This window comes from Ambystoma mexicanum, chromosome 5q, assembly GCF_040938575.1.
Source record: "Ambystoma mexicanum isolate Mex_15411 chromosome 5q, UKY_AmexF1_1, whole genome shotgun sequence".
NCBI classification, from domain to species: domain Eukaryota; kingdom Metazoa; phylum Chordata; class Amphibia; order Caudata; family Ambystomatidae; genus Ambystoma; species Ambystoma mexicanum.
The window spans coordinates 545,861,224-546,005,402 of record NC_090933.1 but is presented as its reverse complement, the minus strand read 5'-3'; positions in this window follow the sequence as shown (position 1 = coordinate 546,005,402).

Sequence of the window (144,179 nt, the reverse complement as noted above, 5' to 3'; positions counted from 1 at the left end):
CTGTTGCACAATCACCTGGTCGAGGGACTGTTGCCTCTGCTGTGCCATGGCCATTTGCGGTGGTGTCACAGAGGGGCTGCTCACCTCATGTTGCCTTGCCACAGGGCTTGTGGGGGATGGCCAGTCGTCGTCTTGTGGGTGCCCCTGCGTGGTATCCTCATGGTGTACGGGATGAAACAGACAGGGGGATTGAGACAGGTCATGGATGGATCTAACTTCGACATCCCCGTTTTCTGTGTCGGAGCATGCTGCCATTAATGCAGTGTCACCTATGGTGCTGCTGCCACCAGAAGCAGTGCCTACTGTGGCATCCATTGGGGGGACCTGTGGTGGTGCTGTTGTGGGCATGCTGGCTGCTGGGGTGCCTGTTGGAGTTCCCTCCTGTGTGCTGCCACTCGATTTGTGCTGCTGCCGTGTCTTGCTGCGTGCAGCTGAGGTGGAGGGTCTTTGGCCGTTGGTCTTGGCCCTCTTTGCAGGTGTGCTGGTAGGGGTGTCCTGGAGCTCGTCGTTTGAATCGGACCCTGTGGTGGAGTAAAGGAGGGCGAGCGTTATTAATGGGTCTGTGGAAATTGGAATGGCAATGTATCACATGCATTGGGGTGGTACCTGAAGGTGATTTGGGTTGGGGCCTTGGAGGTGGTTTCATTTGTGTGTGGAGTGAGGGTGCAGTTGTTTTGCAGCCTGCAGTTAGGGTGTGCCTGCTGCACGTGTAGAGGGTGCTTTTAGGATTTTTAATTATTTATGTATTTAATGTGACTTTTAAAGTGTGCTATCAGGCCTATGCATGTGGCCGTTCTCCTGGACATGTGTTACTGTTGCACTATGTGGACACGTGGTACTTCACATGATTGGACATTGTGGTTATGGCATTGTTTTATTTGGGGCACCTACCTGATTCTTCGGTTGTCTGCACTCCTTTCTCCATCCCTGCGACTCCCTCTATACTCTCCATTCCAATGGTGGAGGCACAGATTTCTTCGCAGGGGGTCAACTTGATGGGTGATTCCGATCCCCCACCGGTAGCTGTGGCAATGTTGCGGTTGGCAGAAAGTATGCTACGGACGCGGATCCGCAGGTCGTCCCATCGCTTTCTGCATTGCTGTGGGTTGCGGGGTGCGGTCCCCACCGCACTTGCCCGCTGTGCCACCAGGGCCCATATGGCCTTCTTGTTCGCAAGTGCCGCCCTGGTCATTTGCGTGGAGAAGACGGCGGCAGCATTCTCCTGGAGGGTCTCTGTGAGCACGGTGAGTTCCTCACGGGAGAAGTGGACCTGCCGCTTGCGGTCGCACGCTTTCTTCGCTACTTTTCCCATTGTTCTTGGTTTCACTAGGGTGGCTGACGGGTTGGGATGTGTCTCAGGGTAGTGTTTTTAATGGTTGTGTGGAAATAGTGTTTTTATAGGTGTACGGCTTGATGTTTCCCGTTCCGGGACCATGTTTTTACTTCCGTTTCCGTATATTTCCGGTCACCGTACTTTCCGGTTGCCGCTCATTGCGGTCACCGCTAAGATGGGTGGCGGAATTGCACCTAGGGCGCCGTACGGCGGCGGTGTGGGCCGTTTTGGGGTCATTTCCGCCATCGCGGACTTTGCACTTCCGCCATGGCGTGGTGCTCGTGCCCGATGGGTCGGAATGAGCCGCACTTTGCTCCGTCGTGCAATGGCGGGGACGCTATTTACGCTATGGCGGTCCGGTCGGTCGATTTCCGCAAGGGTCGTAATGAGGGCCTATGGCACTATCACGGCAAACACTTCAATTACAATTACTCTACGCAGAGAAAAATGATCAATCCCCCTAACAATATTTCGACAAGTCTAAGTTCTACCGGTATCACTTATTTTCAGACAGAGGTGTATACCTCAACCTAGATGGCACTCTAATATTAGTTAAGACGGGAGAGAAAAATAGGCAGGTTACGAAATCAACACAGTTCAATACTTCATGGATAAAATGCAAGGCACAAAGGCAAGAACCACAATAGATCATAAAGTTCAGAGGCCAGGCCCACTCGGAGAGAGGCAAGGTGATATGTTCCAAAAAGTCTCTAGTGGAAATGCGTCCGAGTCTTTGTAGCAAATTGTTATTGGCAAATTGAACCAGTTAAGAACAATACGTGAGAAAAAGCTTGGAGGCGACCCAACGGAAAGGCGAGGATTAAGACACCTCACTCGAACCGATTGAAAGGGAAGCCAGACGGACACGGTACCTTGTTGTGGAGAGACAGCTCCGGCGGGGGCAGTTGTTCCTGGTGGTGGATGCACGACGGGTCTTTGCCAAGAGTAGAGATAATCTCGTCGTTGAAGAAAAGTGAAGTCCGGTGCACCACCAGGGAAGAGACCAGCCGCGGAGTGCTCCGTCACAAGGCACCACCTTTTGGTCGCGGTACAGGGGAAGTGGCTATCCGGTTGCCAGGGCGCTCTGCACGGGCAATTCGACCACCGCGTCCTGAGGCGAAGAAAAAGCAAAGGGGACTGGTTGTTCCCACCAGTCAGGGGAAGAGTTTCTCCGGCAGGGAGATCTCCTCTGTCGTCGGGAAGTGGTGAGTTGGTTCCGCAGGGCTCCACCGGAGGTGTCGTCGCGCAGGTCGGCTCAGCGTTACCCTCGTCAGATTCTTAGGTCCTGTGGCGACTTCTGAAGATCCAGTCCCAAAAGCCCTGCTTTTATGCAGAAAACCCCCATTCATTCAGCCTAGCTGTCAATCAACACTCACTACGTGGTGAGCGGGGAGGCTCACCACTTGGGCCAATCACTCCAGAGTGCGACTGGAGTTGGCAAGGCAACTCGGTCCAGGGTGCCTAAACCCCTCCCACACCCCTGTGGTAACCCAGGCAGAATGGCACCACTTTGGAGGGTCTCTGTACAGAGGCCCGCCAAAAGTGGAACACAGGGCTCAACCTTTGGTTTAGGAGTCACAGAGACGAACACAGACGCCATTTTAAAAACCGAGTTCTGGCAGAAAATACCATCCGATAAACTTATTTAAGATAAGTAGACCGGTGGTACGTTAGAGATTAACGAGGAAAAGTATCAATCTCCAACAATGGGACGAATCCCATAGGGTTATGTCCGGGGTCGAACATAACAAGTAGTTTCCACTGCCACCAGCCAAAACTCGACGAGGGGGGACGGGACAGTGCCCCCTCGAGTAACAGACCCAGGAGTAATCAAATTACCCCTACTAGCACGTCCACAATAAGATGGTTGGTACTAGTTCTGTTAGTAAATTTAGGTCTAGTAAAGCCAATGGTGACTTTACATGCCCGGGGAGACAGTAGTCAGTCCCCGGGTATGGAGTCTATGATGGAGGTCCTCTAGGACGCCCCAGTGTTACGGCACGTAGGGTGCGGTGTAACACACATAGAACAACATATGAGACCCTATGGAGTAAAAGACACCATAGCCCATAGAACACATTGACATTCAAAGGAATTACACACATCCATGTACAAGAGTGGGAGGAAAAGAGTCTCACTCTTGGCAGGATGGAAAAAACAAACTCCAGAAATCCAGCAAAGATGCTGGGGGACTCACTAGGTTAGGAAATTCAGCCTAAACAGAGAATTCTCCCTAACAAGCAGCGATACATATGTACACAACCTATAGTAAGAACACACAGTGAATATTTAAAAACTGTAATGGTCAGATAAGACCTAACCCACCCCTGGTACTAAAATGTAAGTCCACTATCTGGTGATAAACACAATACATAGATCAGAACCCTATGTGCTGACACTGAAACACTGTCACAGTAGCTCTAAACCTCAAAGATTTAGCATGAGGAATAATACAAATGTGCACCATGCATTAAACCTAGGACCCAGAGGGTAAACAAGTGGCAAACACTTAAGAATATAACACCAGAGGGCACCAAAAGTTGGAATGCATTTTGGCTGATTGCACCAACACATTACCCTTCTAAGGGAAATAGGTACATGAGCTAAAAATCCACTCTTTAGCTTTCACCTCCTGGGACCCCAGGAGCACCTCGGAGAAATAGCCAGAGACAGGTAAGTGACTCCAAAGTCACCTTAGGAGAATTCCAGGTATGTTTTAAATGAGACAAAGTCTGCAGGCACATCAATGGTTAAGGGAAAATATAAGGTAAGTACTAGTTCTATCCCACAGGGCAGAGTAGACAGTATATCATTTTTGGCTAATTATTTAAAAATTAGAATTAATGATTGAATAATTCTATTGTATATCACATGCTACGTTGCATGTATGTAATTGTATTTGTATTGTGATTGTAATATTTTTTGGTATACGTCTGTTTATGGGTATGTTTTTTTGTCAACATTTCCTACAAGGTGAATTTCATTGAATAACCTGTAGTTTTAATAGTCAGCATTTAAAAGTGTTTTCACTATGTTCCTACTTTTTTTTCAACAACTAATGTTTTAATTTATTTTTATGTACTTGATTCTTAACCATAAATGTTCTATTTTGAAATCAATAAAATAAGGAGCAAATTCAATTCTTTCTCTCCTTCATATTGAGATTATATCATCCCCTGTACTAATACACTTGGTCATGTAACGTTAACTGAGTAGACAGTAACCCACCCCAGAGAATGCCAGTTTAGAATCTCTCAAACAACTTCAGTGCCAAGTTCAAGACCCATAAGTTCCATAAATGCAGCATTTGGGCCAGCAGAAACCTATGGCAAAATGCAGTTGATGGGGATCTACAGAAACCTTCAAGCCTGGATTATGGGGAACCCTGGTGTAAGTATCTTGAATAACATACAAACACAGAGCCCAGAGGTGAGTTTTTCTAGTTGAGGTTCACAAAAAGATGTTTTGCGGAGGAAGAAACAACCCAGTTAGTACAGCTCTTCTTGGTGCGTTTTCCAGGATCTGGTCACTTGATCCCCAGACGAACAATGAACCCAATGAGCCGAAAAGAAGATCAGTCTTCCAAGCAGGAGGACCAACGAGCCATAAGTGGAAGCATTGGCAGAGATGTCTCCTAGAAAATTGTGGTATCCAGCAAAGCAGGTTCTGACAGTTCAGATGATTAATGAGAACAGTCAGCCAGCAGTACACTATTCCACGGGTTAGAATATGGTGAAGGTGACCCAGGGTGGCCCAATGAAAAGGAGAGGTGGGGTATTTGTGTTCCAATAACTTTCTGAATGATGCCAGCTTCCTACATCAAGGTGGATGACCAAAGCTGTAACATGGAGCAAGACAGCAGTAAAACAGACTCAGGAATGGTCTCATGGTCTCAAAAGAGGAAACCTAGCCCACAACAAGGATCAGATGGAGGAAGAGTACAGCCCAGGAAGGATGCCCAACAACCATATTTCAAAATCGGAGATAAGGTACTGAGAGACAAGTTCAGCAGTATGGCCACAGTTAGGCTCAAAATTCAGCAGCATCTGTTGTTTGGCACAGGAAAGTCTTTGAGCAGCTGAGAAAAACTAAATCCTGCCAAGAAAAATCCAGCACAACAGCCATACAATCACACATCATGGCTCTTAACAGTGCCTTTAGTTGCCAGCCAATCAGGATGGTCCCAAATGCCTCCACACTTTCAGGTCCACCCCCAGAGGGTATGTAATGGATGTAATGGTTGTTTTAGGATCATAGACGGACTGATCTAAACCATTCCAAACCACAATCCATGGTGCAGGGCTGCAAACAGTATGAGCCCATGTGCGCAAAAGCAATTTCTGGCCTGCCTCATGTTTCCCTAAACAAAGAATTACCCCAGAAGTAAAATTCCTGAGAGCAGGACTAGAGAAAATACTTTAGTACACAATGGTTACCAGAACGGTTCATAGAGCTTCTAATTTTGTATATTGGCTTGCACTCCTGATGCGGCCAAAACTATATTACTGCTGCCACCAGCTTACTCCTTAAAATGAATGTAGGGTGATACAATCACCGTAGGGCCAAAATAGGGGGCTTAAAAAGCACTGCTGTCCTAGAAAACATATGGGCTACCATTGGTTCCTATACAATAAAAGGACTTAATTGGCAAGAAGGCTTCGGTACAAGTCACTCTGTCCCCAAAAAGAGGTCTGAGATCCTAAAAATCCCAAGAAAACAAAAGGTTTAGCTGTCCCAAAAATGAACAGTAGAACTCCCCAAAACAGAACTCTGCCTTAACACACATCAATGAGTGATGGAAGAGATGGTAAAAGGAAGTGAAGAGGAGAAGGGGAGGAACATCAAATAAGTAAAGGTGGAGGTGGTACAAAGAAGTATGAACAAGGCTTGGATAATTGCTAAGGAGTAGGAGGGAGACTTCAGTAACGAGGGGAAGAACTGTTACGAGGAAGAGAAGGTGGTGTACCCTACGATTCAAAATGTACGGATCATCCGAGGGTTGTGGCAAGGTTCTTGTGTTAGTATCGTTTTCTCTTGGAACAACTTTCCCCCATATTCTATGGACCTCCAAACGTTTTGCTTTTGTATTTGCACTTTGTCCTGACTTTTTGCAGTAAAGTGAAGCCTACAGCTTCACCTCACTGGCATTTTGCTCATATGTTATGGGGAAACTGACCAGTCCTTAGGACTGTCAGTACTTTGAAACAATTTTTCCCCTTTCTTTTTACCTGTTATCTATTTTCGGTAACTTTTCAACACGTACAATGCATCTTCTAATGCAGTGAAATGGGGTCCCTTTTGTATAACCCAGACCACACTGAAAGGGATGTGTTGGTTACTTTTAAATGTGCCTGATGACAAGCTGGTGGCAGCAGTTACTTTTTCACTCTTTTTACTGTATTTTATTTTATCATGTTTACAGTGTTTGGCTACTAACTGTGGCTAGAGTCCTAACATGGCTGTGCCATAAGGATTTTGCTTGTTCTTTTGACTTTTTTGTTTGATGGCCTCCTTCCTGCCTTGCAGGTCAGGAATTTCCTTTTTTGGTCATGCACTTCCCTGGAAAGCCTTGATTTGCACGTGCTAGTGCAGGGCATGTTTGTTGCAAGCCAGGAAGTTCGATGTGACTGCTTACCTATGGCAACCTTCAAATGACCTGGCAAGGCTGGAGAAAAATCAGAGTACGGGGTTAGTTACAGTGGTTCTTATCCCCTCTACTCTCTCTCCCCTTATAAAAGTTAGATAACTTTTGAATTGTTTTACAACTGTTTGGCTTTGGGAATTCCTATTGCTGAAAGCCCTCCAAAAGCAGGGAACAGTTTTACTCACCAGAATATATCTTCTTTTGACTTTTGGAACCCTCCTCACACCCACAGGACCCTCATCTTAACTTATTCCCCCCTCCTTAAAACTTTGCAAACTTTTGGGCACAAGTCCCCATACAATTTACACGCAACCACATTATATACCACAATACATATATGATTCACAATATAAGGTTGTTCCAGAAAATATGTAATAATCATTTACTTATCTTCCCTTTCAATTTGCTGACAAAAACATTGTTAAAGGGACTTTATGGTTAAGTTGCACTAGTTAAAACCTATGCAATTGAATGGAGAAACGTTGTTACAGGGAAGTTATGGTTAGAGGTAAAACTGAAAACCCCCAGAAATGTGCCAGTTATGATAAGCCAAGCAACCACTGTGCACTGCAAGGACTAACACCTGTGACATCAAAGATGACATCACAAATAGCATTGATGACATCACTGATGACATCACGTGCCTGGCTCCTTCTTTTTTGTTCACTGTCATATCTAGAACAGGTGGTTTTCTTCACTGACAGTCAGAAACAGAAAATTCAAAAGGTTCTGTTTGCAGACGTTCCCTTCTCATATGTTCTTACAGTACTTTCTTTAGGGTTCAGTCGCATCTTGTGATGCATATACATAGGGGAAGAAGCAGGTCTAAAACATAGCTATAATTTCTGTACATCAAGATAACCATGTAGGTTATGAACAGTTTCTGATGATACTGCTTCTCTTTGGGTTACTTTATATTCCCTCTCTATGCCACAGATTTGTATGCATGGTGGTCTCTTTATGTTTTGTTTGTAGCAGTACACATGTGTAGTAAGTGATCCATTATTAACTAGTTATTACATTTTACACATTATGCAAAAGTCTGATACGGAAGCATTCATCATTTTACTATGCAACATTATAAATATTGTACCTCTATTGGGCATGCTGTAGGCAATGCCTATGTTTCTGTATGAGTAGGTTGCTGTACTAGAAAGAACACTGAAATGGAAAATTCTTTATATGAGTACATTCTTTAGTGAAGTATGCAGTTCATAATATGTCACACAATCACCCCTCACACTTTTCTGCCAACATGATCCTGACTACCCCTTGTAGGTACTTTTCCTGAAAAAGAACTGCCCATGTGATGTCATCAGTGACGTCATCAATGATATTTGTGATGTCATCTTTGATGTCATGGTTGTTAGTCCTTGCAGTGCACAGTCGTAGCACAAGTTATGGTTGCTCAGCTTACCATAATTGGTGAATTTCTGGGGGTTTCTGTTTTTACTTGTAACCATATCTTCCCTGCAACAATGTTTGTCAATTGAATTGCATAGGTTTTTGCTAGTGCAACTTAACCATAACGCCCACTTAACAACGTTTTCTGTCAGTGAATTGCATAGGTTTTTAGTAGGGCACTGTAACCAGAACGTTCCTTTAGCATAGTTTTTTCAGTAAAGGTGATAGGTTTTTAGTAGCGCAACTTAACCATAACGTCCCTTTAACAATGTTTTTGTTAGTGAATTTCATAGGTTTTTAGTAGGGCACTGTAACTGGAATGTTGCTTTAGCATAGTGTTTTCTGTAAAGATGATAGCTGTTTGGTACTGCTATGGAACAATAATGTCCCATTAACAATGATTTGTCACTGATTCCTTGGCTGCCCTCATGATGAACGTGTAGAAAAGCCAAATTACCTGGTGTATGTATCCGTTTGTGCTACCCCTTTTCCTAATAGTATTGGTGTATCTTAGCAACTACAGATGTACATGGTAAGTGTTGGTGAGTGCTTGAGTGCTTTCTCTTTTTGTGTTAACATTGCATGGTGATTCTGTGCTGTACAGTACTGGCTGAGATGACTGCAGGTGAGCAATATGGACATTTCATAGGGAGACTGCACCTGGCCGGCGTATGTGCAATCACACTGCAAGTATGCGTGGGACTCCATTAGTGGGCACATGACCCCCTCTTCTGATGCACTTTTAAATAGTTGTGGGCGCGCACGTGTATCCATTGTACAGCTATACCCATTCGTAGGGCATCTGCTGTGTGCTGGTAACACTGCCCCTGTCGCCAGTCCTATGGATTCATACGGTAGGCTACTGCATTTCAAGTACTGCTGCCGACTAAGTGGGTGGCTCTGAAAACCTACCACACCTGGCTGTATGTGGCCCACTGGTAAACAAGCAACAGCAACCTGCAGTGTAACGTGGGCATGTTAAATGTCACATTAATTTGATTGATGTGCTGCTTGCCTTTCCATGATCCGTGAAACAGACACACCGTCTCTGCACTGAGCACTGTACAAAAAGTGTCAAGAGGTTGCCTGCAGGTCATACAGTTGAAGAAAACATATAACTGCAGGTGGGACAGTTTGTAGTTATTCTGCAAAATGGCAAAGCTGGTGTGGCTTGGTCACGCATATACTATTGCATGTAAAGGCAAGTAAGCAAACAGCAGAATGTTCAGAGCGCAAACAATGTCAGTGGTGGTTAGAAAAGTACTATAGCTGCATGGGTCACACTGAATAACGGTCTTCCTGCTCCACGTAATGAAGCTGTGTTTTGCGTTGTTGTAAACATTCTTGTACTCCAGATATATGCATCTCCGTGAATGCTATTCCTAAGGCTAATGGCATAGCATGAAGTGTTTGTACTGCATGTGACGGCAACTGAAATGGAAGCATACGGGACCAGTGGGCAGTCTACTGCCCTTCCAACAATCTAGTAGGATAATTTCATGTACAGCATTTTCCACATCTCCTGCGGCCAAAAACAGGGCACTACTGTAGGGCAGCAGAGCTCTAAAACATCCCTGCAGACCATATGCCGCGCTACAGACCCTTACCCGGCAAAGTGCATTGTATTGTGCATGTACTGCAATGCACTACTCTACAGAGGGATGGTACGTGGAAGTGAGTGAGAATGGTCTGTCCGGGAGCATGACAATGACTGGCGCCTATGTAGGTGAGGGTCACCCAATAATACTATCTCTGTGCAAGTCCCCTATTGTATCTCTGAAGGTGCTGCCCCTTCCGTACCGGGCCTTTCCTGCCTTTCATTCTGTGGCGTGTGATAGAAGCCCAAAATAAATGGAAATGAACTGCGAAAGGAAAAAAGGGAAATAAAGAAAGCACCTTCCAGAGATGAACAATGGAATTGCCTGTGAACTGATGCAGGGCGGGAGGTGTGGCACTGCGCAAAACACTGCAGTTGAATCCATTGGAAAGGGGTTGGCTGCAGAAAGATGTTTCTTTACATGTTGCAGAACTTTTTGAAGAGTTTCAGTGCGCAACACACTACAAAAATTCTTCCACAACTTTCAAGAAGGGCACCAGGGCAATTTGGATGAGGTGTGTAGAAATCAGGACGGGAGGCATAGTAAAATGAACGTTATTGCTGGGGAAAACTGTTTGTTCTGTGACACCTCATATTCCTTTGTTTGAAGTACGCCATTGGCAGATGTCATAGAAAGGCACAAATACACTTCTTCGCAATGTACTGCGCTTTCTCCATTTGCGGACCAAATGAAAAATGACGCAGTCACATCTGTGACTGCACAATGCAATATAAAGTTATGCAGGAGATCGAAAACAGACAAATTGCCTCCGGCAAGTACAGGCTATGGTTAAATGCTCATGTCATGTGCACTGCACTCCCAATCTGCAATTGAGCCTGCCAGCTTTAACCCATGGCTCATATTTGCACGCATGGCCGCATAATGTTGTGTTGGGTGTGCTGAACGGTATGTAGGAGCCTGTGTATGTTAGCCATAGTTTACATGTGTGCTGCTGACCACGGCCTTTCATGCTGCAATATCTTACAGCACTCTCAAAAGAAAAGGGATTATAAAGGCCAAACCATAAGAAATGCACATGATGGAATGTGGCTCCCTATTGTTCAACAGGGGCAATTTAAACTTAACATTTTAAAATTTATTTTGCATTTTTAAAGCACTCACACAGCCCGCGAGAATCGAGGCGTTGTTACAGGAATTGTTTTTTTTTTTGCGTATTTATAACGCGCTTAAATACCCAGAGGTTGCTAAGCCCGGACCCGGGGATCGAACCTGTTTTGCTTCATGTCGTCCTGCTTCCAAAGAGAGCACGTTGCCGATGAGCTCTCCTCCCGGGACAACTATCATCCAATGATGTACACTGTATGCTTATGTACGCATACCAGCTCACTTCTGCTGCTGTATCAAGTCTACAATGTTCTCCACAACCATTGTGTAAAAGTCACCAACTTCAAATGCATGCAGACACCATGGTACACTCTATGTTTAAATGCTCATGCCATGTGCACTGCACTCCCCATCTTCAATAAGAGCCTGCCAGCTTTCACCCTGGGCACATATTTGCATGCATGGCTGTATAATGGTCCGTGGGTGTGCTGAACGGTATGTAGGAGGCCGTGCAAATTAGCCATAGTTTACATGTGTGCTGCTGAGCATGTCCTTTCATGCTGCAATATCTTAAAGCACTCCCTAAAGCAAGGGGCTTATAAGGGGAAAACCATATGAAATGTAGATGGTGGCATGTGGTGCCTTATTGTGCAGCAGGGGCAATGATGTACACCATATGCTAATTTACACATAGCAGCTCTCTTCCGCTGGTCTACCAAGTGTACAATGTCCTCCACAACCATTGTGTAAAAGTCACCAACTTTAAATGCATACAGAGTGACAACTGCATGGCTGCATTATGTTGTAGTGGCTGTGATGAAGGCCTAGGCTGTTGGGTGCAGGTGTGGTGAATGGTATGTAGCAGACTGTGTGCATTCACCATGTTTTAGATGTGTGCTGCTGAGCACGTCCTTTCATGCTGCCATATCTTACAGCACTTCTTAAAGCAAGGGTCTTCTAAGGGGCTAACCATAGAAAACACAAATGGTGACATGTGGCTCCCTATTGTGCAACAGGGGCAATGACGTGCACCGAATGCTAATCCGCGCATACGGCTGACAAGTGCATGACTGCATTACATTGTGATGGCTGTGATGAAAGCCTAGCCTGTTGGGTGCATTGCATATGGCCTACGGCCTTCAGCCATGCACCCAACAGTCTAGGCCTTGCCCATACCCACCACGACATAACAAAGCCATGCAGGCGAACATGTAGGCATGTGCCACAATTTAGAAGGGAAACATAGGCACAAGTCCTTCTACCCAAACTCCGCACCCTAAAGCAGGAATGCAAGCACACATGTTCCACTTACCGTAATGCACAAACATAGCAGAGGGTTTGGCACCACTACCCACTTACATTCAGAAACATTGTAATAATGGCAACCAAACAACACAATCGTCACAACATTGGTCCAGCTCTCCACACTGTACTATGTGCATACAAGCAGTACTGCATAGTGCCCTGCAACACTTACTAATCTGTGCAATGCACACTACGCAAGCACATATAAGAACCAGTTGCACTGTAACCTCTTCCATATTTACACTATTCCAGTAGTGCACCCATTGGACACAGTACACGACTGGTCACTGCAGCACCTCCACCCATATACCGACAACTGTACAATGTTCTAGCAATCACCACACCCATGCTACCAACAATGTGTGCAATGCAGCCAAACCAAACATGCAAAGTGACAATGTGGCACCAACTTTCAACCAGTGGACATACCTTTTCAACCAGTGGACATACTTTTCTGTGCAAGGGCTGCAGCCATGCATTAAAGGGGCTATGGACCTATCACCCACATCACACCATAGTACACCCTATATATAAATGTGCATGTCTTGTGGAATGGACTCCCCTTCTGCAAATGTGCCTGCCACCACTCATCACAGAAAGACGTTGCCGCTGCAGCTGGCATGCCATAACGAAGGCTGCCTGCAATGACCAAACAAGATTGTTGCCTGTTGAGGTAACGGCAAATTGGCATACTATGCATGGATACCGCTGGCACACCACTGTCTTCTTCTAATGAGATGCATCACTTGCAGCACTTCTCACTCCCCCACCCTTTCCATCCCTTCTTCCCATCACCAGATGCTGTAAACTATGTTTTCCAAGCCCTTTGACTGCCGCACTGCCCTCGGAAACAGCATGCCGGCGTTATCGAAAACTATTCACGCACAACACATCACCGTACACTGCAGTGCAATCACATTTTTGACTGCGTGGTGAACAGGGAAAGGGAGCTGGAGCAGAGGCAGATATGACTACTTTTAGTGGCCACACAGTTACATACAAGAGGCCCAGCCATGAACACACTGCATTAGGGGCTTGGCACATACACCACAACACTTTCATCTGATACACCATGGCAGCGTTTCCCAAAAATGTTGATGCACAGCATGCTTCCCTCCAGCCAACCACCGGCCGTGTCCAATGTTCGACGACATCACGGTGTACTGCAGGCCAATGAGACTTTGGTACGCGGGCGAACCGTGCAATTGGTCTGCGAAGCGGACCCAGATATCACACTTTTTTTTTACATACATTTCAGTTCTTTGCAACAAAAGTACTGGTTGGATTTCCACCAAACACAGAAAGCACGCTTTCTGACCCAAGCCCCCACTCCTGCCACAAATTTGGCTAAAATCCATCTAGCCATTCAGCCTGTAGCCCTGCACATATCCTTTTTTTTCAAAGTTTGGTGAGGATTCCTCCAGGGGGACCGAAGTTATAAGTCTCCGAAAAAGTGCTCTTCCTATGAGTTTAGCAACTTAACCATAACTACATGGCTGCTACTGCAGGCTGTGTAATATTTATATATATTTATAACCCAGCTAACCCTTTCTCCCCCCACGTGATCAAGTGCTCAGTGTAGGGTGAAACGCGTTGTGTTGCAGGTCGTGCACCATGGCGTCCTGCCACTGTCTGTGTTTATGTTGCTGCTTGGTATGTTGTATACTCTTTTTGTGCAACTTTTAAACATTAAAAAACATCTGTATTTACTATACTGTGTTTTTTTTTATTTTGTCCTTGATTTTGGAGTTTGCTATTTGCATTTTGCCCGTGGGAGTGCAGTTCGCCTTGTCCTCTTCTCCTTTAGATATATATATATATATATATATATATATATATATATTCAATGAAAAAACTTTGTTAAAGGGAAGTTATGGTTAAGTTGCACTACTAAAAACCTATGAAATTCAGTGAAAAAACTTTGTCAAAGGGACATTATGGTTCCAAGTAAAACCGAAAAACCCTTGAAATTCGCCAGTTATGGTAAGCTAAGCAACCATAACTCGCGCCATCACCGTGCACTGCTAAGACTAACACCCAGGACATCAAAGATGACATCACAAATGTCATTGATGACATCACTGATGACATCACATGTGTATGTACTTTTCATGAAATATGTGTACAAGGGATTCTTATTATAATGTTGCAAAAAAAGTGTCAAGGATCATTGCAATAAATATCATACCCTAATTAGTGCATTGAACAATGCATTGATATAAATAGGATTCTATTATGGGGTTCTATCTAGCATACTAAGCTACTCATACAGAAATATAACATTGTGTGCAGCGTACAAGATAAACGTATAATATTCGTAATGTTAATATGTTGAATAATAAAATGATAATTGTTTTCTTAATAGATTTTTGTGTACTGTGAAATATGTAATAAGTAGCTAATAAAACACATGTATTACATAATTGCATTACTATAGACAAACACAAAGACACAAGAACACATACCAATATGGGTATATACAGGGAAAGTGAAGTTAGCAAAAAAGCACAAGTAGTAGCAGAAACAATTCATAATTTAACTGATTATTTTCATGCAAATAAATGATTGCTCTGTTTCAAAGCTGCTATTTACCCTAGGTATATGTATCACTTGATGTGATTGGACCCTAAGGAAAGTAGTGTGAGTACAATGTATACAAATATGACCATATACAGGGAAGGTACAGCCATAAAAAAAAAACAACAGAACTATCAGAAAGTGCTCATAAGTCTATTGATTATCTTTATGCACAAAAAGGATTGCTGTCTTTCAAGCTTGTGTCTTCCCGTATGTATATGTTTCATATGATGTGACTGGACTCTAACGGAATTACTGTAAGAACCTACTTGAAGGATACATCTACAAATAAAATAACATTTTTAGTTTCTGACTGTTACTGAAGAAAACCATGTGGCCTAGATATGTCAGTAAAAGAAAAAAAGAGTGAGCCAGACATGTGATGTCATTTGTGATGTCATCTTTGATGTCCTGGGTGTTAGTCTTAACAGTGCACGGTGGTGGCGCGAGTTATGGTTGCTTAGCTTACCATAACTGGCGAATTTCAAGGGTTTTTCGGTTTTACTTGGAACCATAACGTCCCTTTGACAAAGTTTTTTTCACTGAATTTCATAGGTTTTTAGTAGCGCAACTTAACCATAACGTCCCTTTAACAAAGTTTTTTCATTGAATTTCGTAGGTTTTTAGTAGTGCAACTTAACAATAATGACTTTCACTTTATATACATATCATATGGAACTGACTGAATCTCTTCTACTGTACTTGATGTCCGTGAACTCATTTAATGTTCGCGGACATGTTCGAAGAACAGTACCACTACCTAAAAAAACTCTGGGGGGGTATGTTTGATTGTTATATCATAAGATAGGAACATTTAACAAATTAAAAACAAGCACACAAACACATTATATGTACTAATACATAAGAAATGTAACCCATATGTACAACACACTAACCATTCATTTAAATGCACTATGTTCTAAAATGGAATATACCACAAGAAAACAAATTGGCTTCCAACATAATTACCTCACAAAACAACAGAACTGAGAACAAGAGCAGACCCACTGAGTACATAGGACATATTTTACCTGAAATAGTAAGTGTACTTAATTTTATTCATATATTTATAAACTTTCTGTATTAGATAAAAAAAAAAATATTATCTTTTTTTTTTCTCTCACAGAAATGTCTAGTACTCTGGAATGGCTAGAGGAACATTTCCCACATGAACAAATGTCACAGGATAGTGAAACTAATGGTAAACACTTTATAATATAAACTATTTAATTATTATTATTTTGTATACGTTTAACATATATATATATATATATTTTTTGTACAGAGCATACCAAAATAGAAAATTCTTCACAAAAACCTGTTATGGATAACACAGTATAGAAGAAAAAATGGATTTATTGTTGACTAATTTTAATAATTTGAAAACTTTTGTGGAAGATCATTTTAAACCAAAAACCTCATACCGTTGCCCAACATGTACTTGTCCCTCCTCACCATATCCCAGTCAATTATCCCCAAACCCTCTCCATAACCCAAAACGTTTTGATGAGACTTCCATCCATTCTTCACCTAATAACAATCATGATGAAACCCCTAATTCTCCTGTTTTTGTTTCTGTTTCTGCCTCACCTTCTCTGTCATAAATTATTAATATATGTTAAATAAAGTTTAATTTTTATATTGTGTTGTAAATAGTTTCGTCTAAAAAAAAAAACAATGTAGGTGTCCGCGGACAGTGCAGGTGTTCTGAAATGTTTGTAAATAAAAGAAAATGGAGGTGTCCTGAAGAACACTATACCTGTTCGTACTGTTCGCTAGCAAGATGAAACTATTCTAAGAACACACACGGTGTCCTGAAATGTTCGTATAAAAAAAATAATTAATGTGTCCCAAAGAACACTATATCTGTCCGTAGTGTTCGTTAGCAAGTTCAAACTGTTCTAAGAACACACGAGGTGTCCTGAATTGTTCGTAATTAAACGAAAATGGAGGTGTCTTAAAGAACACTATACCTGTCCGTACTGTTCGCTAGCAAGTTGAAAATGTTCTAAGAACACAATTGGTGTCCTGAAATGTTCGTACATAAACGAAATTGAACGTGTCCTGAAGAACACTATATCTGTCCTTACTGTTCGCTAGCAAATTTAAACTGTTCTAAGAACACACGCAGTGTCCTGAAATGTTCATTTCACGTGTGACGCAATTTTAATTAGTTCAGGATCCGAACAGTGTCTGTAGAACATCAACGCGCATGCGCTACCAATCTCCGTGCATTTGGTGTCCTGCGGACATGCACTTCCTTCGCGGACATGTTCGTGAACGGATCATATGACCGTGCCCACGCTGATCACGTGTTCTGAATGGGGACACTGTTCGGGTCCCCGAACAAATTAAAAGTACATTTTCAATTAATCCATAATATTTTTCAATAAAATCTCACCATGGCACAAGTCCCACATAGTAATCCTGAGTTTCTACATACCTTTTGAAACTTTTCAAACTTTTTTTTGTGTTCGATCTGTCCGCGGACAGCGCGCATGTCCGCGTACCACGCACAAGCACCCCTATAAAAGACCACACCCTAGAGCTTATTCTCATTGTGTTTCTGGCTATCCGTCAGAGCACAGCTATTTCTCCAGCAACTTGCTGATTACACCATCGAGATGGCATCCCTGGCTGCAGAACTGCCACCTGGTGCTGCACCTGCTTCACCTCCACCCCCACCCCCTCCACCACCACCACCTCCCCAAGGGCCTGAAGAGGGGAACAGGAGTGAGGATGCAGAGGAGGAAGAAGAGGATGATGAGAATGAGGTAGAGGAAAACCCTACTACCCGCACTAGGCGTGAGTCTTGGGTGTGGTGGTTATTTACCATTCATGGGAATGTTCCTAAGGCTCGTGCGAACCGTGTTACCTGCAATGAGTGCAAAATGATACTCAGTCGCGGGAAGCACGGTAAGTACAGCTTTGGGGCCACTACTATGAAGCGACACCTGAGGTCATTTCACTCTGGGGCTATTCGCAGGGTTGCACCTTGCGAAGAACGTAGCAGGTTGATTTCCTCTACTTCATCCTCTGTTTTTGATCCTGTCACCACAAGGACCACCTCTGTGGGACAGCGTCTTGCTCAAGCTGCCTCACAGGCCATACAGAATGCTGATGACCCTTACCTTTCGAGGGTCACAGTTGTATATATGTACTGTGACACAGTACTCTGCAGGCAGGAGGTCCTTCGTAGTGCTTTTGAGACTATCGTCTCAGAGCACGAGAAGATCTGCTCACTACCCAAATAAAACCCACTCTACATCTTCCTCTCTCAGCTCGCCCTTTCTTATGCCCGTGGTTGGTGTCCCCCCTTTACCTTCCTTTCCCCTCCTCTCCTAGTGTGTTGTGTATAAAAAACCAAAAAAAATACAAAATATCAAAAATCAAAAAGAAAATAAGGCTCTTTTCAGAGCCGCCTTTCACAGTTAAAAAATAGAAGTGAAAATAAATGAAGCAGGGCCCTTTGTATTTTTTAGAAGTCCGCAAACAGTTTGCGAACATTTAAAAAATTGGGTTGCTACCCCATCACAAACATTGCAATTTTCTCTGGGAAGAAGTGGTGGCTCTGAAAAGAGCCTTTGGGTGGTGTTTGTAAGTCAAAAATTATAAATGCTTAACACCTACTTCAAAATGGTTGTTGTAATTCCAAAAAAGGTTGCCATGCATTTTGTACATTTCTCAGAAAGATCTGATTGCCAGCATAAGTAAAATGGACTCCATCTCTGCGAAAAATGTATGTACTACGAAACATAATATTTTCATTGTGAAAAGAGGACATGCCAAAATCTCTTAGAAAGGCACAAACAGCCTTATTAACATTGCGCCTTGCTTTTTCCATTTGTGGACCAAATGAAGAAGAACGAAGCCACATTTGTCTCTGCGCAATCCGTGAACATATCACTTGAGAATTAGGAAACATGTCCATAACCTTCCCAAGTCCTGAGAAACTCTCTCCTGGCACAACACACCCACTAAACTTTCCTGACCAATCCCTTTCAGTGCTTATTCTCATTTGCATGACTTCTGAACCCAAAAAATCCCTGGATGTAACTCCCGATGTCCGCAAACTACCGCCATGTCCGCGGACATATCGTGACAATGACAGCCCTTCTACCATTTTCACTTCACTCTCTCTGCCATTCCCTCATTGGATGTAGCTAAAAAATCACATGACCATGCACCAATCACATTCAAGACCTCTACGTCTAACTGCGTCATCATAGATCAGCACTGCAAATGTACTGTGAATCTCTCTGAGTACAAGTGTCATATCATTGGCAAGCACCATCTACCAGAAATACTGTACAAGTCTCCAAGATTTCTACTTGCAGCTCCATGCATATCCATATGCATGAACACAAACTTCAGGTATGCATATTTTCTGTACAGTAGATGAACACATTTTCAAACAGACTTTTAGCTTGTGTAATCTGTAAAATGAATTTACTGTATTTTTTCAATTTCCTAAAATCAACTATCATTTATAAACCTTTATACTATTTACTTTCTTTATACACACACACGCAAATCATGTTAAACTAACATTTTTTAAATTAAATATATAGACTACATTTATTCAAACAAAATTGCATGCAAGCACAATCTATGTTTAAATCTTTAAAAAAATACTTATACAATTTCATATTTTTTTGTTTTTATTTATTTATTTTCTTACTTACTTTAATTTAGACATGACATTGAGGCGCTATTACCTAGAACAGCTTACTTACAGATATAGTGGTATTCACTGGTATATTATAAATTTCACAAGACATAGTAAAGATATTTGTTTTGCTACAGTTAGTCATTCAATACAATTTGTTCATTAAGAACATATCATATGTACTGAACTGATGCAATGTGTCTTATGTAAATAAATTAGTATAATGGTTTTAAAGAAGGCACTGGGGATTTCAATTAAGAAAATCAATATCTAAATTAAAAACACTGCTATATACAAACAAAGTTACTAATTTGAAGCTTTTACAATTGCATTGAAGACCAGTCTCCTGAAAAGAAGCAGCCGAATTCAAAGAACAAAGAAGAATTACGAAGTTACCTGTTAATTAAAGAAAAAAAGTAAGTAGAATATCACCATAATATTTGTATTATTAATCAAACATATTATAACGTTAATACAAGCTATTTCGGTGCCTAAAAATAGAGATTGTGTACCATTTTGTCCAAAAATCTCCATGTCTTAAACAGCGATTTCCAGCCAGAATGGCCCACAAATTCCTATTTTTGGACACACAAATTACCCAACTGAACCGCTACAATTTTCATATTATAGAACAAACAACTGTTTTAAATGTATACATTAGATTTACTATTTGTACTTTTCCAGACCACTAGCTTACTTTTTTTTGTCATCTGAACCCCAGTTTAGTAACACATAAATTCAAGAATACCTATCCCTAATAGTTGTAGTTCCCAATGCACAATCACACACCATTTCATACATCTTTATCATCTTACTCAAACACTCATGCACACAGCACACATACATTCCAGAACACCCCAAGCCAAATCTTCTTTATTTTTTTCAACAGACCCTAAAGAATGCCTACCAAAAGTCAAGTCCGTAGAAAGCAACGCAAAAGTAGAGCAAATGAAAATAAAAGTGTCCAACATAAGCATGCATCTCTAGCAGAATTTGTAAAAAAAAGTTGAAACAAAACAGCTAATACAGTCATTTAGTGAAACACAAGAAGTTTCAAGTACAAAAACTTTGCCTCCTCTATCAAAATGTAAAACAAACCAAAAAACAATTAACAGAAAATCAGCTATCACTACAGATAAAACTACTTCTTCAAATTTTAATATAGTGCAAAGTAAGCATACCAAGAAAAGTATTTTAGCCAAAATGTACCGTCACAAAGTCCTTCAAAATCTTATAAAAACAGGAGGGAAATCAGGTTCAATGCTTAAAACCTATCGTAGGAAATTAATCTTAGAAGCGTTGATGGACAGTGCAATTCTTCTCAAAAGAAAGTTATTTATTTTACTGTTAAACAAAATGAAACCACTAACAAAACTAATAACTAAATTACAAAAAAGACTTCTCAATAAGCAAAATGTCAACAGAAAGAACTTCTTAAGTATGTGCGGAGGTGAATGGAATCACACTACGAGCACAGAACCATATTATAAAGAAGAAGCGTACAAACAAAAGCAAACAAATACAATTGCCATACATAGCAGTTGTCGAGGTTATGAAAAATTGAATAATACCATAATGGAACAAGAAGTACTCCTTATAAAAATATGCCCTGAAAACTTAGAATTACCCCTCCATTCAACTGAATCAGAACGTCTAGTGTACAAATGGCCATTCATGTCAATGTGTAACATTCCCAAACAATGTTTCAAATCTTTACGCCAATTACTCAATAAATATGTAAAAAGCAAAGACAAAGTCAAAATTAAATTACTGCAAAATATGGATACCTGTCCAGTGCACAAGTACACAGGACTACAAGGACATTCATTGGCCTGCATTACAGGACCTACTTGTAAAACCACTTTCCATGATATCAAAAGGGTATCAACACATCATTCAACTATAAGAAATCTAGTCTATAAACTGTACTATGCTAAAAGTCCTGCTTTAGCACTAGCAAAGTTAAATAACATCCTTCTACATGGTACAGCAAAATACCTACTTGAAGAAATTCACTATATCCAGAAAAAATATTTTGGAAGTGAAAGCCATTTACAGAATGAAATAGCTTTAAACCAATTAAGCAAAAATTCTAGACATGGCAACCTTTTGCTAAACACATACAAAAAAGAAATACTAAAATTTAAAAGTACATCAGCTGAAGTACCAAATCATGTATGTGTATGTTGCCGTAGAACTTTTGATAAAAGTAACACAAAAACTGTAGACCTATCATACAAAATGGAAGACAATGAAGATTCTAAATGGTTTGAATTAGCTCTCTACCTTGTAGCAGAAAACAAATACAAAATAACTGAGCCCTTAATACTTTGCAGTTACTGCACTACAAAACTTGACAACAACCAAACTCCTTCACGTGCTATCACAAATAATTTGGAATTATACCCAGTACCAAAACACCTACAACAACTTAATTTATATGAGAGCATCATAATTCAAACAGTACACCCATTTCAAGCAATAATAAGCCTTCAACCAAAAACAGCAACATTACCTCCCTCTGAATTGGTAAAAGGCATTCGTGGAAAAGTAGTTTATTTACCATTAGATCTAAAAGAAAATGTGCATACTCTAGGAGTGCAACGTCCAATGCAGCAATCTTTAATTATCTTAGTAAAAGGAGTACCTACAAAAGACAAAAAAATATGGCAACAGCTGGTAGATTTATATAAAGTTAGACAAGCCTTCCAATATCTTAAAGAGAATAATGAATATTACAAAGAAATTAATATTGAAGAAAACTTGAAAGATACAACTGAAATAATTCAAGAAACACAAGAAGCTGGTCAATTTGAGCTACTAGATCCTGCTACAATATCAGATTGTTAGACCATTATACAATTTATCCTTTGCACTGTAATGACACCGTAGAAGATGTACTGGTAACTTACCAAATGCGTCAAACAAAAGGATCGCCAATCAGCATATGGGAAAAAAGTATAGAAGCACGTGCTTTTCCTCTACTCTTTGCTACTGGCAAAGGAGGAAGGTATGATGATAGACCTATTCAAATATCAACTTCAGAATACCGCTCATTACGGATGTATTCTGAAGATCCCAGATTTAGACAAAATGTGGAATACATATTCCACCTACTCTTTGAAATTGAACTAGCAACTTTATGTTACAGAGTTGCACACATATTAAAATCAGGATCACACTTTCAAAATATGACAGCTACACAGTTATTAGAAAAAGTGCAACAAAAGGATGAGGTTTTACAATCAAACATTACAAATCTATTAGCAAATATGCGTGGTACTAAAGAGTACTGGTTTCAACGTCATGGAGATGTACGTTGTATGATCCGAAACCTTGGCCCACCCACTTGGTTTGTTACATTAAGTTGTGCAGAATATGCATGGGCAGATTTACATGATTTCCTACGCATATCAAATAAAAACAAAACAAACATAAATATACTAACACCTGGAGAACTTTGTTCTTTGGATCCTCTTAATGTTTCAAGATATTTTCACCATCGCTTCATTGCTATGGTACATTTTATTTGTAATAAAACTGTTCCTCCCCTTGGAGAAGTGCAACACTTCTTTTGGAGAAAAAGATACCAAGCCAGAGGAGCACCACATATCCACATGCTTTTATGGATTAAAGATGCTCCTGAATTTGGTCAAGACAATGATGCCACTGTTTTACAGTTTATTGAAAAATATGTCACTTGTGAAATTCCATCAGAAGCCACAAATAGTGATCTTCATGCACAAATTTTACAATTTCAAAGATACAAATGTGGAAAATATTGTCGTCGCAAATACAAAAACAAAGGGAAATACTACACCAAATGCCGATTTGGTTTCCCTAGACCAGTTACAAATACAGGTCAAGTGAACAGTCTCATGTCTTCAGTTAGACATAGTGTTAAAGGTAAGCCACCTAAAAATACATATTACATAAAAAGAAAAGAAGAAGAAAAATATATCAATGATTGTAATGCAATCATTGCCCACTTATGGAATTCAAACATAGATGTGCAGTACATTGCAGACAATTCTACTGCAGTTGCACGATATGTCACAGCATACTTAACTAAAGCAGAAAAGACATAGCTCCAAGACCTCTGGAATGACCTGTCATCAGATAAAACAGTATCTCAGAAATTATACAGCTTGGGCATAAAAATGCTCACCCATAGAGAATGTGGATCATGTAAAGCAGCTGATCGTTTAACTGGTACTTCATTGTATGGTAAATCTGAAAATATAGTATGGCTAAATCTTGGTCCAGCTAAATCTAGAAAAAGAGTTCTAAAATCATATGAAGATATAGAAACAATAGCCAAACATAATACCAACAGCCAAGACATTTTAAAAAACAATTTATTGGATACATACTACCCAAACAGAAGTAATACTTTGGAAAACATGTGTCTATACCACATAGCCCAAAACTACACATACAAAAATAATTTGAAACCTGATGAAAAAAAAGGTAAATATAGAGTGACAAACTGTGAAGGCAGCTTAGTTAAACTCACTAAACCAAATTTAATTAATCATATCAAATTGTCATTAAAGACTCCTCACCATAAAGAAGTATATTACATGTCCCTGCTACAACTCTTCAAACCATGGAGAAAAGAAGAACAATTACTAGATAACTATGTCTCATATGAGGATGCTTTCAAAGCAAATGAAAACACTATAACTGATGTAAACTTTACACAGTACAAAACAATATTGCACAATGAACAGCAACACGAAGAAGAACTCCAAGCCCAACTAGATAAGGACACTCCTGACAGTAGTCAGCCTTCTGTAACAGGAAGCCAAGAACCACTGGCAGAACCACTAATAATAATTGAGGCAGAATTAGCTATGATAGAAGTAGAAAACACCATGTGTCAGTATGAAGATAAGGAAGACTTAACTATACTACAATCAAAACTAAACAATGAGCAAAGTAGCATTTTTCAAGAAGTAACAAAACAAATTGCACATGGTGTAAAACATGAAAATAAAGAATGTTCCTGCCATAATTATAAACCTATACTACTGTACGTCAGTGGTGAAGCTGGTTCTGGCAAAACATTCCTAATCAAAGTCATTAGTAAGTTCCTTCAACAATTGACAAACAACAAACTGTTGTCACTGCCCCCACAGGTTTAGCTGCCTTCAACATAGGTGGTGTTACATTACACCGATTACTACTATTACCAGTAGAACACCAGAAGAAATTAGACTATTACAAACGTTCTGCAGAAGCTGCAATGGAATTATGCAGAGTATTGAAACAAATGAAAATGATACTAATAGATGAAGTGAGCATGGTCTCCAACCTGATGTTAGCATTGATTCACCTCAGATTACAAGAAGTACTCAAAACAGACTATGAAGAGCTCTTTGCAGGAAAACACATTATTGTTTCTGGAGATCTGCTTCAATTAACACCAGTAAAAGGTGAGCCTATTTTTAAAACATTAGGACACAAACTCTGCCATAAAACTGTTGGCAGCATTGGAAATGTCAACCTTTGGCAACATTTCCAATACAGAGAATTAACAGAAAACATGCAGCAATCTGCAGATCTCACTTATGCCAACATTTTAAAAAGTATCAGAGTTAGTATACTTTCTAAAGAAGCAGAAGCAATATTGAAAACCCGGCACATTAATGCACTTTATGGCGATAATGCATGTGCTACAGATGTTATGGAACAATTAGCCCACAAAAATGTCAATTGTATGGCCTTAATGCCAACTCTTGCAAGCTGTTTCAAATTCAATGAAATCATGCTAAGTAAAGAAATGCAACCAATCATGGAAATTAGCGCCACAGACAAAATAGATGTACATGGTATGACACTACCCATGTGTGACCAAGCCACAACAAGACTAAATAGTTTAGAAAAATCAATCTCAAACACAGCAGGCTTAGAAAAGATATTAAAATTATCCTTAAATTGCAGAGTAATGCTTAAACGTCACCTTGACTTGGACCAAGGACTAGTTAATGGAGCACTGGGTACAGTTGTTGGCTTTCAAACATACCCACGCGACAACAAAATTCAGTTTCTCAATATACTCTTTGACAAACTTTCAGAAGTAAAAAGGATAGGACGCTCAAAAGCTAGATTCCTTCTCTTCAAAGATATGTATGTACGCAGAGAACAATTTTCTCTAACTCTTGCATACGCAGTCACGATTCATAAATCACAAGGTCTTACCCTAGACAAAGCAATGATAGATATTGGTAACACAGTCGTTAAAGAAGGCATGAGCTATGTAGCACTATCACGCTTACGTACACTTGACAGTCTATTTCTAATCAACTTTGATGCAAGTAAAATAAACGCTGATATTCCGTGCATTTTAGAATACAATAGATTTCGCTCACTATACACCCCCCAGCTAAACCCATATTCTGTTCCACAAAAAGTAAAACGTTATAAAAGAAAAATAAATCAAACAGAAATGCAACAGGATGTCACTGCAAATCCTCCAAAGAGAGTATCAGAAACTAATACTTCATCAAGTACCAAAAGCAAAAAAGAATCAATTAGGGAAAGTAAACCAGGTACTTCTTTAAAGAAGGATGACAAACTCCAAAAAAAGCAGTTAGATACAGAACTACCTGGACCATTTAAATTCTCAAATATAGTTGGTGTAAATTGCTATGCAAATGTAGCAATGAATATTCTATTTCAATTACCACCAATTGTTGACAACATTTACTTGCACAGTACAGACCCATTGTGTTGGCAAATGTTAGTACTTCACAGAAATGCAGCAAACAATCCTGACAACACATATAGTGTTTATGGAATAAGACAACAATTGGACTACTGTGCTGGAATGGTGAAATTCACTATAAATTCACAGGAAGATCCACAAGAATTTCTAATGTACTTACTACAAGTACTGGAAAACAAAAACATACCTACAAATGAAATCTATCAGATTTCATACATGTGGAAACATACATGCACTCTCTGCAACAATGTGACACAAGAAGAAATCCCCAATAAACGCTTCATATATTTATCAATACCAAATTGTGAAGCCATTCCATTTCAGCGACTTGTGCAAAATGCGAACCATGGTAGATTATGCTCTACCTGCAATTCAGATAATCGCTCCACGTTAGTAATACAAACACATAGTAAATACATAATACTAATGCTTCTACGTTATAATGCAGATGGTAGCAAAAACAACTGCAAGCTGACTGGATTCACACATGGTCAAATATCACTTGGTAAGAAAACCTTCACAACAATAGGTATAATCTACCACGCAGGAGCCACAACCAATTCAGGGCACTACACTGCATATATAAAAAAGAAATGTGGATGGCTTGAATGTAATGATAGTACCATTACTCTAAAGCAGAGATTACCAGGAAATCTTACAGACGCTTATTTGATGTTCTTAAAACCAAAATTTGATAACTAAACTGTATTTAAACCCTAAGTAAACGTGTGTTAAAAAACTATAAACTGTTAGAATACTCCAAAAGCTATCTAACTGCTCAAAGATTCTACAACAACTAATCAGATAAATTAATACCACTAAATTAGACCAAAAAATACACAGTTAGAATACGCCAATTGGTATCTAACTGTCCCAAAATTTAACAATATCCAAATAGATAAATCAATACCACTAAAATATATCAAAAAAATAGACAGTTAGAATACGCCAATTGGTATCTAACAGCTCCAAAATTTTATAATATCAAAACAAATAAATAATATGTTACGGCTCCAAATAAATACAACAAGCCAAAGTATAAAGCATTAGCCAGAAACAACAAGTGAACACTGAAAACAAACAAATAAACTGTAGCATAACAGAAAAAGTTTTTTGTTTAATCCAACATGTTTTTTTTTCTCCCACAGACCCAATGATTTTAGCAACAAATACAGAAACTGAGCAAATTGCACAGTACTCTGATTTGTAATCTACTAAATATGAGGGTCCAAAAAAAAAATATATATATTGATTATACAATGTAATAAGTCATTACAAAATACTAATACTAACATGCTATTTTCTTTTATCACAGAAATTAACAAGAAATACATGTACTCCGGTTACTAGACCAAACAGTAAGTATACAATAATAAGGAGAACCATAGCAGCATATCACATCCACAGTATCTAATACCTTTGTTCCTTATACATTTGTTTTTCACCCAAAGTTATAAGCAAATATGAATGTGATATGCTGCGGTGGTTGTTGTCAGGGCATAAAGTCTTGGCCAAGACTCTATGCCCTGGCAACAACCACCGCAGCATATCAGATCCATAGAGTCAAACATTTCAACTATGGTCTATGGAAACTTTTAATGTCCGCGGACATTATGAGTGTTCTTAGAGCACTTTCAACTTGCCAGCGAACAATACAGACAGCGTTTTCAGGACACCCCCTACGAACATTTCAGAACAACGCGATAGTTCTTAGAACACTTTCAACTTGACAACGAACAATACGGACAGTGTCCTCAGGACACCCCCATTTTGTTTATTTGTGAACATTTCAGGACACTGCAAGTGTTCTTAGAACACATTCAACTTGCCAGCAAACAATACAGACTACGCCTTCAGGACACCCCCTACGAACATTCCAGGACACCGCGAGTGTTCTTAGAAACGTCTTCAGAACACCCCCATTTTGTTTATTTGTGAACATTTCAGGACACCGCGAGTGTTCTTAGAACACATTCAACTTGACAGAGAACAATATGGACAGCGTCCTCAGGAAACCCCCTACGAACATTCGCCGGACACCACGAGTGTTCTTATAAGCGTCTTCAGAACACCACCATCTTGTTTATTTGCAAACATTTCAGGACACTGCGAGTGTTCTTAGAACACATTCAACTTGACAATGAACAATACAGAAAGTGTCCTCAGAACACCCCCATTTTGTTTATTTGCGAACATTTCAGGACACCATGAGTGTTCTAAGAACACATTCAACTTGACAGAGAACAATACGGACAGCGTCCTCAGGACACCCCCATTTTGTATATTTGCGAACATTTCAGGACACTGCGAGTGTTCTTAGAACACATTCAACTTGCCAGCGAACAATACGGACTACGCCTTCAGGACACCCCCTATGAACATTCCAGGACACCGCAAGTGTTCTTAGAAATGTCTTCAGAACTCCCCCATTTTGTTTATTTGCGAACATTTCAGGACACCGCGAGTGTTCTTAGAACACATTCAACTTGACAGAGAACAATACGGACAGCGTCTTCAGGACACCCCCTACCAACATTCCCTGGACACCGCAAGTGTTCTTAGAAGCGTCTTCAGAACACCACCATCTTGTTTATTTGCGAACATTCCAGGACACCGCGAGTGTTCTTAGAAACGTCTTCAGAACACCCCCATTTTGTTAATTTGTGAACATTTCAAGACACCGTGAGTGTTCTTAGAACACATTCAACTTTACAGAGAACAATATGGACAGCGTCCTCAGGACACCCCCTACGAACATTCCCGGGACACCGCGAGTGTTCTTAGAAGCGTCTTCAGAACAAAACCATCTTGTTTATTTGCAAACATTTCAGGACACTGCAAGTGTTCTTAGAACACATTCAACTTGACAATGAACAATACGGAAAGTGTCCTCAGAACACCCCCATTTTGTTTATTTGCGAACATTTCAGGACACCATGAGTGTTCTAAGAACACATTCAACTTGACAGAGAACAATACGGACAGCGTCCTCAGGACACCCCCATTTTGTTTATTTGCGAACATTTCAGGACACTGCGAGTGTTCTTAGAACACATTCAACTTGCCAGCGAACAATACGGACTACGCCTTCAGGACACCCCCTATGAACATTCCAGGACACCGCGAGTGTTCTTAGAAATGTCTTCAGAACACCCCCATTTTGTTTATTTGCGAGCATTTCAGGACACCGCGAGTGTTCTTAGAACACATTCAACTTGACAGAGAACAATACGGACAGCGTCTTTGGGACACCCCCTACCAACATTCCCCGGACACCGCGAGTGTTCTTAGAAGCGTCTTCAGAACACCACCATCTTGTTTATTTGTGAACATTTCAGGACACTGCGAGTGTTCTTAGAACACATTCAACTTGACAGAGAACAATACGGACAGCGTCCTCAGGATACCCCCATTTTGTTTATTTGCGAACATTTCATGACACAGCGAGTGTTCTTAGAACACATTCAACTTGACAGAGAACAATACGGACAGTGTCCTCAGGACACCCCCTACGAACATTCCCCGGACACCGCGAGTGTTCTTAGAAGCGTCTTCAGAACACCACCATCTTGTTTATTTGCGAACATTTCAGGACACCGCGAGTGTTCTTAGAACAAGTTCAACTTGACAATGAACAATACGGAAAGGGTCCTCAGAACACCCCCATTTCGTTTATTTGTGAACATTTCAGGACACCATGAGTGTTCTTAGAACACATTCAACTTGACAGAGAACAATACGGACAGCATCCTCACGACACCCCCATTTTGTTTATTTGCGCACAGTTCAGGACACTGCGAGTGTTCTTAGAACACATTCAACTTGCCAGCGAACAATATGGACGACGCCTTCAGGACACCCCCTATGAACATTCCAGGACACCGCAAGTGTTCTGAGAAATGTCTTCAGAACACCCCCATTTTGTTTATTTGCAAACATTTCAGGACACTGCGAGTGTTCTTGACAGAGAACAATACGGACAGCGTCTTCAGGACACCCCCTACGAACATTCCCCAGACACCGCGAGTGTTCTTAGAAGCGTCTTCAGAACACCACCATCTTGTTTATTTGCGAACATTTCAGGACACCGAGAGTGTTCTTAGAACACATTCAACTTGACAGAGAACAATACGGACAGCGTCCTCAGGACACCCCCATTTTGTTTATTTGCGAACATTTCATGACACCGCGAGTGTTCTTAGAACACATTCAACTTGACAGAGAACAATACGGACAGCGTCCTCAGGACACCCCCTACGAACATTCCCTGGACACCGCGAGTGTTCTTAGAAGGGTCTTCAGAACACCACCATCTTGTTTATTTGCGAACATTTCAGGACACCGCGAATGTGCTTAGAACACATTCAACTTGACAATGAACAATACGGAAAGTGTCCTCAGAACACCCCCATTTCGTTTATTTGCGAACATTTCAGGACACCATGAGTGTTCTAAGAACATATTCAACTTGACAGAGAACAATACGGACAGCGTCCCCAGGACACCCCCATTTTGTTTATTTGCGAACATTTCAGGACACTGCGAGTGTTCTTAGAACACATTCAACTTGCCAGCGAACAATACGGACTACTTCAGGACACCCCCTATGAACATTCCAGGACACCGCGAGTGTTCTTAGAAATGTCTTCAGAACACCCCCATTTTGTTTATTTGCGGACATTTCAGGACACCGCGAGTGTTCTTAGAACACATTCAACTTGACAGAGAACAATACGGATAGCGTCTTCAGGACACCCCCTACGAACATTCCCCAGACACCGCGAGTGTTCTTAGAAGCGTCTTCAGAACACTACCATCTTGTTTATTTGCGAACATTTCAGGACACGGCGAGTATTCTTAGAACACATTCAACTTGACAGAGAACAATACGGACAGTGTCCTCAGGACACCCCCATTTTGTTTATTTGCAAACATTTCAAGACACTGCGAGTGTTCTTAGAACACATTCAACTTGCCAGCGAACAATACGGACTACGCCTTCAGGACACCCCCTACGAACATTCCAGGACACCGTGAGTGTTCTTAGAAACGTCTTCAGAACACCCCCATTTCGTTTATTTGCGAACATTTCAGGACACTGCGAGTGTTCTTAGAACACATTCAACTTGACAGAGAACAATACGGACAGCGTCCTCAGGACACCCCCTACGAACATTCCCCGGACACCACGAGTCTTCTTAGAAGCGTCTTCAGAACACCACCATCTTGTTTATTTGCGAACATTTCAGGACACCGCGAGTGTTCTTAGAACACATTTAACTTGACAATGAACAATACGGAAAGTGTCCTCAGAACACCCCCATTTCGTTTATTTGCGAACATTTCAGGACACCATGAGTGTTCTAAGAACACATTCAACTTGACAGAGAACAATACGGACAGCGTCCTCAGGACACCCCCATTTTGTTTATTTGCGAACAGTTCAGGACACTGCGAGTGTTCTTAGAACACATTCAACTTGCCAGCGAACAATACGGACTACGCCTTCAGGACACCCCCTATGAACATTCCAGGAAACCGCAAGTGTTCTTAGAAATGTCTTCAGAACACCCCCATTTTGTTTATTTGCGAACATTTCAGGACACCGCGAGTGTTCTTAGAACACATTCAACTTGACAGAGAACAATACGGACAGCGTCTTCAGGACACCCCCTACGGACATTCCCCGGACACCGCGAGTGTTCTTAGAAGCATCTTCAAAACACCACCATCTTGTTTATTTGCGAACATTTCAGATCACTGCGAGTGTTCTTAGAACACATTCAACTTGACAGAGAACAATACAGACAGCGTCCTCAGGACACCCCCATTTTGTTTATTTGCGAACATTTCATGACACCGCGAGTGTTCTTAGAACACATTCAACTTGTCAGCCACAACCTCCATTCATATTTGCGAACATTTCAGGACACAGCGAGTGTTCGACAACGTCTTCAGAACACCCCCATTTTGTGTATTTGCGAACATTTCAGGACACTGCGAGTGTTCTCAGAACATATTCAACTTGACAATGAACAATACGGACAGCGTCCTCAGGACACCCCCATTTTGTTTATTTGCAAACATTTCAGGACACTGTGAGTGTTCTTAGAACAGTTTCAGTTTGCTTGCGAACAAAACGGACACATATTGAGTCCTCAGAACACCCCCCATTCAGTTTATTTAGAACATTTCAGAACACCCGTAATGTCCGCAGACAAATCAAACACAAAAAGAACGTCCAACACATACAAAACACAACTTTCATCCTATCTCATACACTCCCACCCTCCCCAAACACTCCTACACACCAACACACTCTACTAAATACAAATTTTTTTGAACAAAGTTTCACCGCGCTGTCCGCAGACGACCGCGAATCCAAGATGGCGGGTGCTACCAAAAATCTGACGTGCTTCACGCTCCACGCCATCCAATCAGCGAACACGTTGCATGTCTGCGAACATCATGCAAGCCAATTGGCCAATCAGGACACTGTCCGCGGTGCAAACAGGGAAGTGTGCCTGCGGACCGAACACAGATGTCACTAATTTTTTTGACCTACTTTTTGGTCATTTTAAAAAAAACTATTGGACGGATTTTCTAAAAAATTTGCAAAAGCACGCTTTCGGGACCAAGCCGCTGCTCCTGGTCCAAATTTGGTGAAAATCCATCCAACGGTTTGGGCTGCAAACGCAAGCAAACTTTTTTTCCCATTCAGTCTATGGGAAAAAAAAGTTTTGGGACCCCACCCCTATAAATTTGGCCCCCCTGGACGAATCCTCACCAAAATTCAGAGTGACCCAAATACTTTTTTTGCAAAGTTTGGTGAGGATTCGTCCAGGGAGAGCGAGGTTATAAGCCGCCCAAAAAGTGCTCTTCCTATGGAAACAGCAACTTAACCATAACTACATGGCCACTATCGTGGCTATGTGATATATATTATATATATATATATATTATTACTACCTGTCATTATTCAATGTTCATAGTGTGTGTTTTGGGCCAGTAATAGAGTATTTTTGTACTTGCCTGCAGAAGTGTAATCCTTGATTGCTCACTTTTTTGGATGCATTGTGGACCCCTTATCACACTCACATCTCCTGAGACTCAGCCTTGACCACTCTCCATGCTACTTATAATTGGTTTGGCTAAGTTCCCAGAGTTACCCTGTCCACTATAACTAGGTTGGCCTCCTAAACATCTGACTACCAGGCTAGAGTTTAGAAATCCAGTCTAACACATTCCCATCTCATAGAGGTGTGACATAGAAGGGAACTGCTATTCCTAAAGACACCTTCATCCGGCCTGACTCATGTACTCCAACATGCAGAGTCCAACATGGCCACTTAATGCGGAAGACGGTGCAGGCGTTCACAGAGCAGGAAGCAGTATTTAACTCATGAATGGTAAGCACCAGCACTGCTCAACTGACTTCTGCAAGTGAGTGGTGCATTGTATTTCCTCTCTTGAGCTCACCTAGTTTTGACCTTTGGCGCTTGGTTTTCTTGGTTTGACTACTGATTGTGATTTTGTGACTTTGTAGACAGGGTTGGTTTCTGGATTTTTGGAACTGGATTATGGACTGATGGTGTATTCTTCTTTGGGCTATGTTGCATTTGAGATCTAGAACTGTTGAACTGTACTTTACTTCCCCATGGATAGACTTGCTGAATTAAGAGACTATTTTCAAACATTGGACTCATGTCTTTTCCTGTCCCCTTCCTACCATTAGTTTCATCCTAATTCTGCCTAGGATATATTTCCATTCATCCTGTAATCATTTGTTGTCTCAACAATTTCCTCAATCTCCGTTTCTGCCTACTCCCAGGTAAGCGAGATGCAAGAGGGATTATCTCCCTGCCACTCTATGCCTTGGTTGTAGGTTACCTCCACCCCAGCAGTTTCTACAGACCTCCAAAACAAGCTCCCATCCACAGCTTAGACCTGGAAGGTGGCTCTCCCTCCTGAATGTCACAGGAAGAGTACAGGAATCCCTTAAATCCAAGGGCTAAGAGCATAGATGCAAATTCTAGTAAGAAGAGAAAGGGAGGGTGTGTGAATCACGTAAACCTGAGATTAAGATCACTGGGAGACACCCAAGATTGAAGAGAGAAGAAGAGTTTGGAATCCCCTTAAACATGATATTAAGATCACAGAGGGAGACAGATATGAATAGAAAAGAATGGCACAGGAACTCTTGATACCAAAAGCTCTCACTGTACTGGTATTTGTGTTAATCTGCTGGAAGAGATTTATCCCTGATTGACAACTAAGAGAACCCTTTGATTTAACATTCTTTACTTCACTAGGGGACAACAATTTATTTTGTTAAGTTTTCTTGAAGAACTAGCCACTTCCTGGAACATAACCATCCTGACAAACGCACCTTAGTTCAGATTGTTCAAGTTTGTTTTTTTGGCCTATATTTGTATACGCTCCCTTTGATAATTATATCCTTTTGTTTTGCCTTTTATATGTAAATAAATGTCAACCACATGACAGAAGCAAATCAGGAGTCACAGTATAGATTTTTATAACTGTGCAAATCTTACCAATTATTCTGAAGCGCTGCTGAGTGTGCATTTACAGATTTTGGGTTGGCCTTGTCCGCTCAGGGCCAAACCTGTCTATGTCTCAAATGAAAATAAAAGGGGCACTAGAAAAAGTACACACAATCTTTTAATAACCCATATTCCCTTCGATTTGGGATTCACCCTGCTATCCAAGCTCCTTCAGCCTAGAAAAAAAACACTAAGAAATAGGAAGTTGGTTGGGCCTTTCTAACTCCTGCATTAGCACCACATTTTACAAGGTATAATTTTCCACCGGAAATATTACAATACTCAAACTTGACCTTGACATCTTAACAAAGTTCATTAGACAATTTGAGTGGTCAGTGAGTCCATTTTTCTTAAGTAAGAATGTTCCACAATGATGATAACTCTCAGAAAATGAATATATTGTATATATTGAATATATTACATGCATTGAAAGCAAAAAGCCCTAGTGATCATAAATTCCTTCTCTGTGCCCAAACAGGTCAGGAGTGCTCAGTCTGTGACATCCTTCATTGCAGGGAGCTGTAAACACTGTAATCAGAGTGCTGCCATGCATATCACACAAAAAATCCCATTCCTAACTCAAATGAGTGCATCCCAACACTTTCTGCTCCACTGTCGTACACACAAGCCACAGAGCCTCCTTGTCTGAATTGCAATTCTTACTGTGCCCTGCATAGACTTTGTAGACTATGCATCCCATTTGCCTGCCACCCATCCTATTCATTCCTGCTCTGAAATGACTATTTGTGCTTGTAGTTATTGAAAGTTCTGCCTTTCAAAGCTACTATCCAGTCCTCTCTTTCCTCTTCCTCCCATTGAGCCACAACATTCTCCCCAGTCTGAGTCTTAATATCCTTTTCCTCCCCATTTCCCTCCCCATGAACACAACTCAACCACTATTTACAGCAGGGCTGTCACCACCACTTGTGCCTTCTTCTTAGTTGCCTCCTGCCCAACACTTTTGCCATACACTTGACCACCACACTTTCCCCAGGAGTTGCCTCACAGCCACCTCTGACACAAGCTCTTGCTAAAGAGACGCTGTATAAAAATAAATATTTTAATCAAGTGTAAGACTTGGCATATCTTTTTTTTATTTGACTTGGCATATTTTGGAAATGCATATGTGAAGTACATGGGGTAAGAACAGCGTCAGTTGAACCCCAATGCATTACCAAGAAGGACATAATAAAAGGACAACACAATTTATGCTAGTCACAATATATACACTAAATCATGCATCATTATATAATTATTTTGCATATGTCATTTACATCATTCAAAGAATGCTTAATTTGTTTACTGAAAATAAGAAAAGCTGATTATTATTCTGACTTTATATTTAACAGGGACAAGTGTGCTAAATAGTTTAGTATTTAGGCTAGTGAGTTTCAGTGTTCATTTATGTCAAAGGAAAACCAAACCCTCTGTGCTTATTTAAGGAACGCATGTTAATTTACCTTTCTGAGAAATGACATACACATAGTAGAATTATTTAAGAAACCATTTTCTCAAAAGTAATTATGATCTATAAAGTGCAGCCCTAAGTTGATGGATGATGACTTTCTGTGAAAGCAATGGTCTTTAATAATCAGATTGCTCTAGTTTTTACATCAACCCCAGCCTTATAACTCATTAGACAAAGAAATACTGGTTTAATGCGAGCTACAATCCACTTAATGATTGGAAGAAAGGAAGAAATAAAACATTAAGGGGGTAATTCATAGAATTCAGTGCACAAGTGGCGCATGCGGCTGGCGCACAGTGTGCGCGTGCGACTTCCTGCGCTAGCCGCGTGCGCTAAAATCCATTTCCACGCACAGCGTATTCATGGATTTTAACATCCAAAACCAGCCGTGGCGCAGAGTGGCGCATCGACGCTGCAGCAGTGCCAGTTACAGCCCCAACCCCTCCCTGTGCGCCATGTACAGCGCATAAATCCCGTACATGGCGCACAGGCTCACAACCTCGAAAACGCCTGTAAAACTCCCCGCACACCCCTCCGAATACACGTACCCCTCTGCGCGGGTAGTCTCACACGTGATTGTCCCTGTGCGAGCGGGGTATGTGTATTACTGGGGTTCCTGGTAAGTTTCACACGCGATTGGCCCTGTGCGAGCGGGGTACGTGTATTGCTGGGGTTCGCGGGAAGTTTCACACGCGATTGGCCCTGTGCGAGCGGGGTACGTGTATTACTGTAGTTCGCGGGAAGTTTCACATGCATTTGGCCCTGTGCGAGCAGGGTACGTGTATTACTGGGGTTCGTGGGAAGTGTCACACGTGATTGGCCCTGTGCGAGCGGGGTACGTGTATTACTGGGGTTCACGGGAAGTTTCACATGCGATTGGCCCTGTGCGAGTGGGGTATGTGTATTACTGGGGTTCGTGGGAAGTGTCACACGCGATTGGCCCTGTGCGAGCAGGGTATGTGTATTACTGGGGTTCTCGGGAAGTTTCACACGCGATTGTCCCTGTGCGAGTGGGATACGTGTATTACTGGGTTTTGCGGGAAGTTTCACACGCGATTGGCCCTGTGCGAGCGGGTTGCATGTTTTACTGGGGTGCGCATGAAGTTTCACACGCGATTTTGCTGTCAGTGCGGGGTACGTGAATTTCAGGGGTGCGTATGAAGTTTCACACGCGATTTTGTTGTCAGAGCGGGGTACGTGTATTTTGGGGTGCGCGTGAAGTTTCACATGCGATTTTGCTGTCAGAGCGGGGTACGTGTATTTCGGGGTTGCGCGTGAAGTTTCACACGCGATTTTGCTGTCAGAGCGGAGTACGTGTATCCAGTGTGGTGCACGGGGAGTCTTACACATGAATTGGCAGTGTGGGTCCTCCCAGGTGTCCCCTCTACCCCCTCCACAGCCCCTGCAGGCAGCCCACACCACAGTGGACTACCCTGCACCCCTGGTCATGTCCCACAGGCAGCCCATCCACCATGGGCATGTCCCCCAGCCAAGCAACATGTCACCTTGCAATATGATCACCAACTCATGTCCCCCTGCACCCTCACCCCCCAGCAGTGAGGGGCACCTGCCAGCAGGCCCCCACTCATGTCCCCCTGCACCCTCACCCCCCAGCAGTGAGGGGCACCTGCCAGCAGGCCCCCACTCATGTCCCACTCATCTCCACCTGCACCCCCACCCCCCAGCAGTGATGGGCACCTGTCAGCAGGCCCCCACTTATGTCCCCCAGTACCCCCACCCCCCAGCAGTGAGGGGCACCTGTCAGCAGACCCCCACTCATGTCCCACTCATGTCCCCCTGCACTCCCACCCCCCAGCAGTGATGGGCACCTGCCAGCAGGCCCCCACTCATGTCCCCCAGCACCCCCACCCCCCAGAAGTGAGGGGCACCTGCCAGCAGGCCCCCACTCATGTCCCACTCATGTCCCACTCATGTCCCCCTGCACCCCCACCCCCCAGCAGTGATGGGTACCTGCCAGCAGGCCCCACTCATGTCCCACAGCACCACCACCACGCAGTGGTGAGGGGCACCTGCCAGCAGGCCCCCACTCATGTCGCACTCATGTCCCCCTGCATCCCCACCCCCCAGCAGTGTTGGGCACCTGCCAGCAGGCCCCCACTCATGCCCCACTCATGTCCTTCAGCACCCCCACCCCCCAGCAGTGAGGGGCACCTGCCAGCAGGCCCCCACTCATGTCCCCCAGCACCCCCACCCCCCAGAAGTGATGGGCACCTGCCAGCAGGCCCCCACTCATGTCCCACCCATGTCCCCTTGTACCTCCACCCCCCAGCAGTGATGGGCACCTGCCAGCAGGTCCCCACTCATGTCCTTCAGCACCCCCACCCCCCAGCAGTGAGGGGCACCTGCCAGCAGGCCCCCACTCATGTCCCCCAGCACCCCCACCCCCCAGAAGTGATGGGCACCTGCCAGCAGGCCCCCACTCATGTCCCACCCATGTCCCCTTGTACCTCCACCCCCCAGCAGTGTGGGGCACCTGCCAGCAGGCCCTGAAACATGTCCCCCGGCACCCCCACCCCCAGCAGTGAGGGGCACCTGCCAGCAGGCCCCCACTAATGTCCCACTCATGTCCCCCTGCACCCCCATCCCCCAGCAGTGAGGGGCTCCTGCCAGCAGGCCCCCACTCATGTCCCCCAGCATCCCCAGCAGTGAGGGGCACCTGCCAGCAGGCCCCCACTCAGGTCCCACTCATGTCCCCCTGCACCCCCACCCCCCAGCAGTGATTGTCACCTGCCAGCAGGCCCCCCACTCATGTCCCCCAGCACCCCCACCCCCAGCAGCGAGGGGCACCTGTCAGCAGCCCCCCACTCATGTCCCACTCATGTCCCCCCACCCACTCACCCACCCAGCAGTGACATGCCCATCTCATGACACAAACCAAAAGTCAACTATGTACATCAACACATGTCCGTCACACACACACACACAGGTTGCCATTGATTGAGTAAACCGTAAACCCAAATGTTAACATGCATGAACCCAATGAGTGAATCCCACACATTGAAGTAAAAGATCAAAATGTTTTAACATGAAAACCAATTGAAAGTACTTAAAGCATAAAATAATGGCAAACATTAAATGAAATGCATGTCCAAATAAAAAATAAAATAATCCTCAAAAAAACCCAAGTAATCCAAAAGAAAAATGGCCAAAACTCTCTGTCCACCAAACCAAATCCAAATGAAACGCAAAAAAGTAAATCCATTGATCCATGGTGAAATGAAATTAAAATGTCCAAATAAATCCAACGTCCAACTATGTACAATCCAATTTTCAAGGGTCCATGAGGCCAACAAAACAAATGAAACCTATCTAATAATCTACCTAACAAAAAAACTATTTACAAAAGTGTGGGGCATAGTCTGAAAGCCCCAAAATAATAAAAAAAGGAAACCTAACACTATAAACTATTTACAATGCCGACGGGCAAGTCCTGCAGCTCACTCAGTGATGTTTCCGGCCAGGGCATCATCAAACTCCATGTCTGTTTGCTGGAGGCGGGCCTCTGTCCTGGCCCCGAGGTCTCGCAGGGAGGCACTCATGGCCTGTTCTAACTCCCTGCGAGTCGCTTCGAGGCACTCTGCCCACCTCAACGGCCGACGCATGGAGAACTCCGCCCTGACCATGGTGAACCGCGCCTCTTCCGCCCACCGCCGCTCTGCTCCTATACACTGGCCCATCCGCAGCCACACGGAAGACACATCTATTCCAGGGTCCTCCTGCCCTCTGGCCGATGCCTGCCCCCCTGATATCAATAGCCGCGAGCCATCATTGCTCCCACCTAGAGCCTGCTCCTGCTGCTGCTGCTGCTGCTGCTGTCCATGTGCCCTGTCCGATGATGCCTGCACATCCTCCATCAGCTGGTCTCCAGTTGTGGTGTCCACCCCTGCTGGACTGCCGACTCCCGACTGTGGCAGGGATGGGATCTCCACCAAGCTGGCTGTGTTGGTCAGGCCAGGTCCACAGGGGACCTGGTGGAATCTGGGCCGGAAGACGGCAGGGAGAACGACTGGCGCATAGTCTCCACAGAGGAGGAGAGGTCTGCCAGAGTGCACCATACATGTACATGACAGCAGCACCCATCCCTCACACCCCCACCATGTGCAAGAACAGACACTGGCATGCTTTCATGTGTGCATTTGCCATACAGCTCCCCATGTTCCATTGGAACTCATGCACCAACCATGTGGTTCGCACATTACTGGTATCACATGCATGACCATGATGTCCCTGCACACACACATCCATACATGGCCCATGTCACACATACAGACAAGTATCAGACTACCAGCACATTGCAACATGCCCTGTCTTACACACGAATGCTTGGCCACTTACCGCTCAACTCCAGACGGGTCTTCCTCCGAAAGATCTGGGCGTGGAGCGCTGGGCATGCGTGTTCCAGGACCCTCATCTGGATGTCACTCATGCTGACCCGGCCCCCTCCCAGCGCTTCTTGACGTGCTTGAAGTCACGGGTTGCCAACCCCTCCGCGTTGATGGCAACCACTACGTCGTCCTAGATCCTCTCCTGTCCTTCCTTGTTGGCGCGTGATGTTCTGAAGAGGGCATCATAATGCCCCATGACATGCTCCACCAGGACACCAACTTCCTTCACACTGAAGCTGGTGGCCCTCTGCCTCTCTGGCTGGGGGACGCCAGTGGTCTCAGATGCTGTTTGCCCTGACATGGCGATCCCCGAGGCAGGCGTGGGTGGGCAACTGGGTCCTGGGGTTGGGCTGTGGAGCGATGGTATCCCATTCGGGAGTCTTCTGTTCCAGCAGTGGTGGACACAGCAACTGGAACCCTGGCTGACGTGCAGGCACCAAATAGCAGGGCACATGGTCAGCAGGCAGGCAGGCAGCAGCAAATGGCAGGTGGGAGCGTGCTCAGGGCTCTGGGGGACAGTAATTTGGCCTTCTGGGCAGGAGCGTGGTCTTCCGTGTGTTTTTGCGTGGCCAGCTTGATACGGAGTGATTTGGCACGTGAAAATCTTGCACGTCTGCGTGTAATTCGACGAAAGGCCCTTAGCGCGTAAGCGCGTCTGTGAAGTTACGCACACGGTGTTTCCCCCGTGACGTGGGCATAGTGGTTCAGCGCACATGAAAAAACTGCACGTCCGCGTGTGAATGGGTGTAATCCGAGGAAAGGGCCTACGTGTAAGTGACGTGATGCATGTGGGCGTTTCCCTCCGCATGGTTAAAGGTGAGCGGGGCCAGCAGTTCGCTTTACGTGCCTTTCATGGAGACCGTGTGTTGCTGCTTTGTGTTGTTTTGCACGCCATCACAACTTCACAACGGATCAGGACTTATCTTTTCTTTTGGCAGGGGTATTGGCTACGCGTGTTTTTCATTATCACGCTAGTCAGACGGTGAGTCACGCACGCTATTTTTCCCACTGCGGATGCCCCTGTGTATCGCACCCGTTTTCTAGGTCATAGTAGCCTGGGTGTCCCACGTGTATGCATTTTTCGTGTTACTGGGTGCCACCACGTACTGCAGGAGGTTGATTCCACGCACATAGGCTGCAGGGTTGCGTGCACTGTTTTACTGCTGTTTTGGGGTGCCTGAGCATTGCGTGAACCGTCACTACATCACCGGGGTAACATACAGCCTTGCAGGTGCAGGGGGGCTGTTAGCATCCCACCCCCTTGACCCCAACTGCCCAGGACAATTGTGGTGTTCACCTCCCATTGGCACTCCTCCATCTGTGCTGGCACTACTCCATCTGTGCCATGGTTGGGAGGCCACCAAAGGTGAGGGGCGCCTCAGTTGGGCGTCCTCCTCATGGCGGGCATGGTCAGGGATGTGGCCAGGGTGCCAGGGAGTAGGAGGACTCCAGGGTGTCCAGGGTGGCCGCAGAGGGGGAAGAGGCAGGGGTGCGCCACTTGAGCACGATGTTGTGCCATTTGTCGGTGCAGTCTTGCCACCACCCCCTGTGGTTCTGGGAGATCCAGCTTCTGCATCTCACACTGGCGCCCGTGTGACCCGGCAGTCTGTTTCATCGACTGCCACAGGCTCAAGGGCATTGGTAGCTGCAGGTGCAGCTGTGGACACCACCACCCAGGCTCAGGGTCTGCCAGCGCAGGCTGCGTTGGCACTTGAAGAGCCCTTGGAAGATTTCCAACAGGCCAGGAGGGAAACCGTAGGTGCACGCAGGGCTGCCCTGACCAAGACACGTGTCCCTGGGGCAGTAATGTCATCTGCTGCCCCGACCAGCCGGGTGTTGGCAAGTGCAGGGGAAGATGCAGCCAACAACACCCCAGATGTGAGTCTGCCAACCAGGACAGTCGCAGTCAATGACCCTGCCACAGTGGATGTTGCTGCGCAGGGCCCATTAGAGGGCACCCAGCTGCCACTGACGCAAGTCAGGCCTTTGGTCGTCCCTCCACCTGCCACTCCCTTGGCTCAATCCACTGGTGCTACTGGCCATAGTGATCAGGGCGGCATTTGCCAGCCACGGTCTGCGCCACAATCCAAGAGGAGGAAGGTTGCACCTGTAGCACAGGCTGGGACCCCACACATAGCCACAACCTCCAGCACGTCGAGGAAGAAGCCTTTCTGCAATGAGGAACTGGACTTCCTCGTGCACTACATGCTGGGCCACAGCCGTGACATGCTAGTGGGTCCTAATTGTCAGACTACGGCTGCCCACCGTGATACCCACTGGAAGCACGTTGCGGCACATGTGAGTGCATTTGGCCATGAGGTGCGCACGGCGCAAGAGTGCAAAAAGCATTGGAATTACCTCAAACGCAGCGCTAAGGCTAAGCGTGCCTCAAATTACAACCTGACTCTGGTGACTGGTAGTGGGCCTGCAACTGAGGAGAAAGACCTCACTCCGCATGAGTCACTCGTTGCGGAGTTCATACCATCTGAATCGGTCGAAGGAGTGGGAGAGATGCCGGACTTTGATGCCCAGTCCAGTGAGTGTTGCTGCGTGTCTGTTGTGGACATGTGTGTGTCACTTGTGTGATGTGTTGTGTATGACTGCCATTACATGTCACGTGTACATGGTTCTGATGTGCAAGTAATGCAATGCTTCCCTGATGCATGTCTGCTCTGCTGGATGGTGGACATGTGGAGCCGACGGGGAGGGACTGTCCGCATCACCACTATTGCACCCTACTTACATGCTGGTCACCAGGATGCCCCTCAAGTCCATGTTCCAGCTCACTGGCCCTTCAGCATGTAGCGTAAGGTGACCTTCCTCTGAGCCCAGGGACTATGTCATAGCATGACTGAAGTGCATGTGTCCTGTGCCTGCATGCAGGTACTCCATGTAGGCATGCTCCCTTGCCCCTCCACCACCCCTCTGCACCCCAATACCACCATAACACTGGTATGCTTCAATTTTGCCGTTGAGTACTTCCCTGTTCATGTGTCCTGTGTACATGCTGACTTCCAGCAGCCAATCTGCCAGACATATGCTGTGTGGTACATCCTTTGTACTTGACGAAGGGTGTCTCACTTGGACTGTGCAGAGGTCAGATGCCCAGCAGGGACATGAGTGCCCATTCATTCTACTCATGCCCCTATGTGTCCTTGACTGGATGATCATTGTGGTAGGAGTCCAGGGGGACCTACATTGCATGGCATTTCATCAGCCTTCCCATTTCCACTGTGGATCAATCCTGCGTCACACACATGTTTAGGGTGTGACCGTCTGTGTGGGTCACAGGCCTCAGCCTGTTTAATGGCCAATGATTCTGTCCAACTGGTGTAGTGTCTTCTTCACACGTGGGTGTAATCCAAAGGTTTCATCATGTGTCCTGCTTACTGTCCCATCATCATTTGCTGTGTTGTCACTTGACTCACATGATGCAGTTGATGCTAGTCAACACTGTCTGTCAATACACAGGTGTATGTTCAGCCTTTTGATACCATGCTAGGCATCCCTGTATTTGCACTTGGGGGGAGGGGTGGTTTACTTGTAGACATGCTACCCATTGAATGCACATTGCAGGTGATGCCTGAAGACCTTGCACTGCCTTCACATTTTCTGACGCACATCATTAAGTTCTTGTACATGTAGATAGTGAGTAACGTGCATATTTGCTGCACTGCATCAACCCACTTCAGTGCAAACTGACACCTTTCGACATGCCTAATCAAAGAAGCAATTTCAAGTTGACCCAGCATGCATGGCAGGTTCTATTTTGTGTGTGACGTGTCTGCTTGATGTGTTTGGTGTCTGTGTGTGTGTGTTGTGTGCTTCTAACATGTGTAGTGACCTCTCTCTACTTTTCAGATGATGACGCAATGGAGCCAGAGTATGGTGTTGTCATGCCAGGCACAGGGTTGTCATCACTACAGCAACCTGGCACAAGTGGGGGTCGTCGGGTGGTAGGCCACGAAAACCCACATGTGCTACAGTCCATCTTGTCTCTGGCTGGCAATGAGTTCAGCCCTGATGACCACTCTGACGTCCATGTCGAGTTGGATGAGCAAAATGTCCATATGTCAGGGGTGAGTGATTCTGATGTGGACACTCCTCTGTCCGTGACACCTGCACTGAGGGGTCAGACAGTCTTGGACCCTCCGTGTGTGGTGGATCGGGACGCAGGGTCACCCTCCACACCAGTCACTGATGTGCCTGGGCCATCACTTCGACGGGGGCATGTAGTCGTGCAGCCGCGGGTGGTGCCGACACAACGAGGACACCCAGTCTTTGGGTCCCGCAGGGGTCAAGCCCAGTAACGCAGTTGCCGCGCGCAACCACAGTATACTGAGTGGGAGCAAGACATGACTGCCAATTCTGAACGGCAGGGGGCAGCAATGGAGAACATCGCTGAGAGCATGGAACGTGTAGCCCAATCCGTGCTCCCCCCTGCTAGGCAGGTGCTTCTCCAGCAGCAGGCGGCACGGTCCACGGCCCGCTCGCTCAGGCTGGGCATGGCGGCCTCAGACAGGGCACGCCAGGCTGAAATATCGTCTCTGCATAAAGCAATTGCTGCTCACACAGAGGCATAGGTGGCGGCCCCGTGTCAAGAGTATGCTTCTCTCAGATCCAGTCTGGGTGTCCTTCTGATGTCCCAGCGTGTGCGGGCAGAGGAGAGGTTTGTGCAGCTTGAGCGTACCATCTCGGCTGAGCTACATGCTTGCCGGGAGGTGCAGCAGCTGTCCAGCCAGGCCTTGCAGGATAAACTCCGTATTACACGTGCTACCTTGCAGGAGGAAGCACGTGCATCACGGGAGGTTCTGCATGCAGACCTACGTGTCATCGCCGCACAGAACCAGGCTCACCCGTCCATCAGACTTGCTGCCGACGAGGGCAAGCTGCGGCTAGGCGTGGTCAGGCTCCTGTGCCACGTCCTCCTTTCCAGGAAGAGCCAGACTCGGACGACAATCTATCTCCCACATAGGTCGGGCTGTGCAGGCGTTGAGGCCATGGAGGTCTTTATTTTCCTCAAAATCATCGCATGTGGGTGTTGAGCAGTACCCTGTACCTCCCCCCTCCTGGGTGCCTCCCCCTTCCCTGGGTCGTATGTGGCCATTTTTGATTTTTCTTTTAGTTTAGTTAGTTTAGTTTCATTTTGATAGTTAGTTTAAATAGGTAATGTAGGTTTTTCATAGTTAGTGTAATTAGTTAATATAGTTTGAAATAGTTTATCATTCTGCTTTCATGTGACAGTGTGGTGCTTTGTGGCTTTTGAGAGCATCCATGGTCTGTTCCAGCTGGGCCCTTCAAGCTTGTCTTGTGTATGTGTTTGCAGCTTGGGGTCCTTGACTCACATATGCCACTCCTGCTTCCCTTATCCATGGGCTCGCAAGGATGGTTTGGTGTAACAGCCTATTACACAAGGGCTCTGGACTGTCATATCTGTGGCATGTCTGCTGCTGTGAAACTTGAGTTAACACCCCTAGTGGGGATGATAGGGGTGTTATTGACCACTTTTCTTCATTTGCTAGATGGGGGGGGTTTCATGATTGATGTGCACATTCATTGATATTCATTGTGTAGTATGTTTATTATCTATACTGTACATGTGTTTGTTGCAATTCATGGCGTAGATGGTGTGTTCAACAGTTTGCCTGTGAAAGACGGACTGATGGTGTGATTTGTGTTGTACGTCTCTGACATGGTCCAGTCATGTAATGCCTGAAGAGACACACACAGATGATTTTAAAGCATTATTCATGTGTTTCATGCCCTTTCTGCAGGGGGATGAGCATCCAGACCATCTTTGCCAGCAGACATGGGCCATTGGACGTCTGGAAGCTGGACACGTTTGGTGGTGCCGACATGCACATGTGTGCGCAAGCAGAGGCACAGGGATTGCGCTCATACATCCGAAAACAGCTGACGTATTCCAAGGGACTGCAGGCAAGGTGAGCAGGGCAGGGGGGCCACAACACAGCAGACCTTACACCTGGCCAGTTACACATGCATGCTTAGTAGCAGCACTGACGGTGAGCTTGGACAAATATTGGTGTTGAAGCGCACAGTACAGCTGAGATGCGTTGGTGATGGCTAGTTGATGGGAAAGTTGTCTAGGGCACCTGCAGTGGCACATACCCTCCGTTCCACCATGGTCCATTGAGGCACTTGTATTAGCCATGTAGCATTCGGAGACATGGAAAGAAGCAGCTCACAGGGACAGACAGCAAGGGACAGACTCATGTGCAGTGCATTTCATTACCATGTAGAATTTGACACATGCACTACCTACTTTTGCACTACCTACTTTTTTTGGGTCATGGTGGAACACGACTTGTTCTGAAGTCATTCTCTGCTATATGCGTCTGGCTGCTTATCCAGGGAACATTGCATGTTGTGTGATTCGTGACACATTGGTCTTCCATTTGCAACGTACCCAGTTGCGCATGACTTACTGCATTGACTGTGTATGAACCATCCAGGGGTAATGTTATGTATGAGTACGAAGCATCCACACCAAATTGTTTGTTTGTAGAGTATTTTGTTACTTTGGGGCATATATGGTGGTGTGTTTGTGTGTTATAGGCAGGCACAGATTAGTAACTGTGGCTCTCTTTGCAGCATTAAACTGCTCCTGTTACCGGACCTGAGAGTGCGCAGGCAGGAGGCCAGCACTCACCCCAGAGATTAGTTCCTGTTTGTCTTCCATTTGAGTAATTTGTTACTATGTGCATGATGATCAGGTGGTTTGGTGTACCTTTGTATGTGTTAATGTGAGTGGTACAGTTTTGTGCATTTCCTACTTTCCCATGTGAATCCTACTCCCCTCTCCTGCCCCTCATTTCAGTTATCCAGTATAGCAATGCCTGTCCTGACTGCATATCCCTGACCCTCCTTCCTCACCAGGGTCTCAGAGGCATGTGTGAGTTTGACCTTGCAGGCACCCAGCCACGGTGGGGGTGGTTGGTTCGTGCCACTCCTGCACCTGTACACAGGAGCAGTGACAGTACACATCAGTTTGTGGTGCATTATTCTGTGTTATGTACCACACATGGTACACATCCTGTTGTGAAATTGTTTTACTGTGCTACCTTGGTTGTTATGCCATTGTGGTAGTACTTTGGCTTTGTGACATACTGCTACTTCAAGTCATCTACTGGAGGGTCAGGCTTTTTGCTTGGCTTCTGTGTTGGCCTGCTTTAAGTTCTCTTTGATGTGGTGTTTTTGTAAGTCAAGGTGGCCTCTGAGGGTGCTGGACACTTTTTGCACACAAGGTGGGAGATGGTGACAAAGGGGAAGGGGGATCCTGTGGCCAGGTGAACTTCAAGGATGAAAGCTAGATAACCCAGGTGCAGTTGTTCAGTGGGTCATGGTGATTTGTGAGGGAGGGGGGTGTTTTGTTGTTGACAGTTGCCTTGCCCTACAGTGTGATGCACACCCTGACATTGTAATTGCAGTATACTATGTACATGATGTATTCTGCTGATCAATGCCTGTTCATGTGTTGTGTTTACCTTTCAGGTGTGAGGGAATAGTTGTGGCTTGACATGCTGGGGTGTACACATGGTGAATGTTCACATGTGATGTGTAGAGGAAACTGATGGTCACTTGATTGCACATGCATATATTGAGAGCATGTCCCTACTGACCCACACACTCGCTCTATGATCCACTACATGTACAACCACCCTTGCATGTCCACATGTACACTCTGTTTGCCTTCTGGTGCCCACTGTGTCCCTGCAGCACATGATCTATGACCAATTGTGGATCCTGTACATGCGTAATTTGCTTTTTGATGTATTTTGTCGCTTGGATGTGATGCTCAGGGTGTGCGTCACACACAATGGCTGTTCACTATGCTGTGCACTGAGCAGTGTGTTGCATGAGGTGGGCACGGCACACAGAAGCTGCAGTGTTGATTTTGCAATGCACAATGTGCATGTAGACAGGCATTCATTGTTCTGTTACAACTACAACTGTTGGAATGCATTTGGGTATGACTTCTTTTGGGTGGGAGCTTGCTGGACAGTCATTTCATCTGATTCCATGTCAGGCATCATTGTGTGATGCCACTTTACATTTTTCACATGTCAATGTGTACCTTATTGGTACTGTGTTGGTGTATGGCTATTGCTTGCCATGTCATGTTGTGATTTGGTAGGGTTTGCGTGACATAGCAGTGATAGTCATGGCCTGTTTTGCAGGTCTGTGTGATTCACACCTTGCATGTGTGTCTTTTGGTCACACAGGATTGCTTATGTTTAAGTAGCTAGGGATGCACACAATGTGGCGCTTGCATGGCAACATTCTCAGGGTGGTAAGGTTGTGACAGTTGACTGTCTCTTTGTCATCATCGATTGTCACCTGGTATGTGCCAGGCCTGTGTGCACTCCGCAGGGGTAGGAGTTTAGGTGAAAAATGTGGCCACAAGCTGGGTCCGGGCTGCCTCGCCACGTGCCCTGTCCCCTCCCATTGGCCGTGCCTGTGGTTGGGGATGTGGGGGCACCACCATGTCCACTGGTACGCCCTGCCATGTTGCAACATTGTGCAGGACACATGCTGCCACAATGATCCTGCACACTACTGGGGGTGCATAGAGTAGCTGCCCGCCAGAGCGGTCAAGGGAGCGGAAGCGTGACTTGAGCACTCTGAATGTGCGCTCCACTATGGCCCTGATTGCAATATGGGCAGCGTTGTATTTTACCTGGGGTGGTGTGGTGGGGTTCCCTATTGGCGTAGGGCGAACATTCTGTATATGAAACAGTCATGGGTGGAGCCAGGGTAGTTTGCATAGACAGAGGTGATGATTCCCTTTGCATCGCATACCACCTGCACGTTGATGGAATGCCAGTGCTTGCGGTTTCGATAGATGTGCTCAGTGGCCCTAGGTGGACGTAGGGCCACATGGGTGCAATTTATGGCACCGAGCACTTTGGGGAAGTGTGCCACCCTGTAAAATTCCTGGACAACGGCCAGCCTTTCTGCGGGTGTTCTGGGCATGTATATGTGCCTGCGGACTGAGGGGTGCGCTGTCATGATTGCCAAGACCTGGTGTAGGCAGCGTGACTGCGTGGCCTGTGAGACCCCCCCACTATGGCAGTAGTCCGCTGAAATGACCCAGTGACCAAAAAATGCAGGACATTGAGCACCTTCTCCAAGGGGCTCAATGCTTGGGAGCCGAGAGTGGGGGATGTAAGGTCATCTTCCCACACCCTGACCAGGTCTAGGATGATACAAGGTGGAAACCTATACATGCCGTAGACCTGGTTGTCAGGCATCCCAAAAAGGCTTGTCCGGGGTGAAAAAATGCATGCCCCGGCTATTCTCCTCCTCCTGCGGTGTCCCACGATCAGTGCTGCGACAAATGGGGCATTCATCGTAGCGGTATATACGTGTTGGTTGTTTGTGCGGGGACGCTTCCGCCTGCCTTCCTGTGGCAGACGCGTTGACGCCTATGCGCGTCTTTTGCCGTGCGCAGGTTTCCCGTATTCGGATCCATGAATACGGGTTGTTTGTGTGCGTGTGGGCATTCCGTGTAGTTCTCTGCAGTACTTTCCGAGTTACGCCTTCTTTTTCACACGTTATTCCCCATTCCGCGTGTTACGCCCACTGTTTGACCCACTTTTGTTGTGTGCGCCGCGCTATGGGCGCTTTCGCTGTGCGCGTAGCGCATGCCGTTTGATGACGTGTGCGCCCGCGTGTGCCACGCACGGATTTGGCGCACAACCAGTGGTATACATGCGTAGCGCCTTCAATGAATCGCAGGCGTGCGCGTGCGCTTGCTTTCTCACGCTTGCGCCACCTTGCGCCTGCTTGTGCTGGATTTTCGGCACACGTTTGTTCCATGAATCGGCCCCTAAACATGGAAAGTGCTGTTTCAAGTTGTATTGCCATACGAGTTCTATTAATTAGAGGAATAACTTAGACACTACATGTGTTAAGGTATTTAAACGTATATATGCGTCTTTGTCATAACTTGTTGAATCATAAGATTGTAAATAGTTGTTTAATAGGGTTCGGACCATGCCGCAGTAACCTGGCATGGGTGTTTGGAGGTGCCTTCAGAACTGCAACAAGATAGGCACTACTGACCGATTAATATTGCCTGCTGGAATACACAAGGCTTCAGTCACCTTTTTCAGACAAATGGGACATTGGCAATTTTCATGGGCTATGATATTTTTATGCTCCACGAAACATGGTTGGATAGTGCCCTCCAGGTCAACGGGTATCATATTTACCAAATCATGGCGAAAAAAGGGCCTGAATGTTAGACCCTTTGTGGGTCTTATAATTGGTATTAATCATTGTTTTCACTCCCGCCAGCTGGTATGTTCTTCGAATGCGGATAACGTCCTGGCCATAGAGGTCTGGCAGGATGGCCAGGAGATTAATTGGAAACTATTGTTGATTAACGTTTATATATCCCCACTACTAAAGCATTGGACAAGGTCCAACTTGTTCTCGAGGAGCTCTTTTTGACCGGGGTAGGGAAAATCCCTGAATATATGATTATAGTGGGTGAGGATTTCAATGCAAAGTGCACAGATGAAACTACAGTTGCTTCTTATAGAAATGTTTTTTAAAAAGTGTGCTACGTGGCAGGCTTTTGGTAATCATAAAGGGAAGGTATGGGTGGACTTTCTCCACCAATGGGAATTGCGTATGTTGAATGGCAGAACTGTTGGTGATGTCCCGTTTAGGTGCACCTGGAGGGTAAACAATTGTACTGCCACTTTAGATTATTATTTTGGTAATAATCCATGTTTGCTCACGACCCAAGAACTTAAGGTGCATCCCATAGACAGCAGTGATCATGATATTTTAGCATTGTACATTGACTTACAACACACCAGACCTACTAGAATCTGCAGTACCAACGTCTGCACTAACCACGTGGGCAATTGTATCCGCTGATCCTAAGAATTTACAGAGAACAGCTGCTTATTTAGCTGGACTTAGTGAGTCAGATTTTTTAACAAAGGAATCCATGAGTGGTGATGAAATTGAGCATTGGATTGGTAGTATAACAATCAATGCTGCTGCTGTTAGTAAACAAAAAAAATGGATTACATATATGATAAGCCACGGCATATGTATGATAATGTTATTAGAGACGGTAAAAGAACTATGCAAAGGGAAGCACGACAGGCACGTAATTCTGGGCTGTCGGTTTGTGAGTTGGTGATTCTCATTTCTGCAATTAAGAAACAATACCGAGGCTGGCTTTGAAGGTGGAAGCGCTCCACCCTCAATGCGAACTGGCAGGAAATGTATTTCGTCCTTACTAGCACTGATCATAAGAACATTTGGGATTTGCTAGCCTTGGCAAAGGCGGTCAAAATAAACGCCTACTTAATCCCATTTATGAGAACGATTGGGTGGTTCATATCCTATGGCAAAGTGGGGACATTGACATAGCAATCCCTCCAGAGCAAGTGCAGGGGCGAAGGCCTCTGCTATATATCACCTAATTTTGAGTCTTAAATTCCAGGGCATCTGTCCCAAATGGCCTTGCAAATATAGCCTTAAATAAAACTCTGATATTTGGGTACATATATTAAGAATATTATTTGAGATGGTCCATTTGATGCAAACTATCCCTGAGCCATGGAAGCAATCCATATTTTTGCCATTACATAGGAAGGGTGACTGGCTCACGCACGACGACTACAGGCTTTTATCATTATTAGACGTGTCTGGAATATTTGTTTTCACCATTAGTGCTTAGGGAGCTGCAGACCTGGGCAGATAAGGCAAACATACTACCTTTTATGCAGACAGGATTTTGACCTAGTCGTTGCACCAATCATAACCTAAGAATGTTGGACCTTTTGATTCGGGGGTCTCTGGATAGGTGGGCGTATATTGTACATTATGGGGTCGAATCATGGAATTAATGTGCGCTGAAAATTCCCGCGCAGAGGTGCCAAAATGTGCGAATCACAGGAAAAGTGCGAAAATCGCAGGAAAACCAGCGCACAGCGATTCATGGAAGTCCGTGCGCGAGAAAAACATTGGATGTGCGCTAAAAATGTGTGCCGCGCACGCCGGCGCACAGGTCATCCAACAGCGTGCAGCATAGCCACTGTGAAATCGCACATAGCGCGGCGCACATCACAAAAGTAGGCGGAACACAGGGCGTAACACTCGGAATGGGGAACAACGCATGAAAATATGGGCATCACGGGGGAAGTACAGGAGGCAAGTGCGCGGAATGCCCACACGCTCGCCTACAACCCGTATTCATGGAATCGAATAGGGCAAAACAGCGCACGGTCAAAGACGCGCACAGGGCAAAACAAGTACGCCACAAGAAAGCAGGCGGTAGCGCCCCTGCGACTGAAAAAAATGTGAGCCAAAATGTGCACTAACAAAAAGCACCCATATACAGCCATGATGAATGGCCCATATAGTGGCCCTCTAGGACAAATGAGGTGCAAAGGGGCACCGACAAACACGGACACCCGCTGTGTGAAAAATAGCTTGTGCGCGTGTTCCTGGGTGCGCGGGAAGTTCCACACGCGATTAGCATGGGTACGTGTACTTCGGGGTGCGCGGGAAGTTTCACACGCGATTAGCCTGGGTACATGTACTACGGGGTGCGCGGGAAGTTCCACATGCAATTGGCCTGGGTAGGTGGGGGTGCGTGGGAAGTTCCACACGCGATTGGCCTGGATACGTGTACTACGGGGTGCGCGGGAAGTTCCACACGCGATTGGCCTGGGTAGGTGTATTCTGAGGTGCGCGGAAGATTCACACGTGATTTCTGCAGGGTACGTGTATTTCGGTGGTGCCGGGGAATGCTACACGTGATTTGGCCATGTGGGTCCCCCCAGGTGTTCCCTCTAAACCCTCCACGGCCCCTGCAGGCAGCCCACACCACAGGGTACTACCCTGCACCCCGGCTCATGTCCCACAGGCAACCCATCCACCATGGCCATGCCCACCAGCCAACCCACATGTCACCTTGCACTACTGATCACCAACGCATGTCTCCCACCACCCCCACCCCCCAGCTACCAGGGGCAGCCTCCACCAGGCCCCCACCCATGTCTACCACCACCCCCACCCCCCAGCCACCAGGGACAGCCTCCACCAGGCCCCCACTCATGTCTCCCACCACCCCCACCCCGCAGCCACCAGGGGCAGCCTCCACCAGGCCCCCACTCATGTCCCCTATTACCCCCACCCCCAGCAGTGCAGGGGCAGCCTCCACCAGGCCCCCACTCATGTCCCCATGCACCCCCACCCCCCAGCAGTGCAGGGGCAGCCTCCACCAGGCCCCCACTCATGTCCCCATGCATCCCCACCCCCCAGCAGTGCAGGGGCAGCCTCCACCAGGCCCCCACTCATGTCCCCTATTACCCCCACCCCCCAGCAGTGCAGGGGCAGCCTCCACCAGGCCCCCACCCATGTCTACCACCACCCCCCACCCCCCAGCCACCAGGGGCAGCCTCCACCAGGCTCCCACTCATGTCTCCCACCACCCCCACCCCCCAGCCACCAGGGGCAGCCTCAACCAGGCCCCCGCTCATGTCCCCTATTACCCCCACCCCCCAGCAGTGCAGGGGCAGCCTCCACCAGGCCCCCACTCATGTCCCCATGCACCCCCACCCCCCAGCAGTGCAGGGGCAGCCTCCACCAGGCCCCCACTCATGTCCCCATGCACCCCCACCCCCCAGCAGTGCAGGGGCAGCCTCCACCAGGCCCCCACTCATGTCCCCTATTACCCCCACCCCCAAGCAGTGCAGGGGCAGCCTCCACCAGGCCCCCACTCATGTCCCCATGCATCCCCTCCCCCCAGCATTGCAGGGGCAGCCTCCACCAGGCCCCCATCCATGTCCCCATGCACCCCCACCCCTCAGCAGTGCAGGGGCAGCCTCCACCAGGCTCCCACTCATGTCTACCACCACCCCCACCCCCCAGATCCAGGGGCAGCCTCCACCAGGCGCCCACACATGTCTCCCACCACCCCCACCCCCCAGCAGTGCAGGAGAAGCCTCCACCAGGCCCCACTCATGTCTACCACCACCCCCACCGCCCAGCAGTGCAGGGGCAGCCTCCACCAGGCCCCCACTCATGTCTCCCACCACCCCCACCCCCCAGCAGTGCAGGGGCAGCCTCCACCAGGCCCCCACTCATGTCCCCTATTACCCCCACCCCCCAGCAGTGCAGGGGCAGCGTCCACCAGGCCCCCACTCATGTCCCCATGCACCCCCATCCCCCAGCAGTGCAGGGGCAGCCTCCACCAGGCCCCCACTCATGTCCCCATGCACTCCCACCCCCCAACCGTGCGATTTGCCTGGGTACGTGTACTTCGGGGTGCACGGGAAGTTCCACACGCGATTGGCCTGGGTACGTGTACCTCGGGGTGCGCTGGAAGCTCAACACGCGATTAGCCTGGATACGTGTACTTCAGAGTGCGCGGTAAGTCCCACACACGATTGGCCTGGGTACGTGTACTTCGGGGTGCGCGTGAACTTCCACACGCGATTTGCCTGGGTACGTGTACTTCGGGGTGCGTGGGAAGTTCCACACGAGATTGGCCTGGGTACGTGTACCTCGGAGTGCGCGGGAAGTTCCACACGCGATTGGTGGAAATCCACGTGTGCTCTGTCATCACATGTAATGAGGGAAACACCCGCGCGCCTCACGTCACAGACGCGCTCACGCGCTAAGGGCCTTTGATCCAATGAAATCACATATGCGTGCTGACGTGCATACGCGCTAAGCGCCTTTCCTCGATTTACACGCAGACGTGCAGGATTTTCACGTGCCAAATCACTCCTTATCAAGCTGGCCATGCGTAAGCACACGGAAGACCACGCTCCTGCCCAAAAGGCTGAATTACTGCCCCCCCAGAGCCCCGAGCAGGCTCCCACGAGCCATCTGCTGCTGCCTGCCTGCCTGCCTGCCTGCTACCACCGTGCCCTGCCATTTGGTGCCTGCACATCAGCCATCTGCAGGGGTCCATTTGCTGTGTCCACCCCTGCTGGAACAGAAGACTCCCGACTGGGATACCATCGCTCCACAGCCCAGGACCCAGTTGCCCACCCACTCCTGCCTCTGGGGTTGCCATGTCGGGCACTGCAACATCTGGCACCACTGGCAACCCCCGGCCAGAGAGGCAGAGGGGCACCAGCTTCACTGCCACCGAAGTTGGTGTCCTGGTGAAGGAAGTCCTGGGGCAGTATGATGCCCTCTTCGGAAGTAAGCGCGCCAACAAGGATGGACGGACTCGGATCTGGACGGACATCGTGACTGCCATCAACGCGGAGGGGGTGGCAGTAAGCGACTACCAACATGTCGAGAAGCGCTGGGATGACTGCAGCTCCAGGACCCTCTTGAAGGCCCGGCACCTCGTGGAGGGGGGCCGGGGCCGCATGAGTACCATCCAGATGAGGGTCCTGGAATGCATAGGCCCAGCACTCCACGCCCAGATCCTTGAGAGGCAGACCCGTCTGGAGTTGAGCGGTAAGTGGCCAAGCATTGCTGTGTGAGACAGGGCATGTCGCAGTGTGCTGGTTGTCTGATACTTGCCTGTATGTGTGACATAGGCCATGTATGCATGTGTGTGTGCAGGGACGTCATGCATGTGAGACCAGTAATGTGTGAACCACACGGTTGGTGCATGTGTTCAAATGCAACATGGGTTGCCCTATGCTCAATGGCCACATGAAAGCATGCCAGTCTCTGTTCCTGAACATGGGTGAGGGATGGGTGCTGATGCCATGTACATGTCTGTGTGTCTGACCTGCGTGTCTATGACTTGTGAATGCCAGGGATGCATGACACATGTCTGTCGCAATGTTCAGGTTCACTGATGCAGCCTAGTCATCCTTGTATCCACTGTGTCTGTGGTGTACGAGGCCAGATGGATGAAACTAGGGTGAAGTGTGTGCATGTGATAGGCATGGCCCATGATGCATGTGAGTTCCAAAACAACAGTGTATGTTTCAAGAATCCCTTGGACATGTATGCTAATGTCCATAGCATGCGCCATGCCTCTTACCGCATGTGTTTTACCTGCACTGAGCCATGTGTTGTGGAGGGACATGATGGAAGTGATCTTTGACAGTGCCACTCATCTGCTATTGCTTCCTGTCTAGGGGACCATTGTACAGTACCCTGATGCTTGTGGTCTATGTCTCCCTCTACACAGCGCCATGTGAAGAAGAGGGCGGAGACGGCTCTGTGGAGCAAAGCGGCGGGGATGTCCCACGGCTGCAGCGGAAGGGGTGGGTGAGCCTCCACAGGGGCTTGCAACGGCGGAAGACGGGGTTGAGCCATCCAGGTTGGTGGTTTCCACAGAGGAGGAGGAGGCCGCTACTGAGGCGCACATGGGGCCTGGTGGGGGCATCCCTGCTGGTGCAAGTGTTGCAGTCCAGGGGCAGGGGCAGGAGGCAGCACAGGTCGCCGTGGAGGGGCCTGTGCATGTCACTGTGACTGCACCACCATGCACCAGCAGGGATGCCCCATCCCAGGCCCGTCCGCAGGTAGGGGGGATGTCCATGGCATCTGACTCCCATCCACCTGCGGACGAGGGGACCCCTGGCCGTATGGAGAAGGTCCTGATTGGTGTTGCCTTGCGCACAGGTGCAATGGAGCATGCACGTCATCACGGAGAGCACCGTGCCGACGTGGCCCAGTTGGGATCGGCCATGGTCGGGGGTTTCCTACATGTGACGGCCAATCTGGCGACCCTCTGCTCCTCTGTAGAGACTATGCACCAGTCTTTCTCCATGCCGTCTTCTGGCCCAGATGCCACCAGGGCCCCCTGTGGACCTGCCCCAACCAATGCAGCCGGCTCGGTGGGGATCCCATCCCTGCCACAGTCGGGAGTCAGAGGTCCAGCAGGGGTGGACACACCAGCAACTGGACCCCAGCAGATGGAGGATGTGACGGCATCATCGGGCAGGGCACGTGCACGACGGCGTCGGTGGATACCATCAGCCTGGATGTCGTTGTGCTGGCACAGGCAGTTGCGTCGGAGGCAGCGGCAGGCTCGACGTGGGAGGCATCATGGCTCGGGACCATCAACATCAGCGTTCAAGCATCGGCCGGAGGGCAGGAGAACCCTGGAATGGGAGTGGCTTCCGTGTGGGAGCGGTTGGGCCAGCAGATAGGTGCGGAGCGACAGCGGGCAGAGGAGGAACGGCTCACAATGGTCAGGGCGGAGAACTCCATGCGGAGGGCGCTGAGGCGGGCTGAGAGCCTCGAGGGTCTTCGCAGGGAGTTGGAGCTGGACACTGCTTTATCCCTGCGAGACCTCGGGGCCAGGGAACATGCCCGCCTCCAAGCCATTGAACAGGAGTTCGATGATGCCCTGCCCCATGACAACATCCAGTGAGCCGTTGGACTAGCCCGCTGCCCATGTAAATAGTTATGTAGTTAGTGTTAGGTTTCCTTTGTTTTTGCATTTTCTTTGGACCTTTTTGGACAATGGGCCACATTTTTGTATATAGTTATTTTTTATTAGGTAGTGTTGTTAGATATGTTTCATTTCTTTTGTTGGGATCATGGACCCTGGCGTGTTCACCTGTACATAGTTCACTGCTGGATTTTCTTTTCTTTTTACAATTTACCCATGGAGCAATGGCTTTCAATTATAATTTCCCATTGGATTTTCTTTTGTGGACTGTGACTTTGGACACCATTCTTTTGGATTCTGATTTTTGGTTTTGCATTTTTTCATGGACATGCTTCTTTTTACTTTTTTTACATTCCCATTTCTGTTAGTTTATTTTTGATTCAATTCACGTTTCCTTTAATACATATTTTTTTATCAAACTTCAATGTGTAGTATCATCTCATTGGTTTCATGCATATCATTATATGGGTTTTGAGATTCACTGACACCCATTGGGTGTATGTGAGAGACATGTGTTTGTTTCCAAACTTGCAATTGCTGTTCTATCATGTTATTGCCATTTCTGAGTGGGTGGATGCAATACTCGGGTGGGTGTTTTGCATTTGGAGGCTGACCATAGGGACCAGGGATCTAGATTGTGATGACATGTTGGCTGGGGAACATGAGTTGGACATGAGCGGGGGCCTGCTGCCAGGTCCCCCACAGTGCTGGGGGGTGGGGGTGCAGGGGAACATGAGTTGGACATGAGTGGGGGCCTGCTGGCAGGTGCCCCACAGTGCTGGGGGGTGGGGGTGCAGGGGAACATGAGTTGGACATGAGTGGGGGCCTGCTGGAAGGTGCCCCACAGTGCTGGGGGTGGGGGTGCAGGGGAACATGAGTTGGACATGAGTGGGGGCCTGCTGGCAGGTGCCCCACAGTGCTGGGGGGTGGGGGTGCAGGGGAGCATGAGTTGGACATGAGTGGGGGCCTGCTGCCAGGTGCCCCACAGTGCTGGGGGGTGGGGGTGCAGGGGAACATGAGTTGGACATGAATGGGGGCCTGCTGGCAGGTGCCCCACAGTGCTGGGGGGTGGAGGTGCAGGGGAACATGAGTTGGGCATGAGTGGGGGCCTGCTGCCAGGTGCCCCACAGTGCTGGGGGGTGGGGATGCAGGGGAACATGAGTTGGACATGAGTGGGGGCCTGCTGCCAGGTGCCCCACAGTGCTGGGGGGTGGGGGTGCAGGGGAACATGAGTTGGACATGAGTGGGGGCCTGCTGGCAGGTGCCCCACAGTGCTGGGGGGTGGAAATGCAGGGGAACATGTGTTGGACATGAGTGGGGGCCTGCTGGCAGGTGCCCCACAGTGCTGGGGGGTGGGGGTGCAGGGGAACATGAGTTGGACATGAGTGGGGGCCTGCTGGCAGGTGCCCCACAGTGCTGGGGGGTGGGGGTGCAGGGGAACATGAGTTGGACATGAGTGGGTGCCTGCTGCCAGGTGCCCCACAGTGCTGGGGGTGGGGGTGCAGGGGAACATGAGTTGGACATGAGTGGGGGCCTGCTGGCAGATGCCCCACAGTGCTGGGGCGTGGGGGTGCAGGGGAACATGAGTTGGGCATGAGTGGGGGCCTGCTGCCAGGTGCCCCACAGTGCTGGGGGGTGGGGGTGCAGGGGAACATGAGTTGGACATGAGTGGGGGCCTGCTGGCAGGTGCCCCACATTGCTGGAGGGTGGGGGTGCAGGGGAACATGAGTTGGACATGTGTGGGGGCCTGCAGGCAGGTGCCCCACAGTGCTGGGGGGTGGGGGTGCAGGGGAACATGAGTTGGACATGAGTGGGGGCCTGCTGGCAGGTGCCCCACAGTGCTGGGGGGTGGGGGTAATAGGGGACATGAGTGGGGGCCTGGTGGAGGCTGCCCCTGGTGGCTGGGGGGTGGGGGTGGTGGTAGACATGAGTGGGGGCCTGGTGGAGGCTGCCCCTGCACTGCTGGGGGGTGGGGGTAATAGGGGACATGAGTGGGGGCCTGGTGGAGGCTACCCCTGGTGGCTGGGGGGTGGGGGTGGTGGTAGACATGAGTGGGGGCCTAGTGGAGGCTGCCCCTGGTGGCTGGGGGGTGGGGTTGGTGGGAGACATGGGCCGGGGCCTGGTGGAGGCTGCCCCTGCACTGCTGGGGGGTGGGGGTAATAGGGGACATGAGTGGGGGCCTGCCGGAGGGTGCCCCTGGTGGCTGGGGGATGGGGGTGGAGGTAGACATGAGTGGGGGCCTGGTGGAGGCTGCCCCTGGTGGCTGGGGGTGGGGGTGGTGGTAGACATGAGTGGGGGCCTGGCGGAGGCTGCCCCTGCACTGCTGGGGGGTTCGGGTAATAGCGGACATGAGTGGGGGCCTGGTGGAGGCTGCCCCTGGTGGCTGGGGGTGGGGGTGCTGGGAGACAGGAGTGGGAGCCTGGTGGAGGGTGCCCCTGACTGCTGGAGGGTAGGGGGTGCAGGGAGACAGGAGTGGGGCCTGGTGGATGGTACCCCTGACTGCTGGGGGGTGGGGGTGGTGGGAGACATGAGTGGGGGCCTGGTGGAGGCTTCCCCTGCACTGCTGGGGCGTTGGGGTAATAGGGGACATGAGTGGGGGCCTGGTGGAAGCTGCCCCTGGTGGCTGGGGGGTGGGGGTGCTGGGAAACAGGAGTGGGAGCCTGGTGGAGGGTGCCCCTGACTGCTGGGGGGTAGGGGGTGCAGGGAGACAGGAGTGGGGGCCTGGTGGAGGGTGCCCCTGACTGCTGGGGGGTGGGGGTGGTGGGAGACATGAGTGGGGGCCTGGTGGAGGCTGCCCCTGATGGCTGGGGGGGTGGGGGTGGTGGGAGACATGAGTGGGGGCCTGGTGGAGGCTGGCCCTGGTGGCTGGGGGGTGGGGGTGGTGGGAGACATGAGTTGGACATGAGTGGGGGCCTGGTGGAGGCTGCCCCTGCACTGCTGGGGGTGGGGGTAATAGGGGACATGAGTGGGGGCCTGGTGTAGGCTGCCCCTGGTGGCTGGGGGGTGGGGGTGGTGGGAGACATGGGTGGGGGCCTGGTGGAGGCTGCCCCTGCACTGCTGGGGGTGGGGGTAATAGGGGACATGAGTGGGGGCCTGGTGGAGGCTGCCCCTGCACTGCTGGGGGGTGGGGGTGGTGGTAGACATGGGTGGGGCCCTGGTGGAGGCTGCCCCTGCACTGCTGGGGGGTGGGGGTGCAGGGAGACAGGAGTGTGGGCCTGGTGGAGGCTGCCCCTGCACTGCTGGGGGGGTGGGGGTGATGGGAGACATGAGTGGGGGCCTGGTGGAGGCTGCCCCTGCACTGCTGGGGGGTGCGGGTGGTGGTAGTCATGGGTGGGGCCCTGGTGGAGGCTGCCCCTGCACTGCTGGGGGGTGGGGGTGGTGGGAGACATGAGTGGGGGCCTGGTGGAGGCTGCCCCTGGTGGCTGGGGGGTGGGGGTGGTGGGAGACATGAGTTGGACATGAGTGGGGGCTTGGTGGAGGGTGCCCCTGACTGCTGGGGGGTGGGGGGTGCAGGGAGACAGGAGTGGGGGCCTGGTGGAGGCTGCCCCTGGTGGCTGGGGGGTGGGGGTGCAGGGAGACAGGAGTGGGGGCCTGGTGGACGGTGCCCCTGACTGCTGGGGGGTGGGGGTGCTGGGAGACATGCATTGTTGATCAGTAGTGCAAGGTGACATGTGGGTTGGCTGGGGGGCATGCCCATGGTGGATGGGCTGCCTGCGGGACATGAGCAGGGGTGCAGGGTAGTCCCCTGTGGTGTGGGCTGCCTGCAGGGGCCGTGGAGTTTGTAGAGCGAACACCTGGGAGGACCCACACGGCCAATTCACGTGTAGTACTCCCCATAACCCCTGAAATACACTTAACCTGCTGAAATTGCGTGTGGAACTTCCTGCGCATCCCTGAAATACACGTACCCTGCTGAAATCGCGTGTGGAACTTCCCGAGCACCCCTGGAATACACGTACCCTGCTCGCACGGGGCCAATCGCGTGTGGAACTTCCCGCGCACCCCTGAAATACACGTACCCTGCTCGCACGGGGCCAATCGCGCGTGGAACTTCCCGCGCACCCCTGAAATACACGTACCCTGCTGAAATCGCATGTGGAACTTCCCGCGCACCCCTGAAATACACGTACCCTGCTGAAATTGCATAAGGAACTCCCTGTGCACCCCTGGAATACACGTACCTTGCTCGCACGGGGCCAATCGCGTGTGGAACTTCCCGCGCACCCCTGAAATACACGTACCCTGATGGAATCGCGTGTGGAACTTCTCGCGCACCCCTGAAATACACGTACCCTGCTGAAATTGCATGTGGAACTTCCCGCGCACCCCTGAAATACACGTACCCTGCTGAAATCGCGTGTGGAACTTCCTGCGCACCCCTGGAATACACGTACCCTGCTCGCACGGGGCCAATCGCGTGTGGAACTTCCCGCGCACCCCTGAAATACACGTACCCTGCTCGCGGGGCCAATCGTGTGTGGAAATTCCCGCACACCCCTGAAATACATGTACCCTGCTGAAATTGCGTGTGGAACTTCACGCGCACCCCTGTAATACACGTACCCTGCTGGAATCGCCTGTGATACTTCCCGCGCACCTCTTAAATACACATACCATGCTGATTTTGCGTTTGATACTTCCCGCGAACCACTGAAATACACGTTCCCCGCTTGGCGTTTGCTGTTTACCAGCCCTGTGAACTGGTCCAGGGTTAGCGCAGCCCTTTGCGATTATTTGGGGATTTTGAAGTCTTTTCCTTGCTCGAGGGCGTTCTTGGGGGCGTAACTGTCGCTGCTGCTGGGTCGCTGCGCCACGCTGCGCCACGGCTGGTTTTGGATGCGAAAATCCATGAATACGCTCTGCGCGGAAATCGATTTTAGCGCACGCGGCTCGCGCAGACATTTGCACGGGTACGTTGTGCGTCTGTCGCGTGCGCCACTTTTGTGCGAATTTCTATGAATTACCCTGTTAGTTTGTTGACGTCAAATGAGCATTTGATGAAGTCAACAGAATCAGGCTGTGGAACAAACTTCTTGAATATGAGTGTCCAGCCTGGATTGTTGCAATATTAAGAGGATTGCACCTTAATACACAGGTGCGTGTAAGGGGGAACAAAGAGGGGAGTTTATCCAAGCAAATCCCTATTAGGAAAGTAGTAAAGCAGGGTTTCACTAGTGCACTGCTGCTCTATAATCAATTTATGGCCGATCTCCCGGCTCAGTTTTCGGCTGTCAGGGGGTTCTGTCCTATGGTTGACAGTAGCTCCTCCCCTGCATGTTGTACGCTGATGATCTAGTTATGTTTAACTACACGTATATGGGAGCTAAAACTATGTTTGAATCTTTGATTAGCTATACAACTGTAAATGAGATGCAAATGAATATGGGGAAAACCAAGATCATGGCAGCTATGTCAAAAATGATGACATTTCTTGACTTCCAGTCCTCACGTGGGAAGGTGGACTATGTGATATCGTACCCATATTTGGGGCTCAATATGAGCGCTAGTAGGGCCCATGTACACATTGGGACCATGAAGAAAGTGAAGGATGAGCCGATGACCCACCTAATTTGTAACTTCACCAGAAACACAGCTAGATTTCACATGGAGGAAATTCTCACACTCTATAAGCAATGATTCTGTCCCCTGGTCCTCTACGGGTTAGAGGCACTGGCCATGATAGATCTACAGTGGATGGGGATAATAGAGGGAGCATTTTGGAAAACAATTTTGAGATTGTGTAAATCCACTCCCATGGAATATATTAGACTAGAGCTGGGACGGGTGTTCTCTTAAAAGCGAGTTGCTAATAAGACAGGGTGTTTTTCACATTAAAATACACACGTCTCCTGAATGCCAATTACTTGCGTTGTTGGTCTCCAGCCCTGTTGTGCAACAGAGTGGAAAATTCCAGTGTCACGCCTTGGTTTATAAAACATAAGATGCTATTAGCTGGCACCCTGATATTTCTCGGGGGACCAGCTGTGCAAGCCTGAAACATATATCTAAGCATAAAATAAACCAATGGGATTGGATTAATAATTAAACCCACCTGTCCACAATCAGAAGCCATTGCTATTTTAGTGCATAAATATCTAAAACCTGAGAGATATTTGAGACAATGTCAAATATATCGGCACAGAGTTTTTAGCTAAGTTTGAGAATCAATCAGCTCCCTACATTAGTTGCTTTGGGAGGTTCCTTGGGTGTATTGCTTAAAGACAGATCTGTTGGTTGTGCAAAACACTTGGCATGCTGGAGACTTCAAAGCATTTACCAACGGATTGGCCAGCTACGAGTACCGATTATATGACTACAATAGGACATATGGTGTCATGTTACAAATCTATTAAGGAAGATGCCTTTTGATCCTATTGTTTAAATACGGGAACCAAAAGTTCTCAACTAACACTCTACCACCTGTGATTTATTATACGAGGGCGCTTGCCATCTGATAATAAAAATAAACAAAAGTTTATTGGAGGTTCCCAATCTAACCCTTGAATTTTAAATGCTTAATTTTTGAAGGATTTTAATGGAATTCTTATTTATTGTTTTAAGGAATGATGTTTAGATAAGTTATATGAAAAGCACTGCACTTTAATTTAGTGATGATGCCCCCCCGCTATAACTGGTCAAAAGGCATATGCAGAAATATATAGGCCCTCATTACGACCCTGGCGGAAAGTAACTGACCTGACTGCCATAGCGTAAATAGCGTTTCCGCCATTGCACGACGGAGTAAAGTGCGGCTAATTCTGACCCATCGGGCACGAGCACTACGCCATGGCGGAAGTGCAAAGTCCGCGATGGCGGAAATGTCCCCAAAACGCCCCTCACCGCCGTCGTACAGCGCCCTAGGTGCAATTCCGCTACCCATCATAGCGGTCACCGTAATGAGCGGCAATCGGAAAATACGGTGACCGTAAATATACGGAAACGGAACTAAAAACATGGTCCCGTAACGGGAAACAGCACGCCGTACACCTATAAAATCAGAATTCCCACACAACCATTAAAAATACTACCCTGAGACACATCCCAACCCGTCATCCACCCTAGTGAAAACAATAAAAATGGGAAAAGTAGCAAAAAAAGCGTGCGACTGCAAGCGGCAGGTCCACTTCTCCCGTGAGGAACTCACCGTGCTCACAGAGACCCTCCAGGAGAATGCTGCCGTCGTCTTCTCGACGCAAATGACCAGGACGGCACTTGCGAACAAGAAGGCCATATGTGCCCTGGTGGCACAGCGGGTAAGTGCGGTGGGGACCGCACCCCGCAACCCACAGCAATGCAGAAAGCGATGGGACGACTTGCGGATACGCGTACGGAGCATACTATCCGCCAACCGTAACATTGCCACAGCTACCGGGGGAGGATCGGAATCACCCATCAAGTTGACCCCCTGGGAAGAAATCTGTGCCTCCACCATTGGAATGGAGAGTATAGAGGGAGTCGGAGGGATGGAGAAAGGAGTGCAGACATCCGAAGAATCAGGTAGGTCGGCCAAATAAAACAATGCTAAATCCACAATGTCCAATCATGTGAAGTACCATGTGTCCACATAGTGCAACAGAAACACATGTCCAGGAGAACGTCCACATACATTGGCCTGATAGCGCACTTTAAAAGTCACATTAAATACATAAATAATTAAAAATCCTAAAAACACCCTCTACACGTGCAGCAGGCACACCCTAACTGCAGGCTGCAAAACAACTGCATCCTCAATCCACACAAAAATTAAACCACCTCCAAGGCCCTGACCCAAATCACCCTCAGGTACCACCCCAATGCATGTGATATATTGCCATTCCAATTTCCACAGACCCATTAATAACGCTCGCCCTCCTTTACTCCACCACAGGGTCTGATTCAAACGACGAGCTCCAGGACACCCCTACCAGCACACCTGCAAAGAGGGCCAAGACCAACGGCCAAAGACCCTCCACCTCAGCTGCACGGATCAAGACACGGCAGCAGCAAAAATCAAGTGGCAGCACACAGGAGGGGACTTCAACAGGCACCCCAGCAGCCAGCATGCCCACAACAGCACCACCACAGGTCCCCCCAATGGATGCCACAGAAGGCACTGCTTCTGGTGGCAGCAGCACCATAGGTGACACTGCATTAATGGCAGCATGCTCCGACACAGAAAACGGTGATGTCGATGTAGGATCCATCCATGACCTGTCTCAATCCCCCTGTTTGTTTCATCCCGTACACCATGAGGATACCACGCAGGGGCACCCACAAGACGACGACTGGCCATCCCCCACAAGCCCTGTGTCAAGGCAACATGAGGTGATCAGCACCTCTGTGACACCACCGCAAATGGCCATGGCCCAGCAGAGGCAACAGTCCCTCGACCAGGTGATCGTGCAACAGCAGCAACTGGCCACGCTCCTCAAGGACCATGCTGATGAATGTGGGGGTACTAAGGCAGCCATAGAAACATCTACTGAGACACTTAGGGCAGAAATGGAGAGAAGTACAGAGACACTAAGGGCACAAATGGAGAGAAGCACCGAGAGCCTGAGAGTACAAATGGAGAGAAGCACCGAGAGCCCGAGGGGGGAACTGCATGCGACGTCCAAACACGTATGTGCTGAACTTGCCGCTGTGCACCGTGTGCTCACTGAGCTCTCACAAACCCTTAGGGACATGCATGGACGTGAGCAGGCAGAGACATCATCCGTTGCAAGTTCCGTCCAGGGCAGCCCCCAACGTAGATGTGGGAGGAACCTGCGCTCCACAGGCAGGGGTGCCCCTGATACCCGGAGAGGGGGCTTGCAACAGCGTCTGCCCACTGACAATGAGCATCTTTGGACACTGGTGTTCGGGGGGGAGGTAGGAGGGTGGAGGGGGTGTGTTGGGCTTACTTGGGTGGCGGGTCGATGGGGTGTGTAACATAATTTCATATATGCTATAAACATTTCACAATCATCCAATGAGATGTGTGGACATTGATCTTTGTGTACAAGGCCTTTATAGGCGTACAGTCCATATTGTGCATGTTCCAGACACACACAGTGCCACAAGTCCCGTGTCCATGTATCAGCCACCAGGCGTGAGTGCTAGAAGCATGAATCTATGATAATCTGACGAATTTCACGGCCCTCCTGTGCCTCGCGGACTCCTTGAGGTGCTGCCACATCCCCACCCTCATCATGACCATCTTCAGGTGCTTGCAGTTCTGCGTCAGGGGGCATGGGCACATTTCTACGTACGCACATGTTGTGTAGCATGACACATGCCATGACCATCTTTGCAACCTTCTCATGGCGGTACAGGAGTGCCCCGCCAGACCTGCTGAGGCAGCGGAAACGACCCTTCAGTAGGCCGAATGCCTGTTCTATGACTACACGGGTACGTGAGTGGGCATGGTTGTAGTCCTTCTCATGCTGGTTCTGTGGGTTCCGGAGTGGTGTAAGGAGCCATCTCTTCAGTGGATACCCGGCATCACCTGTATGTGGACAATAAAGGATGTTTGTGGAATGACATTGCTACGTACGCATCCCCCCCCTTCCTGCCAGGTCATTGCCGCATCACATACCCCACATTATCATGCATGAAATGAGACTCACCGAGTAGCCAGGATCTGTTCCCTGCGTGTCGCTCCATGTAGCGTAGTATTGTAGAGTTCCTCAAGACCATAGAATCATGGGTTGATCCAGGAAATCGGGCACAACAATGTGTAATGATCCTGTTGGAGTCACACACCATTTGTACATTAAGAGAATGATATTGTTTTCGGTTGCGGTACTGGGCCTCCATGGCATGTGGGACAACCAATTCCACATGGGTGCAGTCGATGGCACCAATGCAACCCGGTATGCCGGCAAGTGCATGGAATCCCACTTTTGTGTTCGTAATTTCCTGCTCCGAGCGTGGTAGAGAGATGTAGTCGTCTGCGTGCTTCAGGAGGGCATCGAGCACTTGCAATAGTGTCCGTGACAACAGTGGCTGTGAAATGCCATGCAACTGTCCGACTGTGTGCTGGTAGGTGCCTGTGGCCAGGAAGTGGAGTACAGACACCACCTTCAGTAGGGGTGGGATGGCGGTTGGGCTATCTATCATGCTGACAAGGTCAGCGTGTGTCATGTCCACAATGGCGGTTATGGTGTCCCGGTCCAAACGGTAGAGGGTGCGGATCTGCTCATCAGTGAGGTTGAACGGATGTGCTCGGAGGCGTGGGATTGCGGGCTGCCTGCGTGGTGGTAGTGGCTGTGCTGGTGGGCCTTGCTGGCCCTGCCTTGCCCTCCTCCTCCTCCTGCGTCTCCTCTGTGCGGCCGGTTGTTGTAGTAGTTGGTGTTCGTCTTCTTCTTGAAGTTGGAGTACTTGCAGTGCTATCAGGTCCCCCAGGGCCAACATCGCTAGTCCTGCCGGTAGCATTTTGGAGTGGGTGTGGTTGTGGGAGGGGGTTGGGTGTGCAATTTATGTGTTTTCAGGCTGTATAGCCTCCACCTGTGGTGATTCATTCCACCTGTGCAAGCTGCAATCCCCTTTGGGCGAGCACGTCCCGCACACAACGCTGCAATTCGACGCATGGCATCTTGCTATTACAATCATGTATTTAATCCCGATGGCAGTGAAATATTGGTTCATATGTTCATTCTGCTATGGTCCCATTGTTTCACATACTATCTGTGCAGTCGCGAACAAACTTGTGAAGGGTCAGTGGAATGTAGTACTCGATTAACGGTGGACCCTCATGCAGCACTGTACCGCGGTTCACCGACGGGCGGGGCGTCTCATTTGTGAGTGAGGCCAATTGCCATTTTCACACACTGCCGCACTACATGGATGGATTTGTGATTTCAAGCGGTCACAGATGCCTTTTCGACGTGATGTTGCAAATGAGGAATTCGAAGGACAGCGCTTTCGGTTTTCAGCTAGCGGCGAGGAGACGCCCACAGGTCTGACTGCAGATATAAAGTTCTATTGTTTAATGTCCTTGGGACAGGGGCCATGGCGAGAATGCAATGATTGATATGAATAGTATGGGATGCGCAATAGCGTAGTGGACGATAAGGCCGGACGTTCCCAAATACATGTTACTTCACAACACTGGAATTCCGGGCTGGAGCACAGTGGATTTTGCAGACTGCATTACGCACAGACTCAATGGAAATTTCACATGTTATGTGAGTAAATAATCAGGCGTTTTCATACCGGGATGAGGGAATGATGTATGGATGCATGGACAGATGATTTAATAGAGAGTTTGCCATGTACATGGCTTTTTGGAATCTATCCACTTCCCCTGCGCTATGTGATGCAACGCTGCCATAGTGGGACCATTGTCTATCTGCCCTTGTTGAACCCTCCCTGTCTCGACGCGCCTTCAAACACTTGTGTCTATGCACGTTACTAATCCCATCTAATGGATTCTGTTTTAACAGACGCATGCACACAAACACTCGTTTGTAATAGTGTTTTCACCTCGATTTATATAGTTATGATTCGCAAGTGATTTTTGGGTGGGAATAATCCTTTTGAGTGGGCTAGCATGCATATGGCTGTGGATTTAGTGTGATCATTGAAGTGAGTAATTCAAATGAAGTTCTGATGCCCATACTATTCTTTTTCATTTCATTTGGGTGACAGGTATCTCCTCCCCTTTTGCCGCTGCCATCTGTATGCCACTCCTGCAGATGGCTTTTACTCCCGACACCTGCTGCTTCATGTTAATCAGTGGAGCACCATTACGATCTTATGGGACGATCGCCAATGGGCCACATGCCCTTACGCAGTACTAGTGGCTAGGAGCAACATATCGACCTTTCAGCTGGACTAGTGCCTACCTAATGGGACGGCCCTGCGGTTCTAGGCGCTTCCATGTTGCCTTTTTGAACGTGAATGTAGCCCCTGTGTACCATGAAGGAACAGGGCGTCACACAAGAAGAAGCTGGTCATTTATTGCGGATGCAGCCCACAATAATGAAATATATTTTGGAGTTCATGACCTAATAGCTGTATGGGCTTGGTGATTTTGTTGTGCATTAAATTTTGATTATGATATTGACCGTGTAGCGTTATTCTTTGCAAGTAATGTAGCATATTCCTATTTGTGGAGCGATGTATTGTGAGAAGATCTGCATTGGGTTCCGGCTTCTGAGTATAGTTGCGTGGTACTGTACTGGGCGCGTTTGCCTACGAAGCCCAGTGAGGTCAGGGATAGGGGCTGCCATTATGACTGTTTTAATGATGTCATGCTCAGGGGCGGGGGATTAGCTTTTGTGTAATAGATGCCGGTCAGCCAGGTGGATTGGTGGAATGATGTGATTATCAGAATATGGCTGGTCACAGGTGCCTGTGTTTGCGTGCGTTTCTTGGAGGGAGACTGAGGTCATGTCCATTGGAATAGCTTCTGTATTCGTGCCATCTGTGCCCTGCAGCTCCCATTGGCCCCTCTTGAGATGAGCCTGGCTGCTCAGTCACTCTGCCAACTTGTGTGGTACATGCTTATGCTGATGGTTGGTTTGTTTACTGGCAGGAGTACAGGACTGGTGCAGTCTCACTCAGGATACTGCTTTGAATGTTGCCTTACACTGGTGTCAAGCGATGGGGGGCCTGTTTTTGTTTGTCTCATATTTCAGTTCATGTTGCTGTACTTGAACCTTCACATGCCTGTGCTGCATCAGTACGGCAATGGTGCCATGGCAAATATGGATGGCCACTCACAAGGCACTTGGAGCCCCTACATTCATTTGTTCGTTGGCATGCATGGGTGACTTGTACATTTCACTGGTTGCATTGTGTGACTTCATTGCACCTACGAGGAGTTGTGCAATGTGGCCAGGGAGTGGTGTACAGGCACTCAGTAGGGCCTTTTACAGTTGGTTCGCGATGCCGTACTTCTCACCATGGCGGAATGGTACTTTCCGCCATGCTTGATGGCATTAGGTAAATGTCCGCTAGGGTCAGAATTCACGTACCGTTGCGCCATGGTGGTAATTACGGTTTCGCATGGCGCGCGTGCGCGTCCTTGGTGTAGTTAGCGTTGGCGTTCACTACGGTGTCGCTAATGGCATCGTACTTTACGGTGACGGGTCATAATCACACCGAGCGCTATTCGATGGCGGTATTGCATTTCCGCCATCGTTTTTCGATTTCCGCCAGGGTCGTAATGAGGGCCATAGTCCTTTAGAGATTGTTAAATTATATTAACTAATTGATTTTCAACTTGCACTGCAGCACTTGTATCTGTGATTATGATTGAGAAATGTTATTTTAACACTTAAGATTTTATTGTGTATGGATTGTATGAATTGTAGATAGTGGAATAGTTGAATTGTGATTTCATTTGTAAACGTTATTTTAAAACTATAAATATATAAATAAATACATAAATAAATAAATATGTTGTATTTTGCGAAGAGGACATTTCCCTCTCTAGACAAAACAACACATTTTTTTCCTTGGAAATAATCATAAGACAGTAAGGGTATCCCGCACATGGTGGACTTGTTGTACTGTAGCAGCCTTAATCAATGTTTGTCCAGATTTGAACTTTTTCTTGTATTCAGAACATTTCCTTGCAGAACATTGTTAAGGAAATCAGGGCCAAAGGAACTGGTGGTTCAAATCTAGTCATCATTCACTTGACCTTCAGTCCAAAACAACAAACTGTTAAAATTGTCTTTTATTTGTACTTTGTTGAATACTTTATATTTGAAAAGCAATCTTTCCTAGGTTAGATGGAAAAAGGGACTTCCCTCAGATACAGCTTTTCAATATTGTACAATAAATGACATGCCTCCAAGCCAAGACATTCAAAATGTTCAAACCTCTCTACACGTTAATGTGCAGTTGCACAATTAGGCATTCTTTCAACCAAAGGCATTTATGTAAGTTTCATATTCTGATGCTTTTTTTATACCCATGATTCATTTAAGTAAGTTGATTGTGCTTCATCCAAGTTTTTACTGTACGACAATTCTAAGCTTTGATATATTTGGGCTTGTTATTAAAGTAAGTTTTTATAAAAGGTTTCATGGTTCAGAGTAGCCGTGGACCAATGATAAGTTATGATGGATGTCTATGTGAATGAGCATTGCTTTTTCCTGTGTTCTATAGATTATTGTAATTACCAAGAAATACAATTGGCAGGTTATATTATGATGAAAGAGTTAATTTCATGACAACCACAGCTAGGTGTTTTGGTCTGGCATTTGGTGAATTCCCCTGCTGTGAGAACTCAGGCACCTCCCTCATCAAATCAGCACATCCACCTTGTCTACACTCTGACCTAATGTCAAGCTCCATACCACAAAGGGCAAACAAAAACTACTACACCACCGGGAAATACATTATCATATCTACATACACATAACAAGAGCCAATCTTTGGCCAATGCATTTTTCATCTTACTCTCTTTCTACTGTCAGGTTGCCCAACATTAAATGTTACATACAAATAATAAAGAATAAAATAATTTAATTTGATAAAATGGCAAAAAATTAAGAATATTATGGAGTGTGCTTGGACCTGCAACATGTCCATGACCTGATGCTTTAAAAACATTGTGGAATTCTAGCACCACAAAAAATCATGTGCTCTGGATTTTCTTGTCCAACTGGTTATCAGAGGGCCATGTGTCTGAGAGTCCCTGCAATTATCTAGAGCACTTCATGCCATGTCTACTGAGACATTCAGGTGTGCATGTTCCTCCACCTTTCACCTTCCAGAGTATGGCAGCAATAGAGCACTGCAGCAACTCCTGTGCAGTGGAGTTTGTCCAACTGTTTTGGTGATGGTCATGTAACCGGGACACACTTCTATCATCTAGATTGCTTCTTGTGTTTTACCTTCTTGTAGATCTGTAAGAGTGCCACGTCCACCACCTGCTGCACTCTGGAACATCATGTCATGGAACAAGAGTACGCCAGCAACGCCTGCAAAATGGGCAGCTTGACAAACTGGTACTGGACATAGTCATGCGACTGAGAACGTCTTCAGGCGTATCGAGCAATTTGCATGCTTTGCCCCTTTGTGTACCTCCCCCTGCAAAAGAGTTGCCTCATAAACCCTGGGAAATCATTGCTAACTGGTCAGGAGAAGGTTGTCTTACTGGGACCCTCTCCAAAATATAGAGCACTCTTCCTATTTGTGCGTCAGGAAATGCCAAAGGGCCGTGACCTTCACCCGTGGCTCCCCTGATCATCATGAAGAGTGCCACACCAACTCCTGTACTATGAAGCAGATTGCCCAACTTTGTCATGTGATAGGGCTTTATTTCCACCATTTGCGGAAAGCATCCAACACATCACTGGGCACAGGAATTCAGTTTTAAAATGGTTCCGCCCATGTGTTATCCCAACATAGAAGACCTGACCACAATAACTACCACATCGCCTCTAAGTACCTTTGTGCATATTCATGATAGCACCAGAAATCTCTAGCATAGGAATTGATGTGTCTCCTCAACTTTAGAGAGCAAGGGTCTTTTGATAATGATCTCAGTGTCAAAGTCCTCCACAGGGGCTCGTTTAACTTTTTTGACCACCTGCTCAGCCCTAGCAGAACCTCTGCTTGGACTTTGTTTCTTCCCTTCATGGGGTAATGCTTTGCCAAGTTTTTAACCATTTCTTTGCCTACCAAGTTTCCTCACCCAACTTCTTATATCATATATGCTTTGCAGTTCCCTGTATCCTTCCGGACATGGTATGCAATGTGAGACTTGGGTTTAGCTTTAAAGACATTGGGCCTCATTACACGGATGGCGGTGGACCAAGGTGCTATTAGCACCTTGGTCCATGCGGGTAAAATACTGGCACCGCCTTGGTGGAAAGGGGAATTACCGCCCTATTCCAAGGTTGGTGGGCGGTAATTCCCCCTTCCCCCATTACCCTTCCCCATTCCCATTTTTGCCCCATAGGGCATAATGGGAATGGGGAAGGTGCTAATTACGGCACCGCAAATTGCTGTACCGTAATTAGCTCCCTAGTCCCTTTGCGGGTTGGTTTTTAACGCCTGCAAAAAGCAGGCGTTAAATTCCCCAACCTGCAAAGGTACCTTGTAGTAAGGCGGTAAGGGTTTACCGGTAAACCCTTACCGCCTACCGTGTAATGAGGCCCATTGAATGATTTTCCCCTCCATGTCATCCTCTGTTCCCATCCTCCTACATCTCAAAACCAGCATCTGAAACATGGCTTTCGGTCTAACTGTGTTTTGTCCCTGACCATTTACCTTTCTGCATCACTTTTCCCTCCCATTTATCTAAATCAGTATAAGGAATGTGGCCCCTGGATGTATATGAGATGCCCTCCTGGCTCTTTTCCACTTAGATCACAATATCTGTGTCCTCTGAGTATAGCTGTGATTGTCCGTTGACCTTTTCACTCCCTTTTCCCCATCATCACTCTTCCCCAGCGTTTGACACAGTGTGAAAATTGTAATTTAGCACTATGTAAAAAACAATAAAATACACACAAAACTAAGAACATCAAGAAACAAACCATGAGAAAGAGGTCAAACGTAAACCAAACGGTAAGCAATTAATACATATTAAAGGGTCCATAAAAAAGCGCACACAAGAAGCAATGTTTCCCCCGCATAATGGACTCACCTTGTTAACCCTGCTCATGCATCTTAGAAAAACTCATGAAGGAACACAAAGTGAGCTGAGACTTTCTCTTAATTTCAAATATCTGTATGGGGTTTTCAGGTATGTGACCAGTGGAGTGTGAAGTTTTCTTTTCCACTGGTGTGATTTTGCAAAGTTCTTGACTTTGAAGCTATGCAGAGGGGCAACGTTTGCCATTATTTCCAACTTCACTGGCATCGTTTTATTTTCCTGCATGACATTTTTTAGTTGATGACTTGTCCTGCCATTTGTCTTTGGGACTATAAATCATCACTCACATATGTGCAGGAATTAGTTCACATGAATATAATTGTGCTGATGATTTGAGAAGCTTAACCTATTTGCTATGTTTAGTTCTTCATAAAATGCTTTCAGCAGAACAGAAAACATTCATATTCATAGGAACAAAGTGTATTACTGACTAAAGTATATTGAGTGGAAAACAAAAGACACATAGCTCAATGTACACAATTTTATGCACAGGAGGTATGCGGAAGCAGAGTTCCATGTACCCACACAATACAGCAACTGCAATCTTTCTTGATGACTGTCAGTGAGAGTTTTGCGTTTTGTAATATGGCCCCTGCAGGGAGCACAACATTCAGTAAGCTGGACGTGGCCAACCTATTATGGAACATCGCATATTACATGCCATATAAGTAGGATTTGGATGGGATTGAATACCCCTTCCCAGTAAGAAAGGGGTGTGCAGTGATTATATCCAATCCAAAGGAACGAATGAAAAAATAACAAATGAAAAAATGACTAGTTTCCAAATAACTCATTTTGAAAAAACTAAAAATGGGGTTGTGAGAAGGAAAAGGAAAAGTGGTTAAGTGTTGGGAGTAAAGTATTATTATTTTTTTTAAAGTTTTTTTTGGGGGGGTACACCCCCCCCCCACAAACTACAGAAATGTAATTAGTTATTTTGGAATTAGTTATTGTGTATTCGTAATGTTTTAATTAGTTATTATTTCATTAGTTATAATTACATGTAAGCAAGAAAGGCATTATGAGAGAAGATGGTTACCAAAACGGAGATTAGAACTGGTGACAAGCTTATTATAAACAAATATCCATCATCAATGAGACAATTGTGTTGTCTGTGAGCTTGGGTGTGCAGGTAGAGGAGGCTGTGAAACTCAGGCTTACAGCAGCAGTAGAAGGTTGCATTAAGTGAGAGCAAGCTAATTGTGAAATGTAGATCTCATTTAACTTTTAACTTACTTTAAAAACGAAATTCTAACCTTTAAACTCTCTACACCAAAACAATGGTCTTTTAACTATAAACTAACCATGAACTGTATATTATACTGTATACTAAATTATAGTGTATGCTAAACTGTATAATTTATGAAACTAATTTTAATACCACATACCAGATTCTTTTTCATAGATGGAAACCAGAAGCTACAACCAGGATTTGGCAGTGCTGAGGTGAAGTCACTGCACCGAAGGAAGGTTGCACAGGTGTCGGAATGGTATCTTAAGAAGCGAGGTCAGGTAGCATGGACCCCATCCAAGCTGCCCAGAATCAACCCTTTAGGCCCACCTCCACCACAGCCACAGCCTTCTGACACTGTTGAAAATAAGCAGGAGGCTTCAGAAATTCCAAAACCAGCTGGACCATATAGAAGTGTGGATTCAGCAATTTAATTATGTCCTTCCGCAGGGGTAGCCTGTTACAATTTCAATTTCCCTTGCTCTATTTTTCCCTTTTTGTTTAATGTATATTTTTATAGATATTTGTTTATGGGTAGACAGTGGAAAGCTCTCTTTACCCATTATTTATTTAGGGATAAACGTTTGTTTTCACACCCGTGAGACGTTTGACATATCTGCAAATCTGACAGTTCGGTAACATTCTACAAATGCTCCCAATGCTGATGTAATAGATCGACAATTATCTCTGTTTCTCCTCATCAACCAAACCCTTTTTCGTACACTCCTGTAGTCTCAGCATTTGCTTTATATTTTGAGGGTTTATTATTTGAGCCGAAAAAAACGGGATTTGTGCTCCATTCTGCCGGCAAATCCCTGTTTAACAAATGAGGATTTGTGGGCAGAATGGCGCACAAATGCCGTTTTTTCAGCGCAAATAATCCATGAATCAGGTGTGTTTTGACACACTTGATAAATTCACGCCAAACAAAGCACCATTCAATGTTTGCCTTTCTTTCAGGGGAGCCTTTGGGAGAGGTGTTTCATTTGCAGCATAGACACTAGGAGAGGATATTCCTACTTACTAGATTTGAGGTTTTCTTGCACAAGCAGCAGTCACAGAGGAAGCTTAGTTGACCTTTTGTTTCTGGGGGGCAAGGACAGTTTCCCCCTCTTGCTGAAATTGTTTGTTGGTGGAGGGACCTGCCGCAGAAAGGGCATTGGAGCTTGTAATTGGGGAAGGGAGGTGGTCAGGCTTTAAACATTTCTTGAATGGAAATGATGCCTTCCATCAATTAAAGGTCGGAATGGTACTTTAGACTGAAAAATCAGATAATTCATGTTTAACAGACAAAACAATGTAAAAACAAAATTCACCATTCAGGCGTATCTAAGAAAAACATGCTATGCTTGAAGTCTTTAAAAAATGAAAAAGTTTCTTAAATGTGGTTCTGAATATATGCTGTCATGTTCTATACAGAAAATGAAAATGTAAAATTACCCAAAATGTACACGTCATGTAATAACAAATATTAAGTTCTTTTGTAAAGCCAGAATGTCCATACCTTATTATACATAACCTTAATCAATACATAGGAGATTAATGGTTTATCTGTGTTTACCAAAGACAATAGCCCTTGTTTCTAAGCTATAAGAAACGTATTCCCATTCCAGGATTTTGCCTCAGAAAGTGAAATCCACTAGTCTTGTTTTTTAGCAAGTCTATAAAACAACCCTGGCATTCACTGATAGGTCCCTGGTTAGTGCAATTTAAAAGAAGCAGATGCCTAGGGTTGGTCGTTGACGCTTAACCTTTGAGAGCAATAAGTTTCAAAAAGAATTTACATCTGTTCCACATCTGTTCCATTAAGCTGTCTATTAAAATGACGCTCTGATCAACAGAATGTATTTCTTGAAGCATATGGTTTCAGTTGATAAAGCGGCAAGCCGCTCACAAATTAAATCCATTTGGAAAGTTAATGCCCGTAACTCAGGACAAAGTGACTATTGGAAATGCATCATTAGCTTTAATTTGAAAACCATTTGTCTCATTAACAGAATTAATACAGATCTGAATTGAGTAGAAAAAGGAGAAACGTATATGTAGAAAGCATGTGGTCCCTCGTGGGTCACCTGCCTGCTGGGCCTAGAGACCCAAGCTACTCCTCCCTGATGAGGCCCAATAAGGCCGTAACATGTTTGGGGATGCTTTTGGTCTCGTGCAGCAGGGATGTGATCAAGCAGTTCGGGCTGGACTGCCCCTTTTGTGGTGGGACCAAGCCTGATTTGCACATGGTCTTTCCCCTTCTGTAATGGCTTGGCAGGCGAAGAACAATGGTTTGGAGGGTTGACCAGAGCAATGCCAGAGGTTAGGATTCATTCCAAACCTTGCAGCCATCACCTCTTTTGTTTTGCGGAATTTGTAATATTCATTTTGAATTACTTCATCCTGCATGAATTGACAGAAGCATAAATATCTCCAGATTTAGAATATTATTATGAATCGGAATATATACATTTCTCCAAAATGACATGACCCCGCAGATAATTATTTGGAAAATAAATACTACAGTTCAATGTTGATTCGTTTTAAGGTGGCTAGTTCACAGCTGACACATGCCTGTTGTCACATTTAGAATGTAATGGGCCAAGAAAAAAAAAAAACAGGACGGCTGTAGTAGATATGAGAAAGTAAAGGTTCTGGCCAATCCAAAAACACTGTGTCAAAAGATTCTGCATGGGATGCAATTTACTGGTTACTGAGCACAAATACGGAGGAAAAAGGGGGCATTTTTGGAAAATTAAAAAGCAAAGCAGCCGTTCCACAAGAGAAAAGCAGACTGATGACAACTGAGTCTATCTGAAGGGGACACCTGATGTTACCACATTCGATTGCATTCAAAGGTCTTTCCCCAGGTATGACCAGATCACCCGTGGTGGATTTTGGAAGCAGGTGCACAGACTGAAAGGCGAAGCATACCTGGAAGAGCTTTCTGAGGCCTTTGAATGCCAAACAAAACGTGAGTACCACGAACGCAGATTATTTAGACAACTTTTCCAAAAATGATTTAGATCCAGTTAGGATTTTAATGTATTTTGGGAATCTCTGTTTAAATGTTGTATCACTGAATGGGGGAATATAGTGCAAGGTGTATGTGCATTGTGATTTATATTTCAAATTAAACATCATCATCATCATAGGGCTTTTCTCCTGCGATTTAGTATTTCTGGAGACCTAAGACATCCCAAATTGTTCTTTGACATGACTAGTCCTTTATTGGTTTCTGCCATTGATAATAAAGTCATTGAAATCTATGTCTTAATAAACACATGAACTGACATGTTGCGAAGGTGAATCTGATACCTTGAGAATAGGGAGTGAGTTAAGCCCAGATGGCCTAACATTCCAAAAGTAATACAATTCCTAAGAAAACCTTTCAAATTATTTGCAACAAATCGAGTGTATGCCGTAGCTAAGAACCCATAGTTTGTCATAGATCTTCTCCAACGTTGTAGATTAAAATCAGTTCAGGAATTGGGGTAATGTGATGTCAAGTACACATAATTCCCTGATGTTAGTTCATGTTAATGGTTTCTGAGACAACTAACTAAGATGCTTGATTTCAAACTTTATCTTCAGAATGGCTTCACCTTTTGTTTCATGGGGAAGTTGGATTCCGTAAGTTACTTTCGAATTTTGAAGAATTTTTATGGCGCAAAACAGTCTGGGCAGAGTTAACTGCATATAGTAATTAAAATCTGTGAATGGCTCTCAAAAAAGCTGTGTCCAAGCAACATGCTTAGCATCTAATCATTTAAATAAAACCGTTTTGAAGGATTTTCGAAAGCAAGTTAATTCTGAGATGTTGTATTGGTGCCAAGGTCCAAAGCATGCAACCGTAAACCAAAAATCGTCGGTCACCTCTAGAGAACAGCACGATGGGGTTGCTACAATCAGCAACTCCTCGGAAGAATGGAGAGGTCTGCTTGGCAAGTACCACTTCAGTCTGTCAGCAGGATATGAGGGTGCAAGGTTGTGCAAACATCTAAACACATGATTTTGAAGTAAAGTCTCTCATTCACCAGGAGCCAGTGCAAAGATTTGCATAAGAGACTTCAAAGATTAGCCGAACTGTGGCATTCTGTGCTCTCTGTAGTCTAAATCATTACTGTAGTCCACGCAAGAGCAAACAAGTGCACCAACTACCGTATAATGTTCCTTTTGCAGTATGTAGGGAATGGCAAGGTACAAAATACAGAGAAAATGAAAAACTGACTGTACCTTGGCGGCCACCTGACTTTGTCTCCCAAGGTTAGCTTGCCAAATGCACTTGAGGTTCTTTATTTTGGATGTTAAGCCAGACTTGATCCCAAGAGGCAAGAAAAGGGAGGCAGTTTGGATGTGTCTTTAAACAAATATTTTGGGCCAAACAGGGCAACTTCCATTTTGCTAGCGTTCATTTGCAAGCTATTATGGGGCATCCAAAGATTGACTTACTTCAAACAAAGATCCAGTTGCTGGAATTAATCCTTGCTGTATGCGATCTTCAGGAAAATCTGCATATCATCAGCATAAGAATGGAAAATTATTTGATTTGATATTTTATTACATTTGTTACTCGCCCAGACCCTTAGGTCATTATCTTCCTGGAGATAATTCAGGAATTATCTTCCTGAAGATACTCAGCAAAGGTTTCATATTTATGTCAAAAATCAGAGGAGAAAGAGATGGACACTGAGGGACACCACAGTTTAAAGGAAAGCTCTCTGATAGGTAACCATTGCATTTGACTCATTGAGGTCTATTGGACAGAAAGGCCTTGAACCAGACGAGAGCCTTCTCCGAGACTCTGGCTACTGTTGTTAGGTGGGAAAGTAATATGCTATGGTCTATCGTATCAAACGCTGCAGAAAGGTGCAGCAGCACCAAGTGGGTACATTTCCCCTTATCTGAGCAGTCAATATGAACTGTCCCACCCTGCCACCAAAGCCGTTTCCATACCATGCTGAGGGCAGAAACCTGACATTAAGATGTTTAGGGGATAATGTTTCTCCACATGGTCTTGGAGCTGCATAGTGGCCAGGTAAGGTCTGCAATGGGTCGGTAGTTTTGCAGGTCACTAGGGTCAAGGTTGAATTTTTTAGAAGGGAGATACTATAGAAAGTGCAAGTTTTGATGGTACTACTCCTTGATATGATATATGTCATTTATAACAAGCCTGTACACAAGTGTTTCCAAGCGTAATAAGACAAGGGGGAAGGCAGAGGGAGGATAAGACAAATTATCTAACTAGGCCTTGTTTAATTATTTATTTATTTATTTAAATTTATATAGCGCGCAAGTAGCCCAGGGGCATTGAGGCGCTGTTACTTGCAATAACTTAGTTACATGGTACATATGATAGCGATTGTTGACACATTATGAATAGTACAAGAAATCATACTATTGTTACAAATATTGCATTTGGTCGTATATTGCAAATATAAATGATAGGTATTCGTGCTGATGTGTCGGTCCTTATGTGAAGAGGGTAGTTTTCAGTGTTTTGCGGAAGGTGGTGAGGGAGTCCTCGCCACGGATGGTGGGAGGTAGGGCATTCCAGTGGGTGGGTGCGAGGTAGGGGAAGCTGGATCCACCCGCTTTTACTCTTTTTACTAGTGGCGCAGAGAGCATGTTGGTGTACGGGGATCTGGTTGGCCTGGTGGTGGAGACAGGGTGGATCCTTTGAGAAAGGTAAGCAGGAGCAGTGAAGTGAATGCACTTGTGGATCAGTGTCAGGGCTTTGAATACGATCCTTTCCTTTATTGGGAGCCAGTGGGCTAGTTTTCTGGCTTCAGAGATGTGTTCTCTTTTAGCAATGCCTTGGGCTGCCCGGAGAGCATTGTTCTGTATTACTTGTAGTCTCTCTAAGTTTTTGTTGGAGGTTCCTAGAAAGAGCACATTGCAGCAGTCTAGCCTGGAGGCGGTGATGGCTCTGGCTATGTTGGTGCAGTTCTCTTTGGATAGAAAGGGCCTGATTGCGTTGATAAGTTTAGCATGATATGCAGCTGCGGATGCTATTGTGTTGACTTGTCTATCCATGGATAGGCTGGAGTCCAGGTAGACTCCCAGAGTTTTGACAGAATCGGAGACCGGGATTTTAATGGAGTCAATGGTGAAGTGGCTGAATTGGACATCTAGGTTTTTTAGCGTGTCAGGGGAACCTACCAGGAGGAGTTCTGTCTTGTCAGAGTTGAGAAATAGTCCGTTGTCAGCCCTCCAGGCTTGGATGGTGTTGTAGAGGTTGTTGAGGGTCAGGGAGTCGGTGTCATAGTTACCTGTGAGAGTGAGGAGGATCTGGGTGTCGTCGGCGTAGTTGGTGTATGAGATGCCCATAGCGTCGAGGATGAAGAAGAGGGGTCTGTAAGGATATTTGGCATGTTACAGCACAGAGTACAGCACTACTGCACAGGTAGCAATTTTATTTTGATGCAGCACCACCACATGAGTGTGGTGCATTGCTATATGTGTTGCCAGATTAACATGGACATATAAGTAAAGACAGGCTATTCAGTCAAAAACGATTTTAACATATAAGATGCAAATCTATTTTTACAGTTAAAAGCACACGTGCACATTCAAAAATGCACACTATTTTTCACCTGAAATGCCTATGGTGCAAGAGACACATTTGAAAATGAATAACTAACCTTATTAATAACTAACCTGACTAATAAAACTGCATTTAACATAACCCACTAATAAAAATGTGTCTCCACTGCAGAATTAGGCCTACTCTGAAAGTGAACTTTTAAACGCACATTCATTTTTTTTCTTTTTCTCTGCTGCTCTGTCCACATAACTACAGGAAGCAAAGGGCTCGAAGGAACAGGAAATCAGTTGGTTACAAATGGTTACTGTAGAAATGAGCTATTGTGTAGTGAGGGAGGAGATGGCATGATTGATTCTGATTGGAGCAGCGTCATAGCAAGTATCATGCTAGAGGCAGTGATTAGAGTTTTTCTGGGGGAGCTTGAGGAGAGGGGGAGGACAATCGAGATTTGGCAGAGCTGGGAGAAGGACCTGTTTCCTGGCTGAAGCATTCCTGCTGCAAAAGCTGAGAATTCCAGGCAATAACCCCGGTTTGAGAACGAAAGACGCTTGTTTCCACTGGGGTTAATCTTCAAGGGAGCCAAATTCAGAAAGAGAACAGCTGAAGAAAACTCATGCTGAACAGATAAGGTAATTACAGAAGTGTGGGGGCTGAGTGTATACGAGAATATTCAGTCAGTGTAGGAAAGGAGATTCCTGTGCTTTACTCACATGTTTAATGTTGCAAATTGAGTTCTTGTCTCCGCCACTCTCTTTTCAGTGTATCACAGACAATGCTGTTACTGTGCTATTTTATTTATTTCTGTAAAGAGTGAGATCATGTTTAAATGCAACTTTTATAATACACAAAAATATTTGAAAGCAGACGGGTGGTGTGTTTTATATTTACCAATACAGTGCTGATGATGTGGGGAGATGTTTAGACAGTGCAATTGTCATTTTCAAGGTAGCTAAACATCAAATTTGGCTGCAGCCATGTGCACAATGTAATTCAGTATGAGCAATTATAACTAACTGTGTGTGTTGTAGTTTGTCGGAGGTCTATGAGTCGGCAAAAAGGGAGGCCCGGGACATAGTTCACTACCGTATATAAAATAGTGAAAATACCACATGATAGCTCGCTGCCGTAGATAAAACAGAGAGAAATTGCCCATGGTGGCACACTAAAAATGAAAATGTGGTGTTCCTTAAATGCAAGCCTGAGGTCTCTCTAGTGATTACACGAAAAAATCTAAACAAAAATAAGGGGTTCTGGATATTGGGGCCACAAATAAAACAAGGGAATTATGCTCACCACAATACCACCAACCACCCATACCAACCACGCATATCAAATACGCATGTCTGTGTGCTGAAATAATGCATGTCCACTGTATTATTGTTGTAGATGGCCCAATCTGAATACAAGGAGTGATTGTTGCTAAGTTATTTTTCGGCGGTAAGAAAATACCATCAGGCCCCAAATCTCCACAAAATGCCCTACATATTTATGGTGCGTTGCAGGCCGGGAAAGTGATCATAGAGTACCTACTGGGCGTGGCAAGCGTGTCTCACACTGCCATTTGCACATTAAAGGGAACCCATTTTATAATAGCAGTGTGCCACTAAAAACGAATTTCAGAATGTCACAAAGGGAAACCACATTCTCAGACCTAGTGCAATATTTAGAGGCAAAGTTGTTTGCACATGGGACTTGGTTGTCGAATAGCACGTTAGAATGGCGTGAACGCATTCAGGGTGAGGTGCAGAAAGAAAAACTAGACAATATTTTTGCAGAAGGCAGCATAATTCAGGTCTGTCTTACAAGATTATTGAATGCAGCCGATAAAAGTGCAGAGAAAGACTGTTTGATACGGCTATTCGGCAAAATATGGTTTATTTTGAATAAGTCCCTGTGAATGCAGGAGAATGATACTCAGCTAATTAACAGGTTAAAGACTGAATTAGATGGGGCAAGTAAAAATCAGGAAATGTTAAGAGCAGAATTGGATGTATGCCAAAACGACATGCAATTAAAATGCAGAGACTTTGATGCTCAGTTATCCAAAAGCAAGAAACAATTTGAGGATAGTGAGCAAGAATTGGTACACTTAAAAGCCTTAGTGGACCACATTAGACAGGATAAAAATGAGGTTGTTTCAGAAATGCAGATTTTACAAAAAGAACATTGTGAAAAAGAATGTGATCTCCAGAGTGCAGAACAAGAAATGATTAAAATGATTCAAGAAAGAGACAAGAGAAATAAAGAGTTCAATGAATGCCAAATGCAAATGTGCGACATGCAGGAGGTGATTAATAAGATGAGTGATGAAAACAACTATTTGCAAAATGAAGCAGACAGACTCCTTAAAAAGTGTAAGGACTTAGAACAGCAAATGTGCATTCCCAGGTCCCAGGAGAAGAGGCAGGGTACCACATTCAATGGAGTGGAGGTGAATTCTAGCTCTGCCCAAAGAGCTAGTGCTCCAGTGACTGGGCCGGTGACTGAACTTGGTTGCAGCACCCTTGGGGGATTTGATACTCCCATTGGGGGCAGCCACCAATCTCATACACCGGAAAACAGGATTGAATCACAAACTAGTGCGATTCCATGCATTGCAACAAGTAGCCCCATAAAAATAATGAAATCCATTAAAGCCCTGATCAAACCATTTAAAAAGGGAGGTGAATGCTGCATTGAGGATCACTTAGAAGCGGTGCATGACATTTTTAAAGCACTCCAGATACCTAAGGAACAGTACAGACAATATTTTCATTTAACTTTAGATGTCCCGACGGCCAGCATCATAAGGGGATTAAATGAACAGCAGAATATGACCTGGTTGGAGTTTGAAAAAGAAATTAGGCGTCATTTTTCTCCTTTTCAGTCATTGCAGGAGGCAAAGAAAGTCGCTTACACAATTACTGCTGGACCTAATACATCCCCTCGCCAATTTTTACAAGACTTAAAAAGAGCATTTTCTCGCTTTGATGTATCTTTTGACTCAAATTCCAATGAGTTTAAAACTGCATACTTCTACGGGCTACAGAAAGACATCATATCCCAATTGGTCCGTGAATTTGACCGTGACAAGTCCCTTGAATGGATTGTACATCAAAGCACAAAACTATATGAGGTACTCTATTGTCAGGGTAGGGAAAGTGATAAAATGAAAGATACTAGACCTAAATCTAAAGAACCCTCAGCCACAGTAATGGAAATCAGGTCAGCCAAAATGTCCCTTGAGTCTGCTCAAAGCCAAGGTAAAAATAATGTGACACCTGAACAAAGGGGTAATCAACAAAGATCGCCATTTCCTGTACCAATGTTCCAATCACATGATCCTAGTAACAGAGAGAGCTACATCAGCCCTAGGTATTTAGGGGACAGACCCCGGGTAGGATATCGGCCTGATATGGCAGGTATGAACAATAACCAGAGACAAAATCAAGATCAAAGAAATGATGGTCCCTACCAGTCATTGAGGACACAGAGCAGATTTGATCCCAACACCATGATATGTGGTAATCAGGATAGGCCCTGATATGTGGATCGATTTACTGATAATGGAAATCAACCTAGGGGCCAGTACCCACAATCTGAGAGACAGGACATGAGGCAAAACGTGAACTACAATCCACGTCAGTACAATGATTCCCCACCAGGGCACTATAATCAAAGGATGGGTGCAACCCGCTCCCCTCCACAAATGAATCAAGAGAAAAACAACCAATATCGACCTAGGCCACAGTAAGAGGATCCTAGAGAGATGGAAAGGTTCCAGTGCCTTGAGGCCCAAGTGAAAATGTTAGCTGAGCAAATAGGAAAGCGCTGTACAGCGCAAAAACAACCTTCCAAAAAGGGGGCTGATGGCCATAGCAATGACAGGGGGGCTTCCGAAAAGTGACTTAGTACTTATGATAACTGCAGTGCCAAGATGAAAGATTGCTCTGATATAATTTTGCATAACGACTCTGAGATGCCTAATGGATTAAGTGTGAAAGTGCCAGTAAATGAACTTGTGACAGAAAGTGCAAATACTTCTAAAAAAGAGGTACGGTTTAACCTAGAGCTAAATAAAACAGTAAAGATTTGTACAAATGAAAAAGAAACATTAGGAATTCCAAAAGAACAAAGGGACAGATTTAAGAAAATGACTCATGCATGGGGAATACCAGTGGACAGTAAGTGGGGATGCTATAGCTCCTTCCCTGGGCAAGCAAAACAATGACCAAACACAGACGGAAACAGGAAATACTCACAAGGAGGGTACAAGTCAATCACCTGAAGAATTCTTTGAGCCACATATTTTTGAAGAGGCTGAAAGGGCTGGTATCACACTAAATGATCACAAATGCACAGAATTAAAAAATGACAAATTGCTGAATGATGTTGTTACACATGTTCAGTTGGAAGGTTGTAATGTGGTCTCTGATGTTACCCAGATGGATGGGCGAACAGTAGCCACACTCCAAAAAACCTCTGATCATGGAGAAATGAATAAAGTCTCTCGCGCAGAAATGGGTAAAAAGGAGGGAAAAATGTCTTTCCATTTACCAATGTGTTTAGCCAAAAGTGAAAAAGACCTGAGAATGGTATGCCCTGAAATCAGTAAGAATTCACATTTCTTATGTGTATTAGAGGAAGTTGAGGACAGATATTATGCACCCATCACTGTAGAAGAAAAATGCCACACATTTGCTATGATTGACACTGGCGCACAGGCCACAATTATGTCCAAGGAGCTGGTAAAGAGTATCAATGAAGGGAGACCCCCACAGAGTCAGATCACAGTGAAGGAAAATCAAGGCCCAGTGCATAACTTTAATGGGGAGGAGGTGCCCATCATAGGTGTAACTGAGGTTGACATAAAAATAGGAAAGCACAGAATGAAACAAGAGGTATTGATCACATCTATTTGTGAAATTCCATTTCTGATGGGGACAGATTGCCTGAAAAGATTGTCTCCTCTAATAGATGGGGTGAATGGAGTGCTGTGGTCCTTAACCAAAAAACCATTGAGGCCTAAGAAACTAAAATCACAAAACAGCAATATAAATGAATGTCACACCGTTGCCAAAACAAATGATGCTGTGGAGGTATATCTCCAGAATAGCTGCATACCTACTAATAATAATAATAATAATAATAATTTGGCATTTATATAGCGCTACAAACCCTCAGGTATCTGAGCGCTGCTTATTATTACCCACGGTGTGTGGTGCTCATTTATCGACCTCGGAAGGATGAAAGGCTGAGTTTGGCCCCGCCGGGATTCGAACCTGCGTTAGCAGGCTCTGCACGGATGTCAAAGCGAGCGCTCTACTCGCTGTGCCACTTGACCGTCGCTGTTATATTAATGTGTCAAGACAAAATGCAGAGCGACAGCGAAAAACTACCTGTACAAATATACTTGGACCCAAGGAAAAATTGGCAGACTGCCATAGATGAGCACACATTACGTTTTTATTTAAAAGAGAAAACATGCAAACAGAATATTGCTCCTAAAACAGATTCAGAAAAACACATTACCCCTCTGGCAGAAATACACATGGAAGATGAGCAACCATGGGTTCATGTTGGTATAAATGACTATTTTAAAACAATAAAAGCCACTTTAGCGCTTGGACATGAAAGGAGTTTCGTTAATGAGAAATTGTTGCAAAAAATAATGGAGAGGGAAGAAATCCCGAGATTTAGGATTAAAAACCAATATGTTTCTGGGTTGGACAGTCCAGACTTTGAAAACCGAATTGCAGGCAGATGCATGCTTAAAATTAGCATTGGGCAGAAAACAATTTACCATAATGTATGGATAGTGAGTGGAGCACAAAATGAATTTTACATGGGCAATGACATCATGCACAGAATGTGTATGGTGTTAGATTTCCTTAATCAAAAAATATGGTCACGCCTAGGTGGTCCGGCACCTGAATTTGAAGACAAAAGAAGGGCTTATCATTGTGAACAACTGGTTCCTTATGCAATCGAATTACAAATGAGGAAAGATACTATTATTCCTGCATTTACAAAACAGTTTGCAATAACACTGAAATGTAAAAATGGACAGCAGATGAAAGGCTCTGATGCATTTGTATGCCTGAATGAATCTATAAAACAGCAAGGCCTGTATTATGAATACATTCCATTGGTAGACATTGGTTAAGGATCTGTAAAAATTATGGTAAATAATAAAGGTTGTCAGGATATTCATTTAGAGGAAAACTCCCCATTAGGAATGGCCATACAAAAATCACATTATACGGCAGATTTAAATAACATGGTGATTGGAAATATTCCTGAAAAGTATGTAGATGCCAAGGGTGAGTTGCCAGAACACCTGGACTCTCAGCCCAAAGGAATATTTAAAATTCATTCTGTGTATCCTTATGATTCAAATGAGACAATGTGCTGCCATCAAGAGGATTGCATAATATTTAATTTAAATGAAAATGAAACAGAAAATCAGCCCATTGAAGTGGAAGCTGATATGCCAAAATATTTAAAAGTGGCAGCTTTACAAAAAGACACAGCCACACAGTTAGAGGAAAGCGCCGAGATTCCCTTACCAGAAGATTTTCCAGAATTTTCCAAAATGGTAGAAGAGCAGATCTCCTTAGCGGATGCGTGTGAAAGCAATGAGGATAGGGACAATCTGAGGGAGATATTTATGGAGTTTAAGGATGTATTTGCAAAAGATGCTTATGATTGTGGTTTAACTGATTTACATGTGGCCACACTACCAGAAGGGTGTAGCAGAAATCCAGTGTTTGTACGCCAGTATAGACTACCGCTGGCATGTTTAGAATCATTGGCAGAGATTATTAAAAATTTGGAATCGCGGGGAATCATCAGGCCCATTCATAGCACATCCAATACACCTATTTTAGGTGTGTTAAAGCCAAATGGTCAATGGCGGCTGTGTGCAGATTTGAGAGAGTTAAATAAAAGAGTACCAGTATCTAGATGGCCACTGCCATTCATTGATCAGGGCCTAGCTCAGGTACATGGTTCAAATGTATTTACCACATTAGATCTCACCTCTGGATATTGGTGCGTGCCATTGGCAGAGGAGATACACCATTTATTTTCCTTTACATTTGACAGGACTCAATATGCCTGGCTTAGAGCTCCGTTCGGGTACATCAATAGTGGGAGTGAATTTGGCATATTTTTTAGAAAGGCCATGCCGGATGCAGCGGAAAGAGGAACAATAGTTTATGTGGACGATGTCCTGATAAAAAATGAAAGCCTGAAAAGCCATTTTGATGAAATAAGACATGTACTTGGCCAATTGCAGAAAGAAGGCGCCAAAGTATCTTTGTAAAAAGCACAATGGTGCAAGAAAAAAGTGAACTTTCTAGGGCATGAAGTGACTGAACATGGGCTAAATCCACAAAAGAAGAAAATAGAGGCCATACAAAGATTAAAAGATCCTAAAAATGTGAAAGGAGTAAAAAGTTTATTAGGGATGACAGGCTATAACAGAAAGTTCATTGAAAATTATGCAGAAATCACTCAACCATTGACTAAACTGCTTAAACTGAATACTCCCTGGAAATGGGAAAAGAGCAGTCTGATGCAGTGGCTAAATTAAAGGAATGTCTTGTAAAGGCACCATGTTTAGCATACCCCATAAAGGACAGGGATTTCTTTATAGAAATAGGTTTTTCTGAACATTGTATGTCAGCAGTGTTATCACAAAAACACGATTTGAATCACAAAACCATTGCCTATGCAAGTAAGGCATTTTCCCAAGTTGAAATGAAATTTAATGAATGTGAAAAGGCCCTATTAACCACTGTGTGGGCGCTACAACATTTCTGCCCCATTGTTCAGGGAGAAAAGGTGATTATTGAAACAAATCATCAACCTTTGCAATTTTTAGAGAGTAAAAGAATTAGATCAGGTAATCTAGCGCAATCCAGAATCACTTCATGGACGCTGGCATTACAAGGTTTTCCCGTAGAAGTGAGATATGGACAAAATAAAAAGAACCCAATTGCTCAAGGGTTAGCTGACTTAGATGACTGTGCAGCTGAACAAATATCAAATGAAATGGAAGTGAAAACTATTTTGCAGGAATTTGAACAATCACCACACAAAGCTTTTGATGAAAAAACATGCAAGGATTTGCCAACTGTATATGTGGATGGTTGTGCTTTTCACATTGAAAATGACAGTAATAAACAGTTAGTGGCAGGAATAGGAAATGTCTGGTTGAAATGTGAAGGCGTCCCCAGTATAGGGATGAGGATTGGAGATAGGAGCAGTCAGGTGGCGGAATTGGCAGCCATTTATAAAGCAATTGCTACTGCAGTTGATAAAAAGTTCAGTGAAATTGTCCTGGTGACTGATTCTGACTATGCATGGAATAGCTTTGTGGAGTATTTGCCTGGTTGGAAAGCAAGAGGCATGGTTACATACAACAAAAAACCACTTAAACATGGAAAAATGATACAAGCCATAGACAAATTGGTGTCAGAGAATAATTTAACAATATACTGGAGAAAAATTCGTGGGCATTTAAAAACACCAGGAGAGGATAAGGAGGGAAATGATAAGGCAGACCACCTGGCTAAGATTGGGGCTGTGATGGGAGAATTGCTACCTATTGATTATTTAATGGGTGAAATACAAATTGATGCAGTCACACGTTCTAAAGCACCAAAGGAGGTAGATCAACCGGTGGTGCAGTGGAGTCATGACACGCCAGACCAAGATTTGATTGAGGCACAAAAGAATGAATGAATTTTGGGAATCTATTATAATCATTACAAACTCCTTTAACAGAAAATGATTGTATGGGAAAAGAAGAGTTGAGGGTGCTATTAAATAAACAAAACACGAATTAGATTACAGGATGGACTCATGATTAGAGAGTCTATAACAGGACAAATACAGTGGGTGGTACCGCTTTCATTCAGAGGGCTAATGCTACACCATGCACATGATGCCATAACTGCAGGCCATAGAGATTCACAAAAAACATTGGAAATACTAAAAGATTATGCTTACTGGCCACATATGTCCCAAGATGTGGAATTATATACTAGAGGATGTCTAGTATGCACCCAATTTAATCCTGCATCAGCAATGCATAGAGCACCATTGATGAAAAGAGGCCTAACTCTCCCATGGGCAGATTTGCAAATAGACTATGTAGGTCCTTTAAAAAGGTCGAGCAGGGGAAACCGTTACATTTTGAGTGTGGTATGTTTGATGTCGAAGTGGATTGAATGCATTCCTGCACCAGATTGTAGTGCGCAAACAGCAGCCACATTGCTGGTGAACCATGTGTTCTCAAGGTTTGGGTTGCCACAAAGAATTGAGTCAGACAGAGGAAGTCATTTCACAAGTACTCTAATGAGTAAGGTATGGCAAATACTAGGTGTGAAAAGGAAACTACATATCGCATATCGGGCAGCGTCTTCAGGTACAGTTGAAAGAAGCAATAGGTCTGTTGTGGATATTTTAAAGACATTTGTGGCAGAAGCAGGTTCCAGCTGGGATTTACGTTTACCTTTGGTTTTGATGGCAATCAGATCAACTCCTGCCAAAGCAACAGGTGTTAGCCCCCATGAGGTCTTGACAGGTAGGAAAATGGTGTTACCACAACACTTACTATACAGAACACATGAGCAGACACTTGTGAGTGCATCCACAGTTCATGAATATATTGATGAACTGAGGAGGCATTTGCAACATACATTTGCTTTTGTGCAGAGAAATCTGGAAAGAGCTGCTGACAGTGCAAAGTCTTATTATGACAAAAAGACATCAATAAAGGAATACAGTGTAGGGGATCAGGTGTACAAGTTTCATTTTGGAAAAAGTAAACAGAAAAATTCTAAATTTCTAGCAGCCTGGCAGGGGCCATTTCGAATTATAGATAAGGTCTCTCCTGTAGTTTATAAAATTTTGAAAAATGAAGGTGAAACGGCAATCGAGCAGTTTGTCCATGTAAATCAAATCAAACCATGCCATCCCAGACATGAGATCAGGCAGCTTGAGCATGTAGAAACAGATAAAGTCCCTTGAACACAAAAAGAGAAAATAAATGGGTACAATCAGGAGGCAGTGACAAAGAAGTTAAAAAGTTGATTGTTATAATGGCACATAAACACTGTAATATATGTAAAAATATATAATAAATAAATAAATAAATTTATATAATGGAAGCTCATGGTTGGTGTGCAGAGAGAAAATGTATTAAATATTGAATGCTGTTTTATATGTGCTTGTTTTCTTTTTAACTTGTGTTTAATTTCAGAAAAAAAAAAATATTTTTACCAAGCATGTTTTATTTTTGGCAAAAGGGTGAAGTTAGTATTGTGCTATGTACTTAATTTGTTTATTTTCTATTTGATTTAGAAAATTAACATTATTTGGTCGGAGGTTCCGGGATCAGAGCCCACGGGAGACGATGGAGTCCTGGAGCCCACGTGGACGGATTCCGGAAAGCCCCAAAGAGGGGTGAAGACCAAGGCTGCAAAGCGATCAGCATTGAAGATGATACCGATGATATGGTTAATGATGATGATATTTGGAGGGATCTTCAAGAATTCAGAAGCACAGGTTGTCATTGAACCTGGACCAGCATCTGGTATCGCGGTGGAAGAGGCACCAGGATTCATCATGAGTGATAGAAGGATGATTTTCCAAAATATATACATACCATTGAATCCTGAGATTGTGATTGAAAAACACTTGAACAATACCGGAATTAAGATTGAACAGACTAAAGAGTGGCTGGAAATAAGAAAAGAGGACACTAAGCAGTCAATAAGAGATATATTAATGCAATTGGAAAAAACATTCGTGAATTCAGCAGACATTAAGAAGAAGAGAGGGAAGAGAGGTCCGGTGATGCTCGCGATATCATTGGTAATGTCTATAGTTGGAGCAATAATAGGTACCACAATATCAACAGCCAATTCTATTTCGGTATGAACACTGAGTACTAAAGCGCAACAACTGAGTATTGACCTAGAAATAATACAAAAAACATTAGATGGAATTAGAGGGGACTGGATGAACAAGTAAGATTCATAAATGAAACTGCAATCATTCTAAATGAACAAGCGGATGTAATGCAACGGGCGACTAAAATAATACTTAAGCATGACAGAACTTTAAATGAAATATTGAACATAATGAGTCCTGTTGATAGACTATTAACGAATTCTATGAGAGAAGTTCAAATGGCAGTTTCACAATTGATTCAAGGACATATCCCCTTGTATTTTGTTTCGCAGGATATTATTCGTCAAATGATAGAAAGTCCAGGAGGGAAATTGATATAATAAAGGTAAAAATTGCATTCGAAATGGGTAATGCAATGCCGTTATATGTGGACTTGGAAAGACTAGAGATCGGATTTTTGCTATGCATCCCATATGTAGCCCCTGAACTTATTTACCAAATGAAGTGGGTACACAACGTGGGATTTTGGCAAGAGGACAAATTTATTAAGATTAAGACTCCAGAAGTGGTGGCATTTCAGTCATGAGAACCTGAAGTTTATTTAATACCAAACCTGGAAACATGTGTAAAATTTAAAGAACAAAATTATATGTGTCCAGGTAAACCGTTTGTTCCTGATGCCACAGATTCTATTTGTGGTTTGAAATCTGACCCAAGTATATCAGAGGGATGTGAAGTGATTATTAGCAATATGGGGAGTGAAGAAATGGCACAGGCTAAGATGGTCAGAGGTAAATGGTTGGTGAGCACCTGTTTAAAGAACATGACGGTAGTACATTTAAACCATGGAACATACGTGGTTAAACAGGTGAAATATAATGTTTTTTATTTACAGGTTCCAAAGGATACAATTGTGTCAATTGGGGGGTTAACATTGTTTCATGTAACAAATGATGTTTGGGAAAGCCAAGTGGAAAATATCGATTTTTTTCAAAGGGATACTTTTCCAATAGATCCGGATGTGAATATTTATTGAATCACAAAGAAAGACATGTTATAAAAATGAATTTGAGAAAAAACAATATTACAATTAGTAATCTGGGGATAATAGAAGTGGAAAGATTTAATTGGGGAACCTGGGGGGAACGCTCAATAGTGGGTGTGGCTGTCCTGGTGCTAATCATGGGTGGATGGTTGATTGTGCTATCAGTAAAAATGAAAATGTTACTGATTTTACTAGCTACGTCAGGAAGAGAAAGATATCCCAATACACATGCATTTTAAAAGAAAAAAAAGAACAAGTTGTTTTTAGGAATTGGCTTGGATCGTAGCCAAGTTCTAAAAACAAAAGGAGAGTATATGTAAGGATATTTGGCGTGTTACAGCACAGAGTACAGCACTACTGCACAGGTAGCAATTTTGTTTTGATGCAGCACCACCACATGGGTGTGGTGCATTGCTATATGTGTTTCCAGATTAACATGGACATATAAGTAAAGACAGGCTATTCAGTCAAAAACGATTTTAACATATAAGATGCAAATCTATTTTTACAGTTAAAAGCACACGTGCACATTCAAAAATGCACACTATTTTTCACCTGAGATGCCTATGGTGCAAGAGACACATTTGAAAATGAATAACTAACCTTATTAATAACTAACCTGACTAATAAAACTGCATTTAACATAACCCACTAATAAAAATGTGTCTCCACTGCAGAATTAGGCCTAATCTGAAAGTGAACTTTTAAACGCACATTCATTTTTTTTCTTTTTCTCTGCTGCTCTGTCCACATAACTACAGGAAGCAAAGGGCTCGAAGGAACAGGAAATCAGTTGGTTACAAATGGTTACTGTACAAATGAGCCATTGTGTAGTGAGGGAGGAGATGGCATGATTGATCCTGATTGGAGCAGCGTCATAGCAAGTATCATGCTAGAGGCAGTGATTAGAGTTTTGCTGGGGGAGCTTGAGGAGAGGGGGAGGACAATCGAGATTTGGCAGAGCTGGGAGAAGGACCTGTTTCCTGGCTGAAGCATTTCTGCTGCAAAAGCTGAGAATTCCAGGCAATAACCCCGGTTTGAGACCGAAAGACGCTTGTTTTCACTGGGGTTAATCTTCAAGGGAGCCAAATTCAGAAAGAGAACAGCTGAAGAAAACTCATGCTGAACAGATAAGGTAATTACAGAAGTGTGGGGGCTGAGTGTGTACGAGAATATTCAGTCAGTGTAGGAAAGGAGATTCCTGTGCTTTACTCACATGTTTAATGTTGCAAATTGAGTTCTTGTCTCTGCCACTCTCTTTTCAGTGTATCACAGACAATGCTGTTACTGTGCTATTTTATTTATTTCTGTAAAGAGTGAGATCGTGTTTAAATGCAACTTTTATAATACACAAAAATATTTGAAAGCAGACGGGTGGTGTGTTTTATATTTACCAATACAGTGCTGATGATGTGGGGAGATGTTTAGACAGTGCAATTGTCATTTTCAAGGTAGCTAAACATCAAATTTGGCTGCAGCCGTATGCACAATGTAATTCAGTATGAGCAATTCTAACTAACTGTGTGTGTTGTAGTTTGTCGGAGGTCTATGAGTCGGCAAAAAGGGAGGCCCGGGACATAGTTCACTACCGTATATAAGATAGTGAAAATACCACATGATAGCTCGCTGCCGTAGATAAGACAGAGAGAAATTGCCCATGGTGGCACACTAAAAATGAAAATGTGGTGTTCCTGAAATGCAAGCCTGAGGTCTCTCTAGTGATTACACGAAAAAATCTAAACAAAAATAAGGGGTTCTGGATATTGGGGCCACAAATAAAACAAGGGAATTATGCTCACCAAAATACCACCAACCACGCATACCAACCACGCATATCAAATACCCATGTCTGTGTGCTGAAATAATGCATATCCACTGTATTATTGTTGTACATGGCCCAATCTGAATACAAGGAGTGATTGTTGCTAAGTTATTTTTCGGCGGTAAGAAAATACTGTCAGGCCCCAAATCTCCACAAAATACCCTACAGGTCGTGTGAAGATGTTGTACAGGGTGGGGGAGAGACAGGAGCCTTGGGGTACACCACAAAGTATAATAGTTGGTGATGCGGCGGCTAGGTCAGAGAATACTTGTATGGTTCTGTCTTGTAAGAAGGAGGTGATCCAAGCTGTGGCCTCTGGGGAGAATTTGGCGGTGGAGGAAAGGTGTTGGCATAGGACGCCATGATCCACGAGGTCGAATGCCGCGGATAGGTCAAGGAGTAGGAAAAGTGCTGATTTACCCATGTCTCTAGCATCGTCCATTTGGTTTTTCAAGTCAAGTAGGGCGGTTTCGGTCCCGTGTCTAGTGCGGAAGCCAGATTGGCGGAGTCCAAGGAGTTTGTTCTCTTCAATGAAGTGCTGGACCTGCAAGTAGGCTGCTTTGTCCAATATTTTGAGGAGGAATGGGACAGTGGTGATAGGTCTGTAGTTGTTGCGGGAAGTGGGATCGAGAGTTGGTTTTTTCAAGAGAGGGCGGACCCAAGCTTCCTTGAGGGAGGCAGGGACTTTCCCTGTGGTAAAGGAGGCATTAACAAAGGCTGTTAGGAAGGGCACTAGCGCTTCCGTGCAGTCTTTGATAATGGAGGCTGGGCATGCATCACCTTTGCAGTTAGAGGGCTTGATGTTCCTCATAATGTTGATGATGTCTTTTTCTTGAATGGGTTTGAAGGAGAAGGGTAGGGGGGATCCGGGGCGGGTGATGGGATAGGGATATGCCTACTGGGTAGGGCTTGTTTAGTGGGTAGTATTTTGCTTTTGAGGAGGCTTAATTTGGTTTGCATGGCCGTTTGTATTTGTCACACCAGTCTTTGTCTTTAGTGAAATTCTGGGGGGCGGGAGTGGGTGTCTCGAGCTCTCTGAAAATGGCGAAGATTTCTTTTGTGCTAGATTGGGCTTCCGAGATTCTGGATTCAAAGGATTTGGCCTTTGCTTGGGTGATTTCCTTTTTATATTTGGTGGATAGGGCTTTAAATATCATCTTGTCTTTTTCACAGTGGGACGTTTGCCACTGTGTGAGTGCAGCTTTTTTCTCGTTGCGGAGTGTGAGGAGCTCAGTGGTGAACCAAGAGTTGGAATGGGTAGTGGGTTTGGATTTGCGTGGTTTGAGAGGGGCAATGGAGTTGATAGCTGCTTTGATGGCGGTATCATAGGTTGTTGCGAGTGTTTCTGGGTCTGATGAAAAAGGTGGTCTGAAGGCTGGGCCTTGGAGGAAGGGCAGTAGCTTTTCCTTAGCGAGCTGGCAGGAGGTTCTGGCGAGGCAAGGTGGGAGCGGTTGAGGCAAGGGGGCAGCAGGGGAGCTAGTGGTGAGGATGCTAAAGGTGATGATGTGGTGGTCAGACCACCGGGTGGGATTGTTACCTGTAATGATGAGTGGGCAGTTATGCTGTGCTATCCAGTCAAGCGTTCTGCCCTGAGTGTGAGTAGGGCTAAGGATGGTGTTCTTGTAGCCTAGAGCATTGATGGCAGAGTCAAGGGAATTGGCTTCTATGTCCTTACTATCCCGGAGCCCTAGATTGACGTCCCCGAGGAAAATGGCTTTGGATTGTTTTTTGAGGTTGTCAGAGAGAAGGTGGATGAGAGAGGCTTGGAAGTCTCCTGTTGGGCCTGGAGGGCGGTAAATGGTGTGTACAGTAATGGTGCAATGGGGAGAGAGGGTTATTTTAACTTGGAGGTAGTCGCTGTTGTTGTTGGTCAAGGATTTCTCTATCTTTCTGATAGAGAGCGAGTCTCTGGCAATAATTGCTAGACCTCCACTTTTGGAGAGGCGGTCTTGTCTAGTTATGGAATAGCCAGGGGGTAGGGCGAGGGATAGAGCCGGGCCGGAGGCCTCATGTAGCCATGTTTCTGAGATCATGAGTAGATCTAGGTTGTGGGAGGTTAGGAGGTTGTGTATGTCTAGGGCGTGGGCATTGATGGACCTAGCCTTAATCATGGCGCATTTCATGTGGGGTTCAGTAGTGCCTGAGAGGGGGTTCATGATGAGAGAGGGTTTGGTGGAGGGGGGGTTGAGCTCTGGGTGTTAGGGGGGATGCACAATCCAGATTTTACATTGGGGGTCACATTTTCAGAGGTGGTGGACACATGTTGTATACCTTTTGGCACACTAGCATTCAAAATGATGGTAGAAGAATTGCAAATCACAAATTTTACATTGGGGGTCACATTTTCAGAGGTGGTGGACACATGTGGTATAGCATTTGGCACACTAGCATTCAAAATGGTAGTAGAAGAATTGCAAATCACAGATTTTACATTTGGGGTCACATTTTCAGAGGTGGTAGACACATGTGGTATAGCATTTGGCACACTAGCATTCAAAATGGTGGTAGAAGAATTGCAAATCACAGATTTTACATTGGGGGTCACATTTACAGCGGTGGTGGACACATTTGTAATCACATTGGTTATGGAGGCGGTATAATTATACGAAAAGTTAAGTACTTTATTGGTGGCTGTGTTGGTAGTACTTAAGGTGGATGCAGGCTTTGAGGTTTTGCGGGGGTGCCTGGCCTTATCAGCGAGTGAGGAGGGTTGTACAGTGCGTGAGCATAGTCGCGTATTACGACTACTCGTGGGAATGGGCTGTGAACTGAAGGCAGTTTTCAAAGTACGGGCGCGCAACCTGGAGCGCCTTGAGGTGGTGCAGGGGTTGGAGAGAAGCTTGTAAGGGTAGAGCTTCTTACCTTCTGGGTGCAGCGTAGGTTTCGGGCAAACGGCAGACGAGCAGCGAAGAGCTGCAAAGAGCACAGGAGGCCTTTTCTCCTGGCCTTCTCTCGTCGGCTTCGCCTCTCGGCCCTCTCGCCCCCCCATTTAAAGCAGGAGGGGAGGGGCGGGCAGGCGGACACAGCAAATGGGAGCCTGGGCCTGCGGCAGTGAACTGCTCGGCAGCAGTTATTGGTGTCGATGTCTCCATGGCAACGGCATCCATTTTGTGGCTCCTCCAGGCGGCAAGGATTTCCTCGGAACACACGGCTGTTCCGAAGGAAAGAACAGCTGGTGAGGCATCCAGCTGGCGTGTGGGGAAACGTGCTCGCAGCGGAGCTGCAAAGAGCACAGGAGGCCTTTTCTCCTGGCCTTCTCTCGTCGGCTTCGCCTCTCGGCCCTCTCCCCCTCCATTTAAAGCAGGAGGGGAGGGGCGGGCAGGCGGACACAACAAATGGGAGCCTGGGCCTGCGGCAGTGAACTGCTCGGCAGCAGTTATTGCTGTCGATGTCTCCATGGCAACAGCATCCATTTTGTGGCTCCTCCAGGCGGCAAGGATTTCCTCGGAACACACGGTTGTTCCGAAGGAAAGAACAGCTGGTGAGGCATCCAGCTGGCGTGTGGGGAAACGTGCTCGCAGCGGAGCTGCAAAGGGCACAGGAGGCCTTTTCTCCTGGCCTTCTCTCGTCGGCTTATGTCATTTAGATTGTGCAAGTGCGACAACGCAAAGTTCAGGGGGTAGGGAGAAGGAGAAGTGCCAGGGAGAGGGAAGGGGAAGTGTAGTCAGGGCAGCATTGCTCTGAGTGAGTGCAGCCAGGGCAAGCACGGCTCTGGGTAAGTGCAAGGAGGCAGGAGAATAGATTTACAGTTACAGCTCCTAAGTAACCGATAGGCCCAGAAGTAATGCAGAGGACACTGATCATGGAGGAGCCTGGATCCCAGTGAGATTCTGAGGGTGGCCCAGCAACCTGTCAGTGCAGCAGACAGGTAGGTCAACGAGAGAGAGAGAGAGGGAGAGAGAGAACGGAAAGGAGAAAAGTAAGGTCTTGAGCTGCTTCCGGAACTTCAGGTGGCCTGGCTCAAATTTGAGAGGGGCAGAGAGGCCATTCCAGATGGAGGCACCTGCAGAGGAGCGAGATCAACCCCCCCCACTCTCTGCCTGGCAAAGCATCTGACCCACAGAGAGTTTGCGGTAGCTGAACGACGGGCTTGAGAAGGAAGGTATTTTGGAAGTGAGAGTTGGATGTATTGTGATAGTGAAAGGTTTTATAAAGTTTGTCATAAAATGCACCAGGTCAGCATGATGATACTTGGCGGCATGCAATTAAAAGACAAAGAGGGTGTCATTAGTGGCTTTCAAATTGTGTCCAGTCTTGAGTGGGCTGCCTGTAGGGGATGTCTAGTCTTGAGTACCCTGCCTGAGGGGTCTGTCACGGATGAGGCAGCTGGGGGGGGTCAGTGTCCAGTCTGGAGTGGGCTGCCTGTGGGGGGTGTCCAGGCTGGACTGGGCTGCCTAGGGGGTGTCACAGGTGAGTGGGGCTGGGGGTTCAAGTCTGGAGTGGGCTGCCTGTGGGGTTGCCCAGTCTGGAGTGGGCTGCCTATGTCGGGTGTCTTGTCTGCAGTAGGCTGCCTTTCTGGGGTGTTACAGGTAGGGGGTCTGGGGGGTGGTGACCATTCTGGAGGGGCTTGACTGTGGGCGGTGTCCAGTCTGCAGTGGACTGCCTGGTGGGGTGACCAGTCTGGAATGGGCTGGCTGGGGGTGTCACATGTGAGGGAGACTGGGGGTGTGTGCAGTCTGGAGTGGCAGGCGGTGGGGGGTGTCCAGTCTGGAGTGGGCTGCCTGTGGGGGGTGTCCACTCTGGAGGGGGCTGCCTGAGGGGGGTGTCACAGGTGAGAGGGTCTGGGGGGTGGTGTTCAGTCTGGAGTGGGCTGCCTGTGGAGGCGTCCAGTCTGGAGTTGGCTGCCTGTGGGGGGTGTCTAGTCTTGAGTACCCTGCCTGAGGGGTTTGTCACGGATGAGGCGGCTGGGGGGTGGTGCCCAGTCTGGAGGGGCCTGCCTGTGTGTGGTGTCACAGGAGAGGGGGGTAGGGGGTGGTTTCCAGGCTGGAGTGGGCTGCCTGTGGGGGGTGTCCAGTCTTGAGTGGGCTGCCTGTGGGGTGGTCTAGTCTCAAGTACCCTGCCTGAGGGGTTTGTCACAGATGAGGCAGCTGGGGGGGTGTCCAGTCTGGAGTGGGCTGCCTGTGGGGGGCGTCCGGTCTGGAGTGGGCTGCCTAGGGGGTGTCACAGGTGGGTGGGGTTGGGGGGGTCAAGTCTGGAGTTGGCTGCCTGTGGGGTTGTCCAGTCTGGAGTGGGCTGCCTATGTTGGGTGTCCTGTCTGGAGTGGGCTGTCTTTCTGGGGTGTTACAGGTGAGCGGTCTGGGGGTTTGTGCCCATTCTGGAGGGGCCTGACTGTGGGGGGTGTCCAGTCTGGCCTGCCTGTGGGGGGTTTCCAGTCTGGAGTGGGCTGCCTGTGGAGGGTGTCACAGGTGAGGGTGGTAGGGGTGTGGTGTCCAGTCTGGAGTGGGCTGCCTATGGGGGGTGTCCAGTCTGGAGTGGACTGCCTGGTGGGGTGACCAGTCTGGAGTGGGCTGCCTGGGGGTGTCAAATGTGAGGGGTTTTTGAGAGGGTGCATTCTGGAGTGGCAGCTGGTGGGGGGTGTCCAGTCTGGAGTCGGATGCCTGTGGGGGGTGTCCACTCTGGAGGGGGCTGCCTGAGGGGGGTATCACAGGTGAGGGGGTCTGGAGGGATGGTGTTCAGACTGGAGTGGGCTGCATGTGGGGACATTCCGCCTGGAGTGGGCTGCCTGTGGGGGGTGTCCTGTCTGGAGTGGGCTGCCTGTGGGGTTGTCACAAGTGACCGGGGTTGAGGGGTGGTGTCCAGTCTGGACTGGGCTGCCTGAGGGGGTGTCCAGTCTGGAGTGGGCTGCATGGGGGTGTCACAGGTGGGGGGCTGGGTTGTGGTGCCCAATGTGGAGGGGCCTGCTGTGTGTTGTGTCCAGTCTGGACTGGGCAGCCTGTGTGGGGTGTCCAGACTGGAGTGGGCTGCCTGGGGGGTGTCACAGGTGAGGGGGTAGTGCCCAGTCTGGAGAGGGCTGCCTGTGGGGGGTGCCCAGTCTGAAGGGTGCAGCCTGTGCTTGTGAGGGATGTCCCTTGTTTTCTCTGGGGTTCAGCCTGGGCTTGCAAAGTGAGGCACACATTTTCGCTGGGGTGCAGTCGGGGCTTTGAGGGAGGACCCGCGTTTTTTCTGGGGTGCACTCTGAGTTTGCGAGGGAGGGCATGCGTTTTTGCTGGGGTGCAGCATGGGCTTGCGAGCTGAGATGCGCGATTTCGGTGGGGTGCAGCCTGGGCTTGCAAGGTGATGTGCGCCTTCTCACAGGGGTACTGGATGGTGGGCCATGGATAGCACAGAGGTTTGCACTGTGTTTGTCGTTTTGCTTGCTTTTTGGTATGCTTGGGGTGTGTCGTGGGCCTTCCTCGTGCAGCTTGTTTGTACTTGCGCAACGGCTAGTAATGTGTCTTTAAATCCATGAATACGCGTGGCACGCCAAAAAGTTTCTGCGCCACGGCTCGCGCAATGTCCTTCTCGGCTAGCAGTCCGAGTACCATTTCTGCACCCATGAATCTGGCCCATATTCTCTCACAGTATGCTAATGCTGTAAAATGACTATGCTATTGTTGCCACAGTATACATGATTATTAACATATATTAGAATAAAAACAGGTAACGTGCTACATTGTTTTTCTCACTGGAGCCTGTAAACCAGTGTCACACTGTCTAAGTTAGTGGTGGCAGAATGTAAGGGTAAGATAGAGCCTAAGTCACCTGGGCTCCTGGGATGTACTAGTGGTGTATGTTGGTCTCTTCGTCAAAAGCCTTTAAAGGATAGTTCCGGGACTTTTTTTTTATTGTTCCTATGTGTCATGACCACAGGTTAGTTTATTTTCCCATACTTGTCCTAAGAGTTGCAGGTTCATAGGGAATTTATTGCCCTAGCAAGTTATTGATTTTAACTCCCCATATTAATGGTTGGTTGAGTTTCTTTAATGGCCGCTAGGTGGCTCCTCTGGTCAGTTAGTTAGCGGGTCTAGTTGTTTTCTTGTGCCAGCTCTTTAAGCCCCGCCCCTCAGGAGGCTCACGCTTCGCGTCGTTTGTCTGAGTTCAGACTGAACGCTCGCCGCGTACCTCCGTTCCCTGTCACCGCTCAATATACCTTGTCCACAGAAAATTACATTCATTCCTTGAGTAACTTTAATTAGTTATCAGCTCCCTTCCTGTGCTTTCCAGTTGCTGCCGTTCCCGGCTCAGTCACAGTCCTTAGTTGAAGTCCTGTCATAGCGTTCTCCTCAGCTCTCAGTTCGTAGCAGTCTTCTCTCACGCAAGTACACCTATTACATGCAAATGCATTTGCTTCGTTTTTGTTGCCTTGTTACCTTATCAGATTCATTGAAATTGTGGATGAATGTTATTTGAATTCCTCACGCATCTTCAGGATATTACGTTGTTTTTGGCGGTTTCGCGCCCTTTTCCTGTGGAGTTTTGTCTGGGAAGCGGATATTCTAGTCAGAATATTTTGGTCACACTAAGGTTCCTATTACGCTCAGTGATAAGGTGTTTTCCTGTTTCCGTCTCGTAGTGTAGTGAGGTAGTTTTTTCTGTAATTCTACACTTGCATTACACCTCAGCTTAATGCCCCTTTTTAGGTTCAATTAGCATAGGGTTTATGTCATTGTTTTAGTGCCATTTAGTCCCTTTCAAAAGAAACAGTTATCAGCGTCCCCTCTTCAGAACTTGCGCCCCTGTATAGAACAGGATGGAGAGCTCAACTAAATAAATACCAAGGTGAGATATTTGCTGGCTCCCATATTACCAGTTTTGACCTTCTGTTTTACAGGAGAAAACTAAGGAAGGGAAATTGTTATTTTCTTCACAGAAATTCAGTGTTTAGTTCCCAGGAAGGTAGAAGTCAGTTGGAGTTCCAGAGGGTTCCTGCAGAGTTTTCAGGTGAGCGTTACAGAACGCGAAGCCGCTTTTAAAAAAAAAATACTCTGCCTGGACATTATGGAAACTCCAGAAGTAGACCAGTTGGCTCAGTTATTGGGAGAACTAAGGGCTGAGGTCCATGCAGCTCGCTCAGAAACCAGTGCTCTCTGGAGAGAATTATTTGTTAACCGGGATCGCACTGAGGAGTTAGCTCGTCAGATGTTGCAAGCCCAAGCGGGTCAAACTCCCGTGCCTTCTCCCAGTGTATCTGCCCCCGTTTCAGTCACGCCTCCCTCACCAGTTCAAGTAATTGTTCCCGGCAATATCCCATTAGCTCCTCCTGAATGCTTTCAAGGAGATCCTAAGAAGTTTGCGGTTTTTCTCAACCAATGCCAGCTTCATTTCCTCTGTCGCCCTGGGGTATTTCCTTCTGATCAGGCCAAGGTAGCGTTTATATTATCCTATTTGGGTGGTTATGCAGCTGATTGGTCAATCCCGTTAGTAAATAGGGATGATCCGATTTTGAGAAATCTTGTAGAATTTCAGAAGGAGATGGAGAAATTGTTTGCACGTCATGCTCAGGGTCAGGCTCTGGATAATGAGTTGCTTTCACTTCGCCAAGGTAACCAGGAATTGTTGGCATATGTAGCAACCTTTAACAGATTGGTGGCAGAAACAAACTGGCCCACAGAGAAAAGAACCACCTTATTTCAGAGAGGATTACGTAATGAATTGAAGGACGTCCTGGCTCAGGTGGTGAATCCTCCAGAAGGAATTGCAGAATTCATTGATCTAACGGTACAACTTGACCAAAGATTGCAAGACAGAAGAATGGATCGCTCTCGTTCAGAAAACAGAACATATTTTGTGCGCCCCAAGGAAAATCAGTTGAGAACCAGTTCAGAGAGTTCCGTTGAACCCATGCAGTTGGGACCGATATCACAAGCTGAAAGAGACAAGAGACGCCAACAACAGTTGTGTCTTTACTGTGGTAAGGCTGGTCATTTTCTCAAGGAGTGTCCTATTAAACCTTCCAGGAAGCCTATTGGAGGTGTTAACCTAGACAAGAAGGACTCGGGTTCGGAAAACTCCAGTGCCCGACAAGTGTAGAGGTCAACTTGTCGAGCATGGAAAAAGGTTTGGTGACCTCACATTTTGTTGTTCCCATTACCTTATCCAGTACGAAACAGCCCACCAGAATGCAGACTTTGCAAGCCTACATCGATTGTGGAGCAGTTGGGAATTACATGGATATCGATTTGGCAACTAGGATGGGTTTTCCTTGTACGAACAAGCACGAAGCTGAAAATGTATCAGCAGTCGATGGTACGCCCTTGGCTTCAGGTCCTGTTACTCAATGCACGGAGAACCTTATTATGTGTTGTCAGGGAAAGCATGAAGAGAGAATCACGTTCGACCTTATTAGCGCTCCCCAACTCCAAATTATACTTGGCTTGCCCTGGTTGGAGAAACATAACCCAAGGATTGATTGGCGAACTCGGTCTTTGACCTTTGCTGCTGAGTGTAGAGAATCTTGCTGTAAAACAAACACCCAGGATGATCCCCGTTTAATGGAGAAGGTCTCTGTATCAACGTTAGGAATCATCAGCTTACTACCTCACGAGTATGCAGAATTTCGAGACGTCTTTGAAGAGAAATTGGCCGAGGAGCTTCCTCCACATCGGCCCTATGATTGTCAGATTGATCTTCTTCCTGGAAGTGAAATTCCGTGTAGTCGGATTTATTCGCTAACGGAGAAAGAAGATGCTCACCTAAAGAAATACTTAGACCAATACTTAGCCAACTGTTTCATCCGACCCTCTAAGTCTCCTGCTGCTTCGCCTCTTTTTTTTGTTGCAAAGAAGGAAGGCGATCTCAGAACTTGCATCGATTACCGAGCACTCAACCAGATTACTGTCAAGAATCGATATCCTATTCCCCTCATTTCAAATTTGTTGGACCAAATTAAACGATCTCAGATATTCACCAAGCTGGATCTTAGAGGGGCGTATCACCTGATCTGAGTGAAGGAAGGCGACGAGTGGAAGACTGCCTTTCGCACAAAGTATGGCCTCTTCGAATACCAAGTCATGCCATTCGGGTTATGCAACGCTCCAGCAGCATTTCAGTGCTTTATGAATGACGTTTTGAAAGATTTGCTCGATGTCTGTGCAGTAGTATATATTGACGATATCTTGATCTTTTCAGCAACCCTGTCGGAGCATGTGAATCACGTTTCAGCAGTTTTGAAAAGATTGCGAGAGCACTCCCTTTTTGTGAAGATGGAAAAGTGTTCATTTCATGTTCCTGAAGTAGAGTTTCTAGGGTTTGTGCTGTCCTCTCAAGGAGTGAAGATGGATGTTCGTAAGGTAGAGGCGATTCTTTCATGGCCAGTTCCAACTTCGGTGAAAGGAGTCCAAAGTTTTTTAGGTTTTGCAAATTTCTATAGAAGATTTGTGGAAAATTTCTCGCAGTTGGTTCATCCAATCACGTCCTTGCTTAGAAAGAATCAGAAGTTTGCCTGGACACCAGAGGCCACCATTGCTTTTCAGACTCTCAAGTCCAAGTTTACTGAGGCACCTATTTTGAGACATCCTCGTCCTGACTTACCTTTTATTGTAGAGACTGATGCCTCGAGTGCTGCCATGGGGGCTGTTTTGTCTCAACGAGATCCACAGACTCAAGTTTTGCATCCAGTGGCGTTTTGGTCGAAAAACTTTTCAGCTGCAGAACGAAATTATACCATTACCGACAGGGAACTGTTGGCAATCAAGTGCGCCTTAAAGGAATGGAGACATTATTTGCTTGGTGCCCAACACACCGTCACCATCCTTACCGACCACCGAAACTTGCAGTATCTCCGCTCAGTCAAGGCCCAATCGGCTAGACAATTGCGATGGGCTTTATTCTTCGCAGAGTACGACTTTGTCATCACTTTTCAGCCAGGAGTTCGAAATGGGAAGGCCGACGCCTTGTCCCGGATTGGCAATGAAGATGAGACCTTTGCTCCCCAAGTTCCAAACAACATCATTGCTGGAGACAGGGTTTTAGGATTGCTAAACATTTCAGACCCTTTTTATGAAGAACTGCGGAAGGAAGTCAAGAGGAATGTGGTTCCTGAAGAGCTGCTTACCTGGACAAATCGAGGCGATCAATTCACCCTGCAGAAGGATATCCCGCATTATCAAAATTGCTTGTACCTACCTACTGAAGAATTGAGAAGACAAGTAATTGCTAACTACCATAGCTCCTTGATTGAGGGACATCCAGGGGTCACAAAGTCTTTGGAAAAAATAAAGAGACACTACTGGTGGCCTACATGGCGCAAAGAGGTCATTCAATTTATTCAAACCTGTGGAACCTGTGCACAAAATAAGAATACTAAGAAAAGACCGGCCGGTCTTCTTCAACCATTGGATGTACCACCGAGTCCTTGGCATACCGTGTCAATGGATTTTATTACCGATCTTCCTCCATGTAGGGGTTTTGACACCATTCTAGTGGTGGTTGACTTATTCTCCAAGATGGCACATTTTATCGCAGTCCAAGGACTTCCGACAGCTTCTGGATTGGCCAAGATATTTCTGGAGAATATTGATAAGGCGCATGGTTTTCCCTCCATTGTAATCTCAGATCGTGGTAGTCAATTTGTTTCTAAATTTTGGAGGCAATGTTGTGCTCTGGCCAAGATTGATGTTCGACTATCCACCAGCCATCATCTCCAAACCGATGGTCAGATGGAGCGCACTAACCAGACCTTAGAACAGTATTTACGATGCATGCTTCACCAAACAGAAGACTCTTGGTTGGATATATTGTGGGTGGCAGAATATGCTTACAACAATTCAACTCATTCCTCTACTGGGCTTACTCCATTCTATACATTACATGGCAAACATCCTCGAACTTCAGCCTTTGACCCTCCAGAACCTTTAGAGATGCCTGCTGTGAAAACTCTCCATGAATTCATCTCAACGGCCCACACTAGGGCTCAAGCTAGCTTGTCCGCAGCCAAGGAAAGTCAGAAGAAGTTTGCTGATCGCCATCGAAGTGTAGCTCCTAGGTTTCAAGTCGGAGACTCTGTGTGGCTATCCTCCAGGAATTTGATGTTGAAAGGTTCAAAGAAATTTCTTCCTCGATTTTTGGGTCCGTTCTCCATAGAAGCCATCATCAACCCAGTGACAATGAAATTGACCTTTCCTCGGAAGATGCAAATTCATCCCGTTTTTCATGTGTCTTTACTGAAACCAGTCACGCCAGATACTCGTTTAGAACCAGCTCCTGCTCCCGTTGAGTTTGAAGACAATCAATCTGAATATGAAGTGAAGGATATTTTAGACTCCAAGATTGTCAGGCGCAATGTTTTTATCTGATTGACTGGAAGGGTTACGGTCCCTTAGATAGATCCTGGGAACCTAAAGAAAACATACATGCCACTAGATTGTTAAAGAGGTTTCATCAGAATCACCCCAATAAACCGGGAGGAGAGTCCTTGAGGAGGGGTACTGTCATGACCACAGGTTAGTTTATTTTCCCATACTTGTCCTAAGAGTTGCAGGTTCATAGGGAATTTATTGCCCTAGCTAGTTATTGATTTTAACTCCCCATATTAATGGTTGGTTGAGTTTCTTTAATGGCCGCTAGGTGGCTCCTCTGGTCAGTTAGTTAGCGGGTCTAGTTGTTTTCTTGTGCCAGCTATTTAATCCCCGCCCCTCAGGAGGCTCACGCTTCGCGTCGTTTGTCTGAGTTCAGACTGAACGCTCGCGCGTACCTCCGTTCCCTGTCACCGCTCAATATACCTTGTCCACAGAAAATTACATTCATTCCTTGAGTAACTTTAATTAGTTATCAGCTCCCTTCCTGTGCTTTCCAGTTGCTGCCGTTCCCGGCTCAGTCACAGTCCTTAGTTGAAGTCCTGTCATAGCGTTCTCCTCAGCTCTCAGTTCGTAGCAGTCTTCTCTCACGCAAGTACACCTATTACATGCAAATGCATTTGCTTCGTTTTTGTTGCCTTGTTACCTTATCAGATACATTGAAATTGTGGATGAATGTTATTTGAATTCCTCACGCATCTTCAGGATATTACGTTGTTTTTGGCGGTTTCGCGCCCTTTTCCTGTGAAGTTTTGTCTGGGAAGCGGATATTCTAGTCAGAAAATTTTGGTCACACTAAGGTTCCTATTACGCTCAGTGATAAGGTGTTTTCCTGTTTCCGTCTCGTAGTGTAGTGAGGTAGTTTTTTCTGTAATTCTACACTTGCATTACACCTCAGTTTAATGCCCCTTTTTAGGTTCAATTAGCATAGGGTTTATGTCATTGTTTTAGTGCCATTTAGTCCCTTTCAAAAGAAACAGTTATCAGCGTCCCCTCTTCAGAACTTGCGCCCCTGTATAGAACAGGATGGAGAGCTCAACTAAATAAATACCAAGGTGAGATATTTGCTGGCTCCCATATTACCAGTTTTGACCTTCTGTTTTACAGGAGAAAACTAAGGAAGGGAAATTGTTATTTTCTTCACAGAAATTCAGTGTTTAGTTCCCAGGAAGGTAGAAGTCAGTTGGAGTTCCAGAGGGTTCCTGCACAGTTTTCAGGTGAGCGTTACACTATGGTTCGGCCATGTGTTTTTAAGCATAAATCGGTAGATCGTAGAAAACTTTCCTATGGACCTTACCCGACTTTTCGTCCATTAACGCACTAGAAAACATCCGCCATTTTATGATAATCCTATCATTTACCCCCATCGCCCTGGCTCACCTGCTTTTGCGGCACTAAATCAAATCCCCCGCCCCTGAAACAGACTTGATCAAAACATTCATATTCCCCGCCTCTATCCGTGACGTGACTGTGCTGCGTAGGGAAACGCGCCCAGGCGTCTTCTACGCGACTCCACACAGAACCAGGAAATCAACACAGATGAGCTCACACAACACAGCGCGCCACAATTGTAAATATGAAACTGTACTTTTAAATTAAACCGCAAGATTGTAAATTTGGTAAAGTACATTTATTTGACATCAAATGTTTTGAGAATATTCAGCGATTTGCATTTTTATTTGCTCACGTTCCAAAAAGTTAGTTTCGAGGCACACGATGTTCCTTTGCTGTACACAGGGTCTTAGATCATCTCACAATACAGCGCCACAATTCGGAATATGAAACTGTGGTTTAAAAGCAAACGGCAAGATTGTACATTTGGCAAAGTACATTTATTGGACATCAAATGTTTTGAGAATATTCAGCGATTTGCATTTTTATTTGCTCACGTTCCAAAAAGTTCGTTTCGAGGCACACGATGTTCCTTTGCTGTACACAGGGTCTTAGATCAATGAATTTTTATTTGCTCTCGATCCAAAATATTTCGTCTTGAGGCAAGCGATGTTCGTGTGCAGTACACAGGGTGTTGGTATACGATAAAATAAGCTCTTCGGTCGCACTGATAATCGCATGGCTGTTCCAACAACGAGGCACTAGGCCACCACAACGGTCTGTATGTTGCATCTAGCCGTTAGTACCGCGTAAGGGCATACTTGTACTTGGCGATCGTCCCACAAAATGGTCAGGGTGCTAATGTTGTTCACGCGGAGAAGCAATTGGCGATTATAGAAGCCATCCGCCGGTGTCTGGTACTCGTGACACAGACAATATTGGATGATGTACCTGTTTGAAAAACATAAAAAATGAAATTAGTCTCACCATCAGATCTTTATTAAAATTATTCATTTTATATATTAGGTCGGGAAATTATTTCATAGCTAGGACAGTGCAACTGGGTTTTATACGTCAAGGGGGGGCTGTAGGATACTGAGACAGTCCCCCAGTGCAGGGGTTGACAGGGAGTGCAGGTGGAGAGTGGAAGGGCCCAGGACCGAGGTCGCAGACAGTGGACCAGTTGTAGCAGGGGAGAGGGAGAGAGAAAGCAGAAGCAAAGAGGAAGGTTTTGAGGTGCTTCCGTAAAAGGAGACGGTTCTCCCCAAGATAGTGCGCGGTACAAAACAATATGCCACATAGAACGAACAAGTACAACTTAACCCGTCTTTAAAGCTACTGTATAGTAATTAAATTGCGGTATAATCTCATCTAAAGAGTTACTTACATTATATTTGCATTTTCCATTGTGTCTGTGCGTAGGGCAGCCCCGAAATACCACTCCTTCTATGCCGACGTTATTCCTTCTAATGAACGAACATGAAATGGCTTTCGTTTCTGAAATTATATTCATTATCGTTTCTTACGTGGTCCCGGCCTGTCAAGGTCAAATAACAATAGAACCTTATACTGAGTCGTGGGCCATTCTGGCACCCGAGAAAAAATCAAAGCAGCTGACCTTCACTTTGAACGAACACACATTCCTAGTTAGCTACATTCAGTGTAAGGCCATCTCACAGGACTTGAAATTCACACTCCATCTTTGCATTTTGTCTGCGTGCTTTGCAGCCCCACAGAACCATAAATACGGAGACATTCTATATTTTTTGAAAAATGATTTATATTACTGTTTGGTTTAATTTAATGCGCAAATGAACAAGGTTGGATAGATACACATATTCAATGGGCCTGCGACATGAGGAGACTCGAGAGAACAGACAATCAAATTACAATCATTTAAACCGTGATGTGTATTTCTCAATGAGCTCTTCTTTAGGTGGACATGGAACAGAGGCAATGTTGGGTGGCAATGCAGTTGTCCCCTGCACAGGTTCGTTCACAACTCCATTTATGTGCCTATCTAGGACGTCAACAATAAGTCTCTCAATAAACTCATATTGCATATCCTCAAACACTGGTTTGATCACCCATTGTTTACTTCTTTTAGTGAAGGCCTTATTGTAGCGAAGCGTCCCTAAAGTTCCGGTCGTCCTACTTTGTTGACGGCCAACATTATGGTTATGTGCCAAGACCGCTAAAAGAGTCCGATTTATCATGCCCTCCATGCCAAAATGCAATCGTTTTGGCCTGTACTTTAGGCACATATTGTGGAACACCTCCAAATCTCCTGTGTGGCAGAATTCTGTGAGTCCCCTCAAAGCTTTTGTTATAGTTTTATCAAATACAATCTTTTCAATGGCTTTGTGAGTGGGTGATGAAGGAATCAACCACTTCTTCTTCCGTGCCTCCTCTGTGGACAAATGGCCATGTTCACAATTGTGGAAATGTTGGTTCGTGTTCCAGCGGTGAACGTTTGTACAGTGTAGCATTACTGACCGCCATTTTTCCAGTAGAATTTCCAACGACCCTCCACATGTTTTTAGCTCCACCAAAGATGGTTGCTGATTGACTTGGACCACTGTGAAATACCTTGCATATCTTTTTTTTTACCTGCAGCCGACAATTTTTTATTGATTGTTTTTGCAAGATGCCAAACGTCAAATTGGTGATTTATATTTTTGTACTCGTCTCTCATTGTCTTGGCAATTGAAACGTGTCTGTCCGTGGCTATCAGGTCGATCACCATTCCCCGCGATTGTAGTTCTTGCAATGATGCTACAAAGCCAACTTTCTCCATGGCCACTGAGGATGTACTTTGTGACACCTGCACGACCACCGAACTCACAATTTTCTTACTTTCCATGTCCTGAAAGTGGTAGGTGCAGTACTTGGCTGAAAATCCTGGGCTGTCGCACTGTCCATTACCGGCTAGCCTGAACCGTTTGCCCGCGAATGTACTATCAATAGACATTTTTTCCATTCTCCAAGCTTCGCTAATGGCTGGAAATAGATAATCGGTTTGGTATTTGTAGAACTGAGTTTTCGCAATGAAATGGATTCCCACAAACTGAAAGAAAGACTTGAACCACTAAAAAGTGCAGCCGCTGCACAAAGTAGATTGCATGCTGGCAGTTGTCCCAGCATGGGTTGTGCAGACCATGAGAAAGGATGATATTTTGTACAGGTGGCATGTATTTTAAGGTTAGTGCCTCGAATTGCACGAGTCACATTAATCAATGGCTCCCCACATACTTCCCCACCTACCGAATGCCCACATTTCAACCGAATAATAATATCAATCAAACAACTATCGAATACAATGAATTTGGCCTCTTTCCTTATACTGTCACTCTGCATCCCAGCTGGTTCGGCCTGTAACGTTGAGGACATGTCACTCACATGAAAGGTAGAATCTCTGATATCGTCTTCCGCTATGTTCAGTGATATTGAAGGTGTTTCATTGTAGTCCACTTCATTCTCTTCCATTGCAACATCTGTTCCTTCTCCGGCAATGGGTGAATAGGACAATTTCTTCAACTTTCTCGCGGTCATAGTTTTTGCGGGTGTGGATTCTGTGAATTTATCTCCGACTGCATCCGAACTACCAGGAGGACATTCACTATCAATGGCTGGATGTGGTATAGCTCCGTTGTCAATCACTTCATATTCTTCCCATTGGCACGATGCATCTCCAGTCTCAAGTCCCTGCCAAAAGGTTTGACAAGCAACATCTCTCGTTCGCTTCACTGTCTGTGTAGATCTAGTTCGTACACCCACTCGCAACTAGAGGACAGATTGGAAAAGGGATGTTCAGTTTAAACACAACTTACAGTATTGAACTATTAACAGTGAAAAACAACATAATATAGTGACCAGGACACTAACCTTCTTTTGCTTTCTTTTCTTTGAAACTTTCTTGCCTCGAACTTCAACATCAGGACACTGTTGCTCCGACTCGTGTGTGCATGTCTCCACTTCCTCTTGCGCTGCAACGACTATATTTTCATGATAAGCACATCCATCACGCACTGACGCTCCATCGACTCCCTGAAACATAGAACTTTCATTAGTATGTATAATAATATCGAAAACACAAAATGTACTTGGGGACCAATACCCACGTACATCTCAATAGCAAAACACGAATGAACGCTTTGTGTAGAACATTCAAACGACAATTATTCACGCATTGTTGATCTAGTTAGATGGAACTGTCAAGATCCATACCTCGGGCTCCTCATAGACTTCCATTGATGATATTATTGAAGATGATGCTTCAGTGACTCCCTGAAACACAGTAATTGCATTAGTATGGTTTTCTATTTTGATAAAAAAGAACAGAAACTTTGTGCAGGCGTGAACGGCTCATCTAAATAGACCTGCACAAATGATCAGTTGTCTAAAATAAATAATGGATATGTAAATATGATTCGATTTGCTCGATCGTTGGAAGTGTCACCACCCAGAGATCTGCATCAACTACTAGGGGTGATGTTCTTGTAGAAGAAGCTCCGTCATCTCCCTGAAACATAGTACTTGCGTTAATAAAGAAGGAAGTATAGCGGATGTAATCACGTCATATGATTTCGCTTGATCGAACTGTCAGTATCCATACCTCGAAATGCATAAGAACATCAAGGGACGATGTAACTGCGGTGCACACTTCTGCAAGCTGTTGCGCCGACCCGTAACTGCATGCTCCCCCTTCTTCTTGGACTAATGCTCCATCGACTCCCTGAAACATAGGACTTTCATTAGTAATGAACACAATATTGAAAAAAGAAGACACATAGGAGGGCGACGACAGAAGGACATATCAATGGCTAAAAACGAAAGAAACATTGTGTGTAACAATCACGCTACAAGAATGCAAGATCTGATGATCTCCATCGATGGAACTGTCCTGAAACGTACCTCGAGCATCTGAGTGACATCAACGGTAGTCGTCAATACGTTGGACTCCTCAGCATCTCCCTGAAAGACAGTACTTGCATTATTTTGGATAACAATAATTATAACTGAAAACAAAGACTAGAGGACGAGTACAAGGGTGTACCATTAGGTAAAATAATTACACGATAAATTAAAACTATTGATTTACATGCCTAAAACAAGTCAGTGGCAGAATAGCCAAGTAAGATTACCCGATAGGCGCTTGAAGTGGCTGATGACTGCAATAACGACACGGATGGAGAATCTTCCGCCTTCATATTGAGTGGATACATAAATGGGGAAATTATTGTTAGCTAATGCTACACACTACCGCAAGGCCGAGAGATAAATACGTAAACTTGACTCACCAGTGGAGGGATGTGGACGAATAGAGTGGGAATAGCGGTTGAGAGCAATTTTCGCCTCGCTCTCGGTGTGTTCTTCTTTATTAGCAATGATGTGGAGTACATGTCAGAGGTAAAGTGCCTGCTGCAGATGCGGTATCGATCACCCCTCTTGTCCGCAAAGACTTCTAGGACTCTACTTTCAAGCTCAGACGGTGGATATCCGCAATATCGGACCCATTCTCTTATCTGATCTATTGTCTTAGGGAAAACATGCATTATAGTACCTTCAGATTTATTATGGGTCTTCGAAGGGCAACCGCCAATGGAACAGGCAGGCATTGTGGAAAGTTCTGAAAAGTAAAGATCAACAATTCTCTATGAATACCAATGTAAACTCAGAACATGTGACTAGTTCCTTGCATGTACTGTCTTGAACGAAAAGAAATTGGACGCAAAATGATTATGGTACATGGCCTTACCTTGACGAACAAACAGTTAGATGCAGGGATCAGAGTAGTTTCTTGTCTTAGAACAGGGAGCAGTTCACAGGTTGCAAACTGAGGAGTTTCCTCGAAGTGGTCACGGAAGTTCAGAGACGAAGAGCAGATAACCAGCACCTTCAGGGGTTGACTAGCAAAGCGTAAAGAAGTGCTCATTAGAAATATGAAGTGGGTTATAAAGAATTCGAAACTGGGGTGTGTTTGTGAATGAATGACGTGTATATGTCGTGGCATTATGCGGTTTGCAGGGGGGCGTCCAGCGTGAGGGGGGATGCTTGGCAGGAGACACGGGGTCTGGAGGTAGACATGGGAACAACAACCCATGCTCTATAGACCACTTTGAAGTGTACATGGTCTTTGGCACCTCTTTGCCTTTATCGCTCCCTGACAGCTCCACTTGCCAGCGCAAGTACCCCGGTGCGAACTGCCTTTGATAGGGCGGGGGGTGGATTGGGGCGGTGGTCGTGCAGACAAGACACAGGAAGACTCGTGAATGGAGACACACTTATGTGGATTGCAGGGGGCCGTCCAGCGTGAGGGAGGATGCTTGGCAGGAGACACGGGGTCTGGAGGTAGACATGGGAACAACAACCCATGCTCTATAGACCACTTTGAAGTGTAGCTGGTCTTTGGCACCTCTTGGCCTTTATCGCTCCCTGACAGCTCCACTTGCCAGCGCAAGTACCCCGGTGCGAACTGCCTTTGATAGGGCGGGGGGTGGATTGGGGCGGTGGTCGTGCAGACAAGACACAGGAAGACTCGTGAATGGAGACACACTTATGTGGATTGCAGGGGGGCGTCCAGCGTGAGGGGGGATGCTTGGCAGGAGACACGGGGCGGCACGGGCCAGAGGGGGTCATCTCTGTACCCGGTGCCCAAAAGGATGATTTATTGGACGGCCTGCGTGAGGGAGGATGCTGGCCGGAGACATGTGGTGTGACAAGACAAGGCACAGGAAGACTATTCAATGGAGACACACTAGATTCATTTAAAAAATCAAAACAACCATTGTTAAAATATATGTTGGGTTTTATTTTAGATCTTAATTTCAATTGAACATAAATAATAAACATTACACATTGTAAAGTTCTGGTTGCAGCACACCCAGGGAAAATCTGCGGTAAATGTCGCTGGGGAAATGTTGTCTAATGGCAAGTAGCGCACAGGTAGGTATTACTCTCGGAACGCGGTGTCCGAGCCTCCCGTGAAGCCACCAAGTGAAGCAACGATAGGCCACCAGCCTGTACCACCTGTGAAAATGAAAGATGCAAACTGTATTAAAATGACAAAACTTTCTTATCACTGTCGATTCAGGTAAAAAATGTCATTCTGCTTTGAAAAAAATTCTATCTAGAAAATGCACAATATGGAACCAATTTACATGCATTCGAATGATATGTAGATGTAATTTTATATGTGGGAGACGACCATGACATAGTAGTGGCATCACTGACATCACAACCAGAGTATACTTACTCGTTACTCGGATTACGCGGATGAACAGTGCCGCGAAGTTCGTGCATAAGCACCATCATCATCCTCAACACGGTCCGTGAGAGGCAGGCTTCCCTGAACTATGGCAGTTTGGTGATGCATTGCGGACTTGGCTCGCCTTCCGAAATGTAGGCCAAGCACCCGGAATTTTCACGGCAGCAGCAGTTCTCCTCCTCAGTTGGCATTATCTCGCACCGATTGCACGTGCACCAGGTGGAGACGCCGTCCATGTGACATGGTCCAGGCTCTTCATCCGTTGACTGGTCCTCCCAACTGCCGTCCGAATCCCCATCGTTTTCGCGTGCTTGCCTTTCCAGTAGTTCTTCCTCGGTGTACTCGGGCTCGTACATATACGACATTATTGTAGCCATTGTGTGGTAAAGAAAGTAAAATAATTTATAGCGGTGGTACTGGTATCTGTTCACATGGGCTACAATCAACGAAGGTAGCTGACCAGAGCACAGAAACGAGTCACAGAATACTCAAAGTAACACAGAGAGAGGAATGGATTCGGAAATCTGCTGCTGTGTGTTGTGAAACGGTGTGTTTATACTTATTGAGGAAAGAGGCGTCCTGCCATTTCCATGGCGACACTTCATTAGCTGAGGCGCAGCGATTGTTGACACGAAACGGGAAATGGGCGGTACGCGTCTGCTGATGTCAGGCTCAGGGGCGGGGGATTTGTTTTAGTGCCGCAAAAGCAGGTGAGCCAGGGCGATGGGGGGGAAATGATAGGATTATCATAAAATGGCGGATGTTTTCGAGTGCGTTAATGGACGAAAAGTCGGGTAAGGTCCATAGGAAAGTTTTCTACGATCTACCGATTTATGCTTAAAAACACATGGCCGAACCATAGGAACAATAAAAAAATAGTCCCGGAACTATCCTTTAAAGGCTCACATTTCCTATTTGTGAGTTGAGTACTTAAATTACATTTCCATTTTCGCACAATGCCACTCTCTACGTTAGGTGAAATAATTGCCATCGGGTAAAGTGCAGTGTAAATTCAAATATATATCATACAAATTATTCTGAGTGAAATGATCAAAATATAGGCTGTGGTATTCACAGACGAGTACATGTGTCCTGAAATGCAGCTGCTACAGGAGGACATACACTCATACTAAGATAGTCTCTTTTTGCTGTTTTGGTGTGTAAAATGGGTAGTCTGGGTATTTACTAGCTCCATACACATTTTGAACATTTCCAGAGATTCCGGCAGTAATGTTTGAGGTCACACAGGGGTACAAATGTAATAACACGAGAAGGAGGTCAAGCTTCTGGATACCCCACATGGTCCTATAACATGGCCAACTTCCCTACTGGGCGCCCCAGACACGTAAGTGGGCATATTAATCTACATATTTACAATTGTATCTTGTAATGGTGTACTGTATATGGAGGTCCCAGGGGGCAAATGGGTGCTGCGTTGGGGGTAGAAGCTGGTTTGCATCTATGAAAGGGATCCTAGTATATTTGCTGGTCACCAAACAATTTGGATTGGTGACCCTCAAATATTCATGGATCACTTTTGTGGAATTGTTCTCAGCCTTAAAATTGCAGTACATGGTACGTGCCAAGCAATACAGTCATCTCACCCACATTTGACTAGGTATGTTTAGTCTATATCTATAGTGCTTGTAAAATGAAATCACTTCTAAAAGGCATAGTTGCACTAGTCCAATGATTACGGTGCCAACGAAGGTGAAAAGGGGGCATTTCAGAGCCACTGCTTCATTAGAGATATGTGTTGGAGAATTAGAGAATCATTATGTCTAGGACGGTTGACTGAATTCTTGATCATGCCTTGAAGGTTTGTTCTGAAGTAGGATGATCCAAAATTCTGGATGTCAGCAGGTGCAAAACAAATTGTTTGTTAACTTGGAGAAAGTAATTCCTTTTTCAGGCCCATACCTTATAGGAATCAGGCAAGCCTAAGAACTTCCCAAACCTACAGAAGCATTAGACGGCAAGATCTGTTAAAGATCCAGTCAAGAGAGCTAGTCAAGGTAAATGAGGAGCACGGCTACTGGTAAAGCCGAGAATCAACAGGCCCAGAGTGGAAAAGAGAGAAACAGAGGGACATTTTTTATTTGATACTTACATGCCTACAAGTGATCAGAATAGCTGTAAACATGTAGGACAGACAGCACTTGGGGATCTGAACAACTATCTATGGTTGCTGTTCTGGCTTTCCAGTTATGCACCAATACGTTGCACACATCCCTATGGTCCACACACAGAATGGCAAAGGAAACCTGCTCGTTTATAGAAAAGGAGATGGCAGATATAACTGCAATGAAGTGCACTGTATGGCTTGCTGGAGACAATGGGGAATACTTCTTGGTGAAACAACCTGCCCTGTACTCCTGGCAAATGCGCTTTTCTTCCCCAATGGGCAAACGTCCAAGCTGGCCACTCAACACCTCACCAGAGCATGTTAAACCGAGGTGTAAGCCGGCTCTCAGCCTGACAACCTACAAACTAAGGAAGGTGAAATGGATGATTAGAGTCCTCACATATGGAACAGTCCCTTCTTTAAATCACATGCTGTTTCCTCCCATTGCTCCCCTAGTGCTTGGCAATGAGTGTATTCTCTAGGCTGTGTTCTTCCCTCATCTGCCAATTGCCAGAAGATTGATGTACATGAGGGAGAGTGAGAGTGAGGAAAAGAAATAGAGCATGAGAGCTAGGGAGATAGAGATAGAGAAAGGGGGATGGTTTCACAGTGGCACTGCGAGACAGTGAAATGGGACCTGCAAGAAGGTTCAAGGAAAGCAGGGAAGATACCAGGGGTCGGATTACAGAATCGTTAAATTGGCGCGAGTGTATTTCTTCTTGGTATCAACAGCAGGCCAAAATGTGGCCGAATGCAAAAAACGTACCCTTTCAATGCATCATTGCATTTCGGCACTAGAGCAACCTTTTTCCAAGTGCACAAAAAAGATTGGAAGAATAGGTTTTTGCACCATGGCATTTTGCCACAATAGATCATACATTGCAAAATTGCACTTGCATGAAGGCAATGTTTCTGTAAGCTTGCGCTTGGTTGTTTGGACTTGTAAGGCCTACTATTATTTTTTTTGCATATAATGAACTTGTGATTTTTACAAAGACGAGTTGATTTTTGAAGATTTGCTTCGTAAGGATAAACTGGTGGAAAAAGAATATATATTGCTGTGTCTTGCCACTTTCCCACCTCTATGTTTCATGGGCCTTCATTTTGTCGAAAGCAATTGTCAGAGGTTTTGTTGTTGCGATGGTCCAATTGATCTTTTCGCCCGACATTAATCTGTTCCACCACACATCTTCATCTAAAACTGAAGCTGGCATCCCCAGAGGTGAAAAATAGGCGATTCTTTCATGGCTGAGCGCCTTACAGTGCAACAGCAGATGCCTCAAGTTTTCCTGTCCTCTGCTGATCTACACAATCTGCATTCATTAGACACCGACTGAAGTCTGATACAGAGGATTTCACGTGTGGGTATTAAGTTCAAACGGGCTCTCAAAAAGGTCTTCATTAGTTTTTTGTCCTGATATTTTGAACAATATGGCAAAGGAACCTTTAATTGGATGAAAATTGGATCAGATGTGCGGTCAGTTTGTTTGCTCGAGCCTTATCGACTGTGCCAATCCAATCCATGAGGTCAATTTTTCATTTTATTCTCTGAGGGTTCCCAAGCAGTTATTCTTCAGTAAAAGCTATTTCATCCAATTTTGTTTCCTGTTTTAGCGACCATTTGTTTAAGCTGTTGATGTGGCCGGTTGAGAGCTCTGCAGCTATCAATTTGTATATTGGGAGGGTTTCTGAAAGGATGATTTTTCTGTAGATTTCCATAGAGTTCTGTTCGACCGATGCGAGTAAAGACTGAAGCCCTAAGTCACGACTGATGTTTGCGATTGCAGCCGAATTTGTAAGCCTAAAACTGAACGCCATAGTAAGCCCTCAAGTTAAGGCCAGATTGAAGTTGGCATTGACAAGGTCGCGCCCATTCCATAAGTTAGGGCCGGGACAACTTTGCCTCTGTAGAATTGAATCACGGGCTCCAGCGAAAACTTTCCGTATCTCTTGTCAATGGATCGCATCTGGGCTCTGTGCTGCTAAGTTCCTGGTTTTACCCCGTAGAGTAGATTGCATAGATGTTTCCTATGCTGAGCTGTCTATCATTATACCCAGATATTTGTAGGATTCGACAGTTTCAATCTTGGTATTTTCCAGGAACCATCCTCTGTTACGGCTCTTACAGGAATGATTTTTCGCTAGAATCATGATTTTTGTTTTGGATTTGTTGATTTCCAGTTTATTTGGTTTTATGTAATTTGCCAAGTTGGTCAGTTGACGCTGTAAACCAATCTCAGTTTGGTCTAACAAAATTAGATCATCTGCATATAAAAGGCGAGATATGTTTGTGTTGCCTATTTTCGGTGGAAAAGCTCGAACTGAGATTTCTGTATCCTTGAAGTCACTGAGGAAGCTGATGAAGAGAGCCGGGGCTATAGGACACGCTTGTTTTACCCCCGGCTCAGCTGGAATCTCTTCTGACCGCGTTCCTTGCTTGTTGAGACGAACTCGCAATTTGTTGGCTGTATGCAGTGCTTTGATTGGATTTAGTATTTCCTTCGGGCATTTCCAATTCTGCAGTTTTGACCAAAGCAAACTCCTGTCCACTCTATCAAAGGCCTGCGAGAGGTCTATGAGGGCCAAGAACACCGGTGGCGAGCCCTGCTTTACTTTTGCTTTAATCAAGTTTAGCATCATAATGTTTACCGAAGTTCCACCGTTTTTTTAGAAAGCCCATCTGAAAAGGGTCATGTCCTGGGGAGTCCTTAACCCAGGTTTGAAACTGTTTGAGCGGTAATGTTGCAAATATTTTGCCAATAATGTCTAACAGGGCTATTGGGCTGTAGTTCTGTGGTTCTTCCCTGTTGCCGCGTTTAAATAGCGGGACAATTATCGAATGGGTCCATGATGTTGGTATAGTTCTAAGTGATTTGCAATGCTGGAATATAATGCTTATGAATCTGGCCCATGCTTCTGGATGTTGCTTAAGGTCGATGTTGCTCAGGCCATCGGGACAAGGAGCTCTCAAAGTTTTTAGGTGTTTAATGACGTTGATAATGTCTTCTTCATCTGAGAGATTGATCCATCTATCACTGGTCTTTTCTGCTCGGCTTTCGATCTGTCCATTTGGCGGAGCAAATATGGTTTTGAAAAAGTTGGTCCAATTTCCCTCCGTAACAGAGTTTACTAATTCACTTTCCTGTCTGGTCGTTGTCGTCTTGATGAGATCCCAGAAGTCACTCGATTTCTTAGTACTTAAGATCCTGAGCATCTTTCCTGCATCATTTTGGTACATAGACCTCCTGCGGCTTGATAGCCAAGATTTGTAGCTGTTGACTTCCGCTAGGCAATCCGCCTTGGCTAAGTCGGTTTGTTCAGTTGCTGCTCTTCTTTTTGCTTTCCTCAGAAGTTTTCTTCTGTCCACCAGTGCTTGATCGAACACGTGCAGGTGCTTTCAACATGGGCCATTTTTGTTCTTGGAATCTGATCTAAACTGGAGTAGAAAAGAGAGGTAGTCTGGCCGCTCGCATTCCTTTGAGTTGTCTGCTATAAACTTTCCATAGTTAGCAGTGATTGTCTTGATGTTCGTGGCAGTTAAGCGGAGTCTGGTTCGCTGGGTGTTAGCTTCTAATGCAGGAAGAGAGAGCTTATACTTGTGATGAACTGATGACCAGTTTATGGCAAGCAAATTGTGATCACTTTCTTTTGTCCGTATGACTTTAAATGATTTAACCAGAGGCAATACATTTATGGATGCGAAAATGTGATCAAGTGTGGCCCATGAATTTTCCCGTTCCCACAAAGGTATGATGTTATCCCAGCATTTTAAACAGGCCAGGTTGTGAACATTTTGTGAGTTCAAGGCAATCATCCAAGCTTTTCCCCTCTCTTCCGACCACAGTTTGGGTTTATTTTCAGACATACTGACATTTTCTTGAGTGCAAACTGCATTTAGATCTCCACAGATGATTACGTGGTCTGTGTTTAAGTCAATTCTGATGTTATCGAGCACCTCTGTCACTTCATTACAGAAGGTTGTATTCCATGTCTGTTGAGGATTCCAATACAAGTTTACTATCGCCAGTTCAACAGTATTGGTTAATTTGGAACTTGGATCCTGAAACGACCATGACGTAAGGACTGCCAATATTCCATAACTCTCTGATATCTTTTTCAGGATCTTAATGCCAGATCCGATTCTACTGCGAGCAGGAGGCCAGATGATGGACGCCCAAATAAACCTCGCTTGGCGGGTGAAAGTTCAATCTCGTATCTGTCCAGGAAGGGCTTCTCAGTCAGCCAGGTTTCCTGGAGGCAAATTATATCAAAACCCACTAGGGTCTGATTGTTGCTGTTTGTTAAATGTAAATGGCCCCTGGTGTTCCATGAGGCCATGGAGAGCATGCAGGTCTCCGATGTGTCTTGGGCTAGTATGGTATTAGCCCAACCTGGTTGCTATCTGCTGGACTTCCCATTCACTGCAGTCTTTAGCCATTCCCATGGGCCTTTCGGATAACCTGTTTCATTGCGTCGTGGTGATGTATCTTTGCGGCGAATTTCGTCGTCAGAGGTCTTTCTTGGCGGTGTAGTAACTGATTGAAGGCGTCGGTTGTTTTCGGTTTTGTGTGATCTGTGGGGTGCAGATCCTACAGAAGGTTTCCTCAACATATTTGAATTAGTAGATGGTGTATGCTGCTCATGATAGTCTCTGTATGATCTGGGGTGGTTTCTTTCACTGGTTGATTTCTTTCTGTTATCATTTTTGTTTTTCAAATCTTTGGTTTCCCGAACAGAGAGCGACTTATGAGATCTAGCGTCCTCCCTATTGCTTTTCTCAGTTTCAGATGGAGAGTGTTCCAGTTCCGTTAGTAAAAGGCCGGTTTGGCTGAGCTCTTTGAATGCCTCTTCCATACATGTTTCCAGCGCCCTTGCTTTTATATGTAGAAATGCCTTTGCCCTCTGTTCTCTGTGGTAGGGTTCAATTAGCCGGAAGTCACCCGTAGTTAGTGATCTTAATGATTTGGTTCTGCTCAAGATTTTTAGCACTGTTTTTCTGTTCAAGATCATATATCCAGATTTGTGGGAAGCTTGTTCCAACTTAAAAGTTCTGGTGCCTTGAAGAGCGATGTTCGAATTTCTCCTGGAAGAATCGCTTTGTTCTTTGGGTTTGTTTACCTCTCTCTGACAATTCCGATGCATCTTCTTTGGTGATCCATCTTGCATGTCTATTTGTGGAGCTTCTGGATTTAGGCGCTCATAATCTTCAGCTTTATCTGACGCAGCGTTGTCTGTCTTTCGAAAGTGGGTCCACTATGACTACGGGATTTGAGCCCGCTAGATGCAGGTCTCAGTTCTTGGTGGTTTTCCTGATTGGCGCTTGAGGCTGTTTTTGGGCTGCTTTGTTTCATCTCGATCGGGGGGAAATCTTCTGCGTCTAAGTGTTGGGTTAGATCCATGAGGCTACTTAACGCCTGAAATTCAGCTGTTGACTGTGGTGAGTTACTTAAGTCGATGAATACTTGAGTTTCAGAAGAATCCCCTGGTTGTGAAGGTTTGCTTTGATGGTTTTTGAGCACAGCTTGATTCTCTTTACCGGCTTGTTTGCTTGACCCTGATGGCTTTGATTTCCTTGGCGATATTAAATATGTTTCAAACTTGCCAGTTGGAATGCCGGATTTAGCATTCGCTTGGGGTCAGTGCCTGTTTTTGCTTCTATCTTGCTGGTCGAAGCAGTAGGGATCACGTTCATGTCTCTGCTTTGGTGTTTGTGAAAAAGTGGTGCCACTTTTTCATGGTTGTTGAGATCTTTTGTCTGAGATGCCTCTTCAAACGTCGTTGGTTTTTCCTGGTTAACAGGTGGTCCTTTAGTTAATTATTTTTCTATCCAGGATAACCTTTCTTTCAGAGTTGCTTGCTTCACCACCTCTTTGATTTCGACTGAAGTTATGTACCCTTCCAGAAAAGTCATTTTTGACTGGATTGTTGCCAGTATAGAGGTGTTATCTTTGGCAGTATAGTTTATAGCTTCATAAAGTTTGCAAAAAGGTGATTTCTTGAGCAACCCTTTGCTTGAGTCTCCAGAAGTCTCTGAAAGTGATCTTTTTTTTTATGTTGCATCTCTTAGATCCCTCAGTTGAGATTGAGAATCAGGGACATTTTCGGATGGGAAGGGATAGCAGTATGGAAATTTTCGGGCTCTCTGTGACTTGGCAGATCGTCCCGGCTGGAATTAAAGGATCCAAAGTGAGAGTACCCTGGTAGTGACTGCCTACCCAAACGATGACTATCTAGATGGATGTTGGCCCATGGTTGAGAGCTCATTTGTGGGCTTGGTTTTCCCTCATCGTGTCGTTTGGCAGATGAGCTCTGGGCTGAGATGGCAGGTAACTCTTTCTCTATGGCCCCAAAAGAGCTTATGGTATTCATATTGTTTTGGGATACATTTTGCACTCCTCGGGAGACTTGGCCAGCGCCGTCGAGTTCGATTTCATCGGGGTTTCTGAGCTTTCAGATTCTTGTTGCTGAGCCCCCGAGCCCAGATTGCATGATGTACCAGGCTGGACGGGGCAAGATACATTTCTTATAAGTATGTGTTCTGCGGAAGCTGCAGATGGTTGAATCAGAGATTTTGATTGCGTTCCTGTACAAGGCAGGTTGCTTGTTGATTTGGTCTCTGCGGGGGCAGCAGGTGATTGAATTGGAGATTTCACTGGAGCTCCTGTGTCAGTAACGGTCATGTTTTGTAACTGGTCCCAAGGAAGATTTTTCCAAGACTTCCAGGATTTCTGCATCTGATAGTTCTATTTTCGCGTTAAGTTTGCGTTTACATTGCTGTTTTTTAAATAGGTTGAAAAGAGCTTTTGGAATTTGTTGCTTGGGGCAATTTTGGTTGGTTGTGTCATTGTTTTCTCGCTGAGTTTTGGTGTAAGTTTCTTGTATCTGGAGACAGAAATTTTTTGTTTCTTTTAGATTTCATTCCAGGCTCTGCTCTCAGTCGTGTTGATTCATATGTCTTTGTCCCTCTTTTGCCAGTTTGGTTTTTATTATAAGGAATTTTCTTTAAGGGCAATGTTGTTGCAGAGTGTGCTTTTTGGCCATGGACTCCTAGATCTTTGTCAGCGAAGTCATCTAAATCTGCGCTTGCTAAGATGATTGGCTCACCCTGCGTGGGTTCAATAGGCACGGGAAGGCTGATGCCTTGTGGTTGACAATTCGTTGCAGGAGAAACTGTCACTTTGTCATTGTTTTTGGGGGGTAAGACATCATCGGTGGAGAATTCGGCATATATCAATGCGATAGCCTTTAATTTGTGTGAGTGCTGGTCTGTCAGGCCCTCATGAGCCGTTCCAGCGTCTTGCAATGACTTGTCCATACGATTTAGACTGACGCTTTGATTGGAGTAAACATTCTTGTTTAGCCGGAAAGACCCAGCTGTGGCTTCTCCTCCTTCTGCCTCGCCTGTGCCCTTCTGTAGGTCTGGAGAGGGGGCCAGAGAAAGGGCCCTCCCAGGTCGTCCTCCGACGGTCTCTGAGGAAATCCCTCTCGCCAAGGCGGGTCTCCGGCCCGAGCTCCAGACCGTGTCCTGCGATGGATTCGAGCAGCGGGGAGACAGGCACGCAGGTTCTTCAGAGTCTTCGGGGTCTTCCGGAGTAGACGACATCGCTAGGAAACAAGCGGCATCCTGACCAGGGGTCGGCTGTGATCCGACCTGTTGCCGCTGCTGCTGCCAACCCGTTCGGTTCCAATCTTCTTCGTCAGCGAGGATGTGACCCGCTCCAGCAGAAACCGCATTGAGCGCTTCCTCCAAGCAATCCACGTCCTCAGCTGTGAACACGCCCCGTGGGGCTGGCAGCCGAGACGATGGAGGCAGTGGAGGCGAGGTGGACGGCATACTTAAAGCAAGCAAGTTTGAAGGGCAGTTCATCTGCGCCACAGGAGTGGGGCCGCCCATCTGATTTGTCAGTACAGTGGATTTTTTTGTAATTTTTCCTTTCAACTTCTTGGTGAAGAGGCAGCGAAGGGGCTTTGATTTTCTGGCCATGAAGCCTGTAGCACGTTGTTACTGCAGAGAATTCTCCTCGACTCTAAATCCGAGGTCGGCGGCAGGGGGAAGGGGAGGGACGGCGGGGTCCAGGATGCCCATGCCCCACGGCCCCTGCAGCCTTGCGGACTGCAGACTGCTTTACTCTGCGCCCTACTCCACGTTCCGCTCTGTGGAAAGTCGTGGGGTTTTCAAGATCCGCCTCTCAAGAACAGCAACGTAGGAAAGACTGCGAAAAGAGCAGGGACTGCAGACTGCTTTACTCTGCGCCCTACTCCGCGTTCCGCTCCGCAGAAAGTCGTGGGGTTTTGAAAATCCGCCTCTCAAGAACAGCAACGGAGGAAAGACTGCGAAAAGAGAAGGGACTGAAGACTGCTTTACTCTGCGCCCTGCTCCGCGTTCAGCTCCGCAGAAAGTCGTGGGGTTTTGAAGATCCACCTCTCAAGAACAGCAACGGAGGAAAGACTGCAAAAAGAACAGGGACTGCAGACTGCTTTACTCTGCGCCCTACTTTGCGTACTTATACAATGAGATCAAATGAAAATGTGTGAATAAGTCACAGACCGTACAGTTCTTACAAACTCTATCCTCTTCCTTCGACCAAAACACTACCCTCTAAAATCTCAAACCACCTCACACTACACAGGTAGCCACCACACATATAACCGCTCGCACAATCACACTAATCGAGTCACGATGAAGCAGTCATGTAATTCTATCAAACTCCCTACATCAGCAGGTAACCGCATCCAAAGCATGTCAACCTATCAGATCTTGGGCTCTTCCCTTGGATAATATAACATGTGTCCACGTGTCTCTGTCAAACTAGTAGAAGCATAATGGCATTTAGGGCCTGCGTTCTTCTGACCTGCACCCATTAACAACACAGTTTCCCATCTGTCATGTTCACTATCTATGCACCTTTACATGTAGCGAGACCAACACACATGGCAGAAGTGCTTGATATAGGAACAATGTGACTCGATATATTACTACATTGTAATGGTACTCTTAATAACCATATAAGTTAGTCTGAAATAGATTCAGTATATCTGGAGGCAGTGTTGTTATAAAAATGCAAGATACCGAGTTAATTAATTTTGTAATCATAACTATTAAATATCATTAGTGGCGAGGCAAAGCATGTCAAATCACTTGTCTTATATTTCTAAATTAAAATACAACAGGAAAACAAGTCGCAGGATACCTACAGTATTAAACACATCAATAGTTATTACAGATGATCCGGAAAACATGAGCTGAACACAAATGCTCCACAAAAGCTTACCCCTAGGAAACCGAGGCCAGAACCGGAGCCAAGGATTAATGTTCCATCTGAAATATAGTTAAGCGATTTCATAAGGAAAATGCTTCTGTGGGAGACCAATTGAAAATTAAAGCACGGTTCACTTCAATTCCACGACCCCTCAGTCTTGGTTTTACAGCCAGCCGCCCCCTGGACTAACCCAGTAATAGCTTTGACGCAGGGCGTACAATTATTGATGAAGAGACCTTGACACAAGAAATATGCCTAGAGGCAGAAAAAAGTCAAGCAGAAAACAAAACACGTCGGAGACCTACGAAATGAGGCCTTCTCGAGATGGCGGGAACCAGCCGAGAACAACAGCAGTCTTTGCTGATGAGACAGGTGAGGGAGCCGCGGCCTGCCGGCGGCAGTGCACAATGTCTCTGGGTTCTAGTGTAAGCTACCAAATCGACTAAGCTCTGTCTTAGGTGTAACAGCAGCGCCTTTTTTTCATAGAGCTGCTGCAGTCTGAACTAAAGCGTTTTGAAAAAGAAGACACGGGACCAATAACAATGTGTTCTGTTCAGTCTTCCGTCCTGAAACGATGAACTATTGAAATGTCCTTCCGGGTCTCGTTTCCAATTCGGAACACACTTCTTATTCGCAAAGAAATATCAAACACGGGGTTGCAGAATATTACTTTTGGGTGGTAGGACGTTTCTGTTTTATTTCTTGTGGTGGGATGGCCCTACTTCTACTTGATGTGTTACCGTATTCGAATGGTCTGCACTGTGCTTATAATTCTTAATATCTTTGTATTTAGACATCGTCTTTGTCTTCTGTTTCGTATGTCTGTTTTTTCTACAGCACCAGATGGGTTATGTACTTGCTATCTCAAAAAAAGTAACATATCGAAAAGAAGTAAATAGCTTCTGTCTCCAGTGAATATGTGTGAGCTGACAGCTTATTGAGATAATACTCCCACAAAGAAAACCTGTTGCATGAAAACGAAACCTTATTTGCCATCAGATACGTTGGGCCTGATTCAGGGAGCGTGTTTGTCAATGGGGTTGCAGATTTAAAGGCTTCCGAGAATCGGGCGTTATTGCATGTTAGCTTAGCCGAAGGACGAGGCTGCCCTCCTTGCAAGTCGTTCCTTGATTGTGCCAGGCGTTTGCCACTTCCAGCCCATCATACCTCCAACTACCCGTGTTCCTTTTCGTGAGCCTTTGCTTTTTGCCTGTTGGCATAATTTTTCATCAAGCCTTTTCACATCTCCACTGGAGCAGGAAACGTGAGAACAGAAGGTTGGTAATGGCAAGCATAAGGCAGCAAGGATGTGCGAAGGACATGTGCAGGGATTTGCCAAGCAGCTGAAATCACGAAACACAGAGGAAGCCAAATTTGGAGTATTTTATTTTGATGGAACAGAAAAGAAACTGATGAAGGAAAACATAAGATGGCAGGAAAAGAGGGAGGCTTAATGGAAACAGGAGAATACATTAACATGTGTGCACATGGGCAAAGGGATTCTGAATGTTTGACTAGGGTAAAAAGAAAACGTCAGCCTGTGCAGATCAGCTAGGTATTTTTAGTTCGGGCTATTATTTTTATTTTTTTTATTTTTTTTATTTATTTATTGTGATATAGTTTAAATTATAAACTTTAGACAAGACATAAAAAATAACACATTAATACTACATAATCCAAATATATATACAAAAAGTCATATTATGTAGATAAAACATATAGAAAATGTAAAAATCATCATCGTAAATCAGATATACAGCACACAATAATCTGTACAATATTAAGATGCAATTGCTTAATCAAATACTTAAAGTGTTATGCCCAGACTAGCTTCAACCCTCAGCCAGATGGCATACAAGGCCGTCAGCAGACGCATGCTATTGGAATTAATGCAGTGGTGCCAAAAAAGGTTGTCTTTGATATACTCATTATCATGGGCATAGCTGTCCAAAAGGGGATTGAATGTACTAGGCATTTCAGGGCATTCAGTCAGAAGATGCTTTGCCGTTTCCAGCTGGTCTTGATCTTTACATAGGCGGCATATTCGCAATGAGGCAGCAATCTTGGCTTTTCTTCCCGTAACCATCAATTTGGGGAGGTGCTCCAATCTAAGTAACAAGATAAACCGTCTAAGTCTGACTGATGGACAAAACTTCAAATATCTCTGTGGTTTCTTGTACTTCTATTTTACACAAATTTATAACTACTCAGGCTCCTTAGGTGTTCAAAGTTCTCAATCCAATCCCAGAGCTCTATTCGTTTGCACAGAGCCTTTTGAGCTTTTTCTGAATAACCCCCCTCCCTAGATTGCCACCCTATTTCATGGTACAATTTGGACATCTGATCGATAGTTGTACAAACCAAATTCTCCCTGGCCATTTCCTGATGGACGGCTGTTAACAATCCATTACTAGTATCTCAAGTCATTTTTAAGTATAGTGCAGCTCGTTTCTTCAATACTAATGCCTTTAGAGAGATCAGGCCTAATTCTAATCTAATAATGGCCATTGGGATGCAGGGAGGTAGGCCAAGAATACAGCGCCAAAATCTACCTTCAATCACCTGCAACCACCCTAGATCAATCTCTAATAGGGCTTCCAGCCCATATATTATAGCTGGGGAAAAGGCTTGTATATAAAGCTGACAAATGCCCCACAGTGTGAAGCCGCACTGTTTAACAGTAAACCTGTAAAACAGGGCAGTCAATTGCGCCGCTCTAATAGAGCGCACTTGTTTACAGACCACATAGTCACCAGTGACTTCGAAATCAATACCCAGATATCGATATTGGGGAACATAGGAAATATTCACTAGACCTACCGTAAAAAATACACGAGATACTTTCTTGTTAGTATATCTCATAACCTTGGTTTTCCCTAGATTGATACTAAGGCCGTTCACTTCTGCATACTCCCAGAGTGCAGCCGCTGATCTACGAATCCCACTGATGGTATAGTCAAAAATCACCAGATCATCGGCATACGCTAATACAGGGCAGGGGGCTTTACCAATTTTAGGGGAACAGTTGCTTACGGCAGATATTGCTTCGGGGATGTCATACACATAAAGATTATAGATTAAAGGTGCTGTAACACAGCCTTGCTTTACTCCCCTATTTTGTGTAACATTGGCAGTTGTGTGGCCTTCTTGATCTAATTTCAGTTTCACTGAATTATTTTGATGTAGGAGTTTTCGATAATATAGTAAACCTTTCGGACAACCCATTCCATTCAATTTCCACCACAAGCGGCTTCTGGGAATGGAGTCAAAGGCCGCTGAGAAGTCTATATATAAGGCATATAGTGGAGCAGCCCCTCCTCTTAGAGCTCTAGCTCATAAGATGTCCATAATCATGATGTTATGGGAGGTGGAATATCCCTGTCTGAACCCACTTTGAAATTTGGACAGTAAACCAGAACCATCTGCCCATAATTGTAGTTCTTTTAGCAAAAGTGAGGCAAATATCTTCCCCGTGGCATCTAACATTGAGAGCAACCTATAGTTGTTATGGTCAAGTCTATCTCCCTTTTTAAACACGGGGATTAATATTGCTGTTTGCCATGAACGGGGTATTTTGCCAGATTTTAAGATTTTCTCAAATAGTATTCTCCGTAGGCTGGCCCAAAACTCGGGGTATGATTTAATAACAATATTGGCCGGTCTGTTAGGACCAGGTGCTCGTGAAGATTTGATCTCTTTAATTTTATTCAGGATAAGTTCATATGATGTATCAAACAGAGCTACTAATGGGGGACTGTCCAATACTGTTAGTTTATCATTCTCTGCATTCCGATTTTCCAGAAATTTTACCCAGACTCTGGCTTCGATTGGGTTAGTCAGTGCCCCATTTTGGGCACCTTGCGCTTCGCCCAAAAGGGACCAGATGTTACGTGTTTTCCCTTTGCATATGGTCTTCACCATTCTTTGCCAGGCAAGTAATTTGTCTGCTTTTCTTTTTGCTTTAATGGCCGCTCTATATATGTTTTTGATCACTCTCACTTTTGCATAGTATCTCTCCCCAAGGGCCATATCTTTCTTAGCTTTACGGAGCTCAGCTCTGAGAAACCTTTTCATATCTCTGATCGTTTTGTCATAAGGCAATTTTTTCCCCTCCAAACTTATCATTGACCCCGCTGGTAAAGCTGCATGCTTTTCTGCAAAAGCCTGGACCCAGTCCTGTATACAGTCAATAGACAGCTCATTAAAGTTAGGGAGCTTACTATAATCTGCCGCCCCCAGAGCCTCAGTAGCATGGGAAATGTTTTTATCCGACCAGGAGATCCTGGTACCCATTTTATTGGTTTTTACCATGCCTATATTACTGCTCAAGGACTGCTCTCTGGGAATGCTAATCTCGCATATCAAGGTGGCATGGTCGCTCCATTCATTAGAAATCACTGTCATATCCATCACCTGTAACTGGATCCTAGAGCATACAAATATATAATCCAGTGTGCTATATGAGTTCCCATTTGACCATGTATGATGCCCAGGATAGTCACTTGTTGTTCTACCATTAAGCATTTCCATGTCCCAGGACTCAAACAAATATTCCCATGCTCCATCCTTTTTTATTATGAGCCATAACTCCTCTGTTTTTTAATCTAGGGTTCTGCATTTTACTCTCATTCCCTGACATATGGCAATTAAAATCTCCAACAACAATAATTCCAGTGTCACTAGATTTGAACAACCAATTAGCCAATAGATCCTGGATAGAGTCCTGCAATTGTTCGCTTAACTTCTCCCCAGGTGGATTATATAAGCTCACCAGCAAAAAGGAGCCCTTAGGATCCTTACAGTCCGGAATTACTTTGACTGCTATCATATTGCTTTCAAGGTTGCAATCAATCTGTCTCGAACCCAATATGTTAGACAGCCCTATGGTCAGTCCACCAAATGGCCTGCCTTTTTCTCCCTTTTTTGCTGCTGAGTGGTATAACACATAGCCATCCAGTATTAGCGGATCGATGGCCCAAGTCTCTTGTAAACAGAAGCAGCTCTATTTATCAAGTAGCTTTGTTGAGCCCTCCGGCGATAGGAGATGGGCAAAGCATCGGCAGTTCCAAGATAGTATGGTTAGATCTCATCGTTTAGACAGAATCTCGGGAAGTGCATCTACTAACCATTTTAGCACTTGTTGGACTTCTAATGCATCAACCTTCTTTTCCTTAGGTGAGTTTGAGCAATCCGCTATTACTGTAGCAATATCTGCTTCTTCCATTGGGCTATTCGGGTCAGTTTCATTAAAATCGGCATCTACTTCAACATCCACTGCTTTTAATTCCTCTTTAAAGTTTCTTAACAGTTCAGCAGTAGCCAAGAACTTACAGTGTAGCGCAGATACTTTAGAATTTGGACCTTTCAAGGGCTCAACAAACAAAACATTATCAGATTTGTGGACCCGAAGTTGTGCAACTGAATCTAGTCTTACCAGGAATTCAGAACGTGATAGCCATTTACTATCCTTACTGTGATATAAGTTCTTGATCAGACATATGCTGTTTCCTCTCGTCTCCCCTTTGTTTTCTATGACGGCAGCTGCTGTGGTTGCTTGATTTTCTAGCTCTATAGGAAGTTTTGATGCTTCGTCCGTGTTGGTGGCCTCACTGTTGCACACCTCTTCCAACTCCACAATTTCCATCTCCTCTTCCAGCTCGTTTACAACCGCTTGTGCGGGAAGCAGCCAGCTGGTAAGGTACCCGTCTCTCCCTGCTCTGGCATCGGACGTGTCATGGCTCTAACTCTTTTGCCCTTTCCGGCCCTTCTTGCTAGTCTCTGTTGTTTTCTTGAGAAGAAAGGGTCAGGGCTATCCACATCCTGTACAAACTCCAGGTTTTGTTGCTCTTCGTTTCAATGGCAGTATGGATGGCTTCGGAGAGATTTGCTTCTACATCTTCTGCTGGTATCACTCTTCCTTTATTTTCCATGGAAAGTGCCTCAGTGTTAGCCAATATTCACCCAGACATGTTAAGCAGGATCTTGAGCGCAAATTTTAATGATGCTACTGATGCCTGAATTTCCGCTATTTCTGCTGCTCCTGGGTAAGACTTATCCAGGGGCTCTGTTTCAGCTTCGGGCACATCCTCTGTTGAGACCATTGCTAAGTTAGGTGAGATTGACAGTCTGTCTAAGCCAGCTCCCACAATTGATGTTCTTGGAGGTGTTGTCATCAGTCTGTCTGCCTGTATTCCACTGGTATTACTTGTCCTTGTGTTCGGATGAGGTGTCATACTCCTTTGGATATATAGACATAGGTCGAATAGCGAGTTGTTATCGATGTCTTCAAAATTTAACGAAGTTATAGCCTCATTTTTGCAATGAGCTGGTATGTCTTCTTCAATAGCAGTGGGATTTATTTCACGAGCTGCTTTCAGTGGAAAGAATTCCGTGATCACACCTTGGTTTGTAGGAGACATTTTCCTTCCTTTTTTTTTTACCTACTTTTTTCCATTTCACCCTCCTTATTAGCAAGGCTCCGGTTTGTAGTTGTCACCTTGTTTTTTCTTAAATTGTATGTAGTTTGGTTCTGCTCTTTTCCTGATTGCATTAGACCAACAGATTGTTAATCCCCTTACGTTGAACCAATTCAGTTTCCAGGGTGCTTCACCTTCTACACGCTGTCAATCTCAGTTGGCTGTATAGTGTTCACAATACTCGGTTTACCAGTGCCTGTTTCCAGGGCCCGTTTCCAATCCGCATCAGGATCAAAGGCACAAAGCCAGCAGTCTCCTGATATAGTTGCAGCAACTGTTGATTCCGAACCTATATAGGTTTGGTCTTTCTATGTATTGCAGACCCTCTGCCTGAGTTCTCGGATAGCTCAATAGTCCTTCACAAGGAGGCTAAAGATCTTCCCAGCTGTCAGCAGGGTCTCAAGGGATCAGTTGATAGTATCCCAGTGATCGCTGATGGGGCAAGGCAAGGCACATATAGGTTAGCCCGTCCTAGTTGTCACTTTACGGTATTCACTTGCACTTCCTGCAAAGTAAGCGTTCCGCTACCACACCCACCTCTTGTCACTAGATATCAAGAGGGGGGGAGAAGGAAGAGGGGGAAAGAGGGAGGGGAAGAGGGGAGCAGGGGCACAGCAAGGGAGAGGCAAGAGAAAAGAACACTAAAAGGGGGGGAGAACAATAAGGGATAGGTGCTGCTCAGAGTCTAACTCTGCTCCGCTCCACTTCAATTCCACTCCCTGACTCCCCATCTATCTCTAAATTGCGACGGCTCCATGCCTAAGCTCCAGCAGCGAGGCCCAGGAGCTCAGGAGCCCAGGAGTAGACCAGTCCCTAGTAAGTGTGCTACTGCTGATGGGAACGTCTCTCTGCCCTCACGACCACGGCACGTTGCTGCACCGCACTCAGCCCTCACTCAGCCCTCACTCAGCCCTCACAGCCTTCACAGCCAAGTCCGTCTGTGGCTCCAGACTCCAGACTTCAGATGCCCAGCGTTTCCGCAGTATCCACTCGATGTCCTTTAATACCTCCGCAGTGTCTCCACTGTGTCTCCCCGGCCCATGGTCTACTCAGAGAACACAGAGGGCACTGAGCATCAGTGTTCGTGGTTCATGGTTTGCAGGACGTGGGACACGCGCTCGTAGAAGGACGTGGGCTCGGGCTCGTAGCTCGTAGCTTGTAGCTCTCGCGATTAGAGTAAGGGACCTGTGCCACTCGCCAGAACGTGTCAAACCGCACCACGTTCAAGCGCTCACGCCCACAGAGCAGAGAATTGGCCGCTTCCGACACAGTAGCTGACTCGTTAATTACAGAAACATTACACAGTTCTCAACAGCTTGCTGCCTGTAAATGATCAATGAGAATGCAGGCATTCACCACAGGGCCCAGCTGGCAAAAAAAAAAGGTGACCTATAAGCCGAAATATTGCATTAGACTACAGATAGGGAGAAGTGGCACATGAGGACGCACACAAAGCTTGTACGTGTCGTTTGGTTATTTGCCCACCCATTGGCTGCCCATGCCTATGCTAATCCTTCTGATCCTTCCCACCCAGTTCCTGGTCCTCTCTGCCAAAAACACTGCCTCATGGCAACTCTTTCAGCCAGCTTTACTCAAGTCTTACCATCAAACTTTGCACTCAAGGTGACTGCAGTGTTTTTTCAAAGCAATCTCCTGAGAGTTAATGGTTTAATTGGAGCTGAAAACACGCTAATAGTGTAAACAAAATGTATTAACCAAGTCTGCTTTAAGCCACTCGATTTATAAGCACTGTGTATGTCCTTCACGAAAGTCCTGTTAAAAACAAGCATTGGCAAGGCCAACAGTTTTGGCTTGTGTACGAGTATTAGGCATTTTCCAGGTACTGCTATTAGATGCCCCGGTACTCTCACCTACTACCATCAATGTCAAGTTAATACCATTCCCACAGCATCTGGCAAGTGACTTTCCCATGCTTACACAAAAGACCAAACTGTTGGCATTACTACTGCTTATTTTATTTTATTCCTGCAGGGTTTTGTTTACATGTAGAGTTGTAACTCTGAGTTTTGATTCCCTAGTTACCTGTGCACGCATTTGGGTAAGAAACATTACGTTTTTTAAATAGTGTTTCATACCAGGTGTCAAATTCTAAAGGGGTCATTGTCCGTATGGCAGTACCAGTCAGTAAGTATTTCATCGCTGCCTGCTTTAACAGCTGCCCCACTGTAACCCATGCGCAACTATACGAACGTGGTACGCACTTGGAATACTGCGTGCAGTAAATACTTTCTGATTATGAGGGAACATACCTTATAGACAACTCTCCAAATTTAATTGACACAGGTGGCAGTACAAACTATAACACCACCCTTTGTTTAAACACTGATTTTTTTAAATGTAATGTTAAAGGGTTGAGTAAATGCACCCATTCACTTCAGGAGAAGTAAATGTCTGCAGACATACACCAAAAGGAGATAAACAGGTGGGCATTTCAAATGCCACCCTTCTTACCCCCTTTACAATGTAATTGGCAGAAAGGTCAATACCATTCTGGGCATTATGAACATGGTACAGTAGCGTCACCATCATTTAGTGTACCTAATCCATTCAGATCATTTAAACGTGTGGACATACATTTGGGAGCCATGCCAAGCACTGGCAGAACACTTTTTCTTTTTCTCTATAAAAAAACAAAACAGTTTGTTTAAAAAAAAAAGAAATATTTAGGACCCTTCTTGTGGTAACAGCTTGCCATCCTCAGCCTTTTGGACGCATAAAACACTAATCCCGTTGGTCTTTAGTTCCAACTGTAACACACAAATCCACTGCAGTCACTGAAGTAAGCACATTCACCAGCCTCATCACTGAACACTCTTCAATGATTAAAGTGAGTGATTGCTGTGAATCATCACAATATATGTGTTACACCAGCTGATATGGGAGTAGCAGCCTGTTTAGCTGCCAGTGGGCAGAACTGAACCAACCATTTCACAAATCATAATGGATACCCCCAACCACCGACGAAGAAAGTCTTATCTGCTAACACTGATGGAAGTGTAGGCCCCGTTCAATTCTGTTTATAATGTAATATGTATGAATAATCTAAATACCTGTATTTGTATTGGTAAAAGGGTTATATTATGGAATTATACCATGCTCCACTGCCATCTGAATGGCCTAAATGTACTTTGTTAGATCTGGATGCCGGAGGACACGTGGTTAGGCTACTGGGGAGGTAAAATGTATAGCAGTTTTGTAGATGAGTGCAGAATTGAATTACTTTGAGCTCTGTGCCTGAATATGTCTCTAGGCTTTCTGTGTCTGAAGAGGAACCTTTTGTGTCCAGGTTGCAATGCTTTATTGGCTGGGGCTGTGGTCTGTAAAGATGTTCTAGAGGTGTACGGCTCTGATGTTTGATGTAGGTGGAGAGGGCTGTTAAATTGACATGTGCGGATTGCTTGCTTAGTATGCATTGTATGTGTTACAACAGACATTTTGAACATGATATTGTGGGAAGCAGTCAGTGGAGACCTCGATGGTTAGGAATAGAGCATAGTTGTTCCGATGGACCACCCAAAGATTCAGCTCACACCCATAAAAGTTATTCAGCATGCCAATTATAGGTTTGTCTCTTTTACTCCAAGGTTGAATGAATAAACCCATACCTCATCTTTATGCAAGGCCCCACCGTCAATGTGCAAAAGGTTTTCAAGCTTGCTTTCAAGGGCATCTAACAGACAACTCCTCAGTACATGGAAAATACTCACACTAAATCGTCAAAGGACCCCTCTCATTATCCCATCGTTAAAATAACTTCACAATGTTCTATTGAAGAATATCTTCTGTCTAAACAAATTACCAAGCCACTACCAGGTAGGGAGGCCAGTGTATGCTCTGTGGTGTAGCCAGAGGGCCAGATTATAGGTCAGCCCCCCTTGGTCTCTCCTCAGTAACTGGTTCACCCCCTTGATACCCAAAGGGCTGACGCTCAGATTGTCACTGACTATTTGAGTGCCAGCCCCAATTTGTCTTTTAAAAAAAAAAAAACTGGTGTAGCGTGCTTTCTAAGGAACCATATTGATTAGCGATGCCGAGCCTGCTCTGAGGCTTCTAGTCCTTCCGGGGTGCAGCAGCGCTGCCTGGATTCATTCTCGCATGGTGCCTCTCTCTGCAAAGAAGGTTCATTGCGGAGAGGACCTAATGGCAATTTCGTATGTGCATATATTATTAATATGACACATGCAGTGGGTATGTCTGTGCATGTAAAACAGGATAAGTGAGTCTCTAGCGGTAGATGTATGTGTGTGTATGCTGGAAATTGAATTTGGCTGTGCATGTGTTTTTATGACTGGTTGTTTGGGTGCCTCAGAATCTGTTTCTATGGTAGGGCAGAGCAGTGCTTATTTCTATTTTATTCTCACTCTCAGATTCATGCAAGAGATTGTCACCGATTTAAAGACGCAGCCCACTCCAGACCAGGACTCTTTCCACTGGCAGGGGATGTGGCGCACAATAAACATGCTCTCAATTGTATTATTTTCAGATTCTGCTTTGAGAAGGCAGCCAACCCGTCTCACACCCCCCTTAACGAACATCCAGTGTCGCAATGGACCAGGAATCAGGCCGGTGTGTAACAATGAAATATTTATTTATTTTAAATTCAAATGAAAATCAAGCAGATTCAATATAGGGAAGAAATCACCAGTGTGGTGACAATTGCACAGCACAATTATATAATATACTTAATTTAACTTTCTGACATCAGATATATCAATGCAAACATGAATGGAAGCAAGATCACTTTTTGTTCATACTTTTAGATGGGACCACTGTTATGCATTCCCTTGCAACGCTCCCTCAGGCCCCTTTTAACCAAGTTTTGTGTGGGTGGAGAGGAATAGCAAGGAGTCAGGTAAAAGAGGCAAAAATCAGATTTTAGTTTACATGTGCAGTAGAATGGATAAGACAGGAGTTTGTGTGGCTGTACTAAAGAGGCATGAAAGCTTACAAGCTACAAGGAAAGGTACTAAACAACATGCATACAGGTGAGAAAATCGACGTTAGGAAGGAAAGCAATGCAGCAAAATCACACGTGGCAGAACTGCAATTTCTTAGTTGTCATGGTTACAAAACAATCAAACAGCTTAGGAAATGAGCTTAACAAATCGCTTTTTCTGATGAGATGCAAAGACACATAAAAGGTATGAGACTGAAGTGAAAGGGTGACTTTTGATGGGATTGGCCAAGGATTGGCCATCACCTTACTAATGTGCAAGACTTTCCCACAAATAACAGAGCCTGGCTTCATTAACCTAACTCAGAAAATTAGGCTCTGTACTCTCTTAGAAATGGGGCAGAAGAGATGCGTGCTCCCATCCGCTTAACTACAACGTTTTGTATACAGTTACCTATTGGCGCTTACAGAACATAATGTGCTGGATTTTGGATATAATTTCTGCTTGGTATAGTTGCACTATACTCTACCGATTGCATTACAGACTAGTCCACTTTTGTTAGAAGACTACAGCAGTAGCACATTTGCTTATAATTACTTGTGCATTTCCCGGTTCAAATATTAGGAACTAATTGTTTTCCAGACAGATTTCTGTAAAGGAAAGATCATCTTTACTACTGTAACTCTGTGGTCTTCATTCTCTAATCCAGAACTTATGTCTGATTTTAAATGTGGTCGAATCTGGTTTTCAACTTTGTTTACTTTCTTTGATTACACACTATGGCATTGAATTTTTTTGTCTTGTTTAAAGATGTTTATTTGACTTTCATCAATATTACATGTAAATAAATACATGTCCCCTGAATTAAGGGCGGTATAATAATTGTCATGATTTAATCAAATACCTTTTGCTTTTTCTTAAAAATGTGAGTTCATTTTTTAGCACTTACAAGTTGGGAAAAGGATGATTACTCTTAACACCATTACAGTTCCCTTGAAATAAAACATTCCGAAATTTGAGAATGCTTTAACTTTATCGGCGGTTACCACCCCCCCCCCCCCAGTTATACAGGCTTTTGATGGGTGACAGTATGGGATGCTTTATAGGAGAGGAAAATCGGAATTTAGAGTGGAAGCAATTTCATGGGCAAACTCAGTTTTGTAAGCAAAAATGATTTGTTCTATTGCAACTGTATTTTAGTGGCTAAGTTATTAAAGAAATAAACTGCATGCAAGGAGATTTATTTGCAATGTTAGCCAATTCGCACCACATTCATCCTTATTGGAAATTAATAAATGTATTCAAAAATAGTACTAAGGACTTACTAAGGACTTACACAAAGGACTGACATGATTTTAAAAGAATTATGCTAACACATGGAGAATAACACAGATTCTTCTAAGAACAGGATACACAAAGGATGCTAAGAATTTGGAAATTTACTAGGGTATTATAGGATTTTTATAGGGTTTAGACAGAATGCAAGACAACAGAGCTGGGTATTCAGTTTGTAGGTACTGGGGAAGGTGATACTTACATAATGCAATTGAGTTGGGTAGTTTGGACAGCTAACCGGGTCTCTGGATAGTGGGACAAGGATCTGGTCAACTGGGCAGTGTCTGGACAGCGGCTGGACTCTCCTTTAAGGGAACAGCGGGGCAACCAAGGTCTGGTCACTGTGGACAGTGGGATGCATCAGCTGGGCAAGGTCAGGTCTGGTCACTGGATTTTCCCAAAGGGATCAGCAGCCTTTCCTCCTTTCTCCCTGAATTGTTGGGATTTTTGTAGGGTTTAGTTCTGGATAGGTGGTTCTGCCTGAATAGGAGGTTCTGGATAGTGTTTCTGGATCAGCTACCTCTGGGTCTGGCTCTGGATTCTGGAGTCTTGCAGGGTGAATTTTGAATGTTGCATATCTTTCTGTCTGGATTTTTTAATGACCTGACTCTCCTAATGCTTCCTCCTTAAATAAGCGGGATGACATCAGAGAAGTTTTCCTATGTGGGCGGAAGTAACCTGGACATACCTCTTGGATGGGATAGGTCAAGCTGTGGATGTCGCCCCCTACAGGCGGATTAAACTAAAGGAAGTGACATCAGTTTTAGTGTGTGTGTTTTATGATGCTCTTTGCTTCACCACAGTTACTTTTGCCAAAATTATTTATGAAACAAAACCCTTATATTTACAATTGTTATCATCATAAATATCAGATAGGCAGATCCCATATATTAAAAGGAATATGAAATTTCAAACACCAAGTCTGTGTGATGCTGCTTTGCCCTTCAGGCACCATTTCACAGTTTTTCAACGGAAACATTTAACCTAAATTTCTATAAATAGCTACATATAAGCTACATATATAGCTACATATAAGCCTAACAGTGTTGGACATATTTCCATCAAGTGTCAAAAGCCATTTACGCTTTCCCCAGAAATGCCTTTTAACTGCAGTTCATGTCCACTATTTTACTTGTGCAAAAATTGCATGAAAACTGTCCTGATTTCACATTACTGCTTTTGAAATAAATGTCTTAATGTAAAAAGTATTTTAAATCAAATGCATGGCATCTGTCACTGTAGGGCGGTCCTTCAAATCTCCACATCCAGCCTGCCCCCTCTGTGTCAGTTCTGAACAACAGGGTTATCATAGCACCCTTTGATCCTGGGCAGTTGAAGCTGAGGATAGGTGTCAAAGGAATTCACACTTGTGTGACAGGGCTAGTTCCCCTTGGTCCTTTGTTCCTTGCAGCAGTCATTCTGACAAGGTTGCAAATTCCCATACCTTGGTCCTTTCACATTTGTAAAGGGACTTCCTTTCCCAAGGGGGCTCGGTACATTCAAAGTGCCTGCCTTGCAAAACTGGTTCTGCTGCTTTCGAACATATTTTTTCTTTTTCTCTCTTTCTTCCCCAGATCCCCAGTCTTTTTGTAAATAAATATAATATACATTTAAACCACCCCAGTCCCACACATATATACTGTTTCTGTGCGAGTATTTGGGATGATTTTGCATTTAGCTTTCAAAGTGTCATTTCACTACTTTGCAAAAACAGGTTTCCAAGTGTGCTTCTTAGCTCATGTACATTTTACAAAAATGCGGTTTTGCACGCATTTCCTTTCTGAAAGCTTTCATAGCTCTGGCCAATTTCTATACACAGGGATATGCTTGGGAAATGGATTCTTTGAATCTGACACCAGGAAAAGGATAGAGAGAGTTCCTTTTGAAGTGTTTTGCATGTGTTCATTTGTTCCTAAAGTGAATGCTAGCCGTGTGGACTGAAATTAAATTTCCTGCTTTTCAAAGACATTATTTGTCAAAACAATGCCGTTCAGGGAGGGATGGTCCTCATTTGATGGTGTTCAACCTGAAATAGATGGACATGGCTGGGTTTTACTAGAACCAAATGGTGTGATGTTTGAATCTGAAAGACGCACCAGTACAAGGTAATTTTAAAAGCAGGACATTTTCTTGTGCAGTTTTAAGTTTTTGAGATGACAGCACAGCAGCGCTGAGCCATATTGCCTTTGAATTCTTCTCCTTTTATTCAAGAAAATGAATGCAGCCATCCTCAAGGTGTCTATGTTTATCTCGCCCCATATGTGCCTAGCACCCAGAGCACAGCCATTATTTCTGTAACTGCTAAAATGAAGTTTTGTGATGCAGGGGACTTCTGTTGGGCTGGTAAATGTACCCCACAGAATCCCCCCTGCTTTCCCAGGACTTCTTGCTGAGGGAGAGTAGGACATATTCAGGTTCATCTGGTGGGGTTCTTCTTTCCTCAGGGAGCGGTACGCCAAGATCTCCTTCCGTCTTTCGGTTAGAGAGTGTGGAGCTGCACCCCCTTTCCTTCCTTCCCTTTCCAGGTCCCCAGGGAGGTCCTCATCAGTCTAGGAGGGAATGGAGTTAATAATCTAATAGGAGATAGATGAAAACAGGTTTTAGAATCTTTCACTGACAGTCTGCCCGGAAGGTTGACACCAGTGGAACAAGGCATACATTTACAATTACCAGGGGTATTTGAACAATATCAGCAAACAATGTGCTTCACAAGGCAAAGACATGATTGCACTTTTACACCATGGCTTCATTATGCATTTTTGAAACAACAATGGAGAAAAGTACTCCCTGTTAGATAGATATACCTATGGACCTACCTATTCCCTTCTGCTTTTTCTTTTTCTTTCTTCTCATTCTCCATATGTCTCCTCTATTTGATTTTCCTTTGGCTCATCAATCAGCTGCAAAGTGTGTCTGGGGTGACAACGTTTTAACTGATTAATGTAGAC